The sequence below is a fragment of the Blennius ocellaris genome, assembly GCF_963422515.1.
Source record: "Blennius ocellaris genome assembly, chromosome: 5".
In the NCBI taxonomy this organism is placed as follows: domain Eukaryota; kingdom Metazoa; phylum Chordata; class Actinopteri; order Blenniiformes; family Blenniidae; genus Blennius; species Blennius ocellaris.
Genome location: NC_137654.1, coordinates 29,683,622 through 29,825,349, shown reverse-complemented (window position 1 = coordinate 29,825,349; position 141,728 = coordinate 29,683,622). Strand labels below are relative to the sequence as shown.

The following is a 141,728-nucleotide window of genomic DNA, read 5'->3' as shown; positions in this document are numbered from 1 at the left end:
CCGAAGCCTCATCGCCACTTTAAACCAGAAGTCTCACTCTCACGCCATCATTTCCTTCTGGAACATGCCCCCCCCCCCCCCCTCCTCCCCCATAAAAGCCATTGGTGGAGCACAAATACACTCAAAGACACGACATCTGTAAACCTCCTCAAGAGATCTGAGGAGGAACTCAAGTCTGTGATTACAGAATGAAGTTACAGTGTCGCACAATAAAAGGGCACAAACAACTGTTAAATATTAAACGACATGATCACGTGACTCTGAAATCTGGCCGAGCCTCAAACGGTGTCTGGACGAGTTGAATTACAGTCCCAACAGTCGTTTTCTCTTCCTGCTTTATATCCATGAGCCGATGGTCCCACTCAAGTGGATTAATCACATCGGAATCATTAAGCTGGAGGTCAATTCTCAGCGAGAGAGAGGGGGGGGGGGGGGGGGGGACAAAAAAAACCACAACAAACTGAAAGAGCCACAGGAAGCTGGGCGAGCTTGAGATTAGCTCCTCGCAATTAGTGACGCAACAACTGAGTCCATGTAAGAGTGGAGCGAGAAGCTGCTATTATACGGCAATTACAGCTTCTCTTTAGCTGGACTGAAACCTTTTCCAGGCTGCAGATGTCTTTGTTTTCCTTGTGGATTGAGCTCCTGACATCAAGAACATGCTGCCACACAATTTACAGTGTCTCTTTATTTCTTTCTTCTTTTTTTTTTTTAAGTAAACAGACACTCCTCCTGCAGAACCCAGAAACACCAGATAAGCTGCCTTTCAGACAAATAACTGTAGTGCCCTTTCAAATCCTAAGCTGCCACCTCCTAAACACACACACACACACACACACACACCAGAACCCCCCACCACACACACACACACACACACACACACACTCTTTTCAACAACAGGCACAGACCCCCTCTCTTCCCACAGTGAGAGCTGCATGTGCTCAGGCCAGAGTTCATCCTCTGGGGTCTGAAGGGGGGGGGGGGGGGGTCAAGTCAATTTGGTGGTCCTTCAACAGTTTACAAACCGGTTCCTCACTTTTACACACAGCAGCAAAGACAAATACTGTATTTATGACAAGATCCAGCAGCAGATGTGAGGCTGAAGGGGGGGTGGGGGTGGGGGGGGGGGGGGGGGGTGGAAGGGGGGCACCACCAGATAAAGTTAAATGTTTGCAACCACAGATCTCGTGAAACTTTTCCCAGCAGGGATCGTCCTGGTCGCAGAAGCTTTCCTTTTGTTTTGCCTCGTCCCAAAGCCACCCGAGGCTCCAGACCTGGTTCCAGGCCGGTCCCAGGCCGGTCCCAGGCCGGTCCCAGGCCAGTCCCGGGTCACAGAGCCGGGCGGCCAAGTTTGGAGCAACAATGCAGGCCAACTTTGAGAGAAAGCAGAGACCCAGAAAGCAGCATCCCCCCCCCCCCCCCCCTCCTCTCCCCCCTCTCTCCCCCCCAGGGTCACACACACGCTTCTCCTCCGGGAAAAATAATAATAATAATTATTACTATCATCATTACTCAACTACTCACCCGCCAGTCTGCTGATTCTTGGGAGTCCCGCAGACTGCTGCAAAACTAGTTGGGGAATAAAAAAAAAAATAGATATAAAAAAACTAAAACAAAAAAAAACAAACCGACCACAAAAAAAAAAAACCCCGGCGATCGTTGTCCCGGGCTGGACCGGATCCAGGACCCGGGTCACTCCGAGGCGGCCGGCGACGGTTCGAGGAGCCGGGGGGACGCGGCCGGCCACACGGGGCGGCTCGGGCGGACGCTGGCTTCAACAAAAGGCGGCTTCACTTCACCGATCCCCCGGAATAGAGCCATGAAACGGCGGAGAGGACCGGAGCTCGTCTCCCGGTGCGGCGGCTCTCCTTAACGGCGAGACACCGGGAGGAGGAAAAAAAAAAAAAAAAAAAAAAAAAAACCCACAATAAAAGTCCCGAGGAGCTCGTTTCTCGATCCGATCCGCAGGAAACCAGAGTTTCACCGTTAACAGGCTTCCTTTTTTTTTTTTTTTCTTTCCTCCACACACACACACACACACATACACTCTCTCACACACACGCGCGCGCGCGCGCACACACACACTCACACACTCTCTTTCCGATGGCTCTCACACACTTCCAGCTCTCCCTATCGCTCCCTCCGTCTCTGTGAAGCCCTCCACTCCTCCTCCTCCTCCTCCTCCTCCTCTTCCTCTTCCTCCTCCTCCTCCTCTTCAGCTGTTACACAGACGCATCCACATGGCTGACCCAGTCTTTCTTTATCCAGACACTAGTGGAGGAGAATTACACCGAGCAACACTCCAAAAGAGAAAGAGAGAGGAGGAAGAGGAGGAAAAAAAAAAAAAAAACACTGAGCGAAACAAAAACATGGACTGGATTCAAATAATCAGGGACAAAGAGGAGGAGGAGGAGGAGGAGAGAGGGGGGGGGGTGATTGATGGCAGCCCTGCAGGGGTGTGTGTGTGTGTGTGTGTGTGTGTGTGTGTGTGTGTGTGTGTGTGTGTGTGTGTGTGGTGTGTGTGTGTGTGTGTGTGTGTGTGTTTCCACCATGATGAACCGATCAGCGATAACGCTCCAGGAAATGTGACTGAAACACTGAAGCCGGCACAATGAAAGCCTCCAGTAATAGCTAATAAGTGGCAGTGATGGTTTCTCTATAAATAAACACAACCAACGTCTGACACCTCCTTCACACCTACAGATTGCTGATTTCTATTTTATATATATATTTTTTATTTTACGTACAAGGTGTTTGTGTGCCACGATGAGCCGACCAATGACGACGTGACTGAAAACACTGACGAACGCAATAAAGCAGTCGTTTCTTTCTTTATGTGAATAACGGAACCGTCTACATGTTGTAGGCTGATTTTTTATCTGAAACATATTTAGACGGCACTTCGTCGCTGCAAACACCGAAGACAAATGGAAGCATCCAGTAATAACTAATACTTCTGTAAATAATAATGGGGTTTTTTTTTGTCTCACACACAGGTTTGCTGGTTTCTATCTGGAAACATGAGAAACGTACCAGAGGAGGCTGCTCAGGCTCGTGGAGCTCATTTGCATTGGTGTATAATGAATTAATTAGTCACCCCACCCATTAAAAAGGCAGAAACGAGCAGGGATGATAATGCGACGAGTCCATTAGCCATATTTGGGAGGCAGTATTTTTTTTTTTTTTTTTTTATGCCTTCCCCTCACTCATCCTGTAAAATGTGATCCTTGGTTTTGTTCCAAGGTCTCGTTTTGTTGCGTTTTTTTTTTTTTTTTTTAAAGCGGAGGTAAAACCCACAGCGGTCCCTCTCTCCGCTACACGTGTAGGACTACAAAGACGGACGGCGTCATGTTGGAAATTAATAAGGCGATTTCCATTCTTCCCCGAGTGAGAAGCAAACGACACATCCTCATTGTCTTTAAACATGATATTGGATCACTGTCAGAATCCAATTAACTAAAGCAAATAGTGTGTGCATCGGGCTGCTCTCTGCAGCAGGAGGGAGCGACGGGGAGGATCAATAGAAACCCAGTTGAGGGTGGGGGGGGGGGGGGGGGGGGGTGGGCATTCATTGTGCTGGAAAAACCACGTTGGTCCTCTTCCTTTCAATGGCGGTGTGTGTGTGTGTGTGGGGAGAAGTGGGGTTGTCTTTGCTGGTGTGCAGTGCAACAAAGTGCTGGTAAAAAAAAAAAAAGAAAAAAGAAGAAGAAGCCCTCCTCCACACAGTAACCCGACACCACAGGCAGCTCCGCCCTTATCCCAGCATGTGTACGTTTCACAAGGTCAACGTTGATGATATTTACACACATTCTGCGGATTGATAAAAGCAGGGGGGTGGAGGTGGGGGGGGGGGGGGAGGATGGTGGGTAGGAAATGTATGTGTGTTTGAATGTTCAGCACACACGGGGCAGAAAAAAAAAGAAAAAAGAAAGCGTGCAAATTGCCCACATTCCTCGGTAAGAGCGAGTCAAACGCCACCATTTTAGTTCAGCGCGAGGCTCCAGTGGCCCGAGACGGCGGTGAAGGGGTGAGCAGTGAATCCACTCTGGAGGCAGTGCAGCCCCCCCCCCCCCCCCTCCTCCACCACCACCACCGGCAGATGAGATCCCATTATCAGGCGGACGAGAACTCCACCTCCAGGATTTCACAGCCTCCTCTGTTTATCACACGGCTCTGTCAAGTTGGGCACCATTAACCGATAATGAAAGGAGACAACCGGTGCAGTTACAAGCAAAGCACTCCACATTCTACAGGCCTAAGCATGTATCTGGGAAGCTGACTGTGTCTATTCAATTCTGCTCAGCATTCAAACGGCCCATCACAATACCTTTTCGCTGAACCCCCCCCTCCCCTCCTCCCCCTCCTCCCCCTCCTCCTCTCCAGCCATAGTGCCTTCGATCCCCGGGCAGAACAAAAGCTGGCTACTTGTTTCTCAATTCAGAGGAAATAAAAAAAAAAAAAAAAAAAATCACTCTCCTGCAACAACACTCACTGTTCCCCCGCGTGAGCCGACGTGTTTATTTAAAAATAAATAAATAAAAATGTTTCCTTAATCTCAACCCGTCAATTAGTACACGTGTTACCGAACAAAAACAAAAAACGACTGGAACACTACCAGTGAATCAAAGCCCTATATGCCCCCCCCCTCGCCCTTTTTTGCTCCGACTACTCCATTTACGGTTTATATGGTGTTGCAGCCACTTACGCTCATTAAAAATGAATACTTAACAAAAGCTGTGGCTGACACAAACTGTTTGAGGCCCGATTTCTACACAGTGGAGGAAAAACAAGCCAGGCAGAGGCAGCAAACAGAAACAGAGAGAGCGAGAGAGAGAGAGAGAGAGAGAGGGAGAGAAAGTGCTCAGCAATACAAATAAGTCAGCCAGTAGCTGAAACAACAGAAAAAGTGACATGGATGACTGAAGCCAAGCCTGCCAGAGACTTGGCAAGCCTCAGAGGCCTTGGCCTCTTAAGCACTCATATCTAGTAACTTCATTTAATACATTCACCAGGGATGAGCAGACAAGTTGAAGGAGGGAGGGGGGGGGAGAGAGGAGAAAGACAAAAAAAAAAAGGGAACGGGAGAAGAAAACAGACTTGTAAAGCAGAGGGGAGGGAGAGGCGGTGGGGGCGGACTTCAGAAGCTCGACTTTAACACATGACTAAATCTCGACAGTGTAACAAGCTAACTTCCCTGGTGCCAACACAGTAAAAAAAAAAAAAAAAAAAAAAAAAAAAAAGGGAAGAGGAAGGAAAGGAGTGCATGTGCTAGATTGAGCCGAGACTCTTCCAGCAGGTATTATCTGAGAGACTCTTTCTTTCCCGCGTTGCAAAATTCCAACGCTGCTTCTCCTCCCTCCAGATGGAGCTTGAAAGCCACGACCGTCTTCGCCACACTTACTACACCCATAAAGAACAAAGGCTCAGTGTGGCTGCTGCTTCAAGTTACTGTTCCTCATACTGAGGCCGAGTGCCCCCCCCCCCCCCCCCCCCATCACCACCACACACACACACACACACACACACCAAACCAAAAAAAAAAACCCCTGACTTCAATTCATTCATTGCCTCTTTTAGCCTTGGTGGATTCAGAGAACACTTTACAAGTTGTGTGTGTGTGTGTGTGTGTGTGTGTGTGTGTGCGTGCGCGTGTGTGTGTGCGTGTTCCAAAAGGGAAAACGGGGTCTTACGCGACTAATTAAAACACAGATTCAGCCCGGAGGGGGTTTGAAGCAGAAGCAATAAAACAATCCTCTTCAATCTTCCCAACAAAGTAACTGCGAGGAAATGACTCGACTCAACATGGAGAACTGCACCGGTGGGGATGGAGATTCTAGGGTTTTTTTTCTGGGAGGGGGGGGGGGGGGGGGGGCTCTTTAGTTCAACAACAAAAAAAAAAATAATAGCACTTGACAGAGAGCAAATTCAACTTAAAAGAAGGTGGAGCTTACACTTTTCTATTGAATGACGTTGTCGGGGGCGACGAGAGACTGAAAGTGTGGAAGGATTCAATATAAAGATGTGCTACCTAGCAGGCCTTTATTTGCCGTCGAAACCAAAGAGTTGGTGTTTGACTTTAGGCGCTGGGCGCGAGGTCTGGCCTCACGCGGCCATCTTGTTTACGCAGCTATTCACAGTCACGTTTGGCAGCCGCGCAGACGCCGGGGAAAGCAAGACACTTGTAGGGTACATATGTCGAATCTCTCTGCCAAGCTACACAAGATACTCCGGAGAGGGAATCTTGCTCGCAGCAGCCATTTGGTGAAAGTATTGCATATTTTAAAAATTAAAAAAAAAAACAAAACAAAAAAAAAACGAATGTAAGTAAACCTGCCTCCAGCTGGAGGCGGCAGCCACCTGGCAGATAAATTGATCAAATGTTAGTAGTGAGAAAGCAGAGTTTCATTTTGCTTCGTGGAAAAAAAAAAAGAAAGGAAAAAAAAAAAAAAAAAGACTTAGAAAATGTCTCGTTCGTTTGCAGACTTTGAAAAGAGCGTGCGAGAATAAAACCTGCTTTTAATAGACGCTCGCCGTACGTGTGGATTCACACAGAGAGCTCTACAGTTTCCATTAGATCGCTGAAGAGGGGGAAGAAGAAGATAAAAAAAAGAGAAAGAGAGAGAAGCCAAAGCAAGAGTAAACCCGAGTGTGAAATGCTCATAAAACTGTAAAATAATCAACCGAATGGTGTACGCCTTGTAAACTCGCTGAGCAAACAAATGTGCACGTGTAATACCTCAGACACTATTTTACTGCCCCCCATCCACCTCCCGCCCCCCCCCCTGAGAGTTTCCATTCTCCGAGCTGTGTCTGATTCTCCAGGCAGTAACAGTAACAGAGCCTCATTCATGTGAACCAGACGAGCAGTTCAGTGCGGAACAGGCCACGATGTGGACGGTGGCCTGGAAGGGACAAACGCTCGCCAACACAGGAAACAAAGAGAGAAAACACTTCCAAAGTCGCCACGACGCGACGGAAACGTGTGGCACCTGCTGACGGCAGCGTTGCTGCTTTTTGAAAATAGCAAACTACCAAATAGTTTTCTTTATTTGTAAGTGGGTTTTTTTTTTTGTATTTGGTAGTTTTTTTTTTTGACTTGCAAATATTTTCTCTATTTGGGAGTGTTTTCTGTATTTGGTGGTGTTTTCTCAAGTTTTGCTGTGTTTTGCACTTCCAGGCCACCAGAAGTGAAGGTTTCACACTTGGTGCAGCGACGTCTCACCTCCACACACTGCCACCGTGTGGACAATGGGTGGAAGTGCATCAGTCAGCCTGAGAGAGAGAGGAAGAGAGAGAGAGAGAGAGAGAGAGAGAGGGAGAGGGAGCGGGAGCGGGAGCGGGAGAGGGAGAGGGAGAGGGAGAGAGAGAGAGAGAGAGAGAGCGGGAGCGGGAGAGAGAGAGAGAGAGAGATAGAGAGAGAGAGGGAGAGAGAGAGAGAGGGACAGATAGATAGAGATAGATAGAGAGATAGATTGATAGATAGATAGAGAGAGATAGATAGAGAGGGAGAGAAATAGAGAGAGGGAGAGGGAGAGAGAGAGAGAGAGAGAGAGAGAGAGAGAGAGAGAGAGAGAGAGAGGGAGAGAGAGAGAGGGACAGATAGATAGAGATAGATAGAGAGATAGATTGATAGATAGATAGAGAGAGATAGATAGAGAGGGAGAGAAATAGAGAGAGGGAGAGGGAGAGAGAGAGAGAGAGAGAGAGAGAGAGAGAGACAGGGAGAGTGAGAGAGAGAGCGAGAGAGAGAGGGAGATAAATAGAGAGAGGGAGATAGAGAGAGAGAGAGAGAGAGAGAGGGAGAGAGAGAGAGCAAGAGAGAGAGAGCGAGAAAGAGAGAAAGAAAGAAAGCGAGAGAGAGAGAGAGAAAGAGAGAGCGAGAGAGAGAGCGAGCGAGCTCCACTCACTGTAGATGATGGCGTCTGTTTGCTCAATCTGCTGCTGAGGGCCTCCATATATATATAAATACACACAAAATCAATTATTCTCCCGTGGTCACACTCGGCTGCTCTCAGTGTGTGAGCTCATGATTTAACCATTTATTTTACAGACGGATAACAATGGGTCCGTTTACGCGGCGAGGATTTCAAGCAAAAAAAAAAGGCGCAAGGCGCAAGGCGCTCCCCCTGCGTGTCGGGCGTCGGCCGACACGACCGGCCCTCGCTACGTCGTCGTGGAAACGGGCGGACGGACGACGACAACAGTGACGTTTCCTCTAACCAGCGTCACCGACAGACACGGCGGCGTTCTAGCCACGTTCGCATTCTTAACATCGGTTTCAAGTGAAAACGGAAAACTTTTGCTGCGTTTACACGACGGGAAAACGCAACTTTTTGAAAACGCTGTGAAGATGGCGTGAAACGCCGACACCGCGCAACACAGCGGGAGTAAACGGTTCCTCCTGCACGTGCTCAGTGGATGAAGAATAACGACGGCGGCGGCGGCGGCGGCCCGCGGAGCGTCGCGACTCACAGTTCTCCTGGGACTTGGTGCTTTTATTTTGACAGTCCCCGTATCAACAATCTCACTTTGTCTTCTCCCGCTGTCCCACTACAAAATCGACCAGCGGCGCCAACTCGTGGCCGGGCGTACTAACTACATCTAAAGATGATAAGAAGATTGTGGTCAGCGTGTCGGCGGAGGAGGAGGAGGAGGAGGAGGAGGAGGAGGAAGAAGAAGCCTTATTCAAAGAGACGGCGCACAGTCAGGGTGTCGAGGCTGCGTTATGAGATTAGACTGTGTTTCGTGAGTGAATGGTTAAAAGAAAATAAAAACAGAAAAGAAAAATCGGTGTGTGTGTGTGTGTGTGCGTGTGCGTGTGCGTGTGTGTGTGTGTGTGTGTGTGTGTGTGTGTGGCAGTGGGAGCAGACGGTTTGGAGATCAGTGCTGAGGTCAAGAGGAGCCACTTAGCTGTGCTTTGGCCTTCCAACCCCGACAGCGTTCAGAATCAACTGTTCCACTGTGGGAGTAGATAAAAAGCTTGGCAGCAGTCTTGCACACGGAGACGGCTACATTTACACTGCGTTTACTAAAAACACGCCGGCTTTATTTGTGCTTTTTGTGTTGGTTTTTTTTGGGTAATATTTTCTTCCTCCAGAAGCTACAAAAATTGAAATGAATGGGAAAGAAGAGGGTGAGAAGCCCACTCATTAGGCTAGAATATATATTAGGTCAGCCTCAGTGGAGCACATCCCCACAGCCATTAAACCTTCCTCCAAACAAACAAAGAAGAGGAAGAAGAAGAAGAAGAAGAAGAGAAAACACTTCTCTCAGTCACAACTCGACCGTGAAGGTCATGTAAAGAAATGTTGTTGTTTTACCAGCTATTATCGCGACGGAGTGACTTTATGAGATGTACAGTGATGCCATACGAGAGACGGAGAGAGAAAAATCCCCATTGAGGAAAAAACGTGCAGGAAAAAACAAAAAAAAAAAACAAGGAAAATGATCAGAAATGCGTGTCGTGTCCGTCCTCGTCTGTGTCGTGGGACATGTGAATCAAGTGGACACAGAATTTGCCGCCGAGACGCGGAGAACTGGAAATCCTGCAGAAATTGCTTGTTTGGATGAGCGTTTTCTGCACGATGCATAAAGAATACGACGCGTCAAATGTGTGTGTGTGTGTGTGTGCGTGCGTGCGTGTGTGTGCATGCAAGAGATAGCAATGAGACATAGCGCACCGTTGCTGATATGCCATACTTAGCAGAGTGGAAACCTAACATGCGGCATGCTAACGCTTTATAATGCCAACAGTGGGGGAATAGATGGAGGAGGCTTGTGGAAGGGGGGGGGGGGGGGGGGGCAGGCGCTCTCTGTTCCTGCACACATCAGCAGCAGGAGGGCAGGGATGCGCGCAGGCCACAGCGAGCCAATTACCAAACTCATTAAGTAACCTGCTAGCGCCGGCTTTGAACCGCAGCCCCTCGCTATCGGGGCCGATTCTCCGCCGCCGCCGCCGCCGTTCAGATAGCTGCTCGCTCTCCTCGCCGTCACTCTCGTACAGTGGATGTTTTTTTTTGTTTTTTTTAAATAGCTAGAAAGAGCACCCAAAAAATGGCGAGCAGAGTCATCACACTTTTTTTTTTTTTTTGAACATCCGTTAATTGGAAATAAATGAAGGACAGATGAAAGAGAGGAGACAGACTGGCAGCGTCAAGCTGCCAAAAGGGACGCCGCCGACAAAGGAGGGAGACGTAGGTGATGTTTACAAAGAAGCTTAAAATGAAGAATGGATGGGGGGAGGGGGGGGGTCAGCGCTGACAGGCCGGAGCAGGAAAGATGGGAGGGTGAGGATGATGACGATGGAGGTCCAGCGGGCGGGGTAGAAGAGAGAGAGAGAGAGAGAGAGGGGAAGTGCAGAGTGTGTGTGTGTGTGTGTGTGTGTGTGGGGGGGGGGGGGGTTAGTCAGCGCTCCGGTGTCACAAAGCGTTGTTGACTAACCTTGACTGCATTCACCTCCTAGCTCATTGCCACACAGCCTCTCAACAAGTATTGACACAACGACAGTCTGCAAGAGAAAACTGAAGGGATGGAGGGGGAGGGAGGGGGAGGGAGGGGGGAGGGAGGGAGGGGGGGCACAGGGGTGGGGAAAAAAAATGTGAATGATGAGTCAATGGAACAAACAAGGTGATAACAGATTGACAGCAAGAGGTGTTGAACATATGGCGAATGTCACAAAATCAGTCTGGTTCACATTTGTGAGCATTAATACAGGAAGTACTGTTCATAAACCTCCCTGCACACACACACACACACAGAGACCTGTGTGCTTTTACCTGCAACACACACACTGACAGAGACCCCCCCCACCCCCCATTATCCCATGAGCCCTCTCTTCTCTGCCTCGCTCTACAAGAGCTCGGAAATAAAAACATCACAGCTCTGCCTCGCAGCACCTGTTCAATAACATTGACATTTCACATTCAGCATCCGCAGCCACATTCCCTGCATTTACTCTTTAACACACACACACACACATTAACGTAAGCATTATAATGCTGTCAGAGCCGGGATTGTGTCGATGGTGAAACTGTTGGAATCGGGTCGAGCACACCGCCTCATGTGACAACATCTCGCTAAATAAATCCTTTCATTGAGATTGAGAGAGAGAGAGAGAGAGAGAGAGAGAGGGAGAGAGAGAGAGAGAGAAAACCTTTTCCTCTGGCTCAGTAGTTCTCTGATCCACACAATGAGTCCAAAAAGCACCAGTGATGAGAAGAAGATTGTCAAGCACGGCGAGGGAAAAAAAAAAAAGAAAAAAAAAAAAGGGCTGCCGCTGAATATTTCTCTCAGTTCCAGAGTAAACTACTACATTTTCTTCTGCCGTGCGGCGGCAAGCTGCGGCAATAACACAAATACCCGTGTAACTGAAAGGGGCTCTGATGTTGAAATGAATCAATGAAAAGTGAAGTTGATGGGATGAAGGCCTGTCCGTGCGGAGCCCCGCTTTCAAACCCCGCTCGGCTGGCGGCGCCTCCCCGACCTTGAGCCGGATAAAGACGCGCGGGAGATAAAATGGACGGGACGGATCAGTTGCTGGCAGAGCTTATAGGTGCAAAGATCTCTGGGCTCCCACAAACAGTCCCCGAATCAGTTACTTAAGAAAATATTTAGCCAGGCGGAATGAGTGACCGATGCAGTTGTGGATTAAAACCTAAACAAGATGACCAATTACAGGCGGAGCTGCAGTTCGTCTGCTTCTGACTCCCTCTTCAGCACAATGGGGGGGGGTCTAATCCGGCCGCCATGGGATTGTTTTTTTTTTGTGTTTTTTTAAGTATAAATATGAGAACTGCCAGAGGCTGATCTAAAAACACTGGATTGGCAAAAATGACATTGGTCAGAATTTGGGCCCCCCGACATTAATGCAATCTGTGGAGGTCATACGACGCGACACCTTTCACAATAAAGGAGTCCAATTTAATTGGACTCCTTTTAATCCTGAATAAAAATAGGATATCCAGATCCAGATATTGTGGGTTGTTTTCCAAATATAATAATATCTGATTTCCTTTAATATGTAAATTTCAGAATAGACTGGCAAATTCTTGCAGTTTCAAAAGGATCAGGAGGAGGAAAGACTTTGCATTTGTGTGGATCTGCAGTTTAATGTTATGTTTGACGTGTTTGGCCCTCCAGAGGTCAGATCAGGTTGATGTGGCCCCCCCAGCTAAACACCCCTGCATTCGAGCCACCAGAGTGCCGCCATAACCTCAGATTCAACGGCGGCAAAGGATCAGATCCACGTACGAGTGACTCGCGTTGATTTTGTGACCGCGGTGAGACGATGTGGCCATCGTGTGCAGGAAAAGGGACTCCGTTTCTTTAAAACCCGGTCAAACCGCTCGGCTCGCCACCGACGCGCCGTAATCTGGCTCACATCTCCGCCGTGACCAAACAGCAGCAGTCGGTCACATCACTCCTTTGACAAAGTGGCCGTCTCTTCAGCCTCGGCCGCGAGTCACAACACGGCAACTAAAACAAGCTCGAGAGGCCTAGAAACGTCCGCTCCGATCTGCTAGTGTGTGTCCGTGTGTGTGTGTGTGTGTGTGAGGGAGTGAGATTACGTCGGCGCTGCGCGAGTTGAGGGTGATTATTTGTGATGCGAGCGACGACAAAGACGACCCGGCCTCTCCCTCCTCCTGCCGTCTCGTCTCGTGCCCCCCCCCCCCAAAAAAAAAGAAAATCCTGCGCTCAAGTTCCACCTTGGGAGCCGTTTTCATAAAAGTTTGCGTTTTCAGGAGCTTCGAGTAAATAGAGGAAAATTAAAAGTTGTGAGTTTTCACTTGGAAAACGTTGTGTGAACGGGGGCCTCAGAGCCAGACTATCAGGGTGTGTTTGTTAAAAAAATTTAATAAAATAAAATCACATAATGGAACAGCTATAAAAGTTGCCTTTTTAAAAAGATTTCACCATGTAGCACCAGAAGGCTTCGTTAAAATTGGCTTTATGTCGACATTGCAGACATTTTTGGTCAGTAAATATCCTACAGAAGCTGTGTCTTAAAAAAAAAGTCTAAATGAGATTATCGAGACGTTACATCACAGTGTTCAAATCCTCCGTCTTAAGCGAAACTCCAGTCTGGAATAAAAAGGAAAGAATTCTCCAGAAGCCGTCGTCGCACTATATCAAATTACAATTAGCAGGTAAAGAAGTCATGCGACTTTCTTGCAGTTGGTTTTCAGTGTAAAGTAGTGAGGATTGTAAAAAAACAAACAAAACCGGCTGTGCGTGCAGCTCGTTACTGACGAAATGCCTCAGTGGACTTTATCATCACATGCTGTTCTCGTCCCATCAAGTTGAATAAATAAAGTGAAAGTGTTGTGTGAAGATTATTTCTCATGTGAGAAACGAGATGTTATCTTCCGTGGCCATCAGCTGATCACAGAGCTTGAGATGCAGCATGAAATATCCCCGACCACCAATCCACCACCAAGTAACAGTCAGTTCTTCATGGATGACCTGAGAAAACTGGGAAAGAGAGTCTGGAATCCAGTCATTTGCTGTAGAGAATAATCACTCCTGAAACTTGCAGTCGCTCTAGTGGGAAATCGAATTTAATAACAAGACCAGTAACGTGATGGTGGAGAGTGTTTCGTTGCACAAATCAACATCCGTCCGGTGTTTATACGGCAACGGTGCTCGGAAACTTTGGAAAAGGGCTCTCAAGGTGGAACTTTTCAAAAAACGTATAAATATATACATATATATAGATATAGATATATACACTCACATACACATACACTCCAATCGTAAATGTTAATCAGGTTCCAAGCACTGAGTGCAGAGGACCCTACTGAAACGTGGGGATTATTATTATTATTATTATCACTATTATTATTATTAGTCAGCCTAAACGGTCTTGGGAGTATCACATCAGTGCCATTTTTTGAAAAACCTTTCATGTTCCATAAGTGCCGCGTCATTCACACCTGAATTGAAGTAAGACCAGATTCCGGATCGGGGGCACCTGGGGAGTACCACACTGCAATTTTCAGATGGATCTGTTAGCTCGCAGCTTAGCATGCCCGTTAGCATGCTAGCAAACATTGTCCGATTGAGCTGAAATTTGGTAGGTGGCCTAATGGGGGCGCTGCGGTCACGAATCACTAGCTAATTAGCTGGTTTTGACGCCGTTTTTTTTTCAAAATAAAAGTCATTAAATGTTTTTGGTTTTTTTTACTTAAAAAATGATAATTAACCGGTCTAGAGGATCGTGCCCACCCCGACGGGCAGTCTTTCGCGAGGTCCCGGCCAATGCTGCTTTCAGCTTTAATTATTATTATTATTATTATCATTATTATTATTAGTCAGCCGGAACGGTCTTGAGGGCCTTAGCATACAACGTTTTGTGAAACTTTGCACCGTCATCAAGTTTGGCGAAAATGTGGATAATTTGTGGGACTCACACACGTGACTTTGTGAATTGGCTCAACGGCGCCACCTGCTAAACCGGTAAAAGGAAACCCCAGAATCCCATTTCACCGAGAGCTACGGAAATCAACACACACGCACACACACATACCAGGCCAAGACGAACAAAACAAAACCAAAACACCGAAAACTCAACAGGAAGTCGGATATTTTGAGGAATCTGATGCATTATGGTGAATTTTTACATAGAAAAAAAAAGACTTTCCCTTGACATGGCGTTGTGTAAACGGCGCCTCAGTGAAACGCCCGGCTTGCCGTGTTGGAAATCAGACGCGAGAGAAGTGGAGGAGCTCGGAGCCGCTCCAGTCAGGGAGGCACAGCGAGCCGCCAGGGCCTGAACAGCCGTCAACACTGAGCGCCTCTCCACCATGCTACCGCTACTGTGGTCCGGCCAGGCGGGGCGGGGCGGGGAGGGGGGGGGGCGGAGGGGAGGCGGGGGGATTTGGACCTTTTCTCCTCAGCATTTGGCAGTGCAAATGTTCTTGTGCATGGTTTGGGTGGTTTTTACGAGCACTTCCCCCGCCCTAATAGATTGACCACAGGCTGCTAATGATATCATTATCATACATGCGGCGCAATTACGGAGACCAGCGGCGTGCCAAAATCAATGGACGGCAAAAAATCTGGATCAATTGATTAGTCTGCCGCCGTTAAGCTACTAAAAACATATTTTGCACGCAGTCGATGCGTCGCTGGACGGGCCGTGGATGAATTGGGCCGCCGCCTGTTTAGAGAGACGAGCGTCCAGACGTGGCGGTCAGGCGATGGATCGGTGCCACGTCAAGAAGTGAAGTGACTTGGCAAGGGGCCGGCGAGCTTCCTGTGCTCATCACCACATCGAGCCCGGCCACTGCCGCCGCCACGAAGCGGAAAATTAGGGAGTCCGACGGCGGCGTTTAGCATTCCTGACAAAGTGAAAACAAATGAGCGCGAAAATCGTGGTCGGTGTTGTTGTTCCCGTCGCCATTCCTCGTTTCCACCTCCTCCCCCACGGCGTCAGGGCGGTTTTATTCTGGAAACCACATTTTCTACAAAGTGCATGAACTTCGTCATTGCTAAAAAAAAAATTTTTTTAAAGTGCATGAACTTCGTCATTGCTAAAAAAAAAATTGCATGAACTTCGTCATTGCTAAAAAAAATTTTTTTAGAGAAGTGCATGAACTTCGTCATTGCTAAAAAAAATTTGCATGAACTTCATCATTGCTAAAAAACATTTTTTTTTAAAGTGCATGAACTTCGTCATTGCTAAATAAAATTTTTTAAAAAAGTGCATGAACATCTTGGCTAAACAAAAAAAGTGCATGAACTTCGTCATTTAAAAAAAAAATTTTTTTTAAAGTGCATGAACTTCGTCATTGCTAAAAAAAAATTGCATGAACTTCGTCATTGCTAAAAAAAAATTTTTTAGAGAAGTGCATGAACTTCGTCATTGCTAAAAAAAAATTGCATGAACTTCATCATTGCTAAAAAAAAAATTTTTTTTAAAGTGCATGAACTTTCATTGCTAAAATTTTTTTTAAAAAGTGCATGAACTTTGTCATTGCTAAACAAAAAAAATTGCATGAACTTGTCATTGCTAAAACAAATTTGCATGAACTTCGTCATTGCTAAAAAACATTTTTTAGAAAAGTGCATGAACTTCGTCATTGCTTAAAAAAAATTGCATGAACTTCGTCATTGCTAAAAAAAAAAAAAAATTGCATGAACTTCGTCATTGCTAAAAAAAAAAAAAAAGTGCATGAACTTCGTCATTACTAAACAAAAAGAAAATGAAAAAAAAGTGCATGAACTTCGTCATTGCTAAAAAAAAAAAAAAAAAAAAAAAGACAAGAGTAGTTTTGTTTGAGATCCAGACTTGAATCATTTGAGGACACAACATGTGGAAGGAACTATAATCAAATGAAATGAGACTCTTCCAGCACGGCAGTGGGAACCACTTAATAACGTTTCCTCTTTACTTCACAGTGGGGGGGCGCCGCCGAGTAACGTGGTCCGAGTTATGCGATTAGTGGAAATGAAGGCTGACATTTTAAAGAGCAAGGTAATGCATGTCGGGAGAAATTATAAACTAAAGCCGGTGGGAAACAAGCTGTTGACATCACTTGAACACACGGGCCGCGATATGCTGCTTTTGTGAGGTTTAATATTGAACTTAATTAGATGTTTTCAAGAAAAAGACTGTCGGGAGAAAAACCAAAGAATGACATCTGGAATATCCATCAGATTTCCCTGTTGACAAATGTAGGAGTTGTGCTTGTTCTTCTCAGAGATTTTTGTCTGTAATTAGTACGATATAATTCAACCTGAACTGGAAACGTTGCAGGTCTTCACATGTAGCCTACGACTGTTGTCTACAGGTTTGTTTTTGCATCATTTTGAAATGGAAAACAATGTGGGTTTTTTTTTTACAAAATAACAGGTAAACACACAACTTAACGTTTCTTCTCACAAATTCAAATGAAAAATCCTCCACGGGGGGAAAAAAACTATACAAAACATCGCGTTTACACGATAAAGTCTCAAATGAAAACATCATTTGTCCAACTTTGTTCGAAACGCGGAAATCCTATGTAGTTAGCAAGTTAGCAAGCCAGGCCACGAGTTGGCGCCGTTTGTTTTTGTAATGAAACCACACACACACAGACACGTAGAACACGCTATAAACATAAACAACAGGAGAACGTGGACATTCATAGAGACAGAAGACAAAGTCAGATTGCTGGACTGGGACGAGTCGTGCCGCCATTGTTGTTGCAGAAGAGCCGTTTACTAGCAGTAGCAGTGTTTTTGTCCAAAAACTTGTGTTTTCAGTGGCTCTGAGCGCCGTTGTTGTGTGAACACTTAACATTTTCCATTTTCACTTGAAAAACTTCCATTCACCTGCTGCTGCCTGAAGCCCCGCCCCCCCCCCGCGCTCTGACAACCACTAAACTGAGGATATAATTCTGGGAGATTGACCAATAAGAAGAAGAAACAAAAACGAGCTCACGCCCGGTAATGAAACCACACATTGTCCGCGTCACAGAGGTGGCATTTATTCGATTGGACTGCTTCATAATTTAAAGGCCTTCGTTGACGAGGTCCGCCTCCTGAAGTCTTCCTCCGCCTCCTTCCTCCTGCCGGCCGGGTCTCAATCATGGCGGTAATTTGCCGAGCAGCCTGATTGTGTTAGTCGGTAGCTTGATTGCACTGATGAGCAGAGAGCTGCTGAGGAGAAGAAAGTGGGCCATCGACACCGAGCAAATAATGAGAATAATGCCACTCCGATAATAACCGGGGGGTGGGGGGGGTGGGGGTGTTTCCACGAGGAACTGCAGGTTTCCACAGGACCGCCCGGCTGCCTCCTCAACAAACACACAGAAACAATCCAGCAGGAGTTCACCTCCAGTCAACTTCGGGGCCCGGGGCCTTGCCGAGAGTAAATAGTTTCGCAACGCGGCAAGCGCCATGTAAATCGCATCTTGGTGAGCGCGGCGTATCCACGGGGTTAACGCCGTCCTCGGGTTCGCCTGTCGCCGCGCTTTAGGCGGCGCGACGCAACCCCCGTTTCAGGCACACACACACAGACACACACAACAAAAAAAAAAAAGGCTAATGCGGCTAAATCACGGCGAGTGGACTTGAATGCTTGACACCGAGCTTACCGGCTCGAGCAGGGGCGAGAAATGAACCTTGTTATGTGTCCTGACACTGGGCTCTGCTCCCCGGCAAATAAAAACATGCCTCTCACTTACCGGCCGCCTTGCCGCTCGCGGCCCCATACATCAGCATTATAAAGGAGCCCGGCAGCCTCAAGGTCAGCTCAATTTCCTCCTGCCGTTATGAAGTATCAGAATCACAGCAAGAGGGGGGCAGCCACACACATGTAAAGAAATGATTTAGGGAGCGAGGGAGGAGAGGGGAGAGAAAGAAAGAAAGGGGGGGGGGGGTTGGAGTGTGAAGGAGAGGAGGATGTGAAATACAATAGGGAACTGTGACAAATCACCAGGGGAGAAGCAGCCTCCTCTACAGTAAGGATGTGTGAGTGTGGACATTTGTGAGCAAATGGAGAGAATATTAAGCCTCGGCTGCACCGGGGATACAGTCGTCTGCGGCGTAAGTAATGGGACTGAACAGGTTGTGTGTTTAACAAGCCGATTTGACTCGTGGAAGAAGTGGAGTCTGTGAGAACTACAAAGCAATTAGGCCGACTGAATTATTGTCTCAGAAAAATGTGAATGCGATGTTTACCGTTGACTGTAATTAAATTCCGAGCTTGCTGCATGGGAATAACGGCAACCTAATGCAAGCCTAATGCCTCCTTTCCTTCTGAGATGTGGGCCCATTCATCACATGCCCAAGCAATTTGATAAATTACAGAGAAGCATGAAAGCTGATCATGTGCGTAGCAGAGTGCGCCGCCTGTGTGTTTATGTGTGTTTGCCTCTGCCTGAGTCGACAGTCATCCTTGGCTGCCTCGCCGGCTGAGGCTTGACATCTTCAGCTAAGAGCCTGGGGAAATAACAGCAAATTCACTTAATGGCACCACCTCATCTATTCCTCGTACAGAGAGAGGAGGGAGAGAGTTCCTTGAGGTGTTACAAAATGGCTGTGCTGCTGTCTCCCCTTTGTGGTGATGGTGGAGGTGGAGGGTGGGTGGTGGTGGTGGTGGTGGTGGTGGGGTGTTGCAGGCAGGTGTGTGGATAAACACACACTGCATTGAGATCCATCACAGGCCCTGCTCAGCCACCAGCTGTAATTTGCACTCAACTCTGACCCTTTGAGGAAAAAGGCAGCAGCCCCATGCTGCCATTGCAAAGCTTTTTGTGGTGACAGCACAATCTGGCATGATGTGTGTGTGCGTGTGTGTGCGTGTGCGTGTGTGTGTGTGTGTGCGTGCCATCATCTGTACGTGCAAAAGACAAACATATGCAGGCCGAGACCCGGCGGCACTGTGAATCGCTGCAGGTATGTGCATGCCTGTTGGTGCAGGTGCAAGTTAGCTGTGGTGTATGTGTGTGTGTATGTGTGTGTGTGTGTGTGTGTTTATGTGTCTGCAGGGAGCCGTACAGAGCCAGAGGTATAATGGCCCTACTCCATCTTTGTGTGAGGTATTGCAGAGCAATCCCGAGCAGAGCCCAGCAGCTGGGAGCGAGCCGGCGCTGGCTTTGCAGTTGGATAACATCTCAGGGTAACGGCGGGTTTTGCCATCAGCGCAGCTCGAACACCCCCCCCCCCCCCCCCCTCCCCTCCTCCCCCGGGCGCTATTTTCAGAGCCTCTGACCTCGGCTCGACTGGCTGGACGGACGGCGCCCCGGCAACACGGGAGGAGCGGGACCTGAAGCACCGCCGCCGCGCGACGCCTCATCCGGCTCGGCTGCCGTTCAGACATTTTACTGAAAAGAGCGGCCGGCTCAATGACTACATTTACAGGGACTGCAGTTTATCAATAATTCACCCCGTGGAGACTCTCAATAATACATCGCCATGTAAACATTCCCTTCCAATTACCTGGAACTGAACACAGTCATACTGGGGGGGGGTCGTAATCACATTAACACGTGTTCTTCGCGGCGTTTCGGACATGTCACACACCTTAATGGAACGACGGATCGCCATCGAACCCGTCGCTGTGGTGCGGCGGTCAAGCCTCTCGACGAAAGAGGCTCGACGCCGTGACTCGGCGTCCACGCGGTTGCGAGACGAATCGTACGTGCGACAGTGTTATTGCAGAGCGTGCGTTAAGCCGGCGGCGGCGGCGGCGGCACGGAGAGAGACGAGGCCAAACTCGGGGAACAAATGGACGCCGCAGCCCAACGTGGGGGAGGAGTCGCTCTCCAGATATTAATTGGGCTGCTGTGCCGTGCGGCATATCAATGTGGATTGGTAATCCATTCTGAACAGCTAATAAAGCCCTTTGGTGGAACAAGCTTGTTTGCGGGGCGGCGACGGTCCGACGGCGAGCTGCTGAAACACACAAATCACGTCTGCATCCACTTAAAACCAACGTCTGAAGCTCGGATTTAAACCACATTAAAGGTTTATCTTTTAAACACACATATCTTGCTACTATTGCTTTGTGTCTTCATTTCAGTTTTAATATATTGCCACACAACCTTTACATCACAGAAACACATAATCCTTCAGTTGTTGGCCAATCAACTTCACACTTGGGCAACATTTAATAAGGACTGAAGTTATTTTGCATTGAAGATTAAAGGTAAAAAAAAAATCAAATTCTGAGTTCAAATCAACAATAGAAATAAGCTGCATCATGTTTTTGTCTTCTATTTTACACCAACCTAAGATAAAGTGCATTTTGATTTTACTCTTACTCTCATTTTAACTTTGACATTTTCAAGTGAAAATAGGAAAACCTCCGTTGCATTTTTTGGGGTCATTTACAAGACGACGGTGCTCAGAGACCCGGGAAATGCAGCTTCTTCTCTTATGAAACGCCGCTCCTGCACACGCACTCCACGTCTGGAGTGACGCGCTCTGCACATGCTCAGTAGTTGAACAACAACAACAACGTTTAACTCCGGAGTGTCCTGACTGCCATTGTTAATATTTATAGTTTATTGTTTTCTTTCATTACAAAAACACACAGAAGCAGCACCTACTAGTGGCCCTCCACGCAAATTACATAATTTTTCAGCGTCTCTGCGGAAACGGACATCGCGTTCATAACTTTGCTGTGTAACTGAAATGTCACGTCAATTACCTCATCTCACTTTATTTCTCACTTTATGACTTTCTTGACGCGTAAAATAAAATGAACTGTGTTTTCTTTCTGCAGCAGTGACGTGTGATCTTCCTCTTCCAGCGAAACGGTCCTACTGCGCGAGGCTGGACTCCATAATCAAAGCTCCACGAGTTCTAAATTGAAACAAGGGGCCTGAAATCCCAGTTGCCAGGCATCCGGCCGAGCGGCGTTATTAATTCATCACGCTGACACCGCTCCGTCATTCACTCGCTCATCCACTCAGTCAGTCAGTCAGTCAGTCAGTCAGTGGCGGGCAGGTTTCTGGGGACGGCCTCATCAGGCCGGCGCACAATGAAAACCTTAAACCGCTCTGATCTTTACGTGCGCCGTGTGTTCGCCATCGAGAAGCGTCCTTCTAAAACCCAGCAGACACACACACACAAAAAAAAGAAGCTCCCGTCTGTCTGAATGTGAGGATTGTGCTGATGCGGCATTAAGGCCACGTCGGGCTCTTTTGTGTGACGAGGTGGGCTGATAACAGGTGGATGAGGCGTATCAGGAAGACGGATGCCTCCCGCCGGCTCTCCTCTTCTATAAACCTCTCTCCTCTCCCCCGTCGGAGTGGAGGGCTTCCTGCGACTTGGACTCCCTGCGGTGAGCTTGTCAGACCCCCCCCCCCCCCCCCCCCTTCTCCGTCTCTTCTTCTCTACACCTGCATCTGACATGGTGAGTGTTCTGTCACCCACCTTCTCCTCGTCCCCCCCCTTGAGAAAAAAAAAATATTCCACCCCGCCCAGCTCGCTCCCAGCAGCCCCTGGGGCCCCGGGACAATTAAAAACGAGGCAGGAGCTCAGTGGAGCTGTCACGCTGAGTCTCAGATGGGACCTTGCCTGTGCAGCTTGCAGACACCGGGGGGGGGGGGGGGGGATTCTGGTATGTGAGCCCAAGGAAAATAATATAGTTTGTCTGTTGTACTTGAGATCAACATTCAGTCTAGTCCAAGGTGATGGCAGCATATCAACACCCTGAAAGCAATGCAGTCTGGCTGGAGCGATATATTTGGCCTTACAGTATTCAGACACTGCCTGACTGCACACACACACACACACACACACACACACAAATCCACTGCTATATTCCAGTGTCAGCCAATTACAGGCCTGCCCCGACTGCCCTTGACTACACTCCCTAACCTCCCTCTACAATCCATGTCAAACCCCTCCGCACTGATTTCCCTGCCCCTCTCGCGCCCTTCCATTGCTGCTGCTTCTTCTTCTTCTTTTTACCGAGAGTCTCCGTCTTTACGGTCTGAAATATTTAGCAGCCCCATCTAAATACACCTCCAGGCACCGAGTCGGAGCTGTCTCCCTCGGCCAGGTAAGAAGTAACGAGAGAGAGAGAGAGAGAGAGGGAGGGAGAGAGGGAGCAGTAGACTGTGGAGGAAGGGCGGGAGTAATATCTCATCAACATTATTAAATCATTTCTTCCCGTGGCAGTCCCTGGGTGGTCTCGGCTTGTGTTATTTCGCAGTCAGGGTTCAGTGGCCCCGGCTCCTAGGGTTCGAGTCTGGCCACTCTCCTGAGCCCCGGTGCTGTGCTAAGCAGGCGTCGGGGGAGTTTCCCCTCAATTAAGCAGAGGTAAAGTAATGCCTCTCACCGTGGCGGCGCCATGAATACATTAGTCTTGCTGTCACCACAGGCTACGGCATCGGGATGCATGAAGAAGACAGACAGCTGCTGGAGCGGGTTAAACAAGCGAGTGCAAGGCTTGTGAGGCACTAAAAGCCCCGGCTCTGGAAATGCCCGCAGCGTCTCGTCGCCGAAATATTATCTTATGTGGATGATTCATCGGCGTATCTATTCTCATGAACGGTTATCGTTTTGCTGGAGAGTTACAGGGACTTAGCCGGATAAATTGTTTTCAGTTGGAGGCTCTGGAGGACATTGAATCCTTGTCGTGTTAATTGAAGCTCGTTGCAATGATGCAGCGAGGGAGGAAAAAAAAAAAGAATAGTATGACCCATAGCCTCGGTGAGAGATACTGCCAGGACGATCAATCTCTATGTTGACGTTTTCACGACGAGATTAAGTGAGAACATGCTTTCACAGACCGACGCCGACGTCAAAACATAATGATAACTCTCAGTCTGATGTACTTAGGAACACAAACAAGTGAGGAGTCGACAACACCCACACAGATGGCCAAGAATCTCTCATTAACAGTGATCAAATACATAGGATGGCTGCCTCAATTATGTGCTCGCTGTTCTGCTCTGTGCTCTTGTTAATTGCAGAATCGGAAAAAAAAAAAAACGACACAAAAAACCCCCCAAAGCTGCACTTAAAGCGACGATCACATCAATCCAGAAGTGAAACCCGCACACGGGGGGGGGGGGGGGGGGATCAAGCCACTATTTTACTCCCTCAGCAGAGCCCAGTGAAAAAAAGGGAGTGTATAAAATAAGCAATATGTCAACAGAAGCAATAATGCCTTCCTTTGTCCGTCGTTACGTGCCAGTATTACAGTGTGCCGGACAGGCGTATTGAAAGGGGCTGATTGATGGGATTCACTGTGGACCGCCCGTCCACCTCGCTCCCCGATGAGACATGTCAATGTAAAGACACATGAATGCGGCGGTCTGTCCTCCATTTTCTCCTCCTCCTCCCTTGTCAGGAGCGGGGAGAATGACGCAGTAAATACAGATGCTTGTGTGCGCCGTAATTCAGGGGCCCCCGCTCGCCTTTTATCTGCCGTGACAGCTTCTGCTGCTGTCGAAATCAAACACCCGGGCGCGAGGGAAGGGGAAGGGAGAAAAAAAAGCTAGTATTCCCTTTAATAAACTGCCAGACAGAGCGAGAGTGAGAGCAGAAAAAGGAGGCACTCAGCTTTTGCTCTGCAACTGGCCAGGCTTGGCTGAGCAGCGGCTGGGGGGGGGGGGGGGGGGAGAGCGCTCCTCCAGGCGTTGGTCGGTATTATGCGGCTCACGCAGGCTGAGGGCATCCAGCATCATCGCGCTCGCTGAGAGCCCGTCCGAGCCGATCGGTCGGCGGGGAGCGCCGGCCGCTCGGCGCCGACGTGCACGCCGAGATAAGGACTCAGTGGAGGAGGACGGGCGGCCCGCTAAGGCAAACCTGCTCCCGGCTCCACCGCCGACCCTCCGACTTGTGGGCAGGTCAATTAATGGCGTCTTTTTCCTTTAAAAGTTAAAAAAATTAAAAAAGAGGAATCTGAGCCGAACATCAACATGCAGCTCGCGGGAAACGTGTGACCCATTGCCACGACACAACAAATAACACGAGAGCCTTTTTTTTTTTTTTTCACTTATAGCTGCAGAAAACATGTGGATTTGTTTTTACTGGTGAACAAAACACGTCGATCTCTGATGTGCAACAGAAAGAAAAAAAGATAAATAATGCTATTCATGGACTTAATGGACAGATTATTTAATAAAGAGAGCAAACGTTCACCCCAAATTCACCCTTTTCTCTTTGTGTGTGTGTGTGTGTGTGTGTGTGTGTGTGTGTGTGTGTGTGTGTGTGTGTGTGTGTCTGTGTGTGTGTGACGGGAGGCTGAAGAGGGCTGCTGCTTTGGAAATAGACAGCTTTTTGTTCTGACCCCACAGCTGCCACCAGCATAAGAGGGCCAGTCAGTAGCGACACACACAAGAAATTCACTCTCCCACACACACACACTCACAGCAGAGGACGGAGGGCTGTGCTTTAAAGGTGCAAACACCCCAGAGGGTTCCTCAGTGATGCACAGGAGAGAGAGGGGGGGGGGGACCACTAAATACCTGGTCAGTGTTTGGAAGCATGCTCCGCCACCATTAACGCTCTTCCTTATAATCCAATTATGAGCCGTGTGTGTCCACATCAATCAGCCGCTCCCATTCGAGCCGCGGTCTTCTTTATCGCCATTACCCACTGCAGTAATTGAGGCGGCGCTATGGAGGGGCTGTGCAGTTTACCTCCATCTGGGAGGTCAAGAGGAATGCAATTGGTTGACAATGATTACGCCGGGGCTGATTAGTTCTACGGGGCCGCCGCTGAATATTTAGCACTGATTAGACTAAGCCCTGTCGAGAGCCATGTGGCTCGCTAACAAACGGGGCGAGCCACAGGGCAGGAAGAAAAGGCTCGTAATCAGCACAGGGTCACTCCACAGGGCTATTGTGCACTTTGTCCGTTTTTCACATCTAATCACTACAACGGTCTCCATTCTGCCAGGGGTTTTTTTGGGGGGGTTTTGCGAAAACAAATAGCAACTGTGAAAAAGGAAGAAAAAAAAAAAAAAAAGAATCGTTAATGTGTTAATATTCTTTGCTCCGGGGTTTTCAAAGTGAAATCTTGGGCCGCATTTACCAGAAAATTAGTGTAAACTGACATTTCAATGCGTTTGCACGTAAACGAAGCGACGAGTCGCCGCCATGACTGAAAACTCAAAGTTGGGATTTGGGGGGGAAAAATAACTGTCTATGCCATTTGCATGTGGTCACTCAGGAGGAGGCGGAGTTTAACCTGACCACATGTGACAGAAGCCTTCATGGCATCATATTTATGCGACCTGCGTTTGCGGTTGTAAAAAAAACAATGGCGACACGTCGTCACACCGGGACGTGATTCCCAGCCGGTATTCCGCTCTATGGCTGAACACGTACAGTTCGTGTGGCACACGGCGCTGGAAAAGAGGCGTTACAAAATCAGCTAACAAAATGGCTCCACGGGCGCCCGAGTGAAGACGCCAGCGCTTTGTTTCGCTGCGGTAATTGGGATATTTACAGAGAAATTGAAGTGCACTCCTGAGTGAGACGGGGGGGGGGCGAACGAGGGGGGCGGGCGAGGAGGTGAGGGAGGCAGACGAGTGCGGTTGATAAAGAGACAAGGGAAGAGAAAATGACCGGGAGAAAAGACAGCAGAGCAGAGAGAGAGAGAGAGAGAGAGAGCGAGAGAGAGAGAGACAGAGAGAGAGAGAGAGAGAGAAAACAGATGGAGGCAGGCAGGAGAGACGTGCACTTATTTGCTGTGACTCAAACCGTCCTGATCTTTAATAAAGAGGTGAGGCTGATTAGGTTTATATCAAACGGCTGCTTGCAACACGAGCACAAATCAGCCGCCGTCTCTCCTCGCCTGTCCCTCACTCCCGCCGCCATCCAACGCCGTGCAGCTCGTCAAGAGTGACGGATGCAGACACGGCCGCTGACCTAAATCACTCTTTTTCCAGCACATTAACCTCCGTGTCCCTCCACCTTCTTTTTTTTTACGCAAAAAAAAAACAACAACAACACACCGACGCCATCCTGCACAATGAGGAAGAGCCTCCAAACCCCACCCAGCGGTATCATCACTGCTCCTCCTCAACAGGAGGAAACACATCACACAGTCAGGTTAAATAAATCACCCCCTGCTGCTCCCGTGGGGACTTTGTTTTTTTTTTTTACACAAAAATGATCTTGTGTAAAGGAGAAAGGACAAACACATATTTTGTCCACCTTTGGGGGAAAGGATCAATAACGCTTTAATTACTGTGGCCCGTGATTACGAAACGCAGTAATCATCCAATAAAAATGCAGGCGGGCCTGGCCGGGGCGTCCGGCCTGTGTGCAGCGGCAGCCCGACGGAGGAGGGGACGTGGGGGACTGGCGTAAATGATTCATGGTTTGATATCTCTGCTGTATAATGGGCTCCTCCGGGGAGCTGCCGGGGCCTCCACTGCACCCGCCTGCCTGCCTGCCTGCCTGCCTGCCTGCCTGGCTCGCTGCGACTCTGCCCGGGCTGCTTCTGCTGCTGCTTCTGCTGCTGCTGCCCGGGATTTAAAAACAGAAAGAAAAAGAAAAAAAAAAAAGCCTTTGCCTGCCATGAAAAGTGGCTCCGTGAAAACACAAGAGCGAGGGATGTGCACACACACACACACACATAAAAGGAAGCGACTTGATTCAATATCGTCTGACAAAGTATCTGGGGGCAAACGGAGGAGGAGGAGGAGGAGGGGGAGACAAGAAGAAAATACCAAACTCCTTCTAGGGAGAAAACATTAGCGGCACAGATTCAGAGGATACTTGTAACATCTAATGGGAATATGGTCGCACTTCTTCAAAGACAGAATTATTCACATCTAACATGGAGAAAAAAAAGCGAGATTGTGTGTGTGAAGCTCGAAGCGTGTACACACACACACACACACACACACACACACACACACACACACACACACACACACACAATAGTACATTTATGAGAAGAATGCACAGCAAAAAAAAAAAGAAAACCTCTAAAATGAGTCTGGGGTTCGTTCACTGGCTCACAAACGGTAAATCAAGTCGGCGTCTTTCGAACTCGCAGTCTGTTCAGAGCAGATTTTACCTCTTTTTGTTCCTCGCCAGGCTCAGAGGATTGATACCTTCTATTGGCGGGAACCCACTTATTAATCACGACGACTCAGAACGGTGGATTTGGCATCCGAGGGAGGGGAGAAAAAAAAAGAAATACCTGCGTTCTACAAATATTACAACCTTCCTCAATTAGCATATCTATGCACTTGGGGGTTATGTAACAGCGAGCTGCTGCACGTCTTACCCTTCAGTCTCAATGCAACTTTAGCTGGGTTGATGGATGAATGACAACAGCCCCGTGCAGGGGCTTTTTTTGTTTTTTTTTCTACACTTGATCCTTGTCAGTTGTTGTTAGTTGAAAGTGGAGATGGCAGCGCTCGCCGTCCTCACGGCACCTCTTTCAACATTGCTAATCGGCTCCACGGAAGTGGAAGTCAAACATGGCAAGCACTGGATTTATGTCAGGTTTAAATGTATGAAGCCATTTTTGCTTGTTTCCTTAAAAAAAAAAAAAATCTGGAGTACAAGCCGGTAGAGAAAATCTCCCGTCTGTCCTCTAATGCAGCAGAATCACATGAAGACGTTCTGGGAGGACGAGTAAAGACAGCGAAAACAGGATTGATCTTCAAGAGGTGAAACATTTCAAAAGAAAACATTGATTTCTTAACAAAACCTCTTAAGAGCAGTGGACATAACACAACACTGAGACCTGAACTGAGATATCGGTGACGCAGCCATGACAGATCGTTAACTCGCATTAGCCCGGAAGAAATGCAGCTTGTAAAAACAATCGTGTGACAGAAGAGGTTTCGTGGACATTTCACTGTATTTTGCACCAGAAGGTTCTATTAAAAAAACGGCTTTATGTGGAGATAAGATGGCATTTTCAGTGGTAAGCGTTTGGTTTTGTGAAAATATAGACCTTTTCATCAAACAAAAACCTTTAAAGTCCAAACCTAAAGGTTATTATGGCACTATTGACCAGTATATGGGCCCTCCATTAAAACCCGTTTGACACACACATAAAAAAAAAAGAAGGAAATAATAACAGTTAAGAGGCCAACTCCAACAATACTCAAATCTGCAAACCACATATTCACTTCAGTTATATGGCGACTCTTGGCACGGCAAAACAAACAAGAATGAGCGAAACGACGTTCACACAACAAGCAGAACATTTCCTCCTCCGCGGGGAGCCAGCCACAAATAAAATAGATGGCAACTATAAAAAGATACGGACTAAACTTAGCGCTTTGTTTTAAGACAGGCTTTTAAAAAAAAAAAATGTAAATCCTAGATTTAAATCCTCCATATCCACTACCCCCATCATCCATCCCACCCCCGCTCTGCACCTTCTTCTCATCCACATAGAGACAGAGGGAGGGGAGAAAGAAAAAGAAAAAGAAAAAAAGAGAAGAGATTAGGGTTGTAACGTGTTGGGCTAATCATAACATAGACAGTTTAGTGCCATCTCGCATAATTAAATGCTTTGCACTAACCACCTAATGCATACTAATTTGGAACAATCCACTCCTGGAGTTGGCAGACCATGAAGCTCCCCTGCAAAGGAGGTGCTCCTCTGCCTCTCTCACTCCGTGTGTGTGTGTGTGTGTGTGTGTGTGCATTTATCAAACACACACACACACACAGTGATTTGCAGAGGAGTAAGGTGCTAAAGGTCAGGCCGTGGACTTGAAAGAAAAGGTCAAGCATTATTACAACATGACTAAATAAACAGGCAGGCGGGCGGCCGCCTGGCCGCCGGGGCTGCTGGGAGCCTCCGCCTCCACAGCTGCACTACCTGGTTCTAGGGATTCGGCTTCATCCCTCGTCTTTATCCACACGCCCCCCCCCCCCCCCCCCACCCCCCCGTCCAGCTCTGCAGACAGCTGACATGAGGACTGTCATATCCTGCCTGGATCCTTATCCCCCTGCTGGCTTTATTGCTCTCTTCCTCCCCGAGTCACAAACACACACATATGCACACAAAGACACAGGGAGAGAGAGGGAGAGAGAGAGAGGGAGAGAGGGAGGGGAGGGGAGGGAGAGAATGGAGCGGGGCTGCTGGAGCGTGCTTTAAAGCACATTAATATTAATTGCGGCACTAGCTGGAGTGATAACACAGACGCTGTGAGGGAGCGGGAGCAGTCAGCCCCTGATTTTTGTTCGCAGCGCTCCTCATCTGCTGGATGGCCGTGGTGAGACGGCAGAGTGAGGAGCATTTCATCTTTGAATTGCTTGTTTTATATTAGAAGGGGTCTACCCTTGCACAGCGAGGGGAATTTGTGTTTCGCGAGCGGTGATTGTGTGTGGGCGGGAGTGCACATGCGCGAGCGTGGCCGTGATGGAGGAGGCAGAAAAGAGAAAAAAGGGAAAAAGAACTAGGCTAGATGAATTATTAGAGTAGTGGCTACATCAACAGCAATAGAAATGTGCTTCAAATAACAGAGAGTGCTTAAGCGATCCGGCTTTTATCTCCCCTACTACTCCTGGCTGGGCTCCCCTTTTACGTCCTCCACGCTGAACTCGGTGTTCTGTGAGCAATGAGCTCTGCTAAAGATGTAAATAATCTACCGTTCTGCTGACAGAAACCACTTTTTTTTTTTCCAAGACAGAGAAAACACAAGATTGTGATGAAGCCCATCTCTCCCCTCCGTTAGGAATCACAGGCAGCCGAAGGCATCAACAGAGGACAGCTATATCATCAGCTTTTCTTTTTTTTAACACACACCCCCCCCCCCCCCTCCTCCTCCCACCACCTTCCACTTTTGTCAATTGCAATTGAGAAACCCGTCGCTGTCTTTACTGCCGCCTCACAGTGGTGGGTTTTTGTTGTGCGGGTTTTGTGCTTCTGTTCCGATTTCCCCCCAGACTCATCAATGCCCCATTACCAAGTCAAATCAGGTGGTGCTGCAGATATTCGCAGAGAAGCGAGGCTGCGAGCAGACACACATACATTAGAGGATTCGCCCGTGAAGCCTGGGAGGTTTTCTTTTTTTTTTTTAAACACCCCCCCCTCCTCCTCCTCCTTCTCCTTCTTCCCCTCCAGCGGCGGCTCCACGGGATCAGGAGCAGGGCGAGGAGGTGAACGGAGGAGAAATCACTGCTGGCTAAATGCTTGTGAGTGGTTTATGGCTCAGAGGGCAGAGCGGGAAACGGAGATGTGGCGCTGCATCTCCCCGACACTCCTCTTTTTAAGCCGCCCGACCAGATTGTAATCTCCGGGGTCCTCTCGCTAAGTCGCACGTTATTGTTTCTCATTTCACGTGTCGCAGACAATTAAAACGTCGCCCGTCGACTCCCCTGCCTCATGAGCTCCGTTTGCTTATAGACAAAAAAAACAACAAAACAAAACAGACAATGTTAAAATAAAGAAGGAAAAACAACTCGCATAACCTCTATTCTGACATGTGCACATGCACAAATACACCCACATTCCTGAGCGAAATTCCTGGAGAATGTCACACGTATTTCTCACTTTCATCGTCTTTATCTCACTGAGACAGCAAATACAAGGTGGACCAGCCCTGTGTAATGTAAGCAAGCTGCGTTTGCAAGGTAGCGTGATAAAAGAGGAAAAGCAGAAGAGAGAAAAGGGGGAGGAGGAGGGAGGGAGGGAGGGAGGGAGGGAGTGGGGAGGGGGGGGGGGTGTAAAGACAACGTGTCCTTTTAGTTTCCTCTGCCTTGTTGTCATCCTCTTCATAGAAGCAGCTACACAGGCATAAAAAAAAAAAAAAAAAGAACTCAAGAGTCAGACACAGGAGAGGAAGAAGAAATAAAGCGGCATTGTTTCATGTAGAGATTTTCACAACCCTGTTGCTGATTAGAGAAAAAGGCTGAGTGCTAAATGCAGAGGGAAACGAGGGGAAGGAAGGGGAGGGCTGCTGCAAAAAAAAGAAAAAAAAAAGAGGTTTGACAGAGGTGGAGGTGATTCTCCTCACTTTGACAAAGCTCTCACACCGAGGAGTGAAATTTAAACTCCTGCTGTTATGTGATTTTCGTGCCGGGGGGGGGGGGGGGGGGTTCATTCCACGGGGGCGTGCGTTTCTGTGTTACTGCGTCGGAGTGCATGTTCGCCAGCCGCACGCCGCCTGCTACCTCCGCCTGCTACCTCCGCCTGCTACCTCCGCCTGGCTTTGTGCCGAGCCGATCGCTCGCTTTGTGCCGGGAATAAAGAGGAGAGGGCTGAGACTGTGACGGCGCTCCCCTCGCACTCAATCACAATCACCAAATGTGTGCGCACAAACAAAACACCCCCCCCCCCCCCCCCCCCCACCGCCACCTTGATGGGAGAGTCGTGGAAACGGCGCTGTTGCCATCTCGCCCGCCAATCACGTGGCTTCAAAATTAACCGGAGCAAATCAAGATGGAGCGCGGCTGACGGGACCCATCCAGTCGGAATTATTTGTGACAAGCACTTAATCAAGTTGTCATCGGCAGCGTCCCGCTGATGTGGAAATCCAGAAGGGTGGGGTTTTTTTGGGGGGGGGGGGCTGGAATCGGCTCGTCCGTCAGGTGTTTGTCTCGCCAAACGAAGGCGGCAAAAATGGAGGTGCTACGTTACCCGCTCAGGCCCCGTTCACACGCCAATGGTTTCAAGTGAAAACGGCTAAATTGTCGTGCCGTTTTATGTCGTCTGTGTGCGACAACGGCGCTCAAAGCCACTGAACAATGGTACTTTTTGAAAAAAAAAAAAAACGGCTCCCAAAGATGGGAGCTTTTCCAAACCGCCCAGACCGAAACCGTTCATATACGTTTGTACGTGGTTTCATTACAAAAAAACTAAACAAAGAACAGCACCCACTAGTGGCTCGTCGTGCCAACTCGATCCTTTTTAGTGTTTCGGCCATTTTCCGTGGAAATTTTCACGACGTTGTCGCGTAAATGCAAAACTCTTCTGAAAAAGAAGTTTCCACACGAAGCGTTGTGCAGACGGAGGGGGGGGGGGGGGTCTGAGTGACGGCGAGTCCATTTGCTGCTTTTGAGTGGCGGGATGTCGGCGGGCAGAGAGTTCACAGGGGAGGAGGACGGATGGCAGATCGGAGGGGAAGAGCCTCACCTGTCCCCGTCTTCTATTTGTCTCTTCTTCCCTGGAGGCCTTCGGACTGCTTGGTACAACAAAGAGGTTTTGTTGGGGGGGTTGTGGGGGGGGGGGGACAAGCTCCGTGGCCATACGCAGACAAAGCAGAGTGAAGAGAGGACGGCGACTTTACAGGTAAATGGTGAGCAGCAGCTGGCTGAGTGCCGACGCGAGCTCGGGTTTCAAACAATCAATGATCACTCGCTCGACAACAAAGACGCGAGGAACACGGCAGTCACTTCGCGGAGCACATCTTATTCGGTATTACAGCTGATCTGCGGGCCTTTAAAGTTGAGCCGTTCGGGTTCAGCCTAATGCGGCGGTACGGAACCAGACGCCGCCGAATGTCAAGTTCAAAGACGCAAACAAATATCAGACGCACAAAGCAAGATTTAACCCGACTTTCAACTCCACAAAAAAAGAGGGGGGACGCCACGACGCCGCTTGGATGCGGGGCGGCTGATGACAGCGGTAATTTGCCACGTCGCCGATTTGCAAAGGAACACTTGAAGATGACACACAAAGACAACTGTATCGTCATCTTAAAAGGGATCTATGAAATCAATGGGACGAGATCAATGCCGCCTCTCTCTCGCTCGCTCGCACTTCACTTTGCATGAGCAGCAATAACGGTCACAGAAGCTCTGGAGCTCCGGTGCAGGACTTCCAGACACCTCCAGGCCACGACGCCCCTCTCACTCCATCAGTACCACATCCACAACTTCACAAACCAGAGAGGCAGGAGGAGGAGGAGAGGAGCTGAGGGGAATAATACCTGAGGCAAGCCAGAGACAGATAGAGAGGGCTGGAAGGCAGAGGGAGAGAGAGAGAGAGAGAGAGCCTAGCAGAGCGTCTTCATTAAGAGTATAGCAGCGAGGCTCTGGCACCAACCAGCCAAGTGCCGTAGTAAGAGCTGCTCATCCTCTCAGTTAATTAGGATTTCTGCTGCTTCATTTTGGTGCTGGGGACAGGATGTTGGAGGCTTGATTGCCTTTTATTTCCCAGCCTAACGCCCGGGCTGCCTCTGCTGCTTTATTAACAGGACATCTCGCAGATTTACAGCTCCGCAGCAAACATCAATTTCAATAATTACGAGAAAACTGTTAGAGGGGACACAATGAAACACCCACCACCGGCGGCACCACTCCAGAGCCCCTCCCCTCCCCTTCACGGGATCTAATTTCCATAGATGTGCCCTTTTCATGATTGCATATTATAAACACGTTAAAACACACACCGATTTGCCTCAGTCACACTTAGCACTTCAAACACTTTACAACCAATCCCTGGCCTGAAGGGCAAAGCAAACACTGTGAATGTCACATTTACATTCAAATTCAACGCTCGGTCCTCGGCGATTGTGCCGTCGCAAAAAAAAAAAAAAAACAAAACAGACGGAATGCGATTCTCTCCGCGGACCCGTCACAGCCGACCACGACCGGTCAGGAGGGTGACGCAAAGAGGACAATCGCAGAAACGACTCCTCTTTTTCAGCTGAAGCTTCACATCCTGCCGTCGGACCACGGAGCAGATTTCGCGAGATCAAACCCAAAGCTGCCCTCGCACAACAGCGGGCAACCCGGTCGAGGAAAATGATCGGAAGGGGGACGTTAAACGGGAGCAGCCATCACGTTCGGAACAGAGAGGCAGAGATTTCATTTGAATAAAATCAATAATTGTGTTGACTCGCAGTGTATTGCCTTCCTGTCTTCTCGTCTTGCTCGCTAATGTTTCTTTCATGAGCCAGCCCACTGCTGGTGACATTATAGCTACAGCACTTCCACAAGTCCCCGATGGGTCTGTGGAAAATGGTCGGCGCAAAACACAATTAGCACGGTCCATATGGCTGCTAGTGGAGGAGGAGCGGTGGCGGTCCCATGTGGCTCTGCTCTTTTGTTACCTTAAAGATCAAACTGTTGTCATAATAATGGGGCCATTTTAATTCTGCCACTTGGTTTCCGTGAGATGCGGCGGCGGCGTCTTTCCAGCAGATCCTCGCTTTGTGCGACGACTCTCGGGCAAATACATTGACCAACCTCGGCCTGATGGCCTAATCAATAGCTGCTTCATCATGATTAATGGTTCATATTGGATAATGGGGGAATTTAATGTGAGGGGAGAGCTACTTCCTGATGTCAGCGTTCAGCCTTATTGATTGGTCATAAGCCCCCCCCCTCCCCCCCCTCTCTGGCCAATGGAATGCATGCATGGGAGAGCCGAGTGTCCGACCTATGTAAACTGAGCGCAGAGAAAATGATTTACTGTGCTTCAAGCGCGTTTCATTCACTGATAGCTCTGAATGCCCGGCCTGACAAGCATTTTCTTGCCCGAGAAACGCAGACACCTTTTACTGAGTAGAAGCGAACAACAACAGCTTGAGGCAACAGATTTATTACAAATTGATCTATTAGATAGCACTGCTGTGCTTCGCTGTTTTCTCCCTCCCTCCCTCTCCCTCTCCTTCTCCCTCTCTCTCTCTCTCTCCCTCTCGCTCTCTGACAACCATCCCCTGACGGTAGCTAGAGTGTATCAGAGTGGAAGTGCTACAGTGGCAAATCTAAACCCAATCCTCAGAACTCATTTTCTCCGTGCCGGCTCCTACTACCGGGGCGCCGAGGCGACATGTCCACCGTTAAACCCAGTCGATCCGGCTCAAAAGTCCCAGCGTCCGGGAGCCCGAAAGCTCCGGCCCGGCTCAATAGGCGCGCCTCCGCCCCGCAAGGGCGAGCAAGGACACGGTTTTGCCGGGAGGCGGCAGGTGAACGGCGGCGCGGAGAGCCACAATGTCGCCGGGGTCATTTCCTCGCGGCCGCGTTGAACCCGGAGCTCCGGGGCGCCGTCTCCATTAAAGCGTCAGTCACGGGTCCCCGCAGACCCCGCCTGCGCAAATATCTGTATTAGTCACAGGGGGGGCCGCGAAGCGCTCGCGCACGCGTCGGGGGGGGGGGGGGGAAAGGAACGCGTACGCGTGGCCCGCCTCAGCCGCAGTGTTGGAAATCGATGCGCCGGCAGCCAAACATGGCGGAGAAAAACACAACATAACAAGCCATTACGGCCACTTCAATTAACGAGGAGAGGCAACGGCTGTCCGGGAAGCAGACGGCCGTTATTGGCACGTCTCTCTGTGAAGGGATCAATTCAGTCAACTGCACGCTTTAAGACTTGCTAATCAAGGTGGCGGCAACGGAGCCGCCGTTTCCCGTGACCGCCGTCACCGAGAAAACGCGGAAGCTTTTTAACACTTTCGTGTGGTTTTGATCCGAGATGCAGCAAGATGGAGATCAGCCTACGGCGCGGCTATTATTAGACGAGCCAATGAGTCAAAAAAAAAATAAGGTATTAGGTTGAATAGGGTGGACACAGGGAGGGAACGTCTAACCACGACACGCAGGGACGTGACCGAAACCATCATCGTTTGTGTTTTTCGGAAATTGACTTGGGAAAACGCAACTTTCAGAAAACGGTCCGTCTCCATGGAAACGCTGGGACTATTGCATGCACACTGCGGCCATAGTGAACAATTCCTCTGCACGTGCTCAGTAGACGGACAATAATAACAGCGTTTCCTCCGTAGTGTCACTGACTCCGGCTAAAATCCAACTAAATTCAGTAAACCGATGTTCTCATTACTACAAAATGTTTCATCAAAAGGCTGCAAAGAGACAAAATTAACCTGCAGTTCTTTTCATCTGATATTTTAGATTGCACAACAAATCCAGCCTTCAATAAAAAGCGGCCTAAATCAGACTCTTTGTGGGTAAATGAAACAAATATCTAATTTAGTTTTTGCTTTTTTTGTTTTTTATGACAATCAGTGCAGCACAAATCAATTTCTTTTTCAAACTGGATCCAGGTCACTTTCACATGTGGCCAATTGGAAAACATATCCAATGCTTTTCAATGCAACTTTGGCCTGAATGCTGATGTTGCAAAGTCGCATTTAAGCGACAGATGAAAGTCCACATTAACACACACCTCCTGTACAGACGCAGGAACCACGGTTCCACTCAATCATTAAACGTGAGCTCTCGGGGTTTTTTTGGTCATTTTTTCTTTGACTCGTCACTTCAGGGCTTTAAACCCGTCATACTGGGTCCAATTGATGGTCACATTTACATTATTATGCCAAAATAATACAAACACGCGACACGAGTTGAGCGCTTTATATACGTATATAACAAGGCTTGACATCAATGGGAACAATGATAGCAGCCTGCAGAAGAGCCACTGTGCTCTCTTTCCTTTAATCACCTCCATCTTTCATGTGTTAGAGAGAAGAGCTCTCACACAGAGCGAGGCGACCGGCTTCTAAACGCGCGTGTCACTGAAAGAAGGGAAGCATCTGAGGATGTTGAAATATTGGAGGGCGAGCATATATACGTCTACATAAACATCTCCAGGCGGTTTGGCTGCGGGGGGGGGTGCACTAAAACACTGGTATGCATTGTTTGTGTTTCTGCACCACTAGCGCCATGCCGTGTCATTACATGAGGCAATCTCTTACCTAATCAGCACTGACACACACACACACACACACACACACAGCAGCAAAGCAGTCCTCCTCCTCCTCCTCCTCCTCACCCCCTCCCCCCTTTCTCTCCTCCTCAAGGGGCCAGCCAGCTGATCCTACACCATTTCATTTTCCTCTTTCACTGAGATGGCAAATGGCTGACTGTTATTTTTTTTTCCTGCCTTGAACTCTCAATTCACGCGTTTTGGCACCGTAATTGACCGAGTGCTATTATTAGCATAGCATGCCCAAATGCAGAAGAATGACCTGCATTCTGATGATTAGCACAAAGAATTAAAAAAAAAAACAACCAAACAAACAACAACATACAGTTCTCCTTCTGTAATTCAATAGAAAACAAAAAATAAACAGTTCTGCTTTCATCCTCATCACAAAGGCTTTGTGCATTCACTGCAAGCCAAGCCTTCGTGTCCCAATTTATACAAATTCCTCTGTACAATCCCACATGTTTATATACAGCAGGATGAGCATGTGAGTTGTAACGCACACAAAATAAAAACACACACACACACACACTGAGTATTGCAAGTTGAGATGCGAGTCCACGCCAAAAGCAGCCCCAATAAGACGCGGGCGGCGTTTTTTTTTTGCGAGATGAAGTCGAGGCCGACTCCACCGCGGGGCGCGTTTGCTCGCAACCGAAAGCCGATCTGATCACATCAAATACCAGCGTGGAGCAAGACAGCTCGCGATTGTTAACACGGGCGGCGTTCCGCCGATACCCATCTCCACGGCACAATTGTGGAGCGGCGAAGCCAGGCCCGAATCAAACAAAAGATGAGATATGACGCCGCGCGCTTGGATCTCCTCTTACGAGAGGTGAAGGGAAGCTGTCAGAGAACACAGAACACATCCAGCATCTTTCCTCCTCTGACTCGCTGGGAGAAGCCAAGAGGAGGAGGAGGAGGTGGAGGTGGAGGACGGAGGAGGAGGAGGAGGAGGGTGTGTGCCCTGTGCGTGTCAGTCCAATATCTTAAAACAACACATGCAAGGCTTTGCTACAGCCAATTACCCGGCTCTTGGCACGGCAACTGAGAAACATCTTCGGAGAACAATAAAGGGAGCTGGGCTTGTTGTGCGTGCCGTCAGTAAGTGCTGACAGATTGTTATTTTTAATGAATATACGGCACTTGAATGGCCCATCAAGAGGTCTTTGAGTGAACATTGCTCCTTTGTTCAGAGCATTAATTTTCTATGTAACAGCCAGACATCTCGCGCCGAGCCGAGCCGATACGATACGGAGGGGAGGAGGTTGGTGGAGAAACTCGTCCGGCCAAACACACTTTTCCCGGGCTGTAAATATGAGGCTCGACGACTGTGAGTGGGGGGGGGGGGGGGGGGAGAGAAGCAGACATTGGAGTGCATTGGCAGACTGGAAACGAAATCCTGGAGTGAGGCAGAGCCTGAACAAAACAATAAGTCAGCCTAATCACCTCTCTCTCTAAAAACACAATAGGCTCGCTGAAAGTGAATTGCCTCTTTTAAAACACAGGCTGGCCACACTGATGACAGCTTACAGCGCCCCCCCCCCCCCCCCTCCTCGCCCCCCCGCCTGCAGCAGCAGCAGCAGCTTCCATGAAAGGAGAATCATCTTTCATTACAATTCATGGTGGAGGAAAGACGCGGTGACAAACGTGGAGGTGAAGAACAGCGAGATGCCGTTTCAGCGCAGCATGTAAACACTGAATTCCAGAGCGCACGCACGCGCGCGTGTGTGTGTGTGTGTGTGTTGTCGAAATCATCCAACAAAGAGGTGTCAGAGCACAGCGAAGAGGGATTTTCCTCAACACTGCCTGACCTTTGCCACTTATTACTCACTGGGAGCTGCCATTACTCAAACGCGTATTAGTCATTAAAAGAAAATAGCAGGATTATTACACTTCTCTTATCATTACTCTGCTGCTACTGGAGACACCCCGGCCTAGATTAACATTCGATGGATGGGGTGTGTCATTGGATATGTGACTCAAAAGTAATTTTACCCACTGCTGCTCTTGAGATCCCGCACAAATTGAAAGCCCATAAAAGCTCTCCCGACACGCCGCGGCCCGGCGGAAGACACAAAACACAAACACGGCAAACGCTCCGCGTGAGACATTTCCAATTCATCCTCTTGGCTAATTGTAAAGAAGTCTCCTGGAGAAATAAATAAATAACATCACACAAACCAAACATTAAGGTGCTTTTTTAGCGGGAGCAGTCGCTGAAGTAGTAATCAACATCTCGCCTCTAATGGCAGACCTCTGTGCCCGAGCTGAGCAAGCTCACTGTCTGAGTGGTAGTTAAAGGGAAATCTAAATCACACACACACATGCGCACACACACACACACACAGTACGAAGGCTGATCAAGGTCTACTCCCCCCCCCCCCCCCAGTCACACAATGTTCCCATTCGAATCTCATATAAAGTAGTAAATCATGTCTGCGTGACAGATTCCCCGATATCGCTCACATTAGAAGATACGATCGTCATCAGCCGCTTTCCAAAAGCGGAGAAGACGCGTCTTGTTCCGGCTGGACCCGGGGAGTCGCACCCGGGACCCGTTCACACGCCGGGGTTTCAGAAAAGTTTCACATTTTACACTGCAACGTTGTGAAAACGATGTTTGTCCGCACGGGAACGGCAAAAAATGTTGTTCCACTAGTGGGTGCTGTTGTTTGTTTTTGAAATGAAGCTACACACGGTGTCAAAAAGTTGTGTTTTCAAGAACCGTTGTCATGTAACAAGACACTCAAAACACAATAACAACATTATAAGTATAATTAACTTGAACTCTCAATCGCTGTCTTTATTTTGGTGCAAAAAAAAAATATGAATGTCATTAAGAAATTCACATTAAGTGAACCATCTTTTTAAAAATACACACAAAACACAACATGGACAGAGCAACGAATGTTATTATGGAAACAAATAAAGCAAGAAACCAATGTTACGAGCAATAGAGATCTAAACACACTCTTTTTCTTTCTTTTAGCCTTTCTTTTTTTATTTGAATGTATTTTGTTGCAAAAACCAGTTTTTGGTTTTGTAAGTAAAGTCATCTGTACCATGGGACCAGGTGAGAGGAATCAGAATCCAAGTGAGCGGCTATGGTATCAGCTTAAATTATAAACCGATTCCGACTTTGGATTTATGTTTAACTTTACCGTTACGTAGTGTGGTACGTATGTGAACGTATAAGATTTTAATTAAGTTGATTAAAAAATGGAACATGTGATTTTATGTTAAATCTTCATATGTTTTGTTTATTTTGAGTCAATAAAAAGGTAAAAAAAATATCTGACATTTGAGTAAAAGAACTGGAACTCTAACAATGTCATGGCTCAGTTCACTGTGTGCTTTAGAACTCACAGATCACATCGGATTTTCAATCATTATTAACTTCTTTTAAAGACATAAAACATTTGGCCGTGTGTGGCTGGGACTGGAAGATATAGAAAGTGAGTTCACATGATCAGAATAACGTGATATATATATATCACGTTATATATATATATATATATATATATATATATTTGCAGTAAACGTCAGGTCCTAAAAGCAGGGAAATTTCCTCAGGCAGGCTGGAGTGGATTGAGGGATTTGACACCCCTGAGTTAGAGTCTTGTTCGTCTTTATCTATAGTCTGCAACGGTCATGTTAAGCCTACAGCAAATCCAGGGATTAAAAAAAAATGTGTATTTTAACAAGAAGTGTTTTGTCAACCACTCATTCCTTGATGGTAAAAGACATCCCGCAGCCCCGAGCACACATGAACGCCACAGAATAAAGAGTTGTTCTGCACGTGCTCAGTCGAGGGACAATAAGAACAATGTTTTCCTGGAGAGTGTCAGGACTCCCAGTCAATGTCCTCCTGGGACTTGGTACTTTTATTTTGACAGTCACCAGTGACAGCAATCAAAACTCGGTCCATACGAATGTCCGTGCTCTCCCGTTGTGAATGTTGATAGTTTTTAACTCTCCGCGTTTGTATACGTGTGGTTTTATTATTAAAAAAAACAAACAACAGCACCGACTAGTGTCCCTACATGCCAACTGCATCGTGTTCGGCAAAACCGTCATGTAAACAGACCACATTTTTCAAAAGGTTGCCGTGTAAATGGGAAACTTTTCAGAAATGAAAACGCAAAAAAAACAATCAATGCATCTTCACTTGATGTGTTGTCACGTGAACGCCTGAATGACACGTTCATTATTGTGTCACGACAGATGTTTTTAAAAAAAAAAAGAATCCACACACACTGCAAAGACAGTTGAGATCACACACACGTCAGGTTCATGCCCTCTCTCTTGTAATGTCGAGGAAACGTGTGGGTGTTAGAACAGGTGGCAGATCGGACAGACGTTAAAGCGCCAAAAGCTGCAACGTCAAAACACAAACGTGCAACAACAACAACAATAAAAAAGAATAAAGAACAGAGCTGCCAGGTAATTTACTGGAGAACATCCTCATCCAACGGCACGTCGACGAGCCGGGAAGACGTCTGGCTTTGTTGTGCACATTAAATTACAATTCTTTTGAGTGGACTGAAAATAGCCTGACATTTATGAAGGCGAAAGGAACGTTTGATCCAGTCTGCATTGTGTGTATGTTCATTAGTTACTGCACCAAACAAGAGTGAACAAGGAGTGACTCATGAGCACTCAATGAAAACGAGACGCAGCTTTTGCCTTTTTTTTCTTTTTCTTTTTTCTTTTTTAAAGTTACACTTATTACAATGGACACAGACCACCTTGGGAATCCTATTTTTTTTAAAAGGGGCAGATTATGCAACAATCCCTGCTGCCAGATACTGCCACTGAGAGCTCTTTGTTTACTATTCTCAAAACTTGCAATTCATGAAAACTTCAGGCTCGTCTCGTCTTACGTGTTTTCTCTTAATAGCAGCATAAATAAACCCAGCAAACATCCATCATGCAGCCACTTTTGTTTTATCCCCCCACCACCACATGATCAGATGTGAAGAAGAGTATTTGTTGACACATTTCTCCAATGAACAATCTTACCACATTTCCCTCGTTGTTCCCCACAAAAGAAAACCCCGAATGGTGTTAAGTTTCTGTTCCAAATCAGTGCAGAAAATGTGCTCCTGATCAGCCACAAACAACAACAATCACAGCACAAAGACTGAGAGTTAGCATTGCCGGCTAACGTTTCCTGGAGCTAATGACAATAGCTGAGTGGGCTCCGGCTACTTCCTGGAGGGTAAAAGGCATCATTAAGAAATGAGAGGGGGGGGTTGAGGGGATGGGGGGAGTGAACCGTTTTATACAGCGCTACCTGCAAGGTGACGACCCAAAGCGTTGCGACACACCAAAACACAGCTTCAAACACACAAAACCCGGGTGCCAACCGGTGTCAACGGCTGCACGAACCCAGCCATTAGACGGCTCCCAATCAGTGCTAGTCACTGGCGCTAGCAGGGGGCTAGCGCTCAAACGGAGCCGTTTAATCCCCGTCATCGCTGCCCCCTCGCCGGGATGCGCCAAAGAAAAAAAAAAAAAGAAAAAGGAAGGAAGGAAGGAAGGAAGGCGAGCGGAGGCGGCTTACCTTAAGGAGCGTGATCTACAACATCTGTGGTGCGTTTAACGGGAGACTGCAGCACCGAACAATAGCGGCAGCAGCGGCGGCGGCGGCGGCGGCGGCAGCGGCAGCGGGGGCAATTAGCCAGCGTTAGTTAGCCGCCGAGCAGCGGAGCGCAGCGGCCGCAGAGCCACCTGTAAGTCTCCCCGGTCCCGCTCCTCCGCAGCGACACGCGCTCACAACGAGCCTGACATGAGTGATGGACTGGCGGATAAAGAGGGAGTCATTCGGTGGCGGGATGCTCAAGACCAGTCAGTGTGTGTGTTGCGTGTTTGTGTGTGCGTGCACGCGCGTGTGTGTGTGTGCGTGTACGTGTGTGTGTGAAGCACTCAGCATGACAGCATCCTTCTTCATCTTGGGTGAGAAACAGTTGGGGGGGTTCTCAAAGTTCAACCGGTAAAATATCGTCACCCACTGGCCAGAGCTGGGAACAGAACACCACACACACACACACACACACACACACACACACACACACACACACAACTTGTGTGTGTGTATTCCACTAAAAAAGTGTTTCAATTGTAGAAACCCTGTCTTGACACTGAGGAAGATATAAAGTGTGAGTCACAGAAGGATCCCCTTAGACTTGCTAAAAAAAAAAAAAAGGACTTTGAGGAAAAGCTTCCATGAAGGCTCCACCTCGGGAAAAAAGTTTTAAATATAAAAAGGTTTTTAATTTTCACTTGAAAAATGTTTTTTTGTTCAAATGGAGCCTCGTATTACTACTTATTAATATGATAATTCACATTCAGTGGTTGTGCTGCTTTAATTCCCAAAAATCTAAATCCAACATCAACCCGAACCAAAGTACAACCTTCGAACGTGACTTCAGTTAAAAATGCGTTGATTTAAGTATATGTATTTTTCCACATCTGGGTGACATGACTATGTAGTAGAGATAAACAAGTACACCACAGAGTTTCTGTTACTGCGTATTATTCACATTTATGTAATTCCCCTTCATAATAATAATAACAATAATGTTTTAAATACCAATAATGATGAAATAAAGAACAGAATCAGTCAATTCTACTGTGTTTGGTTCTTTATTTGTTCAAACACGGTTGGCCGTGACACTTTCATCATCTCTTTTATAGTTTTAATACTTTTAAACCTTTCGAGTCTCTTGAACGCTTCACGCTGCAGTGAGTGTCTATTGTTTATGTGTGTATGTGTTCTTCTGGGGTCGTGTGTGTCTTGTGACCTATGACCCCACATTGCATAAAGACTTGAACTATACTGACATATTTTTAATTGCTAGAATAGAATAGAATAGAATAGAATAGAAAATACGGATCCAAAGGAAGTAAAAATGTCTTTTCTAACCACACTTTAAAGAAATCCCAGAAGGTATCAACTCAGAAAAAATGACATTAAATGATTTAATTCTCGAGTATTTTGCTCGTTTTTTGTCCGCTGTTCTAAACAGGAAATTAAAATAAAAATGTTCACATCTAAATCAAGGTAAAGACATTGAACACACAAAGGGACTTGTTCATTTGTATTGTGCAGCATCTTTACTAGAAAGTGACATTTAAAATACCAACTTGAGCTTTTTCATTATAATTAAAGGAGACATTTTATTTTAAAATGATGTAATTAGCAGACATTATTTAGCAAGTGTTTGTATTACGAAAGGATTGAAAAAGATTGTTTCATGGGAAAAAAAACCCAAAACACCTCGAAGTTGCACTGTACACACCTGACCACTAGATGGCGGAAATCCCCTATAAACCAAAGGAGCGTGTTGGACCCATGCTGGATTGTGACGCCGCCTGCAGTGTGACTGAATCCCAGGATTATTCCAGTGTAAAACAACCTGTATGGGTACAGTTTAGAGAGTGAGCCGGACTGAACTCAGTGTCAGGAAGCTGCAGCGGCCCGTCAAGACCCCCCCCCCCCCCCCCCCACCACCACCACCACCACCACCACGCGTGACAACTCACGTCTTTGTACCAGTCATTTGTAATACATCTCCTTGGTGACGGCTAAACAATAGAGGCAGGTTCAGGCAGGGCTCACACAAACTAAATTGGCGTGGCACGAACCCAGCTGGCAACCCCCCCTGCCCCCCCCCCCCCCCCCCGAGGAACCAAACTGTCGCTGAATGGCTCCTCATTTATCTTGGCAGGCCTCGCCGCAGAGAGGGCCCACCGATTGCTTCACCCAGGGAGGGGCGGAGGTGGCGGTGGTGCCCCACAGCTCGGAGTTCATGTTCCTGCTTCTCTCAGATTACATCACACACACACACACACACACACTCTGAATTGTTAATGGAGTAGGATGGCGGCCTGCTACAAGTGGACGGTCACGGAAGAAACAAACAGTTCGACGACCTTACCGCCTGCTGTCATTCTGTGTTTCACATCTATTTTATGGCCAAATTTGAGAAGCAGGAGGGGAAATCACAGTAACACTAACAGGTTTCCCTCCACGGTTCAGTGAAAACATGTGAGTTTTGAGTTTCGTGACTCTAAATTGCACGGAGGTGTGAATGTGAGTCTGTCCTGTAAAAGGCCCGTTAACCTGGGATCGGCTGGAACGCCACGCCGCCCTGCGCAGGATGAAGTGGGAGAGAAAGATGTAAAGAAAAATAACGGGAAACTTCAATTATTAAAGTGGAGAAAATTAATGCAGGTAAAGGAAGAATATGGAAACTTACCAGGGATCACCTGGTGCCGACAATCTCTACACTGCTGGAAGCACTTTAAAATAAATAAATGTGTGAACTAATTGGGGTTATGCTTTTTTTTTTTTATTATTTCCTGTGGATTCCAATGGTGGTTAACAAAATATGTGAAAATCATTCAAGAAGTCTTGCTTTAATGAAAAAAAAAAAAGAAAACCTGCTCTGCATTGAGACTGTCGGCTGTTCAGACGCTGCCTCGTTGTAATTCACACATTTTGATTATAGACGGTATCGTGTAGAAAAACGATCAGTGACTCTCAACCAGAGGGACGACAGACGTTCATATCCTCCTGATTTCATGGACTTAACTTCTTTTTAACAGGCAAGTCTGTATTTACCTCATTTCTATCACAAAACTAAGCTTTTACTTGAAAAGCGTATCATTTATTTACCAATATATATAAATATAGGTAAACTGGCCATATAAGCAGCAAGAGGAAGATGAATTGGTTTAAAGAAAATAAATAAAAAGTTACAGAAGAACTAAAAACTATAGAATGAAGGTTGAAGACGAAGCGTAAACTCAGTTTATCCTCAAAGGAACTCATGGTTACAGATGATAAACTGTATTTCACACATTGTGTTGTGAGGTTCCTTCAATGGTTTTCTGTAATTGTACAGGATGTGATGGTTTCAAGTAAAAGGTTGGATTTAAACGTTTCAATTCACTCTTTTCAGGCTGCATCATGTGAAATACTTGACTGTTTGATCAAGAATCCAAGTAAAAAAATTCAAGTCTCATCCTCTCGACATTTTAATAACTAAACATTTAACTAGCAAGAAAGAGCCACACAGCATCTCAAACTATATTATTTATTTATTTATTTCTGCCAACGCTTACAGCAACACGAGACCTTTTCGGATGCGACACATTGCACGTGTAGCGCCGCGCCGCTGCCGGAGCAGGGCCGCGCTAAAGTTACAGTAGCTCGAATACTCAGTAGGACCAGAATCACAAGAAAACTCACATGAAGCCGAACGGAACCAAAAAAAACAAACAAAAAAAAAACAAAAACACTCGCTCACGGACACGACGACACGGGAGAACCGGTACGACTGAGGGAAGCCGAAGCACAGAGTGAGAAATGAGCTGAAACCGGCGGCTGCGTCCGGAGGCGCCGTCGCAGAGTTGGACCTTGAAAACCAGCGGCGAATCTCTTCAACCTCTGTCCGGACGGGGCAGGCGACCGAGCGTGGCGTTTACAGGTGTGTGTGTGTGTGTCTGTGTGTGTGTGTGTGTGAGGTTATTTATGAGCAATGAACACACAGAGGCCCGGGGCAGGAGAGCGGCTCAGATGGGATGTCTGAAGTCCTTACCGGCGAAGCGGGCTTTGGCCCCGAGTTCCTCCTCGATCCTGAAAGCACGGAGAGGACGGGGTGTTAGCATAGCGGCGGCGGCGTCACGGTGTGTGTGTGTGTGTGTGTGTGTGGAGGACGCACCTAAGCAGCTGGTTGTACTTGGCCAGACGCTCAGATCGGCAGGGGGCGCCCGTCTTGATCTGCAGACAAAGAACACACAAAAAAAACCGGTGAAACTCTGAAGTCCGGAAGCTCGATGGCCGATGGTCTCAACGTCTCCTCGCCGTCTTCACCTGTCCGGTGCAGAGACCGACCACCAGGTCGGCGATGAAGGTGTCCTCCGTCTCCCCGGAGCGGTGGCTGACCATCACGCCCCAGCCGTTGCTCTGGGCCAACTTGCAGCTGAGGAAGAGGAGGAGTTTTTGGTTTAAAGCCTCTGGAGCCGGACAGACGGATAGCCGGACATGTTGAGGACGGGCGGTCCGGGGAGACTCACGCCTGCAGGGACTCGGTGACGGAGCCGATCTGGTTGACCTTCAGCAGCAGGCAGTTGCAGGACTTCTCGTCCACGGCCTTGGCGATGCGCTTGGGGTTGGTGACCGTCAGGTCGTCTCCCACCACCTGGATGCTGGTGGTGCCGGTGAATTTGGTCCAGGCGGCCCAGTCGTCCTGGTCGAAGGGGTCCTCGATGGACACCACTGTGGGGGAGACACGTTTGGTTAAAGTAAGAGTATTGATGCAGTATCAAGACCTGCATGCTGGCATCAACATCTGTGTAAAAGTCAAACACATCAGGGCTGATTCACAGGGAGATTTTCTACCGTTTGGCCACCAGGGGGCAGCGTGAACGAGCTGCTAAGCGCTCACACGCTCATTATTGGCCAGTTTAACCCGAATTTATTTATTTTTTATTATTTTAAAGTGAAGAGAAAAGACTGAACTTCAGATACAGATCATCTTCACGACCGCTGCAGCTCCTCCACTGAACCGAGAGAAAACTCCCCTCGCTTCCATTGCAGTGTTTTTCTCCCCTCCAACTCACCGGGGTAATCCTTCACGAAGCTCTTGTACAGATCCCCGAGCTTGTCAGCGGAGATGTAGCGGCTGGGGTCGTCGGGCGACTTGAAGTCCAGGTCGTACTTTCCGTCCTTGTAGAACTCGGAGGCGGCCACGTCCATGCCGATGACGATCTGGTCGGTGTAGCCCGCCTTGCCGATGGCGTTCTTCAGCAGCTCCAGAGCTGACGGACACAACGGCCAGAACGTTAAGTCGACACGTTGCCGCGGGGCTTCTGTCACGTCAGCACAATGAGCCGACACCGGAGTCGCGGCTTGGAACTCACTTCCATGTGGCGGACTAAATTTAGAAGCCGTGCCTGAAGGGCGACACGATAAGTAGAAGTGCCTTCCTGCTTCCTGCTTCAAACTAGCAACTCTGAACTCTTTCTTAAAGAGTCGGGTTCCTCCCATCCACACTCCGACTGCTCTCGTCGGCGTGTCGCCTCCAAACAACACTTTTCCACAACGGTGCTCTCAATGCAATAACCTTTGCTTTGCGTTTAAGGTGGAAACAGGAAACTGTCTCCACTCATGATCAAGAGAACTGATGTAAAGGGATTTTTTTTGCATATAAAAATAAGATGTTCACCGACGCACTCAATTACAACGTTTGATCAAACATGGAAGCCAATTTCTGAAATGATGTGTCGGATTCCAACACAACAGGTTCATTGTCAGAGTATCCGTGACTTTTATTTTCTTTGTGGTCTGTCGCTCTCAAATGTATATCGATTGGTATTTTCGGCTGCTTTTGTTGTCTTATTTTTATTTGTATCTTGCTGTGATTGTCGCGGTTTTTGCTTTTGAAAAGAAAAAACTGCAGCCAATAATATATGTTCAATATCATCTGTAACTTGGGGTGTGAAACATGAAGCCCCAAGACCAAAAAAAACTATCGGTGTTTTCAGATCCCGGCTGCATTTAGTTTTCGTTTCCACACCTTCTTTGTTCTCCAGGATGTTGGGGGCGAAACCTCCCTCGTCCCCCACGTTGGTGGCGTCCTTGCCGTACTTCTCCTTGATGACGTTCTTCAGGTTGTGGTAGACCTCGGCGCCGATGCGCATGGCCTCCTTGAAGCTGCTGGCGCCGATGGGCAGGATCATGAACTCCTGCATGGCCAGCTTGTTGCCGGCGTGGGAGCCGCCGTTGATGACGTTGAAGGCCTGAGGGACGGGAACGTTAGAGCGCCGTCCGTACGGGAACCCCCCCCCCCCTGGGCGAAATGCGCCGAGTCATGCTCACCGGGACGGGCAGGATGACCTCGGGGTTTCCGGCCAGGTCGGCGATGTGGCGGTAGAGGGGGACGCCCTTCTCTGCAGCGCCGGCCTTGCACACGGCCAGAGACACGCCCAGGATGGCGTTGGCACCGAACTTGGCTGCAAAGGCGGAGGAATCGATAAGTCGTCTGTGTCCACGCTTAGCAAATATGTACATTCTCATGTTTTTTGACGATTCCAATGGTTAAAAATCAAACTTACTTCCCCTCTATAGAAAACACATTTGATTAATTTTCCCATCATGAAAGAGCTCCAATACAACCTGGTGAGATTCTCTAATATTAATAAAATGATAATAGTAAGACAGAATTTAAATTATGTTCTACCGAAATCTCATTTTTAAAAACACCAGCAACATTGAAGCAGCAGAATTAACCCGCCGCCGCTACAGAGAAGCAGGAGCTCACATTCCAGCGACGCCACATGCTGAACGTGATTAAAGTACGACTGAGAAGCGAGTGGCGGCACGCAGCGAGCCGAGTTCCTCCGTCTGCAGACGCAGTCTGCACACGTCGGCCTTTCCGAGGCCGTAAAGAGCAAAACTTACACTTGTTCTCCGTGCCGTCCATGTCCAGCATCAGCTTGTCGATCTTCTCCTGCTCCTTCACGTTCACATCCTGAACCACAAACAATCGGCAGGTTTACAAAACATCGCCATTAAAAAAAAAAGAATATTTAAATTGTTAATTTAGGTTAAAAACACTGATAATGTTAATCATAGCTTGTTAGAATCAAACCACAAAGCTCAGCGGAACGCCGAGTAAGGAGTATTTCGGTTAACCAATCATTACAAGGCATACAGAAGACGAGAACCAACGAGGAAGACGAGCGTCAACACCAGTCTGTTTAAGAATCAATTTCCGGGACCGATTAAGAAAAGAGACTGATCATGTGAATTCTATACGTGACATCATGTAATGTTAGCCAAACAATAAATGGTCCTACCTTGTTAACCAGTGCAGGTGCAATTGTTTTATTGATATGATCAACTGCTTTTGAGACACCTGCAAGGGACAAGCAGACCATGACTGACCCGGCCGGAGGAGGACAAGCGAGCAGAGGGGGAGGGGGGGGGGGGGGGTCAAGCGGTTTAGTTTTTAGTTTTAGTTTTCAAAACTCCACGCTCATTCTCCATGCTGCAGCGGGAGGCTGCGCTTTACCTGGTTACACAAAGCAGGGGCCAAGAACTCATTGATATATTTAACGGCTCTTTTCACTCCTGGCAGTGGGAGAGAAGGAAGAGGGGGGGGGAGAGGTGAGGAGGATGGGAGGGTGGAGAGGAGGGGTGGAATGACATGGAGGAGGGGGGGGGGGGGGGTCTTTACCTTTGCCCATGTAGCGCGTCTTGTCGTTGTCGCGGAGCTCCAGAGCCTCGTAGATGCCGGTGGAGGCGCCGCTGGGGACGGCGGCTCTGAACAGGCCTGAGGGACATTTTGGATTTAAGACCTTCTCTTTTCTTGATATTTTTTATTGACAGCAGGGTGCACACAAACAGAAATACAAGCTCATACAATAACAGGGGTTTGCTGGCATTATCATTGAGATTAGGTTTAATTTCTTACAGCAGTACAGTGAACAATAACAGTATATTATACCATCAGTAGATGTTTACGTGCATGTATACACATTCTGATTCAGTTTATCGGAGCAATCAGACTCTTTATATCCAGCACTCTGTTGAGAAGTCAGGACATCAAAGACAGTTTTCCATCTGTTCCAGTATTTAATGAACTTATTCACACACATTTTGCTTTTCCGTCGTTTCTGTGCTCGTTTGTCGGCGGCGCCTCAGTTAGCCCCTTCCTTGTTATACTGTTTTTACCGGATTCCAACATAATTTTAATCAGATATTTATCAGCAGCTTTAATCGTGGATAAAATAATATATTTCAAAGCCTGAGTAGCCGCTGCTGCTGTGATCTCCGTCCAGAGGGTTGGACGATACGAGAGAGGAGTGACTGGAGTTTGATAAATGTTTCAAATCAACATTACTACGTTCATCTTGCAGAGTCATTTTTTTGTATGTGAGGATTATCCAGCACACACCGTGTGTGTGTGTGTGAGTGTGTGTGTGTGTGTGAGAGAGAGAGTGAGGACATTGTGTCCAGGAGGGGCTGCTGGGTGTGTAAAATGCATGAGTGGGACACTGTCCAATCAGCCTCAGAGTGCAGGGATGGAGACAAAGCATGCAGGGAGCCGGTCGTGCTGCAGGAGGCTGTGATGTAACCGGGGGGTGGGGGGGGGGTCCGGCTGCGGACTGAGCATGTGCAGAGCATCCGTGGCAGGATGTCAAGCCACGCCCATACACCACAGAGGAGAGCCATTTTGGATTCACCCGAGTGGAGAGAAGTTGGTGCGGGCCCAAATGAAAAAAAAAAAAAACAACCTCATTCAGTTTGCTCAGTGGGGCGGCAGGGTGGTGTGAGTCTGAGGGGATTGAGGGCTTAGGGCAAGAGGACACACACACACACACACACACACACACCGGATTAACTCATCATCTGCACCCAGACATCACCTGGCTCAAACACCGTCCGGAGAATTTCCAGCCAAAATCAGACTTGGGGAGCGAAGACGCTCCTGCTTAACACACACTCTGCTCGTGTGACACACGACGCAACAGGAGGAGTGTGTGAAGAGGTTACCACGGCTACTGCAATGACATCATTTCACCGAGGTTCTCCAGCGTGCCCTTGAAGCCGGTTACATAACAGGACAGTAGTAACCGGGGGGAGGCGAGCTGCGTGCTGCAGCCTCCGTCTCGCCGCAGAGGCTCGGCCGCGGTTCTTAAAAGGAAACCGCGTCAAAAAAAAAGAGAACACAAGGCGGCTGTTTACAGTCAACAGGAGCTCCCGTCCGGAACCGGTCGGCCCATTCTGGAGCCGCCGCGGCGGATTTTCCACGCCAGCGCTCATTCAGGCTGCTTCATTAACATTCCTGCCGCGTTTCACTGGGAGCAGAGAAGTTCTCCGGGGAACGCTCCGGGGCTTTTAGTTCATTGAATAAATTGATCTTAGCCGTAAACACGCATGTCAAACGGTGACGAGTTGTGCTCGACCAAACTCTCCGGCTCTGCACGAGACGCTCAGGCTTCACGGGACGGAGCGACTGTACGACGATCTGCAGTGCAGGAATCCCTACAGTAGCCGGCAGTGTGAGGTTACAGGCTATTTTCACACCGTCGCCATCTGATACAGGGAAACCAAGAGAGTCCAGTTTTTTAAAACCTAATATCCATTACGTAATAAACAGTTCAACTGAAATACCAAGTCCTTCCTGGACAATGAGCATGTGAACAGGTTTGGAAAGGACCTGTTGCATTCACACCACAACAGCGTTAAAACTAAACGGGGGGGGGGGGGGGGGTGAAAAACGAGGCTTAATCTCAGGAGGTTTCACAGGATGTGCCTCCTCGTCTCCTCAAATCATCTCCAACGGGGAGGAAAGTTCTCGTCCTGCAGCAAAAATCCACTTTGCAGGATGGATCGATGCGCAACAGGCGAGTGCCGAGAGGAGGCGGCGGGTCATACGGTACCTTTCTTGGTGTAGAGGTCGACCTCCACCGTGGGGTTGCCACGGGAGTCGAAAATCTCCCGGGCGTGAATCTTCAGGATGGACATGGTTCTGGTTCTGGATCTGCGGAGGGAAAGACGAGGGGAGAGACGGGCGTCACCACGGAGGACGGACACTTCCTGCAACTTGACGGCGTCTCGGAGGCAGAGCAGACGTGAACCGGCGGGGACGTTAAGACACAGGACGGGGGGTGGGGTGGGGTGGGGGTGGGGGGGGGCGTGGCCTCTGCAGCACAATAGGAAAAAAAAAAAAAACCTCTGCAGGTCCACTTCGGTTATCTATCAGATTGCACAAAACAAAAATGGTTGCGAAACGGTTCAACGGGCAAACGATGAAGCAACACCCCTCCGCCCCCCTGATAGCGAGAAGAAAAACTTTTGCGACAATGTTTGTTTTCTTTTTCTGTCCAAACTGCACGGTGACGGTGTAATCTCCCGTTATCTCGGTGAACTCCAGCCGCTGGAGGTCAGAGGGAGTTTAAAAGCACGACGCCCGCAGCCTCATCGACCCGCCAGAGGACAAACTGTCCCACATAAAGCCGCTGTTCCGTCGGGACACTCTCAAACAGGGCGGATGGACTCTGGGACCGGGGCCGGGCGTCCAGACTGGAGTCTCTGACGAGAGGCAACACGACTCCCAAGACTCAAAGAGACCCTACATGGAGAATTTAGCTTCAGAACTTTGTTGTTTTTTTCTTCTTAATCTTAATATTGTCGTCAGATTTCTTTCGACAAGTAACCTTTGATTCCTTTTTTTGGTTTTAACTGTAAATGACAATGTCTTGTACACCGATTCACGGAGAAGAGGAGCCACAGGTTATAAAGATGCACACTCATCCCTCCCCGGTTGCAGGCCTGTGGATTTCTGAGCTCCTTCTGCCTTTCAGTGTCAGATTACTGCAAACACTGGAGTGCATGCCGGCAAAATGGAGGCACAAAATGGCAGCCGGCAGATAAATAAATAAATAAATAAATAAATAAATAAATAGTGGAGGACTGACACTTGATCTGTGTCCAGAGTCCGGACTGCAGAGTGAGAGCAGGTCTGGGAGTCGATTGCCGTTGAATTAATCTTCATAGAAACGTTTAAAATGGGCCGAGGGTGTTTACAGGGGATAGATTAGTCCTACAGAGGGGTGATGGTGGAGGAAATGACTCAACATCTCTCACAGTGGAGCTGCACAGTGATTTTCCTTCAAGGGGTGGACACACCTCCCTGTCTGCTGCAAGCAACTGGTAGCACACACACATTTTGTCTCTGTATGCGTGTGTGTGTGTGTGTGTGTGTGTGTGTGTGTGAGAAAATATGGCGTCAAGTTGCAGACAGTCATTTTTTTTTTTACTGTACTTTATGTCCTTAGAATGATTGCTGCAGCTGCAGTCGACACACACACACACACACACACACCCCTCTAAATGGACAGACATTTAGACAGCTGACGGTTAAAAATAGACAGAGAGAGGCTCCAAAACGCTCCATCCTACAAGCCACAAAACCGTGTCGTGCAGCTTTATGTGATTTTAATTTAATTATTAACTCAATGACAAGACGCCGGGTCGTGACGAAGGGTGAAAAAAAAAAAACAGCATTTAAAGGAGGAAATAGAAGTGGAATTTTCCGCACAGCTTCCGAATAAAGCCGTAAAATGTGTAAGTTTCATGCCTGGCGCGGTATTTGAGTGAAGAAAAAGCGAGGAATAAAGAGTAAACGTTACCTTTCCGGTGTGTGCGCGGGCTCGGGGCGGCTCTCTGTCTCGTGCAGGCAGCAGAGTGGGCGCTCGTGACGCTCCGGTCGGGAGGAAAAGGGGACTGAACCCGGAAGCAGCGCAGCGGAGGGGCGAGCTGATTGGCTGAGGGGGGGCGGGGGGCAGCGCGAGAGCGGACGCACGTTCACCATGAGCGAGCCAGACATCCCATAATGATCAGCGGAAAGAGGCATCGATCGCCGTCAAAGATTCGTCTTACTAATGAATTAATTCCATTAGAATTTTACAATTATTATTATTATTATTTTTTTTTAAAGGAAGTTAAAAAGTTAAGATTCTTACTTTTCAAGTTCACTTTTTAAAATTGTGTTGTTGTTTTTTATTCATTTCATACGTACCTTCAACATATCTTCAATCCCAGATACTCCATCTACCCACATACATATAAATATACATACGATATATATAAACCCTTTAGTGATGATATAAAGAATTAACGTTACATTCTATGGAAATATAGCTAGAAAAATATAGATAATCTATATTCACGTATACGCAGAGATATATATATATATAACTACATCACGTGTCCAGCTGCCGTGCCTGAAAAGAGGTTAGTGTTAAATTATTATCTTCACTTCATAAGAGTACAGTTCTTCTTTAAAGACATTGAAACAACTGAGCATTTTTTTTTTTTTTTTACTGTAAATTTTACAACAATGTCAAGTGAATCACTTGTGGACCAACGGGAAAACTGCATATTTTTCTGCATTTCTGCCTTTATAAGGAACTTTGTCACCATTTTTCACATTTGAAATATAGAGAGAAAAAGAAAAGATTTCATTTTTTTATTTTCTATTTATTATCTTGTACTTTCTTTGAGTTTATTGCAATATAAAATGTTAACCAATGCTACTGTGCCATATTTATTTAATAAATCGCAATTTTGTTCAATAAGCGGAAGAGAAAAAGACCCTTTAAACACAAGAGGACGGTTCAGCGCAGGAGGATTGTGGGAATTGTAGTTTTAATGTTGTGATGGTGGAGGACGTGTGACGCAGTGATGATGATGATGATGATGAAGAGGCGGAGGAGGAGGAGGAGGACGTGCAGACAGGCATGCACCGAGAGGGATGCTGCTGCAGGATCACGTGACGGTCACATGTTTACGTCACGTTTTTTATTTATTTATTTTATTTTTTTCCCCAATGACGCTTCACTTCCCATCGTGAAGCGTAAAGGAAACAGAGCGGCGTGATTTTCATTGAAGAAGTGAAGCAGTGATTCCTGAAGAGAGAGAAACTCTCCGTTTCTGTGTTTTACCTGGAAATAATCCGGTTTGTCAAACACGAGCCTCGTGGGCATTTTTTAAATTTATTTTTTTAAAGGTTTTCGCTATTTAGACTTGCAATTAATTAATTAATTTCTTGTCAGTGTTTTATGTTGTGGGATTTTTTTCCCACTGTTTGAATGCCCTTTTTTTTGGGGGGGGGGGGGGGGGGGGGTGCATTATACACGTTATATATGTGATATATGTTACTTGTTTTGTTAATATTCCTTTGGGGAAAAATGTTATAAACGAAAAGTTAAAAGCAACAAACAAACAAGGTTTTTGTCTCGGAGTCGCAGACCTAACAGAATATTGAGGCTCTTTTTATAAAACAGTGTGTTCAAGTGAAAACAATTTTTTTTTTTGCATTTTTCGCGTCTGTTCACATCCATCCTTCATCCATCCATCCTTCATCCATCCTCTCATTCATGGCAGACCTGAGCTGCTGCTGCAGTGACCTTGACACAGTCTGGTGTTTCACTCACATCCAAGAGCGCCATCTGCTGTCCAGATAATGACGTTGCAAGTGTGATGAGAGTTTAAAACCCCTTTTGAGGGCAAAACACTTTTTTATGGTCATTTCTGCTTTCTTTTTTCAGGAATTTTTTTTTTGTACATATGTAATTTCATGAAATATTCATTCATTCATTCATTCATTTATTTGCACCTCATGTAGTTTACTACACAATTACTGCAATGGAATGTGTCAATAATGTAAATATTGACTTTTAATATAGTTAGTGTTTGTATAGATATTGAAATTAGAAGTGATTTGTTAGTATTAATGTGGTTTTGGCTACTTACCGGCCTGTTTTGTCTTCAAATCTCATTTGAAATGTTCTAACTTACAGTCACATAATACTTCCCTTTGCAGAAAAAAAATCACTTTTTTGTGACACTGGCACAGTTCTTCTTTACACAATGTATTTTTTTAAAGTATAAGTTGTGAAATAGCACCTAATTTTTCTCAGCTCTGCACAATATTAAAGAGTTAATAATATATTGATATCATTTATCTGTGTTTATTAAAGAAAAAAACCCACAGAATTAAAGAGCAAGAACCAACACACAGGGGTAAGATTATAACCGCTCGCGCCCTATAAAGGGTTAAATGAACATGAAAACTGGTTTCTGCCTTTATACCCTGAAGCAACATTCGGTAAAATTGGTTTTTATTTCCACTCCTCCAAACACAAAAACAAACCACAGCTGACAGGAAAGTCACGCTGACATTTAAATCAAACGCCGTGGCCGTGGACAGCGGGTCCAGTTATAGAGGGGGGTTTATTTCTTTGTTATTTTTTTTTTTTCCCTCCCGATACAACGTGTTATTATAATAAAAAAAACCCGCCTCCCTGTCCTGCAGAGTAGCGGCTGCTGACTGAGGCAGACGGTGGTTGGACTGGCCAGCTCTGAGGTGAGACCGCCCGCCGCTGTGTGAGCAGGGCGTTGCTGGGAAAGAGCTTTAATGCTCAGTGCAAAAAAAAAAAAAAAAATTAAAAAAGTAAATAGAGACACGTCTTCCCTCTATACAGGCGGGATGAAGGGATTTCGTCAGTCTGCATATTGCGATATATTAGAAAACACCGGCGTCACCGTGAACCGTCAGGTGACGGTTCCCCCTTTCAGTGTGCAGGAGGAAGGACGCTTCTCACTGTCAATGTTGAAATAATAAGAATAGTAATAATAACAAGAATTCTTCATGTTTAAACCTTGTCCGGACAAAAGTCCTCCTCCTCCCCCAGTCACCACTGACCTGATGCCTCCGAAGCCAGACGTCCTCCTGGACACTGTCAAACTTGTTTTTCTATATTCAAACCAGAACTGCGGCTTTGAGGCGGTTTATCTCCACAAACCTACAAACCTCAAATTCCAAAATAGGAAGCCTTTATTGGCCAAAAAGACAAAAAAAACAAAAACAAACAAAAAAAACCACATGTTTAACATCCACACATTAAAAAAAAGCTAGAAATGTGATGCAGCCAAACCAAGCAAATTAAAAAAGCATTGATTTTTAAACACATTTTTTTTTTTTTACAAATTTACTAGCATTGGCCTAAAAAGCCATTCTGTCAGGGTGAGTTTGTTAAAGAATACAACAGGAGACATTTTTGTGTTTGTTTCAGTGTGTTTTGCGCCAGAAAGTTGAATTAAAATTGGATTTGCGTTGAAATTATACTCATTTTCCTCCACAATCGTTTTGTTTTTGCAGGAAAATTTACATTTTTCGTCACGTACGCCCGGCGCCACAGCAAAGAAAAACCTTTAAGCTTTAAATTCAAACGTTATCACATCATTAATGCTGGTCAGAGAGTCTTACCGAAACATTTCATGGACAGAAATACACATCGAAGACAAATAATATTAAAATGTGGGCTGAAGGTCAGTGGTTGTCGTCAGTCAGAAGTGAAAGGTTAATATGAGGTCAGTCAATTACAGAACCAACTGGTTTTTCTCTCCACATATTCATGAAAAACCCCCTCATTGTGCATCTAAGTAAGTGGAGCTGAAGTTTATTACATGTCAGGTGTTCAAATCCCTGACAAGATTTAATAGAATTGCTTTTATTTTAATTTCATCCTCTGCTGTGGCTCAACGGTCGTGGTTTGTTGGATCACATCACAGCTTCATGACACAGAGAACAGGCCCCAACATGTGTCATATTTAGAGGCAAGTGAGACTTTTTGTTACCATAATCCATCAGAACCACTTTCTTTTCTTTTGTTTGTTTGTTTTTACAGGCAGCAGGTTAAACTAAGCCCGACTCGTCGACGCAGAATCCAAAGCGTGTGCTGCTGTGCCCTGCAGGGCGACGTGTGGACGACACCTTCAAACACTCGGGCTCTCCTGGATTCACGACGGAGGAGCAGTGCTGTTGCGTTCGCCTCGTGACCTCCTGCTGAGCAGCAGTGTCCAGTAACGAGTCACCAGTCTCCGAACCGCCACTCCCTCTCCTCTCTCTCCCCCCCCCTGAGCTCTTGAATCCCACGTTTTGGCGTCCAGCACACCTCCAAATTCTCAGTTTTCAGTCAGAGAGGATGGTTTCCCGTGCGTTTGCCTTCATTACCGAATGATACGGTACATCGGCCCCCGGGGCCGGCGCAGTCGCCATTAAACTCCATAAGACCTTAAAAGCTATTATTGTCCTCGGGGCCCCGAGAGAAACCGGGTGATTTACTGAGGAAGGAGACAGCTTTGCTTAATTTATACGTTGCTGTTGTTTGCAAGGTAGACGCCGACGGGCGTCATATCTGTGGCTTCTTAATGACCTCGGTCTGGGAGCGTCGTCCGTCTGGGCCTGTTTAGCCGCTTCTTTTAAAGCCATTGAATAGTTCTTACGGAGGAGGATTAGGGCCACTGTGAAAAAAAAACAACAAACCCCTGAGTTCTGACTTTTTTTCTCAGAATTCCGACTTTTAAACTCAGAATTCTGATTTTAAACTCAGTATTCTGAGTTTTGAACTCAGAATTCCGACTTTTAAACTCAGAATTCTGATTTTAAACTCAGAATTCTGAGTTTAAAAGTCGGAATTCTGAGTTTAAAAGTCAGAATTCTGAGTTTAAAGTCAGAATTCTGGGCAAAAAAGTCAGAACTCAGGGTTTTTTTTTCCACAGTGGCCCTAATCCTCTTCCATTAGTTCTTGATAAAAAAATAAAATAAATAAAAAACCTAACTGGTGTTAATCAAGTCGAGAGAAAGGAAACAATGTAAATCTTTAAATGAGACGAGTCTTTGATCAGTTTGTAATTGAATCAGGTCTTTGCACACACAGATACACACACGCAGACTTTGGTTTGCCCCTTTAACGTTTTCTTTCCTCCTGATTTTAAATGTACCTCTGTTCAAGTGTTTGACTGAAGACACACATTCATTCCTATTCAACTTACAGACAAAGGTTAGAGGAGCGATGCTATCGTCTAAAGGAATGAAAGTAAAGACAAACACCTGAAATATTTCACGTCTGACCCTAACCCTAACCCTAACCGGATTAAAGGAAGGTGCATCATCTCTGGGAGAGAAAGGTTCAGCACATACCGACTCAATAAACCAGCAAATTGTCATAATACAATGAGACATAACTTTAGTTTTCACAATTCCTGGTCAGAGTTGAGAGTGTGTGTTGAAGTGTCTTCGTGGGTTTTGAAGATAAGAGCTGATAAAAAGCACAAAGAATTCCCAGATATATGTAATTTTCAAGCCACATTTTCACCTAATCACTTATTTCCAGTGAATGTTTGCTGCATCATTTGAAATCACCAATTGTAACACGAGCGTCATCGGTTTCAGTTCGACACTCATCCTTCAGACAAAACACACACATTCAACGACGTGCTGCAACTTGTGAGGGTTTAGGAGGCAACGTGTGATGTCATATTTGATCACTGCTGCTCGCATGCTCCATTTAGGAATATTCATTGTGTTGTATTTTGATCAGCAGCCATTTCTTGTCGCGTGTCGGCGTCTCGACGGTGACACAGCATGACGCAGCCCGTGTGATGGTTTCAGGTGGAAACAGATAAGATTCTGTCGAACTTCCCAAAATAACACCTTAGTCAGGTTCCCTTATTGGGCCTTGTAGCAAGTTCCAAATATTAGAAGGTGCTTTAAACACAGGGAATGGCTGATGTGCCCCAGTGGAGCAGCAGATCTGTAGAAATCTGTGTCTCCATGCTTGGATATTTGATGCGTATTTTTCAGCGCCTTTAAGACAGCGGGTCTGTTGGTTGGTATAGCAGCTGCTTTCCTGTCACTGTGGGGCTGCTGCTGCGTCGCCCGGGGCGTTTTCAGCAGAGGTTTCAACACCTCCCTTCACACGCAGTTTAAATCCAGAGCGAAAACCTCTGCGAGGTGTCAGTGTCCTGCGAGTCTGAGCGGAGATGGAGTTTCTCTCTGCGGTCGTCTGCGCTGTGGTGGTCTGTGTGGTCGGTGCGGGGGTCCCTCATAATGACATACACTGGACATATACAGGTGGGCTTTTTTTTAAGTCTTAAAAATACATTGTTAATTCATTTCTGTTTTTTAAAACGTGTTTTCCGACTTTTAAGTTCCGTGCGTAAAACGTGCGTAAAGGCACGGGTCCGTTTGTGGAAGACTTTAAGCAAATAAGTTTAACCTTTTCTAATCAAGCAAAAGCTTAAATTGTCATATTGAGTGCACCTCTGTATTTTAAGCGGCCGAGTTTTGTGGGTGACGCGTTCTCCATTTGGGTGAATATTTCTTGGATGATTATTATACCGAAGTCCAGTGGAGACGCTCACCGGGATATTTGGGTGCATACTACACTTCTGTCACAAATATTTGCGGTGTGATTTACCTCAGTGCGTCAATCCAGTCGAGCGGGTCTCGCGCTTGGCACTTTGACCAACATCCACTTTAACCCACTGCGCTCAGATGTTAACTTTCACCCAAAATGCGTGCGTATTGCTCCCGCTCCTTTTATTTCTTTGTCCCAACAACAGAGGGAGCTTTGGACCAAATGCACTGGCCCACCAAGTATCCTGCCTGTGGAGGCAAGAAGCAGTCTCCCATCGACATCCAGAGGCGCAGCGTGAGGCACAACCCGGACATGTTACAGTTGGAGCTCAGCGGTTACGATGCGCAGAGAGGCAATTTCCTCATGTCCAACAACGGACACTCTGGTAAGAAACGTCGTTTTCAGCAGGTGGCAAAACCGCACTGTGATTGTTGGACATGGAGATGAAATCCACCCAAGATTAAAGTCAGTTTCCTTATCAAATGCAGTTTATTCCATTTCCAAGTAAAACACACTCACATTTCTGAATAAACTGGAAGTTGAACAGCGCGAATGTGAATGTGGACAAATATGAGGCCAATATAACTTCCTAACTTTGTAAAAAAAAAAAAAAAAAAAAAAAAGTACAAATAAAACAGACAAACTAAGAGATAAGGGAAACTTGTAACAGTTAAACAGTGAAATAGTGAAACGCGACGGAGGCAGAAATAGAAACGCACACAAAGACGAATCAATAAATAATGTCTCATATTTCAGCTCCAGCAAAATATCTCTGCCGCTTCACATTTCAGCTCCTGACCGGCTTGAAACAACTTTGGACGCATGACATGTGCTTTTTGTTTTTCCATTTTATTTTATTTCCATTCGGTTGGGTCGATTATGTCGCCTGCAATAAAGACAAAACCAGTAAGTCAGGGATTTAGAGTTTCGAGCCACACTCTGAGATGACCGCCAGCATATCTCCGTCCAGTTCTCCTTTGCAACCCGACTTTAGTTTCACTGATCTCCTGGAGCGCAGGGCGGCCAAACATGAGGCCCGCGGGCTAAAACTGTCCCGCAAGAGGCTCCAATCTGGACAAACTCGCAACAAATTGTTAAAATGTCAAAGAAAATATAGATTCCCCCCCCAACAAATTCACGAGCCTGTTAAAACATGTGTTTTGGATATTTCACTGTATTCTGCACCAGAAGGTTTCATTAAAATGTACTTTATGTTCACATCGAAACAATCTCAGGTTGTATTTGGTGGGTTTCTCTAAAGATCTAAATATTTTCATCACGTATACTCTGCACCACAACAAAGAAAAACCTCAACGTTTAAATTTAAAGGTTGTATACGGCACTTATCTCAACGATCCAGCTCACTCAACATGAAGTGTTTGAACTAAAGTGTGTTTGACGCCTCTCCTGGAGTATCTCTATCTATTTCAAACACTCTGCCTTATGTTGAACAAACACACAAATCGTTTGTATTTGATGCAGAACTGGAAACAAATCTAACCAACAGATTCTGATCTGACGCCTTATGTTGCTGTGAGTTGTTCCCAAATTTAACAATTCCCCCTTTTAAAGGACATCATTGAGTTTTCATACTCTCTGGGCAGGTTTACAAGAATTTTTATTGTTATTATGATTATTTTGATTATGATGATAATGATGATGATGATGATGATTATTATAGTTGACAGTCAGCATGATAACAATCCAACTGGATTTTCTGTCCACTACAATGTCAGCGTACTTCGTCTATGTCAATGTTTAGAGCTCATTGTTCTCTGTGTATATGTGTGTAGTTTCATGATAAAGATTACCAACAGCGCCCACTAGTGGCCCAGCATGAGTACGACATTGTTTTCAGAGTTTCACTCCAAACGTTGTCGTGTAAATCGGGACCTCTGCCTGTTTGTTAGTTACAGTTAAAGTGAGTTAGAGTCAGCGTGGAACATTTGGGGGTGTGTGACTGGTTTTTTTTTTTTATTATTCCCACCAGTTCAAATCGATCTTCTCCCGACCATGACGATCACCAAGGGCCTCCCCGGGAAGTACACGGCCGTGCAGATGCACCTGCACTGGGGCGGCTGGGACCTGGAGGCCAGCGGGGCGGAGCACACCATCGACGGCATCCGCTACATGGCAGAGGTCGGCTTTAAAACAAACAAACAAACAACTGTGGAAAATGACTTTCAGGAGGGAAAACAGAGAGCAATAAATTATCTTAACAGACCGTCAGAGCGCGGATCGGATTTTTTTTTTTGTTAACGATGAAAGCAGAGCCTCTCGACGACCTCGGATGTGAAAATTGATCTTTGCACGCTCTCTTTCCGCCGCCGACGCATTCCTTCCTTTCCTTCCCTCTGCTGCTCCAAACATGCCCGACCCTGGAAAGTCCTTCCAGACGTCGCCGTTGAACCGGCGCCTAAACCCCCCCCCCCCACACTAACCCTGTGGCTCGTCTCTCCTCCAGCTCCACGTCGTCCACTACAACTCCGACAAGTACGCCAGCTTCACCGAAGCCAAAGACAAGCCGGACGGCCTGGCCGTGTTGGCCTTTTTCTATGATGTACGTAAGTCCCGCGCACGCTTTGTTTTCCGGCACAATGTGCGTCTCATCCACGCCGGACGTCGAGTCCCGAGTCCGACTCAGAGGCTCTTTGTAGTGAAGTCTTATAAATTTTACTAAACGATTCAGTGGCCTTTGAAGTGTGGGGAAGCTTTGTTGTGGTCATCCTGCCGCGCTGAAAGCTCTATTGAGTCCCCCCCCCCCCCCCCCCCCGTTGAAGGAGCGCTTGTTTCCTGGATCTCGGAGCAGGCGCTGCCTTTTTTTTAATCTTTTTTTCGGCTGCGAGACGCTTCCGTTCCTCGGAGAGGTCGAAGCCGGGGCGACCGCTCGTCGCCCTGATAGCAGCTCAGCCTGCAGAGGAACTCCGGGTGAACTTTCAGGCTTTCATCTGGTTAATAAAGTGGGTTTCTTCTGTTTTTTTTAAAAATCCTAATATCTGGTAGTGTCATGAAGGCAGCTGGATTTGAAGACGTTTGACCTTTGAGCTGGCAGTTCTCCTTCGGGTTTGACTTTTGGGAGGATTTGTTGTAATTCTGTTATTTTTACTTCATTTTCAGTTTGTTTTCATGCCGATCTATCATTTATAATTCCGGTTTAAGAGAATTAACTTAGATTTCCTGCAATGGAATTTGATTTTTATTGTGCCTTGACTCATCTTAAATCTCCATTTCAAGCCTTTTTGTGTTTGTGGTTAAATCATTCTGTTGCAATAATGTTTTATATCATAAAAATCAAATCATAATGACTGAAAACACTTGGAGACACAGTTTTGTTTTGTTTATTTTTCCATCCAGGATGGCCACTTTGAGAACACCTACTACAGTGACTTCATCTCAAACCTGGATAAAATCAAATACGCTGGTGAGTAAAGTCGACATGCGGCCCCGTCAGACAGGAAGTGACTTCACTGGAGGTCACCTCCACATTGTAACCCCCCCCCCCCCCCCCCCGCCCCCGCCCCTCCCCCGACAGGACAGTCCATGCACATATCGGACATCAACGTGCGCTCCATGCTCCCCGAGAACCTCAACCACTTCTTCAGATACCAGGGCTCGCTCACCACCCCGCCCTGCTACGAGAGCATCCTGTGGACGGTGTTCGACACCCCCATTACGCTCTCGCACAACCAGGCACGGTCCCGACGCCGCTCCCGTCCGTGACGCCGCCGCCGCCACCGCCGCCCGCTCAGGTGACTGACACGTCTCTCCGCTCTCGTGCAGATCCGGAAGCTGGAGAGCACGCTGATGGACATGGACAACAAGACGCTGTGGAACGACTACCGCATGGCCCAGCCCCTCAACGACCGGGTGGTGGAGTCGTCTTTTCTCCCGCGCCTCGGGAAAGGAAGTGCGTAAGACAGGCCCCGAGAGCGGTCGGTGTCCGCCGTTTCACCCGGCGTCATCTCGCGTCGCTTTTTTCTTTGTCTCCCTCAGCTTTTTGCCGACAAGATGAAATCGAGTCCAAGCTCCTGAAGATCGAGGGTCTCATCACGTCTCTGGGGAAGAACATCCATTCAGGTGACGTCTTGGTCCTGCAGACGGTGAAATGTGGGGTCGAGGGAAAGTCTTATTAACTTTGTCGTGTGCTACTCTCTGAAGGAGGTCTTCGCAACACGAAGCCCACCAGATACGGTGAGTGGTTTTCCCAGACGAGGGGTTTTACGGTGACGGGAGGCGGACGCATCTCGCTCTGATTCCGGGTTTTTTTTTTCTCCTCCCTCCTCAGAAACTCGCGCCCTGTACCCTCTGGTGCTCAACTTCCAGGAGAGGAACTCCGGCAGTTACGCCCTGGCCCAACTCACCCGCCCCATGGAGCTGGACGCCTTCACCGTCTGCATGCACGTCCTGCCGAAGGTGGAGGGCGTCCACACCGTCATCTCCTACTCCAGCCACGGCAACGACAACGAGCTGATGATCTCCATCGGCGAGGAGCGAGACAACAAGGAGGTGGGCGTCTGGATCGGCAACGAGTTCGTCAACCTGCCGCACAACTTCAAGAGGCACGACTGGGTCAACTACTGCGTCACCTGGTCGTCCCACACCGGCGGCGCCGAGCTGTGGATCAACGGCCTGGTGGGCGAGCAGCGCTACCTGAAGAGGGGCTACACGGTCGGCGCCGGCGGCGTCTTCCTCCTGGGCAGGGACCAGGACGGGCTGCTGGGGATCTCCAGCATCGACGCCTTCGTGGGGAAGATGACGGACGTGAACGTGTGGGACTACGTGCTGACCACGGGGGACATCCGCGACCAGATGGCGTGCGGCAGCAACAGCACCACGGTGGGCAACGTGTTCAGCTGGGGCTCCACCAAGCTCAGCCTGTACGGCGGCGTGCAGCTGGACAGTCAGTACCGCTGCGTCTGAGGACGTGAGGCTCGCGCCTTCCCCCGGTGTTTGTTTGTCGCAATAAACCGAAATATCACTGCTACCGCGGCCGCTGGTGAAACTCTTGTGAAATGTAAGATGACGGGTTAAGTTTCTCGCACAGCTTGTGAGGCGATATTTAAATGCGTGTGTGAGGCTGCTTCAATCATGTATGTATTCATATATTTGCCTCTCCAATAAAGCCTTCAAAGAGTTAAACTTGTTTGTTTAATGACAAAGGAAACACACACACACACAAAAAAAACACCCCAATAATTACATAATTTCCGGCACACGCGGTCTATTCCCCCTGTTTTGTCATATCTGTGCCTACATTCTCACATCACTTGTAATCAGCCACTTCAAAATTGATTTTCAGCTGCAAGATCATTTTCGCAAGAACACAAATATTTACACTCGGGTTCGTAATGTTTTACTGTTACTCGTAATCTTCGGGGTCTGGAAAAAGGTCGGGCAAGGATGGAAAGTCATCATCCTCGCTAATTTCAGAGTCATGATCAGCATTCCCCAACAACGGATAAGCCTGCGCCAGGTCCTGTCTTATGGGAGAGTTAGCAGTGTTGATTAGGCGGGTGAGAAGGGCGCGGATACATGGAATACAGCAGCAGCCACACGGGGTGAGGGTGGCGATGAATATAGCCGAGGAGACCAAAACAGACATTACTAGAGCCTTGTATCTCCCAAACATATCAACCCAACCATCCCACATAGATGTGTCGGTGCCAGAGTGATCTTTCATCTTTTTATTCAAAGTACGAAGACCCTCCACGGCGCGTGTGAGCGTTCCATCTGCTGCTGTGTTGTTCGGAATAAAAGGTACAACATTTGTCACCAAACATCGAACACACACCCCCCTTCTCTGCCAACAACATATCAACCGCTATACGTGTCTGGAAAGCCGTCGTCGATGTTGCTGAAAGCATCAGTCTGCAACAATTTCTCAGAGATTTGAGTTACATGCAGGGGAAGGACGTTTTACTGGAATGATTAAAATTATGAGTGCACACAATCCTTGAGCTGGCTTAGGAAGGCCATCATAGATTTTGTTTGGGCCACACCACCACCACACGTCTGCTCGTGCTCATGGTGTGAATTTGGCTGGAGCTTGAACTGTTTCAAGGCACCAGGAGTTGTTTAGGCTTCCAAGGAAATGTTTAGGGTTTGTGCTCGTGATGTTTATGCCGGTGAAGTTCTGAGGTGCTACGGTGTATCTTTTATGTCATTAGTTAAGTAGTCAGTAAGTCTGTTTGGAATAACAGTACAGCACATTTTCATATGTTGACAATGAGACAATGTCTAAAAAAAAGAAAAGAAAAGAAAAAAAAATCAAAAGTACCTCCTATCTAAGGCATCTGTTCCTGTCTCGAAAATTATTTTCCCCAAAAATTTTAACGCAAACTAAGTATTTGTTTTTCCTTAAACAGTTATTTAAACTGAATTTATTAATATTAAACAATTGAAGTTGATCTTGTTGGCGGTGCAGCAACATCAGTTCAGGATCCACCTGCAACATCTCACATCAGATTAGACAGTTCGATAATTTTATTAATGATCAACCACCAAAGAAATACTGACTTTAAATTATTGTCATTAGAATTTATTCTATGTGCTCCTTATTACCAAATGTGTCTTTTGAAGATTATCTTTTAACTCTCATCATGTTTTTTTATTGCTTTTATATATATTTATTGCCATTCCCCCTTTTATAACAGAAATAGAAAACATTAAATAATCTTTTACTTTTAATTTAACATTACTTTTAATTTAAAGTATTCCCCATTTATCCTTTATTCCACATCAACACAAAAACATCTCTAGTTGGATCACTGTGCTCCTCCTGTTCTCCTCTGTCAGCGTCTCCCATGAGAACTGTCCTGGACAAAACATCGTCTCGTGAGGAAGTCATGTTTCCACCTCATGCTCCTCGTCTGTGGTGTTTCTGATGTGTCACAACAATCTCTGCAGAGAACCCACGGTCTGTCCTGAACTTCTTATCAGGCAGGTGGTGTTCCCTTCATACCACAAACAACGTCTGAGTCTGTTGAGGGACTGGACAGCGATGGTCAAGAGGACAAGAGGCTGAGAAGACAGTCCGAGGATGCATCAGTAGATTTAATTATCATCATTTGAATTCAAAGGGAATGGCTTTGCCCGTCGCATTAGTTTGACTTTAAACAGGTAAAAAACCGTAAAACTAGTTATTTTCATATCTCTTGGTTGGTTCATTTATTGGTTTATTAACTTTATTCATACACTTTTTCCTGTAGAAAGTTGAATCACAAAATTTGGAGTTTGAAAGTATTGCCCTGGTGGTGGTCTGTTTAAATTGCATCTGATGGTTTGTTATTTGGACTTTTAGTTCAGTTCTTTTGATATTAATTGTTATGAGACCCACAAGATCTCTTTCTGAAACTTTTACTCCTGGTAAGTAAGTAAGTAAGCAAAATTTATTTATAAAGCGCTTTTCACAGATAAAAATCACAAAGTGCTGTACAGGAGAAAAGGTAAAAAACAACAATATAAAATGTATATACATGTGTAAAATTTAAGTGACACTAGTGAAAAAATACCCATCAACCAAAAGCTCTTCTAAGTAAACATGTTTTCAAATCCTTTTTAAACGAGACGACATAGTCTGCCAGGTAGACGGTTTTAACTAGAACCTGTTCTGTTAGTTATTTTAACTAAAACTGCTGGTTGGAAGTGATAACTTTAATTTAATTTAGTTTAATTTAATTTAATCAATTTATATTAACCATGTTTCTTTTCATTTATTTTACTTGTTAGATTAAATCTACATCAGTTAAAAACATTATTTTAGAATAATGGCTGGTAGTGTGTTTGATCTAGTTTGGTTTCTTTCGCTGTGTTGAGGCGGTTCCCACAGGAACCACACTAAGGCAAAAAGCATTATTACGATTGCTACGACGGTTAGGGTCCGTTTGACTTTGTCATTACTGCTCAGTTCGGCTTCCGCTAAGTCACTTCACGGCTTGGAATGGTTCTTCTGCTGACTTTCAGGTCTACCCAGGCTCTAAACGTCTGAATCCACCCTATTATCAGTCTTTTGCTCGTTAGGTGGGGTCGGAGACTCAGCAGTGATGATTTTACAATGTGATAAATGTATCCAAGTTTGCCTTTCTGCTATTTTGAATATGTTTCCACTAAACCAGCTCTTTCTGGACAAAAGCACAACGATTTTTAATTTAATTTAATTTTGTTCCTAAATGTTCTGATACCTTCTATGTGAATTTGTTTACCGAATGGCTTCCATTATCGCAGTAAATTGTTTTGCTATTCCGTATGTTGGGATTATAATTTTTTGCAAAGTGCTTTTGCTAATGTTCCAGTATCTGGATGTTATGTTGGAAATAGTTCTATCCATTTAGAAAATGCATCTATTATCACTATTCTGGTTTTGGAAATGTACCTCCTTTTTTGTTTTCTGTTTTATACAGATTATATATACTGCTCAAAAAAAAAAAAAATTTTTTTATTTAGTAAGAATTGATGATATTATTAGTGTACCATCCCTCCTGTTGAGGCATGGCGAAGCCCATGGCTCATTATTGCTCCTATTTATATCGTGATTTTGGTAGAGTAGGTTTTCCTTTTGGTCAGAAATAGAAAATCTCTTTCTGCTATGCTACATTTTTTATTTATTTATTTATTTTTCATTCTATTTTCTCATCCAATATTGTTAAATCTGATTTTGTTAGACGCACCTTTTAAATCTGGTCAAGGATGTACGTTTTTGGTAGACAGTCAAACTCTCATGTCTCGCATGATAAGATAGATTGTTTTGATGTAATATCACAGACAAATACTAGCCAGATTATTTTGTTTCTGCAAAGGTAACAATCTATTATCTTAAAAAATTGAGAATAATTTGATCAGTTTCTTATTTTTTAATTTCTTGTTTGAGGTTTTGGTTTTTTTGTAAACTGACTCTTTCCAAACTTCATCTAAATGTTTAGTCTAGTTTTAGTCACCATGTTAGTTTAGTTTAGTTTCACTAATCTATTGTTGATTTTATAAACCATTTAATTCCTGGACCTCTGTAAAAGGTCTTAAATTTCATTGCACACATCAAATTCTAATTTTGATCCTCAAACTCCCAAGTTTAAACTTGTATCTACTTGAAATGTTCAACACTGTGTATTTGAATCCCTTCATTCTCCCACTATGTGTGTGTGTGTTCTCATGGTACGACCTTGGCACGCTGAAGTGTATTTTACGTCGCGACACGGCATGTCGTCATTACGTTGAGAGTTTCCATGTTTGTAGTCCAACCTAGCGCCTCCACAGCCTCTCATTCCTCCACCAGCAACGTCTGGTAGAAGCAGAATGGGATCGGAGCTGTGGATCTGTGTTTTCATTCAATGTCCTCGGTCTCCATAACAGCTGTTTGATAAGGAGGAGCTCTGATTCATGCATGTACACCCAAAGTATTTGTTCAAGGATTCCTTTATTGATTCATTTATTTCATCCATTTATTCTATTCAGTTAATTTAGCAATTTTATTTATAGATTTTTTTAAGTTTAAATTCCAAATAACTTAAGTTTACTTTAGATACGTTTATTTCTTCACTAAACACATTAAAAATAGTCCCGACACATTACTTAGAGCAGTTTTGTTTTGTTTTTGTGTTATCTCGTCTAAAGCCGTTCAGTGTGGAGACGTGTCTCCTGCACACACACACTGAACACACACACAAACACGCAAACACCCAAAAACACAAACACACACACACAAAAACACACACACTTGTACTTTAAGTTGTATAACTAATTTTACACACTCTTCTGATTGCAGTTTTCGTTTAAATCCATATTTCTTTTGCTTTACTGTTTTAGATATTGAGTCAAGCGAGGGTGACTTTTACTCATAAATTTTGCGTCACCAACTTCATCACTAATTAGTTTTTGTACAACAGCTTCCCATTTTTAATTTATGTTGCCAGTGCGATCTCATGGACCCACTAATTCCTCCTTGAAAGACGAGCTTCTAGGGCAGACCTGTTGTTCGCTCCGGTCTTTCAATAGGTGTTCGATCACAGGAGTGAGAGTCATTTTAGATTTTCCCACAATTTCACCTGATGAGTCAGCAATAAGAGATTATTTTTACTCCCCAGATAGAGCTCAGTTGACACCGTGAGGTTTTACTGATCGTCTGGGTTTCGAAAATAATTTCTCTTCATACACACAGTCTTTTGGTCAGTCACAGTCACTCGAGTTACTTTTTGTTTTTATTTATATAACGCATACCATTTCTATGTGCTGTCATAACCGTTTTGCATCTTTTTAGGATCCTTTTTAGTTTTTTTTTCTTTAATCGCATTTTGTAAAGCTGTTATTTATTTATTATTATTTATTTATTTTGGTGTATTGAGACTCCCGTCGAAGTCGTATTTTGCGATCCAATTATCCAAATGTTTTACATTTTCTTCGCTGCAGCGTTCTACATATTTCCAATCTTTACAAGTTAATTTATCGCGCGTTTTAGGTTTTTTTCGTGTTCCCTTGTCCCATTTTGTTTTTAAATTTGGACGGACCGTACTACGTGGGGTAGTCTATGGTTCCGTTGGTCAACCTGTCAACAGGGTAGTGGTTCATTTTTACTGATCGTGGTAATTCTCACTTCAACCCTTTCAGGTGGAGAATTCTTGCCTGTGCCTCCACGTCAGCCCACTACTTACTTTCCTGTTGTTTTTAAATGGTGGCTGTAACCTAGTGGTTCACAGTCCACCCACTCATTCAACATGCACACTTTTAGTTTCTTTCTTACGGAATTTTCGGTGACGCTGTAACCGTGGACTCCGCCGTCCGTTTTTAGTGTGAACTATTCTCAGGCGTCCACTACCTCAGCGCCTTTTTATTTACGGAATTTTCGGGAACGCCGCAACCGTGGACTCCGCCGTCCGTTTTTAATGTGAACTATTCTCAGGCGTCCACTACCTCAGCGTTTTTAGTTTTACCTGTTAGAGTCTAGAATTCACAGGGTTTTACTATCCTGCAACCCTCAGTCGCACATTTTCTTTTTAACCCAAAACAATGCTCACCCGTCGGAGTCTTTTTCCTCTCGCCGTTGGATGCCTTCAACCTGCGGGTCCCAGCACACGAAGCAGTGTCAGTTCCTGGAAAAGGTGCTGGGTCTCACCTAGTGAGGCCCGCCACGGCCGTGGGCTTGCTGGCGACGACCGCGTGTGCCGGAACCACCAGGCGTTGTTGGCATCCGGCTCGAAGGACCAAGTTAAATGTCAGGTTTAGGCTACAGACATTTATTAAATCTGCAAGAAAGAAGAAGACAACACGAATGAGCTTTGGTTACTCGCGAGGAGAATGGCCTAGGAGCGTGTTCAGATTACACCTCCTACCCACTCTGAGCTTCAGACCATTTCTCCTGCGGTTTTATTTCATTAAACAAAGGGGAGGGTTTACAGGATACACATGATAGTAATGAACATTCTGTGAGTTTTAACAGTTTATCAACAATGAATACAATCAAAGAACATCCCGCGCAGGGAGGCTGAGAAGGCAGCTGTGTGGAGGACGCGGCTCATCCTGCTTATCAGCCTCGGTCGGGTTGACCTGCTCAGAACATATGATTAAATGCACAGCGCCTCAGAGGCACTGCTAGGAGAGAGTACACAGGAATAAGATAGAATTTGAACATGAATACTATTAGGCACGAATATGGCCACTATATATAAAATGACTCCAAGAAGTATAAAAAAAACCAGGATTTAAATGAAAACGTCATTCAGTCGAGTCCAGCTTCCTCTCGTTTCCCCCTTCAGAAGGCCGTGACCTGCAGCGCCCCCTCCAGGCTTCCCCGGCTCGCCTTCAGTGGAAGGTCGCCGTCGCCGTCGCCCAGTTTGATCTCCACTTTGTTCCTCTTCGCAAACATCTGGCAGATCTCCAGGAAGGTCCTGTTCTTGGTCTCCGGCACCGCCAGCCAGATGTAGATCAGAGTGATCAGGCAGATGACGGAGAAGAGGATGAAGCAGTAGGGGCCCAGGCCTCTCTGCAGGGGGGGGGGGGGGGGGCGGAGGGGAAGAAGAAAGGAAACGTGATCCGTGTGTCCCAGGGATGAAACGCTGTAAAAATGCCAGCCGGGAGGATGAAAACAGCAGAATGTGATTTATATGCAGCTTGGATTCTCCTCTCTCTCCCGCTACTCACGTTCCTCCTTCGTTCGGTTAAAAAAATGAAGACGTGAGAGGTGGAAGTAAACGACAAGACAATAATAATATTGAAACAAGATTATCTTGTTTAAAAAGACCTGGTTTAACAAACACAGTGGATTCAAGACGTTTCCACACGTCATTCAAATCTCCACTATCAGTGTTTTGCTTTCGTGTTTCCCACGTCGTGCGCTAGGCCGCCAGCTGAACCACACGCCTTCTAAAATAACGGCGTCCCGCTATTGAATGACACTTTAAACACGCTTTACCGATCACGCAAAGCCACAATGACGACATGTGTGACTGTATAAATACCTCTGAATAACCACATGGAAACACATGACCGACATCCTGCAGAAGCAGGTCACCTGGTGAACTCGCTCCACAAAACAATGGTCGCTTTGGCGTTTTTGTGCTTTAAACGACAGTAAAGAGAAAGAAAAAACATCTTAAAATTGAATATACTGTATAGTTTCTTAATATTTTTAAGTGTTTAAAGTGACACGTTTTGTAATATATAAAGGTTTATAATATTATCGTCACGTGAAAAAAGAACGGAAAAAGTTTAAATTGGATGCAAACTTAATGAGAATGCACTTCTTGATTGTTGGACACGCACAAAAACATCTCTGATCTCAATATTGGGGCGTTTCTTCATCGGGAAGAATGACGTAAAATGACTGATGAGGAAATTCAGGCTGATTTCACTGAATTTTAACAGAAATTGGCTTTATGTTGAGATTGTCGTCATTTTCAGCTGTAATCGTTTGTTGTTTTTTTTGGTGAAAATATATAATTTTCATGACATATTCTCGACACGACAAAACTTTAGATATAAAAGTTATTTTAGCATCATTTTGTGGGAGCAATTTCCAAAAAGTTACGCTCTCAGAGCCTCAAAGTCGTGGAAACAGACTTCCAACTTAAGTTTTGCGCTTTCATTTAAAATGGTCGCCGTGGTGACGCAGCCAGGAAACGCCTGGCAAAAACATGTCGCTTTGGACATCAGTATTTCTCAAACAGATTAATTATACAGTATTTTTGTTTATGCGGTTAAATATTTATGTTAATATTCCTTTCGTGGTGTTGATTTGAGATTTAAAGCGAACGAATGAGGCGCAGAATGAAAGGTACGAGGAATCCCGTGGCGAAAACGGACGTGGAGACACTTCCAGACCATCTGTGACAAATGAACGTTTTGAAATAGTGAACCTCCCGGCGCAAGAGTTCCCGGGAAATTGTGCAAGCGAACCTCCAGGAAGGGGAAGACGAAGCCGACGGTGACGTTGGACAGCCAGTGGACGGAGCCCGCCACCATGAAGGCCGCGGGCCTGGCCGACTGCCTGAACATCTCCGTGGTTACCACGTAAGGGATGGGACCTGCAGGGGCACGCACACACACCACATACACCACACACCACACACACACACACACACACACACACAAACGGAGGCGGTCAGCCACAAGCAAAACACTCATCAGTCCTCTGGGTCATGGCGAGGATACTCATGTCTCAAACAAGTCACGGCCGATTTACTAAATATATGATTACACGTCTGCTACTATCCAAACAACACCTCAGCTAATGGAACCCCCCCCCACCCCCCGACGGTGTAATGAGTGTGTGTGGCGATGAGCTCAGACTCACTGGGTCCTATGGCGTGTCCCATGACATAGACGATGACGCAGCCGATGCTGACGTAGGGCATCCACGTCACGCTGTTCTGTCGACACAAACATTCATTTACATTAAGTTACTGGTCGTACTGATTGGGGGAAGGGGGGGGGGGGGGTGTAGATGTGGTTTTCGGTGGCTCTTTCTGTGTTTTTCTGTCTCGAATATTTTCACGACCTTCAGCAAACAGAGACGCCGAGTCATCACTTCACCCTCCACATGTTGGTCTAGAACTGCAATTCTTTCAGCTTAGCAGCTCCCCCCCCCCCCCCCCCCCTCGCAGAAACGTTCTGACACTCGCTTACTGACCAAAAACAAAAACAACTCAGACAGAAGAACATAGATTAGATAAATGAGATCATAAAATGATCATAGAAAGCTCAATTCTTCCTGGCTTTTTTTTTTTGTATTTCTCGATTGTATTCAGCTTCCCGTTGTATTATGCTGCTAAAAATACGTTTCGTTTTATTGACGGGTGGATTCCACATTATATCCTTCACAACTGCTTTATTTCTACTCGTCCATGTAGGTTTCTATGATATGAAATACACATGCAGGATATCTTCGGTGTTCCAGCTATTTTAGAGCTTAAAAGTGTGAAGTTACCCGTGAAAAAAAAAAAAACCCTCAGCATGAATAATTCAAGTCTGAAGTTTTGTGTATGATTCAGTCATTTCACACGAAGTCGACATGTGACCCTGCATGACCCGTTATTGACGACAAACCCTTTTTTCCGCTAAACGGTGGGAGATGATTGAGTCTGAGTGGCTTCGCTTGTTGGGAGAGTTTGTGGTGAATTAAGAAAACATCCTTAATGACACACTGAAGAAATAAACAGCTTTCTTTCAGGGGAGGCCGAAAAATCAACACAGCGACGGCACATTTATCATTCAGAGGAGAGGAAATAAACAAGTTCGCTCAGTCACTTTTTAACTATAAAGGCATTTGAAAAGTCAGTTTATATTTAGAATATGTGGAAATGTCACTCGAAAAGTGTATTTACAACATTAAAGTAGCTGGAAAAGGTTTAAGCACATTAAGAAGTAAGTTACTGCAGTTAATTTGATAAACAATCAGGAGTGCAGCAATAAATAACAAAATGTTGCGTATATTTCTTCACCGCCCTTATTTTAGTTTGTTTTGTTGATTTATAGAGCCGAACCAGTTCCAACTATTTCAAAAGAAATGAATGAAGTGCAGATTTGTGAGCTTTGTGTTTTCAGCCCCTGACAGTGATGAAATGAATCCAAAAGGGTGGAAATAGATGGAATAAGGTCAACTTCGTGTCTAAATGTGGGAAAATTCAAAGATTTAAATCATCCGACACATATTTTGATTTAATAAAAAATTGCACTGTTCTAAGTGATCATGAGTCAAAGGGACAATACAGTAATATGTCACTTTTTCAAGGTTTGTCGGTAATTTTTCAGCGTCTGGAGAGCGGGAATATTCAGTATGACAGGATCACTGTAATAGAAACATCAGTGTGCTCAATCACAGCGTGAAGATTTGTCTGCACTTATTCATGATGATGAATGTTTCTGAAAACTTTTTTTTTTTAACATTACCGTCAAGTTTAATAAAATGATTAATTGGTAGAATGTGATGGACTTCACAGTTATCTACTCCGTCTGCTAATCAATCATGATAAATCTATCTCTAAAGATTCAGTTCTGATAGTTCATGGCTTCATTCCTGCACTGATAAAACTCTGGATCTTCTGATTATGGTCCCGGACCAGCAGGGGCCAGCAGAGTCACCCGTCATGTACCTGCAGGTTCAGAGCCACGGTGAGCATCACGCAGCCTCCGCAGCAGATCGCAAACCCACAGAGGAGCAGCAGCCGTCGGCCCGAGGCCTCCACGATGAAGACCTGCCGGAACAAACCCCCCCCCGTGGTCAGCGCCACCGTTTCCTCGTCACAGAGGTCAAGCTGCAGACCTTCCGCTCCACACAGGATACCCACAGCGGCGACGGTCATGACGACGTTGACCGCTCCGGTTCCCACCGTGACGAACTGGACGTCGTCCGGCTTCACTCCCGCCGTGGCGTAGATGCTGTGTGCGTAGTAGTAGATCTGAGAAGGCAGAGAGAAACACGTTGTGGTTCGGCGGGGAATACATCTGATGGGTTTTACCGTACCGGTTGATGAGACCGATCTGCCCCTCCTCAGTGGATAAAGCCACTTTTCCAGCAGACCAGAATAAATCCATCAAATATAAAGTAAAACAGAGTGAAATACATGCAAATAATATTTAACTCACATCATTCAAGTGACGGCAGAAAATACTATTAGGTTGAATTCTGGATTTGTCGCCGATCCAGAGCTCATAAATTACATTTGTTAAACAGTGCTTGTCAGAGGTTTTTACTTTAAAATGCAAAAGTTATAATTTCATCACGCGCTAGTGGAACATCAGCGATCTGTGAAGCTTTTTTGGCTCAGGGGACTCTGGACTCAGTAGACAGGTATCAGCGGGCTAAAAGTGCTGCAGCCTTAAGGGGTGCAGGGAAACAATCTACAGAATAGGAGGCGTCCTGAGAGTCCATAGAGATGGTCTTTGGTTGGCCTCAAAGAAGTTCAAGGGTACGACCTGGAGGTTCAGGAAGACATCAACCAGAGGTGGAAGAAGCACGATGAGGATCTCCTGAACACAGACGACATGCTTCCCTAACAGGACGCGGGACCTGAGGCTTCTGGGGTGTCCTCGTCCATTTCCTTGGTGGAAGTCCCTGGGGTTGTCAAAAAACTCCATGGTGGCAGGAGTGGACGAGAAACGCCCTGAGCTGCTGAAGACTCTGGGTTTTGTCTGGCTGTCCTGGTTGACACACTTCTTGAGCATCGCACGGACCTCGAGTACCGTACCTTCGGACTGGCGGACTGGGGTGGTGGTCCCTATTTTCAAAATGGCGGAGCAGAGAGTGTGTGCCAATTATCGGTGTACCACAGTTCTCAGCCTCCCTGAGAAAGTTGATGAGAGGATACCAGGAAGGAGAGTCCATTTGGAAAAGCATATAGAGTGTAGAGTAGTGGAACCCCTGTTGTGTCTATCCAGTACTTAACCCTGACCCTGACCGGTGTGAGAGCAGCATCCGTATACTCTGCATTAAGTCGAGACCTGTTGACTAAATGACAAAGACGTCTCACCGCGTTGACCCCGGACAGCTGCTGTCCCATGTTCATGATGATGATGGAGATGAGCTGCCAGCGTACAGAGCGCTGGGACAGCAGCGTGAGGACACTCAGGTGGCCTTCAGCTTTCTCCGACTGCTCCTCAAGACGCATCTCAGAAATCTCCGCGTCCACGTCGTCCCAGCCGCGAAGACGCCGCAGTGCTGAAAACACAAACTCGGCAAGCTCACCGGCCGCTTCCTCCTGCCGTCGGCGAGAAGCAGTGCGGGGTTCTCCTGACCTTTCTTTGCCGTCTTCTCGTCTCCTTTCTGGATGAGCATGTACCTCGGACTCTCCGGGAAGAAGGGCAGCAGCAGGAGCTGAATCACAGCGGGGATTCCAGTCAGGCCCAGCATGATGGGCCAGCCTGGGTACAGAGGAGACACGGAGGGGGGGGGGTGTGTGTGTCAACATGCTAGCATACATCTATCCTCCACATCAAACTGAGAATTCTTTGTGAGAATTGCTCGGTGGATAGAGAAAAGCTGGGGCGACTCCTTCATCGCCCACCAGGTACAGGCAGATACTTTACAGTAAACACGTCATAGTATACCTGCGCTGTTGCCCAGTATGTTTCTGATGCCCAGAACTTGGGCACTGAGGATTCCGATGGTGATGAAGAGCTGCGGTACGATGCCAAGAGCACCCCTCAGGTTTGTGGGAGCGATTTCACCCAGATACATTGGCACCACATTGGACGACAGACCTGCAGACCAGTGGACGGGTGCATGTGTGAGGTGAGTTTCTACACACACCCACTTCCCCTCCAGTGCTGGAGCTGACCTGCACAGATGCCCACGATGAATCTGGCCACGATGATGATCTCGTAAGACTCGGCAATCTCACTGACTCCCATCATCACAGCAGGGACGATGGAGAAGATGTTGTTGAAGAGGAGAGTGCCCTTCCTATCACGGGGTGGAACAAAGTCAGTCCAGAGCATAGAAACATGCTGATGGATGAAAAACAGACGGGCTCGGTGTTCGGTGAAGTATTTCAACGCAGCTGCACTTCTCTTATCTATTTTGAATGATTAACCTTAATGGATGAGACAATAACAGACAGACAACAGTCACACATGCTTTCGCTTCTCATCAGTGCAGGAGTCTAATTTAGACATTTCATAAGGATAAAGGACAGATTAGGATGGAAAATAAATGGATTTTGAATAGCTGAATAGCTGAATAGCTGATAGGATATCAAATGTAAAGAACAACTGTGTTTTATGAGTAACATTTACAGTTTGTTAAGGGTAAAGGAAGCAGCCCTCAGGTTGGTTTCCAGCTGCTGGTTCGCTTCAATTAGTGGGGAGTTCAGGACCAAGACAAATATTTTTAAAGAGAGTGGAAATCCATCCATCTTTCTTGTACTGTTGACCAATTCAGGCTGACAAAGTCCACTTGGAAAATCCCCCCCAAGTCAACTTGAGCCGGCAATACTGTTGCGTTAAGGAGAGAGCGCTAACCAAGCCAGCTGCTTCAGAGAGTGTGTAAACTCTGCCTGTATACCACAGAGGACGTTTACCTCCCCAGCCTGTTGACCAGAGGCGCCACCATCAGGGAGCCAAAGAAGCCCCCCACAGGGTACATGGACACGGACAGGGACCACAGCAGCGTGAGGAAGTTCTCCTCCATCGGCGTGCCATGGCGCTCCAGGTAGGTGGCGCTATAAAACTGCTGCATGAACTGAAAAGAGCAAGGGATAAAGCTGATGGAAACGCCTCGGGACCTTCGGTTCGCAGGTTCCCTGCCCGCCGTGTTTCAGGTTACCGACGACGGAGAGTTGATGACCGCCATGTTGTAGCCGTACTGGAAGGACGACCCGAACGCAGAGATGAGCGTCGCCAGCGCCAGGACCGCAGTTAACCTCTGGGTAGGAAGAGCACACGTTCACAGCGTCATCCATCACTGCTACGCTGTTTGGACCACAACCACCCCCCACCACCCCCCGCGGGGCTGTAACTCACCCCTCTCTCCTCTGTCTCGCCCCATGCTTCTTCCTCCCCCATGGCCGTGTTTAGACTGACTTGCCTTCGGCAACAGACTTTGTTATTATTGGGCTCCGTCTGCCCTTTGGACACCAGCTCAGAGAGCAGACGCCGGTTTACAGCCAGGTGTTACGTTTAGTTCTGCGCGGCTGCAGGATACAGCACCTCCCTACGCCTCAACGTGTGCCCCGTTATGAACCTTGGACTTGCAGTTTTTGTGCATCGATCCGGTGGGGAGCAGCGCAAATTTGGACACGTGGGAGTTAAATTTGAAACGAGTTCAGCTGGGTTGCAGATGAAAATTCTGGCTTCTGTTGATGTTTCTCTTTAATATTCACACCACACTGACTTTTAAATGATTGATTTAGTGTATTTATCCCTCATAGATCGTCAAGTGGGCTCATGGGAAGCCCACTGTTCAACTGTTTACTTTTCAGTTGGGCATTAACGTCCTTTTCACAATATATTTGTTAACTGAGCAGCAATGGCTGTGTGGGGGCTATAATCTGATGTTGGGGGGGGGGGGGGGGACCAGGGAAGCAGTGTTGTATTCAGGTGGATTGTGCACACTAAGTGCCTAAAATCCAGCCGGAAACTGTGAAAACAGACTAAAAATATGCGCGTTTGAGTTACATTAAATACAAGGATATATTTCAGTGGGAGTAAATCATCTGTTTTCTCTCTGAATACCCAGTTAATGAACCTATTTAAACTCCAGACACCTGTTAATCTGTTTCATTTCGGGCCTTCAGCGACTTGAGAGTCACGATGTTTTCGCTGAGCTTTGCATAACAGCCGTCATGTTGCTCTCAGGACGTACAGGTGATGATAAACGCCTCCTCGGACTAAGTGTTGTTATCTGCTCTGGTTTATTGCGCCGTATTGATGACAGTCAAGGCTGCGACTAAATAACAAATCAGGATAATGGTGAGCTATTTCACAACCTGCCAATAACATCACAGAGCGAGTTTAGTGCAGAAATGACACTGAAATGGAACGCGAGGGAGGATTTCAGTATCTTCTCTTTGTAGAAGGATTTTGCTGCTCAGCTCGTCCTGTTGAAGCCGGACTTCATTTTCAGCAGGCTGTGAAAGTCTGTAAACTGTTTTTAATGTTTGTCTTGCCTCCAGTTCATCATTTGCTGTGCTTGGCCAACCTCCACAAAGGCATTTCGCCAATGTAATGTCCCTGAGGCAGTTTGCAAACACATTTTAAAAAAAAAGCGTAGTTCAGCTGGCAATGTCTGTTTTGTGTAATGAAAGATCATCACTAACATATTAAGTGTCAGTGTTTTGTTTCCGTCCTTTTACTGACGGGGTTGAACTGATGAAGGCAAGTTCGTAAATGCCTGTTCAATTTATAACGATTTTATAATAAAAGGCTTGTTATATTTTAATTATTCTTTAGGTTTTATAAGCACCTGTAAGTTCAAAGAAAGCTTGAGGGTCTCGTCAGGTCTCTGGGCAAAAACACACAAAAAACACTCAAGTGGGTGATTTCTTGGTCTTATAAAGATAAATGTAGTCAAATCAAAGTGGTAACAATTCTGTCCTTCCAGCGGTAATCTAGTCAGCCCTGATGAAGTTTCTCAAGCACCCATGAGTCAATATTGAACGTAGTATTTGTGTGTGACTCCTTTAAACATGTATGTATTCAAATATACACATATCCAATAAAACCTTTAAAGCAGTGGTTCTCAATTATTTTCTGTCACGCCCCCCCTAGAGGACAGAATTTTTTTCAGCGCCCCCCCCCCCCATATTGTACTACCATTGAGAACTTGATAATATTTATTTATCTGTATAAACCACTGTATGAGTTGCTGGCACCAGCATTCTGCATACAATCGCCTGATTATCAAAATAAATCTGCTATGGTGTGAGGTTTTTTGCAACTTTGTAAGAGGCTAACAGGCTTTTTTGTTTACTGATGCCGCGCTGACGAAATGACCGGCTTGTTGGCGATACTCATGGAGTTTACGATGAAAAAACTTCAGTGGCTTACTGACATAACGGGTGTATGGTCTCCAGGTGCCGTCTTAATTTATTTGGCTTCATGCTCCGCTGCCAGAGTTTTTAGGCTTAAAACACGGTAAACCCAAGGGCTATGTAGGCATCGTCATATCTCCTGCTCTTACTAGGTTTATGTTTACTCTCACCTGTTTTCTTTTCCTCTGATGACTCATCCTTTTTTCTTTTCACTCCTGTCAGAAACTTCTCCACTTCTGCTCCTCCTCCTCCGCTAGTTCTGTACACGGTGTTCATGTGTAGTACTTCTTCTACTCTACTGGCTGAACAGGCAGCCTGTTGATTAGTTTGAGCACTGCTTCCACCTAGTGGCTGGAGGCCCTTTTTTTATTGTTCAAGCATGAATAAAGACACTAATACTGAAAGTCGCGCCCGCCTCGCGCCCCTCCTGACACCCCACCACGCCCCCCCAGGGGGGCGCGCCCCACCATTTGAGAAGCACTGCTTTAAAGAGACTTTCTGACTCATCAGAAAAAGGCAATGAAATACACAAAAACCCACAAATAAAGTGCACACACTTTGCTCCTCTTAGCAAACATCTGGCAGTTCTCCAGGAAGGTCCTGCTCTTGGTCTCCGGCACCGCCAGCCAGATGTAGATCAGAGTGGAGAGGATAGCGGGGGGGGGGGGGGGGGGGGAACGTGATCCGTGTGTCTCCGGGATGAAACGCTGTAAAAATGCCAGCCGGGAGGATGAAAACAGCAGAATGTGATTTATAAACAGCTTGGACAAGCATATTTTGTTTTTGTCTCCTGCAACTAAAACACATTAAAAAAAATGGATAAAAGAAGATATGAAGGAAAGTACATCCAAGACAAGCGCAACATTTATCCAATATCATCTCATTTGAAAAGACCCGCTTTTACTGAAAATAAAATCTATCGTGTCCTTTATCATGCAAAAAGCCGGAATGAGGGTTTGCTCTCACATTTATTCAGCATCATGACTCTGAGCGTTCAGCCGGTGTCATAAATATCAGTAACAACTGCTTTGAGCGCAGATGATCTGTTTGACAACCACACTCTCAGCACAACGAGATTCAATGTTGATTTAAGGACATTTAAGGAGGATTGAATGACTGACGCATTGCCTTTCAATTGGCTTGGTCTTGAAATCTAAGCTTTTTTTATCCACAGAAGGAAAAGTATGAGCAGCGAGAGGAATCACATCACTAATCACTGTACTGATAACCTCTGGAGCTTCTGGTCATCGTCCCGGACCAGCAGAGGGCAGCAGAGTCACACGTCATGTACCTGCAGGGGATCCCTTCAAGCCTTTGATCAGGACGTTTGTTCAAAGGTTCAACTCTGTCGACGTGGTTCAACCTGTGGTGTCACACCTGCTGCAGTGACTGCGCTCGTGTGGACTGGCTCTCTCCGGACGTTCAGGTCATCGGAAATAATTCCTCCAACTAAGCGCTGATATCTGCTGCGATTGAATAACGAATAAAGATAAAAGGGCAAGTGCTTTCATGTCCTGCAAGCAGCATGACAAAGCAGGTTTTGTGCAGAAATGACGCTGCAAAACTGGAAAGCGAGAGACAACTTCACTGTTCTTTGAAGGTTTGGTCTCATGTCATACCGTTGAACTGAACTTCATTTCCAGCAGAGACATGCTGGTTACAAAGCTCCGCAAACTGTTTTTTTTTTTTTTTTTTTTATGTTTGTCTTCCCTCCAGGTCGTCATGTGCTGCTCGGCCTGATGCCAACCCAAAGTCCCAGAGGCAGTTTGCTCAGTGGGCTGGATGACATTTGACCTTACTTCAGGAAAATAAAATAAAACAAGTAAGTGAATTATTTGTGTTCAGAGCAACAACAACAACAACAAGAAAAAAAAAACCCAAATCTAATCAAAAAGTATAGTTTTAATAAAATAACATAACATTTTACTGGAACAAAAGATGCTTTCAACGGGTTTTTCTTTAATAAACAAAGAAACCCTTCCGGCTGCATCACAAGAATATCACAATGAACAATCAAGATTGTGGAGGCAAAATTTTAAAAAAGCCATGATGACATAAAGTTGGATAATCCAAACATAAAAAAGTCACGAATATTAACCATGTTCTCGTAATGACACCAAACGTGCAGTCGCAGCGTTTCCGACGTCTTCGTGCCGCTGATTTCAAAAAGTTGCATCTTCCCCATGTACATGGGGGAGCGTTCTCTAAAAGTTCCACCCTGGGAGCCGTTTTCAAAAAGTTGGGAATGTGGGAATCTTCCAACAGCTTGATATAACTCAACACAACAGCACGTGTGCATTTCATGGCCAATAACGTAATATCTTCCACTGATGTCATAAAGCCAATAACTTCCCAATAATATAACAAAATATGTTTACAACCGCAATTCTAAGAGTGTTAAATGTCCTTTATAGCGACAAACAAACTGTCCAAACCCTGCAAATGTACAATTCTTTCCAAGATATGTAGCTGTATTTATGTAATATATCATTATCATACCATTATTACATTTTAAAAGGATTTGTTTTTACCGCTTAATTCAATAACTCATGGATTAATTATCCTCTTACATTTTTGGTAATTTATTACACGATTTAGTTTAATGCGTTTAAAATGACTTCACAGCAGTGGAGGAGTCTCACACTTTCCCTGATGTGAGCACAAACATTATCCTCGACCTCAGCCGCAGAGAGAAAAAGTGGAAATGAAAGATCAGTTCTATAAGCGGTCAGTGAAACGCGGGTTTGTCCGGTTCACTGGAAGCTCCGCAGCTTCTCACAAAGTGAACAGAAGTCACTTGACATTTAGCGGAGGAGTGATGGAAGGAGCCACAACTCAAAAGAGGAGGACAACGTCTCACACAGGAGGGCCACGGCCGCTTTCACTGGGCAGTTTCTTAACACCCAGCGTCACCACAGCCTGGCCTCGTATGACGGAGACGGCGTGTTTGAAAATGAGGGAACAGCCGGTGTAGCGAGGGGAAAAAAAATAAATAAATAAAAGAAGGATTACTCCCATTAAGTGTAGCGCTGAACTGGTAGTACAGTGTCGCCCTGAGGTGCTCTTTAACTTTAATGAATTAAACCGGCAGAGCGCCAGTGGATGGTTAAAAAGAAAAAGAAAAAAAAAAAAAAAGAAGCTAAATCCTGTTTCTTAAGTGGCTGGACAATTTCAATGTCAGCCAAAAGTTATTCAGTGGATTAATTCCTGGAGGAAATACAGTGAGAGTGGGTCGTGTGTGTGTGTGTGTGTGTGTGTGTGTGTGTGTCCTCTGCCGTCCACAAGGACAGAAAACTGCTGGGTGGACATTTTACGTGGAACCAGCACAAACAAGCCTCACTTCCATCCCGGTTCCCAGGCCTGCTGGTGACTGACGCTCTGACTTTGCACTTTGAACTGAATCAGATGGGAGGCGAGTCGACCGGCTGGAGTTATGGCTTTTTTTTTTTTATACTTTCTGTTTTAACTGTGGAAATGGAAAACGGAGACATGGGAAGTCGTGACATGAGCCAGAAGAGGCCCAGTGAGTTTTCCTTCCGTCAGGACGGAGAGACCGACCAGAAGAGATGAAGGCCTGAGAAACAGACGATGATGAACCGATCGGTTAATCCTTCATAGGGGGATTTCTGAAACTTTAAAAGATTTGTGAAGATTTAGTGGCACGAGTTGTTTTTTACTTAAACTCACATTTGTAACTTTTTTTCTTCTCTCAAATATAAATCTTTATATTGTAAAACAGAAACTATCAGGAGTGCATCAAACATAACAGATGTTTAGGAATCCTTTCTTGGTTTTAAAGATATAATTTACATGTAAAAGTTTCAAACCACAAATAGTCCAATTTCATGTTTAACGGCCTAGAACTGTGAATTTTATTTCCTGTAATGTAAAGTGTGTTATAAATTAAACTATTTATTGAAATAGTGCCACGATAACTTATTAATTTAAACTAAGGTTTTTCTTTGATTAAAATGTCTATATCATCCCCAAAAACAAATAATTCGTACATAAAATGACTTCAATCTCAACATAGACAATTTTAATGAAACCTTCTGGTGGGAAAACACAATAAAATGGATAAAGAGCTTCTCCAATAGCTTATTTTACAAACTCTCCACATAGACAAAAGTTAGGAGTGTTTTTGAAAAGCTGCATTTTCAGTGACTCCGAGCACCGTTTTCATGCAGAGACCCAAAACTTTAGCCTTAACGTGTCCACTCATCTTAAGAAATGAAGTTTTCTTTGAGACTTTCACAATTTTCTTGTTTCTTTCTCCTCGAAAAAGGATATTTAAAGTCAAATTCATTCCCACCGATGAGCGTCTCGATGAAAAGGTGAAGGAGCTGCAGACAGTCAAGGGTTAAACGCGGGTCGTTTGGTGCTTTTAGTCTGACGGGATCGTCAAAGGAGAAGTGAAGCTCTGAGGGAAGGAAGGACGACATGTGATCAACTGACAGCGGCTCCTCAGAGTCAAATGTGTCACAACCGCTCGACGAGGCAAATAAACAAATAAATAAATAAATAAAAGACAAGAGTCATCGGGAGAAACGGCACCAGATCATCACGAGTTCAAGTTGTTTTTTTTAATGAAACGTCAGACAAGAGTTTTTAATTCGAATAATTTAGTGACACAAGCAACAACAATCTGTGATACCCAAGAATGTACAAACAAGGACAAGATCATTCTTTCACTTTGGAAACGTTCTTCTATGCAGTCGTTTTTTTTGGTTTGTTTTTGTTTTTAATGCCACAAACTGTCAAAGGAAGTAAGTGATTAGCACCGCAGCATCATCATCATCTTCATCCTCCCGCCACCCGGAGTGCAGACACGTGACGACACATCCTCGCTGAAGAGACGACCGGGACGCGTCTCCCGTCCCGCTGACCTCTGTCCGTCCGCCTCCGGATCATCTGTCCTCCCCCGTCAGGGTGGAGGCGTCCCGACCCGCCGGCGCTGGCGGCGGCGGCAGCCCGCCGTCCGGCCGCGCCGCCTCCTCCCCTCCACACGAGCCGCAGCAGCAGCAGAACGTGGCGCAGAGGCGTGAGCGGATCGGCCGGGTAAACAACACGAACATGATGCAGTTGGCTGCTCCCTGAGAGGTGTTGCCGATACCCTGGGGGGGGGGGGGGGGGGTAAAAAACAAAACAACACAAAACAAATGTAGAGTTTAGAAAAGCTGTTAAATTGATATTTTATGTGGTAAAGAGGAAAAGATCACAGTGCAAGTTTATATAATGAAAGATAAATCAGTTTAGTTCAGGGTTTTTCAAAAACACTGAACCAACATTTGCTCTCACAGCGACAGTGTGTTGCAGAGTAATCATGTATAAATACTCTTCACCACTAGAGGGCAGCACAGAACTTTGCCGGTGAAATGGAAAGTGACAGACGTCAGTGTGGTTCATCTCCACCTCCTGCTACCATCTTGTATCAAAGTACTGTGTCAGTGACAGTGATGGAGAAGTTTTTGAAAAGGAAGAATGTGAACCAGGATCTCAGCTCTTCATCCATCAGGTCCAGGTTTCACACTGAGGGAGTCACTATTAAAAAAAGTCCTTGCTTTCTGGATTTACTGGATTCCTGTTGATAAAACTTTGATGAGAAAGACTTTATATTGTTAATAGAGGCTACAGAGTTTAACATTTTAACATTTTCAGGTGGTGGTGTGACTCCAGGTTTTTCCAAAGACAAAAGTGTGCCTTGGCTCAAAAAAAGGTTGAAAAACACTGGTTTAGTTGACCAATAAAATGAGGTTTCATATCAACTCCGGCTTTAGAAAAGAAATAAACACATAATGTGGTAAAACACGACACTACAAGGTTTTTACTGCACTTCCTGAAAAAGCCGCGTTACTTTCCATCAGATAAGAGCTTCCCTTTACATCATGATGACTCTGAGTTAAAAAAAAAACTTTTTTTTTTTTAAACAGTGTGTTTGGAGTGAAGCGATGAAGACGACGGGGGGGGGGGGTAATTTTGTCGACGTCAAAACTCACGTGCAGGGTGACCAGTACCGGGTGCTGCCTGGCGGGGGAGCCGGCGAGCAGCAGCACGAAGCGCACCGTGCTCCACATGCGCAGGGCGATGAAGATGACGGGGATGAGCGTGAGCTTCACGTCGGCCATGGAGGAGAAGGGCTGCGACGCCGGCCGGCTGGCCAGCAGGGGGCGGTACTCCGACAGGGCGGCGTGCTGCGTCCCGCGGGGAGTCGCCGCAAGACGGGGGGGGGGGGGGGGGGGGGGGGGGGACAAAGAAATGTACGACATGAAGATCAACAGAAATGGCGGAAGAAAGTCCGCTAAGGTGCCGTGTGAAACTTTCTGGATGGAAAATGTTCAGGTTTACAGAAACACTCGCACACATCTGTGTGGATTATTGTCATTAACTCGCTGATTCAAAGAATATCTGTCTGGAGTGTAAAATAAAAGGGCTCATGTTGTTCTAAATTCACTTTCTAAAAGGTTTTCCAGCGGTAATAATCATCCTCACACCTGGATCGACGCCGCATAACTGGAAGAAAGTGTGTCCTCTCTCTCTTAAAAAGTGTGTTGCTCCAAGCAGCCAATCAGAAATCAAACCCTATATAGTGTCATCGGGGGTTCAGCCAATCACAATCAAGATAGGCTCCTCCCCCTTTGACTCCTCCCACTCTGCTCTGGCACACAGCACCACAAGAGGGAGTAGTTCCTCCATCTTCCCATAGATGGGCGTGTGTGTGGGCGGAGCCAGTCCAGCTCACACCAGACACAGCAGATTCTGAATGCGGCTCCTCTGATCTAACATTCTCACGGAGGAAGGTCGGTCCTCACCGCCCCGCTGATGTGCCTCTTGATCAGGACGTAGAGGACGGGGAGGGTGAGGTACGCCAGGAACTCCCAGATCTTCCCGGTCAGCAGCATCCACAGGACCCGGTCCGGGGCCTGGATCCGGATCCAGCACCAGCCCACCGACACCTCGGAGGCGTTGTAGCCGATCTTGTTGAGGCACACGGCGGCGACGGTGATGGCCAGAGGGACGCCCCAGCTGAGGACACGACACAGAGAGAGGGTGGCTGACGGTGCAACGCCACGGCGGCGGCTCGCGTGTCGGCACAAAACGGCAGCTTAAGTTCCTTTAAATTTCATAAAACCGCTAAATCGTCGGCTCGATTCAGGAAGCTTCGTCGGCCAAATTCTCTGGGAAGCGTTTTCACTTCTCCTAAAAAGATTTATGTTTTTTTTTTTTTTTTAATTACCAATTTAAGTGAGAAAAATAAAATGGCAGACGGTTATAAATACCACTGAGCTCAAGGCCGACTCCTGCATGTGTTCGCATACAGGCGGCGATGAATGGCCCCCGTTGTGTGATCCTCAATTCAGTGGCACTTTTGAGATTTCAGTGTGGCTGAAGGAGAGCGACAGACGAGCAGATCTCCATACGGAACAACGGATCAGTACGTGGAGATGAACCACAGACGGTTCAACCGCTTCGGTTTTCAATAGACACGAGTGACGACGACGACGACGCGGTTCCTCGAACTTGTCACAAATAATCAGTGTTGCATGTTTGAAGTTTAAAAATCGAATGATTCCAGAACAAAGTAGCAGCTCAGACTTGTCCTTATACCGCTGAATTAGCAAAAGTAGGTGCAAGAAGAGAACGACGGGAATAAAATGACGTCGTCCTGGACGATAAAATTGTATGAAAAAACTGGTTTCTTAACTTTTCTCTACTTTTTTCTCTTAATCTTTTCAAGTGCTCCCAGTTGAATTCCTGTGTGTTTTGTCTCCAGCGGGTTTAATGAATGGATATATTTGTCATTTCCTTGAAAAGCTTTAAAAAAAAAAAAAAAAAAAATTGTAAAGGCCAAATAGATTTATTTTATTTCTTTGTAAAACTTTAAAATATATATGTTTTTTTGTAAAGGCTAAATAGATTTTTCATTTTTTTGTAAAACGTATTTCTTCGTAAAGCTTTAATACATTTCTTTTGATTCTTTGTGAATCTTCAATATCTTTACTTTACTTCTTTGAAAAGCTGAAATATATGCATTTTATTCTTTGAAAAGCTTTGATTTCTGTCTTTTATTTCTTTGTGAAGCTTTCATATATTTGTTTGAAAAGCTTTTAATTTGATTTCTTTACAAAGCACAGTGCCTGAGTGTTACTCTATCAATAAATTAGCCTTGCCTAATGATGAATTGGGTGAGCAGGTGACCTGCAGGACTTGACCTTTGACCCCCGGGGGGGGGGGGGGGGGGGGGGGGTTTGCACACAGACCTGATGAGGTGGAAGAAGAGCACCAGGCTGTCGGCCGCCCTCTGGCTGCAGCGGACGATGAAGACGTAGAGGTAGATGGCGATGGCCACGGTCCAGAAGAAGGAGCTGGTGTTGGAGAAGGTGGACACGGCGCCCTGCGCCACGCAGTCCGGGGAGTCGGAGCCGAACGCCCGCCACACCCCGAAGGCGTAGGACGCCGCCGAGAGCCAGTCCGACACGGACAGGAAGACCAGCAGCTTTCGGGGGGTCGTCCGCAGGTCCGACCACAGGACGTAGGTGAGGATGATGAGCGAGGAGCCGAGGAAGGACAGCGCGCACGAGACGAGCACGACCACCTGCTCGGACAGGTAAACCTCGGTGCGGTTCGACATGCTGCGGCTGCTGCTGCTGCTGCTGCTGCGGTCACTCCCCGGCCGCCAGCATCGTCCTGTCTGGGTCAGGAGCCCCACAGCTCCTGGAGGGACTTCTGGAACTTCTCCACAACAAGTGTGTGAGTGTTAGTGTGTGTGCGCCCTCCTCTTCCTCTTCCTCCTCCTCCTCCTCAGCAGAAGTGGGTCAGCTGGTCGGTGGGCGGACGGAGTCTATTTATGGAGTGTGTTTTTGCAGTGTGACCCTGGTTCATACGTGGTGTGTGTGTGTGTGTGTGTGTGTGTGTGTGTGTGTGTGTGTGTGTGTGTGTGTGTGTGTGCGCGTGTGAGAAAGAGAGCGAGAGGCACAGGACCGTCTCAATTTACAACTATATTGTGGCACCATGTCAGTTAAACTGTGAAGTTTAAATATTTTTTACAATACCATTATTATATTATTCTTTTCTTTTTTTTTTTTTTTTAAATTGAACAAAAATGCAATTTATAAAATAACATTGGTTTTACTTTACTTTTTTTTTGTAAGGTAATAAAGAAGCGTCACGAAATACAAGATAATACAATTATATGAAGGGAAAGTTTGACAGTTTGACATTAAAGCAGCGTTGAACCGCTGGTTGGAACATGGTGTCTGTCCAGGATTCAGAAATATCACAGTCCTCCAATAAATTCGCCATTAGATAATTAATTCAATGTAGGATTAATCAATTACCCCTATGTGCTCGGGGTAATACCGCTGCTGACCTGTGGGGGCAGTGTTGTACAGTGTACATCTGGTGGAAAAAATAATGATCCCTCGGAGAAAGTTTTTTTTTAATGTCACTAAAAATATAATAATAATAATTTTTTTCAAAACAACTTCGAGGACTGTGATTATTTGTGTTCTGATACAAGAATATCTCGGACTTTGCCTCACCTGGACAACAGGAAACGTTACGCACAGTGACGTAATATTACGCACGTGCCAATTTACGTGCACCCAGGAAGCACGTGGGGGTATATTGTATTTATTTCTTCATCATGCTTTTGTAGGGTGAGTTATATGTTTTTCTTTCCAGAGCCGAGGCCAGATACTTGTGGGTTGTTTTTATTTTATTTCACAGTCTGAAGTTTGTCATGGAAGTAAATGGAAATTAATTTTTAAACACACTACCTCATGTGAAAATCATAGACACCACATGTGCAGCAGTAGTGATTTTGAGGGGAAATATATTTAATCCCCGTTTCATTCACTTTTATAAGTTATAAAGATTTTTTTTTTTTTATCACTCTGGAAGAGTTTTCAGAGCAAAAATGTCCTTTTGACCACGTTTCTCCTAGAATTTTAAATTAATATATATTTGGATATGAAGAAGTAACTTAAAGAAATCATGAAAGTGATTTTTGGGGCAGTGATTTGCTCTCTCGCCTCACAGCAGGGGGTTCTGGGTTCGAATACCTGTGTGTGTGTGTGTGTGTGTGTGTGTGTGTGTGTGTGTGTGTGTGTGTGTGTGTGTGTGTGTGCGTGCTCGTGCGTGCTCCAGTTTCCTCCCACAGTCCCAAAACGTGCATGTGAAGTTATTTTGCGACCATAAATTGCCCCTGGGTGTGAATTCTGATTGTGTGTGATTGTTTGTCCCTCTGTGTTTGTCCCATGATGCACCTGTCCAGGTGTGTCCCGCCCTCGTCCACAGGAAGCTGTGATGGACTCCAGCGACTCTGCACAGGACGAAGACACGTCACAGAGGATGGAAGCGAGTTCCACTCCAGTCGGACCGCAAACGTGAGTCCAACCGCAAATGTTTCATCCTCCCCGAAAAAAGAGCCGCTTCGTAACTGACATGTTATGTTCTTTTGATTTTTCGTAATTTTTTTTGGGTTTTAAAAAGCTGAAATTGAAGTTTTATTCACACGTCCCCATGCATAAGAATTTATTTGACAGCTTTCTGGTCTCAGAAGGGAGAGATTAGAGATAATTTAATATTTTAAGGCTAAACTAGAGCTGTTAAGACTCCATTCTGTTTCGCTGAAGAATCTCATGCTGTTGCTGAGACATAATCGTGCAGAATTAATCATTTAAATGAATGGAAACATTCTGGGCGTCCATTTTTCTTTTTTTAATGTAACTCCACAATGTACGACTCACATTTTGCCCATACTTATTTAACGGTGTCAAAGTTTCTCACGATTTGTGGTTCACAGGTTAAAAATCACAATTGTGATTTTGAAGCTTATAATATTTTAAAATCTGGGCTCAATCACTCCTGCATCGGTTTCGTCATGGTTTCATTTGATATTCATGTGTTCTGTAAAATGTGCTCAAAGAGGTCGAAATAAAATTCTTGACTTCGTGTCAAAATCTGAATCACTGTTGTATTGAAACTCAAGACGGAAATATGATTTTTTTTATTCTTTTATAATTCATCATTGAAGAAATTGCCAATGAATTTCCGGAGCGTCACAAACTACTTTAATCTCCATAAAATGACCCAGATTGAATACGGATTAGCCCAAAAAAAATGTTTATGTTTAAACTTAAAACCACTGATATTACGTCATTAGGGACTTTAACTCGTAATAGTTCAGTTAGGTTCATTATTCCTGTTGTTCATCTGTAAATAATTCTCATCCTACCATCAAAGAATCCAGTCAAAACATGTGAAAATGGTTGAATCTATTACTACTACTACTACTACTACTACTACTACTACTAATAATAATAATAATAAAATAATACATTTGATTTCTGAGAGCCTTTCAAACACCAGGGTCACTTTACATTACAATATTTTTTTAAATAAATAAATAAAATTTAAAAAATAGATAAATAAAATTGCAGTTAAAAACAAGCAGAGACATATAAGTAGCAATAAAACCTAAACCAACGCAAAAACTGACAGTTTTAAGAAGGACAGGCTTGTTTAAAAGAAGTTTTTAGGTGAGAAAGAAAAATACTAATTATTGTCAAATGTGAATCATAAATAGCGTCGTTACATTAAAAACAAACTGATTGAATTAATTTGAAAATATGAATTCTGCAAGATTACAAAATTCTACATCCAAAATCAACAAACATAAATATTCCACATTTACTGGGCGTTGTGGAACAATATATTAAAAATCCGCATTTTAAAATACACCCTCCCCCTCAAAATCACAGTTTTCGGTCCCTTGAGCCTTATAATAATAATAATTGTTTTTTTGTTTTTTTTAAAAAGCATTATGATGATTAATGAGAGGCTTCTGCTGCACCTCGTGTCCAGTTAATGACGTGTCAGTGCAGTTTTATCAAACAGCAGGAGAGGACAAAAGGTGTGAAGCCGGCGAGGCTGTGACCTTGTATGAGATCACAAGTTGACTGCTTGTGCACTGCTGCAGCCCAGAAACCTGCAACCACCTCTTTTTTTTTTTTTTGATTTATTTTTAGTGTGTGTGTGTGTTTGCAGCAGTGCAGTGGAAGATGTTTACTGCAGTCTGCAGCGGAAAAGAAACACCTGCACAATCATCAGAATCACACGAGCGCTTTTCAGGTCAGTCGACCGAGGAAATCGAGGGAGCGACCGACACCTGAAAAGAAAAGTGCTCCCCGGTGGTTCACCGTCAGTACAAGAGGCGTGAGGCAAAAACAAACCAGGCAAACGAGATGAATCCGTCTTTATGCAACTTTTATTAACATGAAAAGAAGAAACAAACCCCCATTTAATTAGAAGGAGAAATAAAACAGGTTTCGGAGAAAAATGCGGGCCAGATTTATGTTGGTGGATTTAACTTGAGTGGAAACCAGATTGGTGCAGTGCCGGATGAACAAATGCATGCTGGGAAGTCGCTTTGGGCCACCAGGTGGCAGCAGAGGGTCACCATGCGGCGTGGAAGTTGACGCTTTTGCTCCGTTAAAAACAATAAATAAAAAAAAGCCACGTTCTCTGTCGTCTTCAGGCGTCTCTGCATTAGATTCTTAACATTTAAAAAAACAAAACAAAATAACTTACAGTCGTCGCAGGATCTGCAGGGATGACGAACGCTACCTCACTCCCCCCCCCCCCCCCCCCTGCGTTGGCTGTGATCCCGGGGCTTCTCATTGCGAAGAATTTCTGCGGCAGTATACTTGCTGATTGCTTCGTTCTCACTCCTCACAACAACCAGCTAAGACACTGCCAGAGAAACACCCACAGCAGCCGCCTGCGTCCATCCGTCCGTCCCTCTGTCCCCCCCCCCCTCCTCCTCCTCCTCCTCCTCCCCCCCCCCCCCCCCGGAGCCGCTCCGCAGTGGCAGTTTGCTGGAAGGCCTCGCGGTAAAACAGACCCCGAGGGCGGTGCAGTGATCCGCCAGCAGCTCTGGAACAGAAGAAAAGAAAAGAAAGAAGAAGAAAAAAAAAAAAATCATTAGGTAACAATTGTTTTATGCAATAAACACAATCGGCTTTGGGAAACGGTTTCGTCCACATGTGCGGAGGCCCGGACTGATAAATCTGCCGCTCCTGAACACTGTGGATGTTCTGGCAGCTTCTTCTTTTTCTTCTTTGCACAGCATCACTTTTAAGTGCATATATCTTGGGCAAACAACAACAAAAACAAAACAACCCCAAAAAAAAACCCACCCCCAAACTAAGAATAGATTTACCATGACTCATGATTTTGCAACAAAAAAAAAGAAAAAGCTCAAGTTTGATTTAGCTCCCGTCTATTTTTGCGTGTGTGTGTGTTCACTTGAGTGCTATGCAATGTTTCGTTTGTGTGTGTGTGTGTGTGTGTGTGTGTGTGTGTGTGTGTGTGTGTGTGTGTGTGTGTGTGTGTGTGTGTGTGTGTGTGTGTGTGTGTGTGTGTGTGTGTGTGTGTGTGTGTGTGTGTGTACCTCGGGGACGGCGGCTGAAATCCCCGGGCTATCAGTGGCGTTTGCTACCGCAGTGCTATTTTAGGCCGGCTGACCGTTCCATACTGTCCTCTACCCGCGGCCCGGCTCTGCTGACAGGACAACACGGATACCAGAAACCGGTGTGGAAGGTGTGTGTGTGTGTGTGTGTGGGGGGGGGGGGGTTGAGGATGAGAAGTGTGGCTGTCGGTAGGTTTGCTGCTGGACGTTCCTCAGTTTGGTTCAGGGTTGAAGCAGTGTGTGTGTGTGTGTGTGTGTGTGTGGTGTGTGTGTGTGTGTGTGTGTGTGTGTGTGCGTGCGCGCGCGCGTGCCCTCACTCAGCACGTGACGACAGGACTTCTTGATGTAAATCCATAATGCAGGACTGAGGAATGTGGAATCAGCAAATCCTGCTAATGAATGAATGAATGAATGAATGACTGGTTCCAACGCAACACAGGCAGAGTTCTCAAGCTAGAAATTGTGTTTGGTGTGTGTGTGTGTGTGTGTGTGTGTGTGTGTGACTTCCTGTCAACATATTTTACAGTGTGTGATTGACGGCGTCAGATATTTTACTTTCACTTTAAAGTATTAAAATTAGCCTCAGATCCTTTTTGGGCTCGGAGTTTCATTAGTGATGAAGGTCATGATGAAGGTGCTTAATGAGGAGAACACTCACACTCACACACACACACACACACACACACACACACACACACACACACACACACACACACACACACACACACACACACACACACACACACACACAATTTGGGGGTCAAATTTAAATTTCTTGCTCCAGTGATATTTACCTGAGATAACAACAGCAAATAGCTTTAGAAATAATCTCAAATCATCCGCTTTGGATTTACTTTTTTTTCTTTTTACCAACTATAATTGATTTAGTGTGAATTTAAGTGAAGTTTGACAACGAACGACGAAAAACAGTCGTAGCAGTGAAGCGCTGGAATGAAACCAATAATTTAAAAACTGATCGTCAATCGTTCCCAATTCTGCCGTCATGCTCAACGTGTTGTGAAATATTGTCTGCTCGAACCCCGTGTATAATCCCATCAGATTATTGATCAGCTTTAGGTTTTGATGGGATTATGTTCGACACACCTGAGTATTGTAAAGTCTTGATTCCTCGCTGGTGTTTCTGTGTTTTTCGTTCACATGCAGAAAAGTTCTTTTGTTTGTAAAAATGTATTGAAATAGTGAAATTTTACACAAGGAGTGAATTTCAACTTTTTAGCCACAGTTTCCCAAAAATTGTTTAAAGGAAAATAAAAAGGGTCCCATGATGTTGCTGCAGCTCAGTATATTGAAGCAACGGCGTGTGTATTGTGATACTCGTCGTATCCCCACTACACTACTTGCATACTTGCAGCCTTGTTAAGGAGCTTATCCTCATTCGGGGACATTTACGTGTCTCACACTGCAAAGCAAGTGTGTTGTGAGGATTTTCCACTAATCCACATTATAGACGCAGATATTAAAGAAGAATTTTACACAAAAAAAAAAACTTGAAGAGAGGAAACAGGATTTTGTTAAGGGGACTGTCCTGTAAATGAGTGAATGAGTGAACGTCCAGATTTGTATCCGTATGAACCGCCGGCCGTTTAACAACGTCTAAGCGAATGCATCTACAGATTTACCCACAATGCACTGTGTTGACTCAGATTAACATTAACTGCAGCGCTCGCCGACAACATGCAGATTCCCCCTTAAACGTCTATAAAACTCAAACCGCGAGGCCCTCCTGAATCCTGGATGGCCTCCTCCCCCTCCCCCTCCCCCTCCTCCTCCTCCTCCTCCTCCGCTCCCCTCCTCCTCGCTGTTCCTTCGCTTGTTCCAGTGTCGGCGAACACTCCAGCAGTCATGCTTCCCCGCTCCAGCCCCATTCCACAAACCTAATCATCTTACGGCCAACAAGGACATTAGTATTTCCCGTGGCGCCGTGTTCCTGAACGGCGTTACACATGACGCGCCCGAGGTTCGCCTCTACGGGGGGGTCGAGTAGCACGAGAGCGAGACCCCCCCCCCCCCCATATTAAAGTCCTGTATTATCAATATAAATCTCACATTATAGACGTTTCATTGGGTGCAACAGTGTTAAATGTCTGAATTCATCCAGTTTGCACTCACTCACTCACTCGCTCGCTCGCCCGCCCGCCCGCCCGCCCACCCGGAGCACCGAGTGTCAAACTGCAGCCTGTAAATAATTAAAGGCTTTTTGAATCTTACGCACCAGATTACCCGAAAACACAGTTGCCCCAGTAACTGTCTGCCTCGCCACACCAAAGTAAAACACACCGGTCATAGTGCAGGAGGCGCGGAGCGATTTTTACCCCCTGAGTCACCAAGTGAGTGGAGTATTTAAGTTTTCAAAGTTTAAAAAACATTTTTTTTTTCCTTCTGCAGAGCTTATCGGTAGCATGTGATTATATGTGACAACGTGGACAGTCTCTGTGTGTGTGTGTATGAGCTTATTTCTATTCTTGACTGTGACGCTGATGACGCCTCATTTGTAACTTCCTCATCATGTGCCAGAGCGCCTCCTGAGTGGAGAGAGCACAACTTTCCTCCTCTGCAAAAACAACCCCGGGATCCGGCCTTCAAACGGCGGACGTCCGAAACAGGTCGGCGAGCCGCGGTCCGGCGCTCTCGTCCGCGCCGACGTCACGGCGCAAAAGAGCGTGGTTGCCATGGCGTCGCCGGGACGACACCCAAGCTGCCAGTCGGCGCTCGGTTTGCGGCCCACGGGCCTCGTCAGAGACCCCGAGGTGAGCAGCAGCAGCAGCAGCAGCCACCAACCGACCCGGACCTCCACGGCAGCGTTCAGATCGCAGGTTGAGTCGCATGCGGGGGGGGGGGGGGGGGGATTTGACACTCACCAGGCTGTGGCGGCGTGGCTCCTCCATCCATCCATCCATCCAGTGTGCAGTGGACGTCAGCTGGAGAGTGAGTGTTGAGCCTCTTCCTCTCTCTCTCTCTCTCTCTCTCTCTCTCTCTCTCTCTTCGCTCCACTCAGTCAGCACAACAAGTCAAGGCATGTTCCAACACGCCACCAACAGCCGGACCGGGTGCAGGAGCCTGCAGACCAGAAAAGGGGGGGAGGAGCAGAAAGATCAGGGCAAAGAGAGAGAGAGAGAGAGAAGGGGGGGGGGGTAGGAAACCCAGAAAAGCCCCAGCATGACTCAGCCTGCTCCAGTCAGTTAGCGCGGCGGCACATTGGAGGAGTTTAGTGTCTTTTAGACGCCACATCAGGTCGGTGGACGGATTTATTCACGGCGAGGGCCGACTGAGAAGATGCGACGCCAACGTAGAAGTTCACCTTTAGACATCCGGGGCTGAAGTGGTTGAAGTGATTGGAGATTGTTGGCGCTGGGCTCCAGCGGTGTTGCAGCTCACACATGATCGTATTAGCATGTATTCACCCCCCCCCCACCCCACCCCACCCCCTCAGCTAATCTTTACCACGGCAGAACGAATAGTGTACAGACGCCGTAACCGAGCACCGGCACAGCTCACAAATGAAAGGCGCTGATTCATCAAATCACATTACACAGTAACTCTCAGTAGGTCACATCAATTCCAGATGAAGCCCGTCAGTATGAATTATAAAAGTGAAAATCACAGGGAATGCATCAGCAAAGACAAGAAACGCCTCTGAAATATTCATTCTTTCTTCGAGCGGCAGCGTGGCGAAGCGATCTATTGGCTGCAGCTGGGAGTGGATCCTCCGTCTGATGGATCAGACACATCTACGTACAAATGTACGCAGTGTGCTCGTTCACATTAAACCGAATCAAAATGTTCTAATGATTCAGAGCCGCTCTGATGTTCGGTTGGTTTTTTTCTTTTTCTGCCCGTAATCGGCGGCGGGGTGACGCCGGTTCATCCCTGCTGTAGTGGAAGTTGATCACTAGGCAGATCCTGGGACAGCAGCAGGCGCCAGCTCAGCAAAAACTAAAAAAAAAAAACTCACCTGCTTACAATATGGTCCGAGTTTGACTTGCCCGAGCGCCTCCACAGCGCCGTGGCTGTACGTCGTGGGACGACGACCTTTTCAGCGCAGGAGCAAAGTCACTGCGAAGTTCCAGTCCGCGATGAACTGGCAGGTTCGTCGTCGCTCGCTCTGACAGAGGAGCAACTTTTAGTGGAAGAGCCGACGGAGGCGCAGCCGCCTGCAAGACACTCGCTGTAATTTATTGGAAGTGGTGATGCGGCACTGCACCGCGCGCTGACAAAGTGCCAGCTGCAGTTCCAACCAAGTGGCTTTGGCTGCTAATTTATCTGTTTTCTTTCCCTCCGGGAGGAGAGAGAGATGGCCGGAGCTCCACCGGCATCCACTTCAACTTGCAGGAAATGATTCTTCTGCACTTCTGTAAGCCACGTCGCCACACGAAACTGGGACTCGTTCATCCCTCTGACCCGAGACGCCGACGGAGGCCTCGCGTTGCAGGAGGAGTCGCAGGGAGGAAAGGAAGGAACCCAGAGACCAGCAAGTTCAAAGCTTGTGCTGCATTGATTACATCATCGGGACGGGAGAGCGAGAACGGGACAATGCACCATCCGACTGGGGGGTGGGGGTGGAGGGGTGGGTGGGTGGGGGGGGTGCAATCGTCTAATATCCGTGAGTTCTGCGAGCAGAGTGAGTGTGTGTGTGTGTGTGTTTGTGTATTTTTTCTATTCCTGTCTCTCCAAACTCATCTTTGTCCAGCAGAGAGAGACGGCCTGCTTCTGCCTCGCCACGGCGTCACATGACCGAAAGACTGTCTGAGAGCGTGTGTGTGTGTGTGTGTGTGTGTGTGTGTGTGTGTGTGCGCTATTAGAGGGCCAGCACTGCAGGAACTCAGCTGCTGCAGGACACTGCAGGATTGCTGTGCTGCTGCCGGCTCGCTGGCTCTTTTCTCTCTCTCCCTCTCTCTCTCTCTCTCTCTCTCTCTCTATTCACTCAGGCAAATTGCTCAAGGAGGATGGTGAGAGCATGTGCTGCATACTTTTTCAGCAGGGGAGAGGGGGGTGAGGAGGAGAAAGGATGAGGAGGAGGAGGAGGAGGGGGTAGAAACAGAGGTGCAAAGCATGCTGGTGAGTGCTGGGCAACTGTACCTCGGAGAGGAGAGACTACAGTAGAGAAACTGGAGACAAGGAGGAGGAGGGAGGGAGGGAGGGAGGGAGGGAGGTGGAGGGGGGGTGGGGGGCAGGCAGAAGTGAGGTGCAAGGAACATCAGGTGAGTGCGGCAGTTTCCTCTGCCGGCAGTGCAGCACCCTCCCTCAGTGAGAAAAAGTGCGAGCAGGAGAACTGCAGATGTTGGGAGATGATGTCAGTTCTCAGATGTAGCAGCTGGAGTGCAGCTCTGCTCTCATTGTTCTGCTTGCAGATGGAGGAGAAAAGCAAAGCAAAAAAAAAAAAAAGGCCCAGAGAGATGTTCTGGACCGGCGCCTCTCAGAGAAGCAGCTGACGACGCAGGGCCGGCGTCTTTTTTTTTTTTTTTTTTTTCTCTCAAGGTCTTAGCACAGTTACCTGAGGTGAACTCTGATCTGACTGGGCCCTGCAGCACACAGGCCGACTGACCCGGCTGGATTCAACAGCCACACCGCAAATCTCACACATCCACTCACTTTTTAAACCAAACTAACACTGATGAAGGTTTTCCCCGACCGCCGCAGGAAGAGAAAAGTAGATACCTGGACTTTGTGAGCGTAGAGAGGCAGAGCCGGGCCGCCCGCTCTGCTGCAGCAGCGCTCCCACATTGTTTAACCTTTCAATTCCTGTTTACATCCAAGAAACAAAAGAACATGCACGAATGTCTAAATGCAAAAGAAGATGGGTCAGCACACCTTGCCTCACACGGTTTTTTTTTCTTCTGCAAAAGTCTCCAAACTGAGTGTCGGGGAGCTGCACTGTGCCCCGTTATCCACTCAGAGGACGGCAGGAAAAGTCCCGGTGGCTACAGAACAACTTCATCACTGCAGCACAGCTGGCCTGTCCCATGCAGGCCACTGTAGCCTCGCTCAGCGCTCAGACATCCTACCAGCAGTGCCATACGTAAACTGTGACCGGTTCCCTGCAGCACATTCACAATATACACATTTTTGTTTGATATACATACCGACGCAAGGAGAGAGAGAGCCGGGAAAATCTTTGCTCGTCTTAAAGCCGCGGAGACGAGAGTCCCCCCCCACCCTCCCCCCCCCGGGCCGGGGAGAACCCGGGGTCCTGTGGACCAGCCGCTATCTGACACGCCGGCTGCTATTTCCAGCCCGTACCACGCGTTAAACATGGATGAGGGAGCAGCGGAGCCTGACTGCAGACCGGCTGGCTGTCTGGCCGCCCGCTCATCGCCGGCGCAGACGAGGCTGGAACCGATGGGGGGGGGCAGCAGCCGCCGGGAGCTCCGGCGCTGCGGGGCGCCCGAGGAGACGCCGCTTTAAAGGTCTAAACAAGTGCACCGGTCCCTCGCGGAGGCGGATGCGTGGAGGAAAGATCGACGCACAGTGTGAAGAAGACGAGAGAGGAAAGAGGTGTATACCTGCAGCTGGGAGCCGGACGGCGTCGCAGGGAGGGAGGAGGGCAGGAAAACTTCTCTGCACTCACTCTGAGCCTCTGGCTTGCTGGTGATGTGCTTTCATGGCGCGGCAAAGTTGACTGCAGCATTGCCTCCTGAACAGAATGACATTGTTTGCACTCTCTCTCTCCCCACCTCCCGCTCTCTCTCTATCTCACTCCTCCTCCTCCTCCCGTACGCACTCGCTCCCCCTCCTCTTCTTTGCACGCTCGCTGGCAGCATAAACTGCACAGCTCAGCAGTGTTCCCCGACTGCCGCAGCAGATCCTGCATGAGCTCTGCGTATCTGAGTGGGATGGGACTTTTAAAGGGGAACGCAACCTCCCGGGTCAGTGTGTGTGTGTGTGTGTGTGTGTGTGTGTGAGCATCCTCGGTGCGCCCTCCTCTTCTCCCTGTCCTCAGCAACCCCTCCTCTTCCTCCTTAACACTCCGGAGAATCATCAGTGTAAAGGGCTCCTCACAGGAGGGGGAGAGAGAGAGAGAGAGACCCCTTCCACACACTCGTAACCCTCCATCCTCCTTTATTCATTTTCGCACCACAGCAAAAGCTGCTTTGAGATATGAGGGTGCTCTCGAAACCTCAGCGAGGCCCAGCTCGCTCCACAGAGAGCCTCCAAACTCCCGCTCTGAAATCTTCAGGAATTCATTCGTTAAAAAAAAATTAAATAAAATCGAATAAAAAAATTTAAAGATATCCGATTAATGTGGGAGACGATTATTTCAACAGACGACTCCTCGTCAGCCGGTTCAAAAAGTAAACTTGATCGGCTGTAACCTAAGCGATGACTAAGGATTTCAACACGAAGCACGCCACAGGACTGTTGCGCGCAGTGTCACCAGACACCGTGACAAATGAGCAACGATCATGCAAGTCAGTGAGTGAATGTCACCGTCTGAAACGCGCTAAAGTTTCACAACTCTCCCGAGGTGCAAAAAAAATCCCCTTCATTACCCACGATGCAGCGCTTTTCCCGGTGCTATTCTGCAGTGCGCTAAAAAGAAGCCGAATTTGTCTTTTTGTGCGTTGCACAACTCCGTGAGAGTGAGATCATCCATCATTTAGTCAAACGTTAAAGGTTAAACTTCTTCTTTTTGCAGGTTTTTTTTTTTTTTTTTTTGCCATGCACTCCCCAACTTTCAGTGACATTCGCAGCACGCTGCATGAGCTCAGGTAATGACGCCTCCATTAGAGATTCTCTGCATTTGAGGCATCGGCGGCTTGACAATTCTCTGCAGCAGTGCAGCTTTCTCTGCTTCCCACTGCAGGAGCGAGAGCCTCTGCTTTTCTTTTTTTCCCCATTTTATTTCATGACTTTGTTCTGCCTGCGCCCCCACTTGAACCCTGCGATGGAGGAGCTGCATGCATCTCGCATTAACCCCGACTGCATCCCGCCAAGGTTGTGCTTCCCCCGGCTTTAAGCACATTAGAGTTTGTGTGTCACACACCAAGCTTTTCTCTCCAATTAGCTTGTCCCACCTGCCGGGGACAAATCCGCCGAATCAGCAAATGTGGCATAATGGACTATTGGGAGTGGGCTCGGCGAGGCCGTCCAGATCAGTCAGTGTCGGCGTGAAGCTGTGTCACATGAAGACCGTTATCTGTCGGCTGGGAGTCGAGCGTCCTCCGCCTGCACGTGTGATCTGCATTCAGCTGCTGCAGCTGCTGCTGCTGCTGCTGCTGCAGCATCGGTCCAGCCTCGCGGCATCTGTCCTCTCCTCTGCACTCGGTGACACCGGGGGGGGGGAAATGCCCCCGCCAGCATATCCCTCACATAGCCAGCAACCATTCTCAGTAATGGCATCCCCTGTAATGAATAAGCCATGAGGAGAGGCCCCTTTTTACGTGTCCTATTAGATTACCTCGCTGTGCTTTACCTGGCTGCTGCCACCTCGCCGCCTCTGGTCACCGCCTCATCGACTCCATATTCCCTCCGGTTAGCCGAGTCAAGGGCGCGGTGTGGTAACGTGCTGAAAGGCCCGCACTTCGTTTGAGTGTATGGAAAATAGACTGACACATTTCTTTAGATGTTTGGGGAGTCAAGTCAGTTTGATGTCTTCGGGCTTTAACTAAACGGATAATCAGAGCGGGTAGAGGTTGTCTCTCAAGACACTGAAGTCGCACCATCAGCTGTTGAGTTTACATGAGGCTTTTTTTTTTTTTTTGCCATTCACAGCTCATTCCTCAGCTCCATTGATCTGTCCGGAAAAGATAATAGACACATTGATTCACCAGCTCAGCAGCTTTGCTCGGTTTACACATCAGTTCAGACTTAATTCTCCATCGTCTTCAGTCAGAGAGCAGAATTGTTCCTGACTGACGGCTCCAGCGTCTCCGAAGCGGCAGCTCTTCTTCTTTTCACTGTGGATTCTCTCTTTGGTACGCAGCGGAATATATTTCTCGAAACTCCAATGAGATGTAACTAAAAAGGATTTCAAGGAGCATAAGTGATTAGGTGGTTATAAGGCTCGGTCTCAGGAGAAACTTGACATTGAAAATGAAAAATAGAGTCAGAAAGGAGGTAATTGAGGCTACGTAGCAATAAATTAACTTCACAAAAAAAATCTTTCTGTGCTCAGTTCGGTGAGTCGGCTGCTGTGATGGACTGAATTATGTGAACATGGAGAAGGTGTGTGTGTGTGTGTGTGTGTGTGTGTGTGTGTGCGTGTGTGTGTGTGTGTGTGTGTGTGTTTCACTGCACCAGTGCTTTTTCGCTGACCTCATTTCTTAAAGCATATTCCTCTAAAGGCCAAGCGGAGTGAAAAAGATAGTGTGGCAATGAAACGAGTCAAACAGAGTTGTACAAAAAAAAAAAAAAAACCAACAACAACAAGAAAACAACCTGAGCTTGAGAATTGTGAATCGACATCAGGTGATGGAGTTCACGAAACGGTCTTTTTATTCCCTTTGAAGCTCAGCGTTGCTCAGCGTGGCGGCGAAGAGCTGCGTGCGCGAATCGAGTGAAGCCATCAGCCACTCGGCGGTTGTAAAAACTCTGCGACGGGTTGACGTTTCAGCGAGCGGCTGACGGCTCCGCGGTGGAGAAGGAGCAGCGCCTCCGTCAGCTGTCGGTGTCGGCAGCAGCAGCAGCAGCCGGTCGGCTCTCTGCAGAGCAGAACGCACACATCAGCCTGCAGCTGGGAAGCCTTGATGAGGCCCTCGCAGAGCTACGCTATCAATTTCAAGCTCGCTTTGTAATAGTGAGGAAAGGCCGTGGAAAAAAAAAGAAAAGAAAAAGTCACATGAGTCGTATTCTTGTCTCAGTCGCTCTTCAGAAACTTTTGCAGGTTTTATCTCTCTTAACAAGAAACCAATATTTTGAGATTTTGTTTTATATTATTAGGGTTAGAAAGGGAAGCACATAAAACACATCAAGCAAAATTAGACGTGACGTCTGAAATCAATCTTTAAAGGGGTTATGTTGTACAAAATTCACTTCCTAAAGGTTCTCCAGCAGTAATAATCATCTCCAAACCAGGAACGACGTCCCAGAAGTGAAGAAAGTGTGTCCTCTCTCCCCCTGGTTTGTTCCAGGTTTTAAAAAGTGTGTTTCTCCAAGCAGCCAATCAGAAATCAAACCCCATATAGTGTCATTGGGGGTTCAGCCAATCACAATCAAGGAAGGCTCCTCCCCCCTTTGACTCCTCCCACAAGCAGGCGACTCTGCTCTGGCACATGGCGCCACGAGAGAAAGTACTTCCTCCTCTTCCCATACATATGTGGGCGGAGCCAGTCCAGCTCACACAGACACAGCAGATTCTGAATGCAGCTCCTAGGATCCAGTATTCCAATGGAGGGAAAAGCAATAAACTTTGAATCAAAGATTTTTGAACCAACGAGATCATGTGAAAATGTTGAAAAGCTGCATAATATGACCCCTTTAAACATTTTAATTTGTGGCCAGGAAATCTCAATCTGAGGCCACGAAACAGTCATTTGAAGGCATGAAATAGTCATTTCTGGTCATGAAATGGTATTTTGAAGCTCTGACCACCGATGTTGTGTAAACGAACACCCAAAACTCAAAGAGGATTTCGTGCTTTCACTTCAAGACGTCGCGTAAAAACCAGCCCTTCACCTCACAAGCATGTTTTGAGACTGTTTTTCTCCCGGAGCTGGAAGAAACCCCACAAACCTTCCAGCATTATTCATTAGTTCATCTGCAGGGACACTGCTATTTATTTATTGGCAACTCTGTGACCCAAAAGAATAAAAGTAAAAAAAAGTGTCATCTTATCAGATTTTCAATGTAAATATGGAGGAATATAGTTCTAACCATAAAAAGTGAATCCGTTTGCAAACACACAGCTCGTACCTGATGGGTGTGAATGTCTCCAACAGAGACTTCCTGATGTCTTAACTCGCCGTGACACTGATTCATTTTAACTTTGACACCGATATAATATTTTACTTGATCACATTTACCGTTTGATGTCATTTCATTGTTACTCTGGATACTGACGGCTCATTAAAATCGTCAGGGCTCTACATTTACTTAGCCATAGTTTTTATATCGAAAATGTGATATCATCATTATCAGCCTTATTAGAGCTCTTTTTTTTTTTTTTTTTTTGGAGTCACATCAGGCCGCAGCAATCCCCGGCCTCATGTTAGCTGCTAGAGAATGATGAGATCCTGGCAGTGAGATATAAAGAAACACCTCCGGATCAGTATTCCGTACCAGCGCGATACTTTGAGCCGTGGATTCTGACTCGCTCGGAATGGAAGATGTGGATCGTCTCATCCGTAGTGATGACGGTAAATGAAAACACAAACCGACAACGAACCCACATTTTGATCTCATGAACTCGATTCATCTGTGGCCTTAAATATACGAAACGAGTCCGACCAGAGACTTCGCCTGCCGTCGATTTGCGTTTGTCTTCTATTTTCTCCGCGTACCTGGAAGGTGAAGCAGCAGCTGCCGTTTTTTTTTTTTTCTTCCTCTGGTTCGTGGAAACACGCCGCCCGGCCCAAACCTGAAACCACGTGACCGTGTGCGTCGGCCATCTGCCAAACCGCCGCGTGACGGGCCAGACGAAGAGAAGCAGGACGGTTTCCCGCCGACGTGCCGTGAAGCGCCGTGCCGCCCGGACGCCGCCGGAGCCGCGACCTTACACGACTCCTCTGCGCGTCCGTGCCGCTCGTGTGCAAACGCAGAGTCGCAGCCAGAGAAACTCGCGTCGCGGTCTGTCGTTTCCGTCGGCGTGACGGTGTCACTTTGAAAAAGACGGGAAACGACATTATGTTCGCTTTTGAAGGACAAAACTTGAGAGTCGATTCCTGAAACTAAAGGTCGTAAAGAGCTAAAGAGCTTTTCTAGATTTCATTTCTTCTTTGGGAATATTCAGTTTAACCCTCTAAATGTGTTTCATTGAGGGAGGTGGGGGAAAAAAGGGTCTATTGATCTGCAGATCCCTCCCCCCCACCCCCCCCAAAAAACACCGGACTGGCGTCCACCTGAGGCCCCTCCCTGCACGGAGGTGTTGCTCCTCCACTGCTGATTGCCTCGCTCTGTGTTTTAGCAGCAATGCACCATTCAAGTCTGCAGGCAACTTGACAAATGAGCAGCGATGTGAGTGGAGGGGATGCTTATACTGCACCACACATCCTGTCCCATCCACACATCCCCCCCACCACCACCCCCCACCCCCCGTCCTGCAGTGACTCACCTCTCTCATCCGGCGCCCTCTCCGCTCTCAAAGTCGCACCAGGACGACGCACGCTAAACACACGCCTGCCGATACGCGTACGCGCCACAAAAACTTGTGTGTTTTAATTGTTCGCCGAGGCGACGTGTCGTCGTTTTAGCAGGCAAATTGTCCGACGACATCAGAACTCAAACCTTTTGAATTGACTCATTCGGCCAAATACTGTGTTTTAAACATCCAGATGGAAATGATTGCCGCTTTTTTTTTTTTTTTTTCGATATTTCTCTCTCTATTGATGAACCATTGTTACTTTAAGATCATTTGTTACGCAGCAAAGCGATCAGACTCGTATTTTAATTAAAGTTGTGAACATGTCACTTGGGTTTTGTTGGATTTTTATCGCGTCGGCGTTTGAAAGCAGGAGAATTGTTGACAGTGAATAGTGGCTTGTAATTTTGATCATTGTGAGGAAAAAAAGCAGGAGAAAACAATTAAATAGAGCAAAGGGTGACAAACACATCTGTGTGAGCTGTTTTCTCCCCGGGCCTCTCACAGATTTCACCGTATAATAACCTACAGTAATTTCCTGAATCTCTCCGTTCATGCACGCTACTCTAACTCACAGAGATTTATTAGTTGGTTTTTTTTCTTCATTTTTATTGCTGTGTAAGGGTTTCTGCTTCATACGCCTGGACTGAGCAGGTCTTGAATTGCAAGCGATCTGCTGAAACGTGAGACGTCTTCTCACCTACAAGTGACTCAAAGAGGTCTGGGACGCGTGTGTGTGTGTGTGTGTGTGTGTGTGTGTGTGGAGGGGTGGGGGGGTGGGTGCATTGAGTTTCATGCAAGATGCACCGGCTGCAGCTCTTCATTCATCTCCATGCGTGGCGTGATGTGAGTTGGCGTGCAGACAGAAGTGAGCGCCGGGAACATAAAGTACCTGACGGCAGAACTAGTTGTTCATCAGCGTGTCGTCTGCAGCAGCATCCGCCCACTGGTCCACCTCACAAACTGCATCCCGGAGCAAGTGAGGAGCAGAGTGTCTGACGCAGCATGCGATCATTCACCTTGACTGCCTGCGTTGCTCGGACTTGCCGTGGTGCAGCTGTCCACTAACCCCCCCCCCCCCCACACACACACACACACTCCCACTTTCACGTCTCCCACCCCCTATAGAGGCAGTGCACTCTGCCAGCCGTGGAGTGGGACGTACTATCGATCCTGCTGAAATGATGGTTTCTAAAAGGGAGGCAGTAAGCATGTCTGCGTGCTCCTCCTCTGCTGTGTGTGTGTGTGTGTGGGGGGGGGGGGGGCATGAGATATCACCGAGCTCAGCACATTGCACCATCACCGCATGGGAAAATGGGATTTTCGCTGGGAGATGAGCTGAGGGGAAGGTAATTGAAGTCGCCGAGCTATGTTCCCCGCCGAGGATGTAAAACGAGCCGTATTACCTTCAGACGCCTCACACAGTGGACAAATAAGGTCATTTTGAAAAGTCCTGTTGGTTCCGGCCCGTGACGGTCTGAGAAATCAGATGCCAGATTTGAAAATATGCAGGAGGAGGAAGGAGGAGGAGGAGGAGGAGGAGGAGGAGGAAGAGGGCGCTCAATCAGCCCTCGGCCTATTGATACGGGCTAGTAGTTTTGCGATACCGCAAGATTTGGTATCGATCCGATACCCCGTAAATACACGGCCAGTATCATCAATACCGAGCCGATACCGATGCTTTTTAATATTCAAGGTTAACGCATCATTACATTGGTAAATCTGGATTAATTTTCATGACCTTTAAGTGTTTTTCTATGACTTTTCCTTTGGATTATTAATTTGTTAAACCTAGAACACAATTTGGGAAAGTTTATTAGTATATTACTATCATCATAAAACATTTTGTTCAAACAACGGTGACAAACGTAGGTATTGATGTCTGGATCGATCCGTCCGCTACCAACTCGCGCAAGATATTAGCTCATAATTCAGGACGAAGGCGCGCACGCACCCGCGAGCTTCCCGCCATTAAGAGTTTCCTCCCGAGGTTTATTGTTCTTCAGAAGTTTTGAGATGGACGGAGCACACCGGAGCGCGAGGCTGTGGATCTCGAGCAGGTGCTGTGAGTTCGTGAGGATCCACTAGATGGCAACGGTGCCTCAGAATTCCCGATTCTCAGTATTTAATCACTGGCTGGTGTCTGCACTGTGGAAGACGTGAGCAGTTTGTGCTCCTTTTGAGACGGGATTTGTTTTTAAATGATCATAAATGAACGACTGATTGTGGCTGCATGGTGCATCACCTTTGTTCACTCCAAATCAGCCATCAGTCAGAACCCCCCCCCCCCCCCCCCCCTCCCACACACACACACACACACACACCGGGTGTCAGCAGGGGGGAAGGCCTGTGATGGTGACTGTTGTCGACGACCTCCACTCATGTCGGCGTCACTCGCTGCTGCTTAAAGTGCGTGAGCGCGGCTCTGAATGCCTCGCTGTGTGAGTGCGCAGGCAGACGCCGGTCATATGGTGTCTCACGCGTGGAAATGATCAATTATGGCTCCTTTGAAATATCATATGCATGGCCTCAGGAGCGATCCATTAAAAAAAAAAAAACCTATTCAGAAAAACTGAAATATAAGATTGTTTTCTGGCATAGCATATGTAAAGCTATAAGAGAGCCCTTCATAGCCGATATCCTAAAGACAAATAAACACAACAATAAAGAACATAAAAGTGGGACACAAGGCAGTGAATGAACAGTGTTCAGCATGTCGGCCTCATTTAACCTGCAGTTTAGACGACATATGTTTAAAAGAGGATGCAGTCAAGTCAAGTGAGCTGGAAGAATAGAAAACGTCCCGACCCACGAAATGGGTGAAAATACTCTCATTGAACAAATGAATTTTTAAGAATTCACATTTTTGAAAGTGTGGAGCAAATAATGTTTGACATGTATATTTCTGACTCCCAAGTTCAGTCTCTGGCCTCCTCCACCACATGGTGGGATTTGCATATGTGCAAATACAGTTTAAAAAAATCTCTTCACCCCTCGTGTCAATAATACTTTTTTGTTTTTCACTCTTGTTTGATTTCCATCGGAATGTGATATCATTGGAAAGTAATCACAGTTTCCCCCAAACTGATTGATATCGACTCCAAAGAAGAATTTAACAGAAGGAAAACCTGTTTTGCGATGGAATTTCTTTTTTCTTGGTCTTGGTTTTTTTTTCTCATTCCACAAATGCTGCTCCAGACCATTTAGAACATAAAATAAACATCTTTGCAATGGTACAAGATAAGAGGGATTACCATTGTTACAACAAAAAACTATCTAAACACACATTTTCTTACTTTTCTTTACAGGATTTGTTTGTGACAACATTATCTGGTTTGATAAAACTGTCAACATTGCACTTTTGAAATGGTTATACCCTGTGGTGTAAAACAACACAGTTCCTTTTAAACTTTAACTGTTTTTTTCTCTCCCTGACCTACCTTTTCTTTTTAATAGTTTCTATTTTTTTCTGTAGCACTTTGTTTAAGTATTATTATTATCATTATTATTATTATTATTGTTGTTCTTCTTCTTATTATTATTATTGTCAACTAAGGATAGGGGTAGTTTCACCAGAGGAGGCCAGAATCAAAACAAAGGCAAAACAAACAGCAACAAAAAACAAACAGATTTAGGCTTTTAGTCTAGGATGGTGTTCAAATACAGTGAAATGGTTTCAGCCTATTCTTTTTTTTTTAGCTTGCATATCATGACAATTCAAAATACTATATAGGCCATAATATTGATTGTTTCCTGAACCTTCCTGTTCATGATGCACAATAACTTCCTGTTCAGAGTTGAAGTGTCTTTATGATCTCCAGTTTAAAGTTTTTACAGTCATTTTTAAGGCTGCACAGTAGTCGTGGTGAGCTCTGTCACCTCGCAAGTGAGAATGTCATATGGATGAATGGATGGATGGATGGATGAAAGTAATTCTTGACTTTTATTTTTCCATCTCCAGACCAGCTCTTGATAATTGTAGTTCACCTCTGGTAGAATAGCATTCACCTTTAGTTGAACGAATTATACAGTTTTTTAAACCGCAGAATAACGTCAAGAATTAAAGTCAACCTAAATCTAAAAAAAAAAACATCATTTAAAAACATTGGATATTGTTTCTCTCGTTCTGTCTTTTTTAAATGACATATCGAACACCGATAGTGTTAATCGACAAATCTGGAAACGTTTGTGAGAAATACGTGTAAGCGTGTGCACTGGTGCACAGATCTGGAAGGGGAAAAAAGAGCTTTAATCGAGCAGGAGGAAGCAGAAGCAAGCATGCGGTGCAGATGCATGGGCGCTGCTGGTGCCTGGCAGAGGCTGCAGCCGGCGGTGGGCGGGGCTAATCTGGAGCAGCAGCTGTGAGCGCGAGAGGCACGTGACCGGGGAGCGACGTTAGAGCGCAGCAGCCATCACTGTTTCACCTGATTCATGTCCACACTCGCACGGCGGCGGCGGCGGCGGAGGCTCCGGGCAAACACGCGTCCACGATGGAGTGAAGGCAGGTGAAGCCCGCGGAAGGTGTCCCCCGCTCCGGCCTGCCCGTGTCTCTCCTCTCCGGGAGGTGAGTTTTCCTCCGGGGCTTTTTTTCCCCCTCCTCTCTCCTCCTCCTCCTCCTGCTCCTCCACCCTCGTTCCGGGCTAGCAGCGCGGCTCCGGACTGCCGCTTGTTGTGTAACCGCCATCTCTCTGTCGGGTGTCAGTTAAGAAACGAAAAAAAGTGAAGTTTGGTTTCGTGGAAGCTGTTGAAACATCCCGTTGAGAGCGGAGGTGGAGGCCGGGGAGAGGACCGCTGGTCCCCCCCCCCTCTCCCCCTCCCCCCTCGGGGCCCCGGCTGCTAACGCGAGCATGAAGCTAACTGGCGGCTGGACGTGCCTCACGGGCCCGAACGCTCGTCGACGAGCAAACAACCGACACCTCCGGCTCACACTGGGCTTATTCACACTCTCTTTTTGGTGTGTGTTTCCTCCGTTAAAGCGGCTCCACGGTGGCGCTGGTCCAGCTTTGTGTGCAGCCTGGGCCCGGGTGGCTCCGCTCACAACAACAGGTCTGGTCGCATGTGAGCTGTCAGCCTCGACACACCACTTCATTTATCTGTTTGTGTTTACACGACCCCAAATAACACTGCTGTACGGAGACCACACATGTAGAGAGGTGGACTTACCTGGTCAGACTCGTCGATATGTCGTGTCTAAAACAAAGCTTCTCACATAATCGGCTTAGAGTAGACCTAAGCAGTGAATTTGATCAATGTCACTTCAATGCAAAAAACATTTTTTTTGTAATCATGTGCAGGAAGTATGAAAACGTACGTTTCCTTATGATAAACATGTCTCGCATATCTGCATGTTGCTTACTTTAAACCTGAAGGAAGTGTGCAAACACACACCCAGCACTGATTAGTTTCTGCTCACTTTTGTTTATTGGGCTGAGATTAAACTTTTTTTAATTAATGACTCTATGGCCAACCCAGCTGATCCCATCAGTTCTCAATCATGTCACCGGTGTGATATCTGCTTAAAGCCCCAAGTTTATTTCAGTCATATCATCCCATTTAGCTCTTAGATTTACTGATACTCTTGCACGCAAGGTTTTCACGTACAATTTGCAAAAACATTAGGTTTTAACGTCTTGTTAAAAGACACTTTGGCGTACAGCTTTTCTAGTATGACCCCCCCCATGTCATCCTCTGGCTGCTTTTATTCTGCTCAAAGCAAAACCTTGATTTCATTCGTGTCCTGTACTTGTTTTATTCACCTTTTGGGTTGCAGGAAGTTGAGGCCAATGTCAACTAACTGTGGAAAGATTCTCACAAGTCTAAAGACTTAAGACGCTGGTCCACAACCTTTTTTTCCCCTTAGTTTGCACAAAGTGCTTCAACAAAAGGCTCAAACACTTTGTCCAAAACACCGGTGATCAAGATCTGCTCTTGATTTCAACCACAGAATATGTCCGAACATGCGTGGGATGAATAATCTTTTGTATTTTGAAATACGGGGCTTGTTTGAACCACCGGTTCTGTGCACATTAAACTCCTTTAACAGACACCGTGTCCTTTTTCAAACTTGCACCTGAGCCCAAGCTGAATATTCATATTTAAGGCACTATGCTTTTATTAGATATTTCACTAGAGTGCTGAGGTGGACTTCAATCCTTCTCACATTATTTCCTCTTGAGGCCACACGTGTAAACTCGCCATTCGTGTTTCCTGCTGGGCGATAGACATTGTGTTGTGACCGGTGAGTCGGGTAAAACTGAATAAGTGAGCGTTATAATGGATGTCTACATGGTTCTGTTGTTACTTGGAGTCAGGTGTGTCCACAAAGACCAAGTATAACCTGTTAAACGTATTCAAAGAAAAACGGGGAATATACTACTGAAAGGTCAATTAAAATGGACTTCAGGGCGAGTCGGGCAGTTGTTAAATTCAGCAGCACGTTTGACGTTTGTGCTTCGGCAATGGAAGACTGTTTGGTAAACCTTGAACTTTCTGTTCTCAGCAGGTCAACAAACATGCTCGAGCTTCAGTTCAGGTGGGGTTGGTCTAAATTCAGCTTTACAATTGCAACAAGCCTCTTCTTGGCTCAGCAAGTCCAGTGAATCCTTCCTCTTGCATTTTAATCACCTCCCAAGGAACCCCCCCCAAGCGGCTCCGGTCCAGTTTCCAGCCTGACAACCCCCCCCCCCTCTCTCAGCGCCTCTGCCACAGGGAGGAGGAATGGTACGATCCTGGCTTGGAGTGTGCAAATTAACATGTTTCACTCTCCCTGAATGCCGGACAGCCATTGAAAAGGAGATTGTTTACATTCAGATGCTGGCCACCCGCTGCCTGCTTTTTCTTCCCTCCTGTTTTCCGATCACTGAAGAGACATGACCCATTTAAATGGTTGTTTACTTGCATTAGATAAAGAGCCAAAGCACTGCTCAATGAACTCTTGTCTACAATTCAATTAGAGTGGCCTTCCCAGCAGCAGTTTTCCACGTTGCACAATGTCCCTCCACAGCCGGGCTGCAACGCAGGCAGAACGGGGAGGACCTGTTGGCAACGGCACCTGCACTTTCACAAAGTCCAGACGGGGATCCTTGCTTCATTTTCAGAGTATCTCACCGCTCTTGGGGAAAGTTGGGCCCCACTTACAGGACGTTTCAAGTGAAAACGTATCGTTGTTGCATTTCCGTTTTAGAAAAGGTTCGTATTTACACAGCAACTTCTTGAACACGGCGTCCCTTTAAGTGGAACTACCGAAAATTGAGTAGGTTTCCTGTGGGGCCACAAGTGTGTGCTTTTTAAAAAAAAATTAAACCACAAGTACAAAGAGCAATGTGCTCTAAACCTTAACAATGGCGAGTTTGCCGTCATTCGTATAGACGGACGACAAAGTTGGATTCTTATCACGGTGACTGTCGACTATAAAACCTTTTTGTAAAAGTTCCACCTTGGGAGCAGTTTAAAAAAAGTTTTCAGCATCGTTTATTTCATTTATTGATGAAATAGCAACTTTTTGAATGAAACGTACACATATTGGTTGCTGCTCTGGTGTTTTTCACTTTTTTTAACGTACTAGTCAAGTGTGGAGAGTTTGTGTTGTTCTGATTGGGATCTGTCCTGTTTTGAACTGGAATGTTATCAGCAGTAGCTTAAAAAAAAAGGGTTATGCACATAATTCCAGACCCAATCACTTGGCTCCAGGAACACATCATACTGTGTGTTTACTCTAATATGCGTAGAGCTCTGAGCGCCGTATGGATCCAGCAGTCAATGGACGGATCTATGTAGTGTGTCTCTATCGACGAGGCCTCATCCAGAGTCTCTGACGTCGTTTGTAGGTCGACTGTCGTCACGTCAAGATGGACGGTCGTAGACGGCGCATGTTGACCGTCACTTAGTTCACATCTGGAAAATTCTCATCATGCAAATTGAATTAGTGAAGCACAGTCCGATCACGCGGTTGTTTGTTCCTGCTCTACCTTTAGCCCAGTTAGGTTACTCAACAACAAAGTCGGAGGGTATTCTGCAAAGATTTGGGAGAGTTATGTCACGTTTAATTTAATTTTAAGTCATGGATTATTACAGCTGGTATGAAATTTGCGGAGAATGTAGGGTATTGTTTTCAGTAGTCGGCCCGTACACAATGATTCAGTGCAAACATAAATGGGGCTTGCGGTGTTTTCATGGTGAACTCTCACATGATGGCCTCGTCTCTTCCTAAAGGCTGCACACACCACCTAATACTTGTAGATTATTAAATATTGAGTGGTTGGCGTTCAGTCTGGCTTCAGAAGTAGGTCAGTTTACTCTGTTCATTGTCCGTCCGTCTGTTTGACTTTTGAGTGACAGAAACTTGTTTGGCCCGTATTTCTTGGTTTTCTCAACTTCTCAGGGGAACGAGTCGGAAGTAAAACGAGACCAGACCGTGTTGAGACCGCGTTCAGCTTGAGATCAAGTTGAGATTAAACGGATCATGACGACCTTTACAATCGTCACTATCAAGGCTTCCTACTGGTTTTGATGGTTATCACTTTGAGTCTGTTCCGGTTGATGTTTCAGTGTCACAGGATACTGGCGTCTTTGTTTAGGACGCTGGGGGGAAAAAGGCACGTTTTGAAGCAGCTGAATTCCCCTGCAGCTCATAAGTGACGGGTGAAGTGACTGAAATCAACTTTCCTAATGTACCGTCGTATATTTAGAAAATGATGTGAGATGATAACGGCTGATGTAAGAGGTCATGGGGATGATGAGCTAGCGTTGATCTACACAGTCAAACCTTATGCCGTATTTGTTTTCTCTCTTCCAGTGTCTCCAGTAAGACTCCGAACTCTCGCTCCTCCCTTGTTGGCTGACGTAGGAGGACGAACGCGCTTTTTCTGAGATCGCTGCAAGCGCCGTGGAGGAGAGGGCCCGCGGCTGATTTACTCCCCCCATTTATCTGAAAGGAGGTGGGGGGGAGGAAGAGGGGGAAGAGGAAGCGGCTATACCCACCTGGAGCATGGGGCAGAAAGTCCCAGGTGGCATCAAAACCATTGATATGCGGGATCCGGCTTTCAGCCCCCTGAAGTTGGAGCTCCAGGCCCTGAGTCACACCAAGCCGTCGCGACTGGACCTGCTCCTGGACATGCCGCCCGCCGGCGCCGACGTCCAGGTCCAGCACTCCTGGAACAACGACGACCGCTCCCTCAACATCTTCGTCAAGGACGACAACAAGCTGGTGTTCCACCGGCACCCGGTGGCGCAGAGCACGGACGCCATCCGCGGCCGCGTCGGCTACACGCGGGGACTGCACGTGTGGGAGATCAGCTGGGCCATGCGCCAGAGGGGCACGCACGCCGTGGTGGGCGTGGCGACCAGCGACGCGCCGCTGCATTCGGTGGGCTACACGGCCCTGGTGGGGAGCAACGCAGAGTCGTGGGGCTGGGACCTGTGCAGGAGTAAACTCTACCACGACGGCAAGAACCACCCGGGGAAGACCTACCCCGCCTTCCTCGACCCGGACGACACTTTTATTATCCCAGACTCCCTCCTGGTGGTCCTGGACATGGACGAGGGGACGCTGGGTTACATTGTGGACGGACATTATTTAGGAGTGGCTTTCAGAGGCCTTAAGGGCAGGAAGCTGTACCCGATTGTGAGTGCCGTGTGGGGACACTGTGAAATTCGTATCCGGTACATAAATGGGCTCGATCGTAAGTATGAACTTTTAATGTTTCTAATGCTGCTAGAGTTCTTCCCCCTCTGCAGCTTGTGTGCCGTCACCGTGTCCCACAATCCAGTAGAGAGCTATTGAAGCAATAAGTGATTCCGCGGTTCCATGGCAACGATTTCAGGTGAAAGTGGAAAACCCTTGGTGCCTTTTGGGCGTCCGACTGGAGCCACTGGCAACTCAACTTTATGAAAACTTCTCCCAAGGTGGAATTTTTCCAAAAAGCTCCGTCTCTCGTAGAATTCGGAAGCGCTGTGCCTGTGCAGCCCCCCCCCCGCGGGCTTGGTAGATATTTCTTCTGCACATGCGTGTGTAGATGGACAATAAGAATATTGTTTCCTCCATCGTGTCACGACTCCCAGTCTATAGTCTCCTGGGACTTGGTACTTTTATTTTGACAGTCGCCATACTAACAATCCACTAGAATGTCCGTGGTTATAGCCTGTTGTTCTTTGTGCGTCTGTATGACACACGCTCATCTTTTCACCACATTATGCAAGTAGGAGCCACAGTGAAAAGTTTGGACACCATAACGCCACACTATTCGTATTCAGACCTCACAGTACGGATTACTTAGAAACTACTATTTAAGTGTTTGATTTTTTTTTTTGGTTTTATCTTAAAGAAAAAGATTGGAGAAATGTTCCAGTCTTCAGACGACTTCAGACTGTCTGGAAGCTGATTTAATAGCTTTAAATGAAAAGGCTGTTTGTGTTCTCCACTCACTACTTTCTTTTTTTTTTTCTTTCCTCGTATCAGATCGGTGTCACCGTCCCGGTTTTAGCAAGCGGTGCAAATAGTCTCCCTGTAAACTGCTCTGGCTCATCATTAACTGTACTCTGGCTTAGTTTTCAAGCTCTGGTGCCGTTTCATGAATGTTAATCCAAAAACACAAGCTTCTTGTCTGCCCCCCCCCCAAAAAAAAAGCAAGATAACTCCAATTGGATTAAGCCTGGTTCTTCCTTGTTGAAAGGCTCATGAGCTCTGAATGAGGAAACATGGGTGCTTATCAAAACATGTTCTATCCACATGTCCCAAGTGCTCTGTGCTCATTACATTTTTATGTTCTGCTCAGATCCTCGACCTAGTTTAGACTTGTGCGAAAAGCCCCGCTTCTGGTTCTGTGACGTGTGTGTGAAGCCTGCGAGTTTCTTTACTCGCCACTACAGCAACTTGGTCCAAAACACCAGATTAGAGTAAATGTAAACTGGCCCAGGAGAGTTTCAGGACCAGGACCTGTTTGAAATAAGCTCCTATGCTACATTTTAAGTGTAAGCTGATGAAATGTTTTTCGATTACACGAAATAAGAGTAAAACGTGTCGTGATTGTGCAGCTTTGACGCTCCAACCACGTTGGAAAGATGTGCACCAGGAGGTGAGGAGAATTCTGCTGAATCGTCAAATTATAGTTCCAGCTCCGCAGAAACGCCGCCCATATAATTGAAACATGTGACACTTATTGACTCGATGGTTTTTAAGCTTTGCTCACACGTGTAAAACTGCTTGATATTTGATCCTCCGATAGCTTCAGTATTGGTAAATGATAAAAAAAATAAAACTGCAATATTTTACTACTTTTCTCCAAAGGTTAAAAAAAAAAGGAGCTGATTGAAGAAGTGAAGCCCAGACATGGCGTCAGACAGTATTTACTAGCCTTCCTCAGGAGGCCAGACGTGAACAAGGACGTGTTTTCTGTCTGGAAACTGCATGTCTGATGCACCGAAGCACTTCTTTCCCCACGAGCGCAGCACAAAAAAACCATAAAGGCCTTGAGACGTTCTCAAAACCACACTGATGTTAAACACATAAAATGCACCAAAACCACTTTTTTTTTCTTTTCTTTTTTAAAGGCGAGGACAAACCTTTTAGTTACTTGCCGCTACCCGTACTTGATGAACTGCCGTGCCTTTAGCATGTAGCATCTCTTTAGCATGTAGCATCTCTTTAGCATGTAGCACCGCTTGGAGCCGCTATATTAATGCGCGACATCGCACCAACTCCGCTGGTCCAGATGTCTCTGGTGAGGAAGTTGCTGGTGTCTTACGAACAAGATTTCACCTCTTGAATTTTTGCTTTTCTCTCAGAACATAATTCTTACTTTTGCAATTCTCTAATATCAAAGAAACAGCGTTCCTGACTCCTCTCTCTCTCTCTCTCCCTCTCCCTCCCTCCCTGCAGCTGAACCTCTCTCTCTGATGGACCTGTGTCGGCGTTCGGTGAGGGTGGCGTTGGGACGGGACCGCCTGAGTGAAATCCATAGACTGCCCCTGCCGGCTTCCCTCAAGAACTACCTGCTGTACCAATGACGACGCCGACCGTCGGCACACGCTCCTCCCCCCCCCCACTCCCCCACACTCCCTCCTTCCTCTCACGCTTCTAACTTTATGAATTCAGGAAACACTGAGCACTATGCACACGCTGGTCCTGTCGGCGCTGCGATGGCGGCGGCGCCCGGCCTCCAGTTTTTAGTCAGACACGTGATCAGCATCTCTCCTGAGACCTCCAATCATTTCCAAATGAAATTGTACTGAAACTGCAGCTTGAGGAAATTTTTTTTTTTTTAAATGTTTTGCAGTGCCAGTGTCTTACCACAAGGTGGCAGCACGCACACGTCAGCTAGTCCATCAGTGAGCAGTGGGTTGTTTTTTTTTTTTTTTTAAATATCAGGATTTTTAATGGGTAAGTCAGAGGAGGTGCTGATCAGAGAGCCTGCGGCGCAGCGTGAACGGACGCTCTGCACTCTCAGGTTTCTCCGTCCCGCCACCCGGCAGGAGGTTTTAACGGAAAGGTAATGTCACTGTGATTTATTTGTAGCATGCATCTGCAGGAAGTTTTTAATTCTCCCAATACAGTCACGTCGCCTATGATTTGGTCCCTCACGCTTTTCTGCAGTGCCGTAGTTTCCAAACGCGCCGTCGAGGCCCGAGGGCGCGTTTCTTAACCAATCGAACTGGTTTCCCTGACCGGGCTGAAGTGCTGCTGCTGCAGCGGCTTAGCAGACCACCATCCGGGGGGAGGAGGGGGGGAGGGGGGCATGTTGGTGCCTAAATCAGCAACATTTGGGATTTTTAAAGCAAAACATAATTCTTTTTTTAAAATTTCACAAAGACAATCCACAAAGTGCTGCACATGTATAATTAACGGTCAGATTGCCAACATATTGTCCAATGCCATATCCTAGACCTGTTGACTTTAATATTTTTGTTCGTTTGTTTTTTTAAACGTGCAGACGTGGTCGGCGTCCGGCACTCAGCCGGACGCGAGCGCACTGCGACTCCTTACTTCTCCTTGCTTGCAGCTTCCACTTTATTTGTATTCCTTGTTGTAGATTTGTTTGTATCAATTAAAGATTATTTCAAATGATCTGTGGTCCACGTGGTTTTAATGCCGCCGCCTTTGACGGTCCAGTGCAGCGTCAGACCTTTGTTTTTGACCTCGGTGACAATCGTGACCTTTTTAGTGTCCTGCTCCACTCGTCCAGACCTTTTACTGATCCTGCTACTTGTTTTTATACTTGGCTAGCATGTTGACTATTGGAAGGATCTGTCCAGGTAAACGTCGTGTCAAAGCTCAACATTTCAGTTCGGGGCGCCACATGCAGCCCAATTTCATCCCGAGTTGGTCCGGCTGGTTAAAATATTGCCATAACCTTTTTAAATTTAAACTTTCACGGTTTATCTTGTGGTCACCAAACTATTAGTAACCAAAATGATGACGATCTCAACGTGAAGCCAAGTTTAATGAACTAAAATACAGTTAAATGTCAAACTTCTACAATTTCTGCATTTTTTTAAAAATGTTTTTACAAACTCATGGCTTTGAAACTACTGCTAGTTTGCTCACAATGATCTCGTGTTGTGTCTGCTTAAGAGATTCATTTGAGAAAAAAAAAGAAAAATCAATGTTTTTAACACTTTGCTTGATGGTCTCGGGGCCAGACTGGCGCCCCCTGCTGGTCGGTTTGGGCCCACGGGCCTCAGGTTCGACACTCCGGCTGGAAGAGAAGGAAGACATGAAGGCGACCGACTCCTGAAAGTTTCTCTGGTCATGAATTAATTCAAACATCAAGTTTTCCTGCCCCCCCCCCCCCCCCTCCTCCTGTTTTAGTTCTACCTGACGTGACTCGGTGTGCAAACAAACACTAACTTTGACTCTTAATTGGACTTTTTCATGTGTTTTCACCCTGAAGATCGATGGAGGAGGAGGAGGGGGGGGGGGGGGGGTTGTGTGTTCTGGGTCATCGTCACTTTGTCAGGGTCCACGGGGACGAACCGCTTCACCGCGTTGCCAACAGCTCTACTTTCTCACGTCCGATTGTTGGTCGTTACTTTTATGACCAGATAAGCTGCACTTTAGTCGTCAGTGTGGAGAGGTCGGTGACCTTGTGCGGCTGGATAAGGGCCCTTATCAGGCGGGGGTGGGGGGGGCGGGGGGGGGTAACCTCAATACTCCCGTGTTGCGTTTCACACAAACCAGCTTATTTTTGCTGCAAGACTTTGACATAACAAGGGAGTTATGATGCTTTACGTAACGGGCAGAAGCCAAACTAGAACATCAGACTGAACCAGAAGTTAATAAGCAACAAGTTTGTTTATTTGTTTTTTGTTCTTTTAACTGTTTATTAAATCAGAGAATGAGCTCACGGGTAACCAGAGTATAAGAAATATAAACTCCATGTACCAGTTGTTCCAGTAGCTAAATGGCTTCAGACGGTGAATATTGACACACACACACAGGAATCGAACTCAAAATATGTCAATCGGCTCCTCAACTGGATCCTTGACGCTGTAAACACGAACAAACTCGTCTGGATCTCGGTTAGAAGGTTTACAAGTGTTTGCATGAGTCCCCGGAGAGCCGCACTTCCTCCTGATAAAGCAACGTTTCCTGGTATTCCTTGTTTGTGATTAAGGCTGCAGGGAGGGGGGGGGGGGGGGGGGGTAAACACTCCTTGCCTCACGGTTAGAGTGTATCTGGGACGAGTCGAGACATTTAGGGCGTGAAGTTTGCATGTTTTTCCTTGTGTTTACGTTCCTGTTTCCTCCCGCAGGCCAATAACAGGAAAATCAGGTTGACTGCTATAAGTGTGTGTGTGTGTGTGTGTGTGTATGTGTGTGGGTGTGTGTGTGTACACATAATGTATAATGTCTTTAAATGTCTAGAGGTCATTATAAACTGTCCAGGTTACAATACAAAATGTAAATTTACAGGATAAGATAACGCAACTTTCTTCATTTGCCAGAATTTAACGCACTGAAGTATTCAAAATGATCATTATATTGTTAAAATGTGTATAATAAAACATTCTTTGGGGGGGTTAATTTCCCAATTTTCCATTAAAATGTATTCCATGCTGAGATTTATTTGTCATTTTCTCTCATAGTTGTTTGATTTTTCTTGATAATTTTGAGAGACTATGAACATTTTCATCAACCGACTTCATTTTAAAAAGATATCACACTTTACCACCCCGGCTCACTGCAGGTGAAACGTGGCCTCCTGAACTACAAGGAGTTTTGACACTGTTGCTTTAAACCAGTCGCCTGGACACGAGGGTTTTGTTTCGTTTTTGATCACTGAAAGTAGTTCTGAGGAGCAAAACAAGGGGAGGGAAATATTCCTCGAGCCGTGAGGAACAAACTTGTCGCTGCAGGTTTCATCTTTGGTCACTTGGTGTCAGCATCTTCTAAAACCCTCTCTGGGCTGACACCGTGAGACCCAGAGGAAGTTAAATATACTCTAATTACACCTGGACGGCTCACCGGGAAGGCAAACTGATTAGTGCCCGATGCTTATTTTTAGACTTTCTGGGGAAATCGTAGTGAGAGAAACTGATGCATCATTGTATTGAGTGTCGACAGAGATTATTACATGGATCAAACACATTTCAGTCCAGGGGCCAATTTCCTCTTGAGACGGCGTTACCGGCAAAATAGTGCCATAATAACCTTTAAAATCAAACTTTAAACGTTTGTCTTTATCGTAGCGCGGAGTATACGTAATGAAAATGTCTATATTTGAACAAAAACCAAACAATTCCTATGAAAAATGACAGTTTAATGATGTAAAATACAGAGAAATGTAAAACAAAACTGCTGCATTATGTATGATTTTTACAAAATGCATGTATTGGAAGCTAGAAAAAAAAATCTTATTTTTTAAACGTCTACAATTGACTTGGTGCAGGGGGTTCGCAGCCTCTTGCAGGTTGGTTTGGGCCCTCAGGCTTTATGTTGGACAGCCCAGGACCAGACGAAGTCGAGTACATTTGGTGCCTAAACACTGTTTTGACAGATCAACACATTTCTGCCTCGGGCTGACGGGAGGAGGCTGAAGCTCCTGTCTCCTCTCAAGCTCATAATAACAATTTTAACGGGCACGGTGCCAGATTTTCCCCGTCAAGAGAACCTGAGGCATTTGTGCTACACATGTTGTTGTCGGGTTTTTTTCCTATGTCTGCATGACTGACTGAATGTGGAAAAACAAACCTTCTGCTGCGACAGGAAGTCATAAATGTTAGATAATAGATAAAAAAAAAGTTTACAGCACAACATGTACCGCAGCACCACATGATGACCTCTGAGTTTATTTCCATTTATCACAAATACACTATATGTAATTTTATAGCGTAAAAGCCTAAAGAGTGGATTTGCTCCAGACTTACAATGCGGACGACGTAAGCCATTAAAGTCGAGACGTTTCATAGTGACCAGACTTCGTCAGTCGACCACGTCAAGTCCCATTCATTTGATATTTTACTCTTTATTCAACTGATACAGTTTTGTTTCTATTTCAATGTGACTATTTAGACAAAGTCCCATTGAGAGAAAAAAAAAATCTTATTTCTCTTTCCTCCTCATCTGGCTGCGTTAAGAGCACCTCTGCAGTTATTGTGTTTTTTTTGTGTTCGCTGTGCTTTTCAAAGGTTATTTTTCTATATACAGTATACATATACCTTTTCGCTGTCCTCGTTGTTGTTTTTTTTGCCTTTTTGGGTTAGTGATGTGTCTTATGGGTACTTTGTGCATCTATCTCTGTGGGATTATATGGTTTGTGCCTCTCAGTGTTGTCTGTGTGTCAGTTGTTGTGTCTCTTATGCACATCTCGTGATGTTTTTGTGTTGTTTTGTGAGCATTGTGCTCTGCTTTGGCCGTGTTGTGTCTCTTTACAGCCCTCGCCCCCTTTGGTTTCCTTCTTCAACACTCATGGCCATGAGAGTACGGCAAAGTGAGATTTATTGTGAATTCTGATGCACATATAAGATTCTAAACTCATGAGTCGCGCAAAATATAAGACAACATACCTCTGAAATGTACAATATATGAAAATGTACCTCTAAAATGTAACCCCAGCTATGTGCGACATAATAAAATATACCTCTCCACAGTAATATATAAGAAAAAAAGCGAAATCTGCCATATACTGTAGATGTTCCTGAAATGTGCAATATATAATCAAATATACCCCAGGCATGTGCTATACATAATACAATATACCTCCGCACAGTGCAATATATAAGACAATAAACCCCTCAAATGTGCAATATGGATAAAATGAAATGTGCATTGCAGAATACAATTAATCTCTGAAATGTGCATTATGGAATACAATTAAATAATCCCTGAAATGTGCATTATATAATAAACTAGAATGTGTCAGAGGAAATGTTGCGTGCCCGCTACTTGTCACAAAGTTACAAATCAACTTTTCATCTCCTTTCATTATTGTCAGGCAGGCAAAAGACATTTGGTCTTAAAAATGTGACATTTAAAATACATTTTACCTTAGAAATTATAATTTATCTACAGTATATATGAATGACACAGTGTCCAGTGCAGCACAGAATATTCCTGCCTTGTATGTAAGTGGAATTATTGAAGGTCAGAAAAGACGCAGCTATTTCTTTTTTTTTTTCTTCTCCCCCCTCCTGTTGTTTTTAGCGTCGCCTGCCACTTGTGCAACAGCTCGCGAGGGGCCAATGAGACGAGGCGGAGCACGTGGCACACGCGTCACAGACAACACCCCCGTCCGGCCCTGTGACGTGGATATGAGCCGCCGCTCCAGTCACCCTGCCGGTCAAAGCTGAAAACTGAGAGACGCGCGCACACAGAGCGATAGAGAGAGAGAGAGAGAGAGAAAGAGAGAAGCGGGGAGGGAGAGAAGCACCGGCAGCTCGGCGGAATCGCACTTCGGTCTCAGACGCGTTTTTCTCCCGGTGTCGTCAGAATATGATGTCCGCTTGAAGATGGCACAGAAAGACACGCTGATGCATCTCTTCGCCGGAGGGTGGGTCACGTTTATTTCCGTCTTTACTGTCACGTCCTCATAACGTCTTTATAATGTCGCGTTGTATTGAAGAGTCGTGTCACCGCAAACCGGTCCGTGTTATTCATTTTCCAGGGTTCCGCGCTGCTAGCTGCCGTTAGCACAGCGGCGATGTTACGACGTGCGTACGGTTTTTCTTCAGTAGCCGGACTCAAGTGTGTTTAATCACTCTCCGAATGCGTGGAGGGGAACGTATATTAACTGGTTATAACTTAACCCATAGATTAATGACGTTTATTGATCAAATTCGCTGAAGCCGCACAGCTGACGTTAGCCGGAAACCTTGAAGTTCGTCTCAGATGTATAGTTCCGTTAAATGACAACATTCTCATTTCTTTAATGCATTGTGCATCTTTTTCGCGCCTCGAGGCTATTCATATAAGCAGGAGTTGTGTTTATGGCAGTCAGTGTGCTGATTTGTCTCAGAATATAGGAAATAACAAGGGTAATTCATGTCCATATGCACTGGCAATAATAAACAACACTGACAGAAATAAGACTTTAAAGCATCACAAATCCACAATGAAAAAAACAGTCGCATTTGCATTGGATGTATAAGTTGCAGGTTTTGGTTTATTAAAGATTATGTTGAAAAAGCTTCTGGATGGCTTATTATCGCACTAATGCAGCATTTACCGCTGTGACGAGTCGGAGACTGACTTCAGTCATGTGTCACGGTCACGTGTAATATTCGTGATATTGCCGTTTGTTTAACTATTCATATTATATCTGAACAGCGAGAGAATGCAAAGGTTTAAAATGTCAGCGCGAACCCAGCGAGATAACTAGATATTGAAACGGCAGTCTAATACGACGCGGTGTTGGCAGCGGTGAGCGTTTAGCTGCTGCGCGGCGTTAGCAGCGGTGAGCGTTTAGCTGCTGCGCGGCGTGAGCAGCGGTGAGCGTTGAGCTGCGCCGCACTATCGTATCGTTTAGCTGCGCGGCGTTAGCAGCGGCGTTAGCCTTTCGCTGCGGCTTGCTCTTATGTAATAGTCTGCAGATCTTTCACAGGGCAGCTGTACATCTCAGCCCCTCTGCCGTGGTTATGTAAGCTTGTGATATAATTAGGTACCAGGATTTCTTATTCGTGCCACTAAAGAAGCTAAAGGCGCATTTTAACAACACTGCTTTGGTTTCAGTGCCAACATGTGATCTGTTGATTCTTTCTATGAGACTTGACGAGGAAGTTGTTTCACTTCATACTTTAAACAAAAACAAGTGATTTTTTTCTTCTTTTTTTAACCTGCCAAAAGAAGCACAATCAATTGGCACATACTTCATAGGATGATTGAATATTTCATGATGTAATGCAATAGAAATACCATATTTGTCCCACAGAAATATTCTTGCATCATAACTCCACACAGGAAGGAACACATAGGGAATAGATTAAATTTAAATATGATAGGATACAGTTAAATAAGTAGTGGCTGGTATTGGAAAAGAAGAATTCATATACCAGAACAATATTCTTCAAAGCCACAACATGTCAAACATATGTAGATACTCCGTCATAGGAGGAGACATTAACTCACAAGTTGCAGATCTTCTAGTAGTAACTGTTTAGCCCTGCATATAACAATATTTATTATTACTTGTCTCATTTTTATTCTGGATCATTGTTATTTTAACTTCTATTTATTCAGTGTGGACCAACAATACAAAATAAAGTATTTATGTTCTATTCTGCACCTCTTTATCTGATTCGGCGTCAACAAGGTGATTTGACTGAAGGCAGATCAGGTGACATTACAGCCTGAGAGACTGCCCCCCCCCCCCCCCCCTCCGGAGTTTCTCACCCAGGGGCAATTTATAATCACTGTAGAAGAAACCCAAACATGCAAACGCTAATAACCCCCCCCCGAATGTCCCATGTCGGTGTTTACTGAGGAATTGTTTAACCATAAATATTGAAATCGTCATGACTGTTCATTGATTATACAACAATGTGTACTAAAAGTATGTACTCGCACTCACACACTTGTTTTGACTCGACACTGGAAAGGAAAACCAGTGAAACTTGTACGACGGCACGGCACCATTATCAACGCACCACGTAAACAACCGTATATGTTGATGTTCTGTGGGTATCGTCATTCTCAGACAGCTCTCCGTCTCTGCCCCACACACACACACTCATCCCGCCAGTTCTTATCTTTCGTGGTCATCGTTCACGGCCACCACAACTCCGCGCACACATCTGCTTTCAACATGTGTTTGTTTGTCGGATCAATACGTAACTTGCAGAACTTAATGAAAGTTGTGCTCGGCCTCTGCCCTCTGGAGACGTAACTGGTCGGGGGACAACTGGGTCAGGTGTTCTATTTGAAATGTTTGATGCCGTCCTCCAGGCACGGCGTGAAGGCTTAATCTAATCTGTTCCAGACCTCTTAAGCCCATCAGTGCCAAGGTTAAATGGTTAATGAAGGCTGTGCCGGTGGGAGAAAGTGTTGATTTAAATTCGTGTTTCGGGTCGACTCGGACTGCTTTTTGACCATACATAATTGTTCGTTGCGTTTGGTCGAAGCTTCCTCGGCCGCGTGACGATGGAAACGCTCTCCTTGTGAGGCGCCCTGCTAATAATAGAATGAAGCAGGTTAACTTCAGTACCAGGGGTCGTGCTGGACTTTCTTCAGTTTTGCCTGAAAACGATCTGCCCCGTGTGATATAATCTGTGGGGCTGGTGGACGGCCGGCCTCCTGAACTCCCTCACACCGGTGCACCTCCTGCCTTGTCCCGCCGCTCGCCGGCCGCTAACCCCGGCGTTTCGTCTCGTTCTGCAGATGTAGTGGTACGATTGGGGCCATCGTGACCTGCCCGCTGGAGGTGCTGAAGACGCGCCTGCAGTCCTCCGGCATCGGCCTGCGGCCCGTCTTCCAGGTCCAGTTGGGCACCCTGAGCGGCGCCGGGGTGATCCGACCGGGGACCGTGACCCCCGGGCTGCTGCAGGTCCTGCGGTGAGTCTGTCTGTCTGTCTGTCTGTGCTTTGTGTTGTGAGCCTCCCCTGAGACGTCTTTGTTTTCCTGTCTGCTGCAGAACAAAGTGTTCTTCCTTACAGCTGCTGCACATCGAGGTCATACCTGATGTAAACACCTGTGCTTTTAACCCTTTGTGGAACGACATGCTGGGAAACTATGTTTCCGTCACACGGTGTTTTAATTTTGGACTTCCGATGCCGTGTAGAATTTCACAAGCTCACATGTCACACACATACACACACACACTCTTGTATTGTGTCGGTTGATGTTTGAGAGGAACGTGGAAGTCAAATGTCGAGGGTTTTTTAAAGAAAGAAGTGTTGCAATATCAACTTTTTTGTGGTTCTTGCTATTTTAATAGAATAGAAATACTTTATTAATTCATCCCTGGATGAAATTCTTTTGATGTGTGGAAAAAGCCTGTTATTCCCCCTCTCTCTCGTCTCGCCACGAAGGCGTGTAATCCCGTCCCACATAAATCCAGGATTAAGAACACAGTGTCCTGTTCATATTTCCTGTTTTGAAGCAGCCGTGACGAGCGGCACAGGCGCCACTTTTTCCTCCAGACGTTAAGTTGCGCTTCAAACCATTTTATTATGGCCGACGTTAAAATAAGCCTTTTAATGTGCGTTCCTCCGATAGGAGAAACTAGAAGCTGCCCGGTGGGCCTCCAGGCACGAGGGATGCTTTTCCGCATGGTGCCCGCGTCGGTGTTGTGTTACACTGAGCGTGACCAGGCTGTAGACTGAACCGGTCTGGACTGGCGGCTGCTGCAGCTGCAGGCTGTAAATGTGACAAAATGTCTAACAGACTGTTTCTGCCGTCAAAGGACAATAAATTCTTTGTCAATTTGTGGAAAGATATTTATTTTTAGGTTGATTAAAGATGAAACTGACTGATTTGGAAGAAAGTACTTGCTGCGACTGCTGTTATGTAAAGTAAATAAATTGTCCTCCTCGCGTTACTGAAACCTCAGGAGGGAAGGATAGTCTGACCTGAACAAGGTCAATGACGCGTTTGTGAGGTCAGCATGGAGGTGTTTGGTGTCACTTTAGAGAAAAACTTGAGTGTTGGAGCCCCACATGAGGGGCGAATTACAGATAATGACCCAAAGTGCAGCGCTCGGGCGCAGGCAGGACGGTCTGTCCCCGGACCTTTAAGGTCACCTCTTGGAAACGGGTGAAAGCCTCCGCGGCTGACGTCAGGATTCAAAGACCACATGGGGCACAAACTGTGGTGCCAACAAAGCTGGCTGGTGTAACTCTGAGAATGATTACACCAGCGAGGCGCAGAGCCTGGATCGTCCTGCACTATTAATGTCGCAACGCTTCAACAACACTGAAAGGTCCCCGCCAGGACAGATGTCATGTTTTCACTGTGTTTTAATGAGGGAAAAAATCTTTTTGTTTCAGGTCCATTCTGGAAAAGGAGGGACCAAGATCTCTTTTCCGTGGACTTGGGCCAAACCTCGTTGGCGTCGCCCCTTCAAGGTACAATCCGTTCAGCGCTGCGCGGTTCAGTTTCACACACTGAGCCGTCGCTTCATTCAAATAAAGCCAAGAAATGGGGATATTAATGTCATTACCTATTTCTGTGAAGTGCTCAGACGCTTCAGCGAGGATCTCCAAACACAAAGCGCTGATACTCTAAGCTCAGTTTGAACGCCTCAGTTTGCTTTGAAACAGGAAGTTGCGGTCCTCCAGAGTTTGAGGCGTTCGGCTCGTCGACACGAGGAAGCTTCGTCAGTGTTCACGTGCAGCCGTTCACAAACTCATAAAAAAGCTCCCGTGACTCACGATAAATGAGGCGTCGGCTACCAATTATGACTGAGAGTGGAACTGAAATTCACTTTGTGACTTTCACTATTATGTCCATTTCAAATAAGTCATCTGTACTTTGCCCCGTTTCCTCATTGTGCGACTTGTATTACTGTCCAACGTTAAGTCTGGATTCATGATTCATATGTTGATTATACTTTGAGATGCATGAGGGGAAAAAAAAAGCCCTTGTTTTCTCTCCACCAGTTAATTAGTAGTCGCAATATTCTCCTTTGCCCGGTCATTCCACTGTGCCTGTGATTTACTTGCCAACTTGGCTGGGGGTTCGGTGTGTGTGTGTGTGTGTGTGTGTGTGTGTGTGTGTGTGTGTGTGTGTGTGTGTGTGTGTGTGTGTGTGTGTGTGTGTGTGTGTGTGTGTGTGTGTGTGTGTGTGTGTGTGTGTGTGTGTGTGTGTGTGTGTGTGTGTGTGTGTGTGTGTGTGTGTGTGTGTGTGTGTGTGTGTACGCGCACGCGCTTGCTCAGCCCGCCGGGTTCCAGAAACCAGGCAGAGCGAGTTGGCGCCGGTAAACAGAAGACTCTGGGTGCTCATTGTGGAAACGGCTCAATGCGAATCATTAAACTATTATGATGCGGCCACATTGTGCCAATACATCACCGTCCAGGCACAGCTTGTTCATGTTCACAGCTGCGCCCCAATGACACTTTCTTTTCTGTTTTTTTTTTTTTTGTTTCAGAGCCATTTACTTCGCAGCGTACTCCAAATCTAAAGAGGTTTTCAATGGACTGCTGGTCCCCAACAGTGGGTTTGTGCACATGTCGTCCGCTGGAACTGCAGGTGAGCCCCGTCTGGGTTTCTAATCCTACGCAGTGAAGCTCAACCACAAGAGGTTCAGCTTGAGACTTATGTGCTCGTTCTGCTCCACAGCGTTTGTTACCAACTCTCTGATGAACCCCATCTGGATGGTGAAGACCAGGATGCAGCTGGAGAAGAAGTACGTGCAGCGTTTACATAGTGAAATGGTTGAGAGCTGAGGTATCGGCCAGAGTCACCCGGCCTCGTGGCGGGTGTAGAATGACTCTGTATGAAGTGAAGTGAACCCTCTGCCGCTGCACTGTCCTTGGGTTGTGTGGTCTAGGGGCCCAAGCGAGTGACCGGCCGCCATAAATAAACAGTGCTGACGCACTGTCCTGCGCGCAGGACCAAGAGTCTATATTTACATTGCCAAGTACCGGGCAGTGGTATCAGGTGAAGTCACCTGTCCTGAAGCCACTTGGCTTTATGAATGAGGAAGGAGTGCAGGAATTACTTGAGATTAAACCAAGTTACTCATTCAAACCAATGAGGTACATTCAGGTGCACTTCCTTGTACCAGTGACCTTGGGCTAAGCCCCGCCCCCAAATGCAAACAATGCAACTGCTAACCTCGTGACTCGAGGGTGACTGAAGCACATGCTATTGCGATGTGAGGGATGAACAGCAGGGTTTACTTCATCCCATTTCCAAAACAGAAAACTAACACTAACCGGTCGCGTGTTTTCCCTGAAAAGACAAACGACCTCATGGTTTCAACCGGCTTCGTTTCTGAATGCCTGAAATTGACCCAAGATGTCACATTGACCTCGGAACTGTACTTATTTCAGAGCCAGAGGGGAAAAGAAGATGAACGCGCTGCAGTGCGCTCGCTACGTTTACCAGACGGAGGGCGTGCGGGGATTCTACCGCGGCCTGACGGCGTCCTACGCCGGCATCTCCGAGACCATGATCTGCTTCCTGATCTACGAGACGCTGAAGAAGCAAATCGCCAAGGACCAGTTCGGCCAAACCGAGAAGGGAGCCTCGGACTTCCTGAGCCTGATGTTGGCAGCTGCATTTTCAAAGGGCTGTGCGTCGTGCATAGCTTACCCACACGGTAACGCTTCCTCACTTTCTTCAGGGAGCCAAACAGGAACTACTTCTTCTGTTTTGTTTTTTTTTTAATGAGATGACTGACTTATGTAATTCTGTCTCTGCAGAGGTCATCCGGACGAGGCTGCGAGAGGAAGGCAGCAAGTACAAATATTTGTTCCAGACGGGGAGGTTAATAGCCATGGAGGAAGGCTACGCAGCTTTTTATAGAGGACTCATTCCACAGCTAATTCGGCAAATCCCCAACACGGCGATCGTCCTCTCCTCCTACGAACTGATAGTCCATCTGCTGGGAGACTCCAAGTGAGGACTAAACTTGAAAGTTGGGATTTCCCTGGAAGACGGGAAGGAAAGAAAAAAAAAGAAATCACTGAAGAGACTTTGAAAAGAGAAAATGTAGCACACACACACGTTTTTGTTGTTGTTCTTCTTCTTTGATGTGGTGCTACAAAGACACTTGGAGCAGAAGCAGGCTGTGCTGTCGTCCAAAGAGCTAAACGCAGTAGTTGTCATGGCGGTACGCGCTGGAACCCCGAGCCTGTGAAAAGGTCATCCTGTGAAAGAGGACTATGGTTTTAAGTTAACTAAAGTAAATTATTTTTGTTATTTCACGACAGTGTTTTTTTCTGTTTCCTTTTTATCAGAGGCGCACGCACCCTCGCACAGACTCGGTTGGTTAATGAAGGGTTACCAGTGCTGATCACAGTGCTGCTCTTTGATTGTGACAAACACACACTTTTGAGATTTCTGCTGTATTTGAAGTTAACGTTACAGAGAAATGTATCATATTTTTCATTAATATATATATATACATGGATGCAGACTTATTTGTTATGTTTGTTTTTGTTGGTTTTTTTGTGTGTGAAAATGGTCACCTTTTACAATATAAAGAGAAATTGGCTGTTTATTTTACCAGTTGCTCAATAAAATGCATCGAAATGCTGGCGTTTAACCCAGAAATGATATTGAGCCGTCCTCACGGAGCACGAGGAGGAAGCCCTTTGATCTCACAAAGGGCTTTAGGAGTTTGGTGTATGGGAGGACCGGATCTGGTCAATGATTCGTAGTCTGATTCACCCGTCACCTCATTTCCAGTAGATCCTAGATCATACCGATCCTGCATTTTACTCTCCCGTGACTGAAGTGACCAAGCTGAGTTAGATTTTTTTTTTAACCAGAAAGTTGCTCTGTACTCCACTTTCTAACAAAATGTTCCGAAGCCTTCGGGAAATGAGTAACATTACCTTGTGGTTTTTAATTGGTTAGTCACCCCGAGGCCTTTCCTCAGAGACATGACTCAGCAGAACGCGTCCCCTTCCTGGTAAGCTTGAGTCGTTTTGTCCACGTTGTCTTTTCCAGCCAGAGGAGTGGGAGGACGGCGGCAGGAGTGGCAACACACACACACACACACAGAGCTCCATCTTCCATCAGGATGTTCCTCATAAATGGAGCTTGCACTGTCTTCTGGTTAGAAAATCCCACACCATCATTTTGAAACTTGAGGTTGACATAAGTCATTTTTTTTTCTTTATAAGTAAAATTTAGAGTGAGTTCTTCATAGAGAAGTAGTTGAACATGAGTTTGAACCATCATGTTTGGCCTTTTTGGGTTTTTTTTTCTTTTTTTGTTTGATATAATCTAAAGTCAACATAATTTCAAACTGTTCAGCTGTCTCATGTGAAACCCACTTGATCAAGATGAACAATATTTAACATTTTAGAGCCCATTTTTCATCTTTTGTAGGCCAGACTGATAAAATAGTCACATAACCTTTCAATTTAAACAGAAAATGAATGTAAATTCAACTTAAAAGCCAATTTAATTGGTACCTCCTGCTGCAAAACTGTTGAAAAATCACGTTAATTATTAATGCACATTGTCGCCTGGCTTATTGGTATCAGTTTGGGTCTTGGTATTGAGTTATGTCCATTATTCTTTTGAAAAATTAAGTTGCATGTTTTTTTCTTTTCTACAGTTTGGTGGCCGGATTGGCGCCTCCTGCAGGCCGGTTTTATTCCCCTGTACTGGAGTCCTCAGTGAAAATGGCCTATTATATTTAATACATCCACTTTGAGTCAGTGCAGAGCTAAACTGCTGTCGAGTCTATTTAAATAGACAATCCCTCCGGTGAATGACACTAGAAAGTGTGAGTTGGAGGCTGGCAGAGGACGGACATGTCCGGCCTGCATGGTCCTCGGTGTCTGAGGACAGTCGCAGCCGCACAAGGTCGTCTGCTTTGGGGCTGCTGCACACCTCAAACCTAAAAAAGTTTCTGCAGTTGAACTTGCAAGAGATGAATGCAATACAAAGAAAAACTGAGATCGACAAACCATTTGCCGCAGTTTCAGTTTTATCAGTCGTCCCAATGAATCCTGACAGACGATCACTGACCTCAACAGAGGACAATCATGGGTGAGTTTGTTTCCTCCTGTGACAAAGCAACAACAACAACAAGTTAAATCATTTTAAGGTTCCCACAGTGACTACAAGCAGCATTTCATGTTTCCTGATTGACGTACAAACTGCTACTGCTTCCATGCACAGGAGTGTATTTAGTACATAAATACAGACTTAATGTTAAAGTCTCTTCTGACTGAAGGATTAAAGGAGGAATGCAAAATAAAAGGGCAAGGCACTGCAAGACATTCAGTCACCTTGGGACATACACTGCCCGGCCAAAACAAAGGTCTCAAAGGGAACTTTAGTGATTGGGACTGGACCGGTGTGTCGACGTGAGAAAACCTCTCGATAAGTAAAGATGGTCCGATGAAATAAGAGTTTGTGACCCTTTTTTTTGGTGTGGTTTTTTGGTTTTTTTTTTGGACCAGGCAGAGTATAATGAATGTGTTGAGTGGATAAAAGGAGATCAAGCCAACAATAATCACAATGATATCATTGCGTCAGAGCTGAACAATACAGGCAGTGACATGACGAACCCGTCACAGGGAAGTTCCAGCCTTTCTGCTGAGAAAAGAAAATCTTCAGTTACTGAAAGATTTCTCAAGAACGTTTTCTAAAGATTACAACAAACGTTCCACTATTTGGTTGCCGGGATGGAAATGAATCATCGACTTCTTCTTTGTCACAGACATGCTTATCCCGAACAAATAAACTGCAACCGTGGCAAAGCCGAGGCAATGGCCTGTAATCTAGTTACACATGAAAACGTCATTTCTATTGTGGCGGAAGGAAAAAAACCAACTCATTTTCCATCAGTCTCTTTAACTAAAAGGCTGAAGCTAAACAGCCCGAAGAACTGGAGTTACTGGATTGAGTCAAACGTTGAGGATAACTATTTGTATTTTAGTCAAAGGAGAAAAAAAATTCAGCAGTTTCCACAGTCGCAAATAAATCTGCTTGCTCATGTGGATGCTTTGGGTGTTTCTCCTCGAAATATAGCATTTGGTGCTATACAAATAAAGTTGAATTGAATTGAAATTGACTTGAACTATCGCAAGACAGTTTTTTTCCCCATAATGGAGGTGAATTTTTGTTGAAAGTAAGATTGTAAGATGTTTATAATTGAATTTCAAATCTTGTGTCTTCTTATGCTTCTGTGTATAATATTATTATTATTATTATTAATAATAATAATAATAATAATAATAATAATAATAATAATAATAATAATAATAATAATAATAATAATAATAATAATAATAATAATGTGTGTAGGTGAACATGGTGGAGATATAATGTTGTGCAGACGTCCCGCGGACCCTGCCCGCTGCGGCTGCGGCCCTGGCCGGGAGGAGGTGACCTCCATCGGGGGGGATAATCGCCGCGGGACGCAGCAGCGCTGCGGCTGTGCTGACCTCTGTCTGCCGCAGGGAGAAGGGCTCAGCGCCGGGATCGACGTCCCTGACCGTTGACGTGAGCAGGGCGGCCCGGAGGCATGCTGCCACCCGGACACGGGCCGCATGGTGCTGTGACGGTTCCCCCCGGCGGCTCTGGACGCGGGCATCGACCGCTGCTGGCTGCGCGCGAGCCTCGAGCCTCGAGCCGCGACTGCTGCTGCTGCTGCTGCTAGCCGCTAGCTGATTAGCCGTTAGCTCCTCCCGGCTCGGACTAAAAACGCTCTCCTCACTGCCGGCCGTCTGATGGAAGGGTGACGGGGAACGATGCAGAGTTTCCTCCATTTCCTCCTGGCAGGTAAGCTCATCCCGGGGTGGATAAACCCGCCCGGTAGCCCCCCCCATCCGGCTAAAGTAGCTGCTGTTAGTGGGATGAAGCGATGAGCTCGGCTTTACTTCACTTTGTTTTTATAGCTCAGCTCTTCAAGTCTGGGAAAGGATTTGTAGAACGTGTGTGATTTCTGGAATAGTTGTTTACATGTAAACATTCCTCTCCTGCCATGGAGGGACGATGATCCTACAGTGGACCTGAGAATTAATGTCAATTAATGTCAATTATTAATGTCGTCAAATACGGACGAGAAACAATCCTAAAAGGACGGAACATATTTTATACTGAAAGAAACAAAAAAAGTTTCTCACAGTGGCCATGAAGAGGATTAGAACAATCAGACTGTCAAAGAACAACCACTATTTGGCACAAAACTACCACAGACATGAAACAAACATAACATAATGGCCAACAGGCACAAAACGAGCTAAAATGAACAGAAAACTACCACAAACAATAGCAAAACTACCACAAAAGTGAATGAAACTATATCACCAACTAACCACCGTCATGCAAAACTAATTACAAACAGACATAAAACACTGCCAGCAGGCACACAACAAACATAAATTGATATAAAACTACCATGAACAATGAAAACTACCACAAAGAGGCGAGGATTACTGCTAATTGGTATGACACAACCACCAACATGCACAAAACAAGCCCAGGACCAACATTAACAGGAGAAACAAGCATGAAGCAACAAGCATGAAAAAACAATGACTAATGGACACAAAACAAACACAATCAGACCTCGTGATTTCTATCTACATTTTTTTCCCATAACCTCTTTCCAGTACATGTTCAAGATTACTTGTAAGAGACAAAATATAGAAGTGAAGTGCAACAGTTAAAAAAAAAAAGAATGAAAGAAATAGAGAAGAACAACCTAATAATGATGGAGACGTCACAGATGGTCACTAAGAGACTTTAAAATACTGCGAAACAAGAGCAGAGTTGCGGTATTTTCCAGCGTAGCGTATAAATCTACTCCCAGCAGCATCGAGACCCGAGTGAGACGAACATTTAACACAAAAAACATGAAGCACTCGTCACTTTGTGCAGGAAGGAGGCTCGGGAGGCTTTTTACCTGCTGTGAGATTCCACTAAAGTTATTGTTATTTATTGTTATTACCCTCCTGCAGGTTCATTCTGACGTGGGCCTTTGGCAGGTTGTAGTTACTGGAGCTTCAAATGCCGCCAGTGATGTCATGTTTGGCGACGCCAGTGTGTCCACAGCTCACTGACTGATGTTTGGTCTTGTCCCTCCAGGCGTCTTCGCTGCTCGTTGGGACGGAGCCTCTGCTCTCGGTAAGCCCCACTTCCACACCAGCCGACCCTACGCGCCGCCCTCCCGCCCCCTAAAGCCCCCCCCCCCCCCCCCCCCCTCTCCTCTGCTCCGCAGGCGGGGTCCGACTGGCGGACGGGGACAACAAGTGCTCCGGCAGGGTGGAGGTGCGCCGCCACGACCAGTGGGGGACGGTGTGCGACCACGGCTGGGACCTGCGCGAGGCCTACGTGGTGTGCCTGCAGCTGGGCTGCGGTCTGGCCGAGGCCGCCCTGCCCGGCGCGGCGTACGGCGCCGGCCGGGGGGAGATCTGGCTGCGTCACGTCCAGTGCTCGGGACACGAGTCCAGCTTGACGTCCTGCGCCGTCGTCCTCCACAGCAACTTCCACTGCACGCACGAGAACGACGCCGGCGTCAGATGCTCAGGTGAGGCGGCGCTCCGCCGGGATGCCCACGTTGACGTGACGCCGTCGCCCGGAGAACGTGAAAGGCAACTTTTATTTTGAAAAATGCTTCGGTTCTACGGAACTGCTATGGTCCCGGTTCTTCTGCACATGCTCAGTAGAGACAAAAAGAAAGTTTCCCTCCACAGTGTCACGACTGCCCGTCCATATTCTCCTGGCACTTGGTAGCTTTATTTTGACAGTCGCTGTAATTGCAATAGGTCGCCAGGTCAACGTGAAACTTTCCTGAATCGGAAATGCAAAAATGCTGCTTTTTCACTTGAGTCTCTCGTAACTGAAACATCTTCAAAACCTAAATTAATTTCTTTTTCAAATTTTTTTTTTTGACCCCCCCCCAGGTAGCCTGCCATCGCCCACCCTCACCCTGCTCTCCCCCCACGCCGTGTTCACGGCCGGCGAGTCCGTCCGCTTCGGCTGCAGCGTCCTGCTGGGCCACCACCTCAGCGACTTCCACCTGTACAGGCAGGGCGTGGCCACGCCGCTGGTCACGCAGCGCGCCGACCAGACGCAGACCAGGGTGGAGCTGACGCTGTCCGACGTGGAGACGCTGCACCAGGGCAGCTACAGCTGCCGCTACAGGATCCGAGGCGGCTTCCCCTCTCAGCTGCTCGGCTCGCCGCCCAGCAACGCCGTCAACATCACCGTGGGTGAGTCATCGCCGGACCATAGTCCCGCTTTTTACTCTTATTTTGCTGGAGACGTGTTGTCCTGACGCCAGTCCGCCTCGCCCCCCCGCCCCTCCCCCCCAGTGGAGCTCCTGACCCCGCAGCACTGGTACAACACGTCGGCCGAGGCGCCGGCCGGCGCCGTCATCAAGGGCCACGGCTTCAACATCACCTGCTCCACGCCGCAGCAGTACCCCGGGGGCTCCTTCCAGCTGCGCCTCATCCGCTCCAACGGCACGGTGCGCCAGTCGCTGCCCGCCCTCACGCCGGCCGTCACCTTCACCTTCCCCAGCGCCCAGAGCGCCGACGAGGGCTACTACTACTGCCTGTACCGGGTCCAGCTGGGCGGACGCACCTTCCTGTCCAGGGAGAGCCAGCCCCTGCCCATCGCCGTCAGAGGTGAGGCTGCCAGGCGCGCTTCCGCTCCCAGTCCGCTTCCTCCCGGGGCTCGGTGCTTTTATTTTGAAAGTCGCCGTAATAACGATCCAACTTGGTCGTCTGTCCACGACAGTGTATAAACATTGTGGATGTTTAGAGCGGATTGTTGCCCGTCGGCAGGTCCGTGTGGATTCATTGCGAAAACAGCGCCACCTTGTGGCCCAACATCAAAACTACTTTTGCTTTCAGTGTCTTTGGCGGCTTAAGTGGCAAACTTTTTTTTTTTTTTTATTTCAGTTTATTTCATTCATTGTAAACAAAAACAATTCAATACGCTACAGAACTCAAGTTTTCAAATTGCTGAATGAAAGGGGAAAGAGAAAGAAAATTAAACTTATATACTTTTAATGTTTAATGGAAAATTATTATTTGTAATAAAGAGGCGAACGGTCAATAACAAACAATGACTATAAAGTATGAGAGGCCAAACATAGCCGCTCTTGCTTGTATCAGAGTTTTATTTCAGAAAAAATCTTATGCAATTTCTTTGTATTTCAATAATAATCTTTTTAAATTTAAAGTTTTACAATCCTTTAAGTCCTTGCCGCGACTTATCGTTCCCTTTCTGGAAAAAAAAAAGGCAGAAATGAGGCGTTTTTCACTTGAAGCGTCGTCGTCGTCGTCGTGGAAACGTATGCAGAGTTGGTAGAAAACCAGGGTGTGAAAAGTTGCGTGTCGCTCGTTTCCCCCCCTCAGACCCGGACCCCATCCTGAGCCCCATGGTGATCAGCTGGCTGGTGTCCGGCCTGACGCTCGCCGTCGCCGTCGTCGTCATCGTCATCGTGGCCAAGGTGCTGTGCATCAAGGAGAAGAAGCCGTCTGAGCTGGAGCGAGAGACCAGAACCTGTGAGTCCTCCGATACTCCTGCTTTCAACTGAGAGTGTGTGTGTGTGTGTGTGCTTACAGTAACCGGCGTGTGTGTGTGTGTCTGTTCGCAGGTGTGGACAACACTTATGTTGCCTTATCAATCAACAAGCTATGATTGGACGCGTCCGGCTACATGAGCAGAACAAGGTACGGAGGGTTTCTGGTTCTCGCTCCGGGGGAAAAATAGACTTTCTGGGCGTTTTGGTTCGTCTCCAAAAGAAAGAGTCCGAAACGAGTTTCCGTCTGCTGGCGGGAGGATTCATCACAATGAAAATATGTGGATCGTTTCAAAACGTACTCCATCCACCAGCTTCCATAGAAAAGTGGCGAACAGAGAGAACAAGCGTCTGCATGAGCCGCTTCATTATTGCTGCTGCAATCTGATGTTCTGCTGACTCATCATGGTGGATTTAAAAACCGGTTTGCTGTAAGTCAGGGCTGTCGAAGGCATTTTAGCTCAGGTCAAATAGTAACCTGGAAATTCCAACCCTTAATATTTCACTGTGGCGCAAAACGCACGTGATGAAAACGTCAAGATTTTTTGCAAAAACCAAACCAGCACTTGCAAAAATAAGTACAATCTCGACAGAAAGCCAATTTTAATGTTAGATTTTGGTCATAAATACTGAAATCTTCCCGTGTAGCTGTTGTGTTCTGCATGTTTTTACAAATAGGCTTTGAGTTTAACTTTTCATGGCGAGATCACTGATATTTCAGTGTTCAGTTGTCAACACGCTTAAAAGAAATTGTTAAACCCCTTTAAAAAAAAAAAAAGTAAGAATAAAAGACTTAATTAAAAAAAAATCAATACAATATTTGCCCGTGGATCTTTTGTTTAACACTTTGCTGTCAGTGAAACATGAAGGAAATGTGTTTTTCAACTTGTGGCCATTTGTGATATTATCATTTTGCTCATCAGTTTAAATACTGGTGGTTTGATACAAAACATTTTCATTGTGGTCTTTTTGTGTGTGTGTCTGTATCTGCAGAGTTCTCCTGCCGTGTCCCACACACACACACACACACACACACACACACACACGGAAACGTCTGTCCAGGAGCAACGGCAGCCGGACCGAGGTCGGTGTCCGAGGACCAAACGTCAGGCCAGTGACGCCGCGAGAAAAACTGCATGACGGTGAGAATAAAGCACCGCAGGAGACTGACCCACGACATGACGTGTTTTAAGGTGTGAGTCGGTAACGGATCAAACCCCCCGGGGGGGGGGCAGTGAAGGCTTCTCCTCCGGGGGGAAGATAAACTGTAAAGACCAGACTCACACACACAAGACCAACGATCCTCCCACCATCAAGAGGAACGTTCTATTTGGTCACCACTGCTATGCATCGTACGTCAACAGCTGTATGTACATTCATGCACTAACGGGTGTAAATAGTAGCTGTAGTTGATTAAAAAGCTGTTAAAACTTCTGGTGGTTGTCTGCCTGGATTCACACGACAGATATTCTAATATGAAGATGACCTTTTTCTCCTGGAGGCTCTCTGTCCCTCGTTAACACAGGAAGGTTAATCCAAAGCCGTGAAATCGAGGAATTATACTTATCATGATCAATTTCTATACTTTAATTCTGTTTTATTCACATTTGCAAAGAATAGGACGTTCCTCCC

The 141,728-nt window shown here is 46.4% G+C and overlaps 7 protein-coding genes across 8 annotated transcripts; 4 read left to right on the top strand and 3 right to left on the bottom strand.

Moving 5' to 3' along the window:
- Positions 1-46,134: 46,134 nt before the first annotated feature.
- eno1a (enolase 1a, (alpha)) lies at positions 46,135-54,322 on the bottom strand. 2 transcript variants are annotated; one of them, XM_080496603.1, is made up of 12 exons: positions 54,256-54,322; positions 52,504-52,604; positions 50,295-50,390; positions 50,130-50,188; positions 49,517-49,586; positions 48,935-49,068; positions 48,633-48,855; positions 47,677-47,874; positions 47,131-47,332; positions 46,928-47,036; positions 46,776-46,834; positions 46,135-46,690 (listed from the first exon to the last, which is right to left on the bottom strand). In XM_080496603.1, the coding sequence occupies exons 2-12, from the start codon at positions 52,586-52,588 to the stop codon at positions 46,627-46,629; spliced, it is 1,299 nt and encodes a 432-aa protein (XP_080352729.1). In that variant the 5' UTR covers positions 52,589-52,604; positions 54,256-54,322; the 3' UTR covers positions 46,135-46,626. The 2 variants fall into 2 exon arrangements, with proteins under 2 accessions (XP_080352729.1, XP_080352730.1); XM_080496604.1 differs by lacking the exon at positions 50,130-50,188 and adding an exon at positions 49,915-49,973.
- Positions 54,323-60,409: 6,087 nt separating this feature from the next.
- ca6 (carbonic anhydrase VI) lies at positions 60,410-65,962 on the top strand. The gene is made up of 10 exons (XM_080497173.1): positions 60,410-60,545; positions 61,037-61,216; positions 62,822-62,970; positions 63,296-63,391; positions 64,186-64,252; positions 64,364-64,521; positions 64,612-64,738; positions 64,825-64,908; positions 64,990-65,022; positions 65,117-65,962. The coding sequence occupies exons 1-10, from the start codon at positions 60,455-60,457 to the stop codon at positions 65,749-65,751; spliced, it is 1,620 nt and encodes a 539-aa protein (XP_080353299.1). The 5' UTR covers positions 60,410-60,454; the 3' UTR covers positions 65,752-65,962.
- Positions 65,963-72,100: 6,138 nt separating this feature from the next.
- slc2a5 (solute carrier family 2 member 5) lies at positions 72,101-82,050 on the bottom strand. Its single transcript, XM_080497511.1, has 12 exons — positions 81,953-82,050; positions 79,577-79,675; positions 79,332-79,492; positions 78,591-78,715; positions 78,361-78,513; positions 78,049-78,174; positions 77,784-77,971; positions 76,602-76,712; positions 76,407-76,508; positions 74,609-74,684; positions 74,212-74,339; positions 72,101-72,799 (listed from the first exon to the last, which is right to left on the bottom strand). The coding sequence occupies exons 1-12, from the start codon at positions 81,977-81,979 to the stop codon at positions 72,569-72,571; spliced, it is 1,527 nt and encodes a 508-aa protein (XP_080353637.1). The 5' UTR covers positions 81,980-82,050; the 3' UTR covers positions 72,101-72,568.
- A 4,384-nt stretch (positions 82,051-86,434) lies between these two features.
- gpr157 (G protein-coupled receptor 157) lies at positions 86,435-90,525 on the bottom strand. Its single transcript, XM_080496751.1, has 4 exons — positions 90,041-90,525; positions 88,592-88,805; positions 87,779-87,973; positions 86,435-86,896 (listed from the first exon to the last, which is right to left on the bottom strand). Exons 1-4 carry the CDS (start codon positions 90,409-90,411, stop codon positions 86,690-86,692), a joined length of 987 nt encoding a protein of 328 aa, XP_080352877.1. The 5' UTR covers positions 90,412-90,525; the 3' UTR covers positions 86,435-86,689.
- Positions 90,526-111,902: 21,377 nt separating this feature from the next.
- spsb1 (splA/ryanodine receptor domain and SOCS box containing 1) lies at positions 111,903-120,198 on the top strand. The gene is made up of 3 exons (XM_080497092.1): positions 111,903-112,070; positions 116,301-117,186; positions 119,382-120,198. Exons 2-3 carry the CDS (start codon positions 116,493-116,495, stop codon positions 119,507-119,509), a joined length of 822 nt encoding a protein of 273 aa, XP_080353218.1. The 5' UTR covers positions 111,903-112,070; positions 116,301-116,492; the 3' UTR covers positions 119,510-120,198.
- A 5,088-nt stretch (positions 120,199-125,286) lies between these two features.
- On the top strand, positions 125,287-133,132 carry slc25a33 (solute carrier family 25 member 33). The gene is made up of 7 exons (XM_080495983.1): positions 125,287-125,489; positions 128,312-128,485; positions 129,919-129,996; positions 131,019-131,119; positions 131,210-131,276; positions 131,926-132,194; positions 132,298-133,132. Exons 1-7 carry the CDS (start codon positions 125,449-125,451, stop codon positions 132,495-132,497), a joined length of 930 nt encoding a protein of 309 aa, XP_080352109.1. The 5' UTR covers positions 125,287-125,448; the 3' UTR covers positions 132,498-133,132.
- A 2,839-nt stretch (positions 133,133-135,971) lies between these two features.
- Positions 135,972-141,520, top strand: LOC308130633 (uncharacterized protein). The gene is made up of 8 exons (XM_080497046.1): positions 135,972-136,342; positions 137,651-137,689; positions 137,784-138,092; positions 138,469-138,777; positions 138,880-139,194; positions 139,930-140,079; positions 140,172-140,247; positions 141,090-141,520. Exons 1-7 carry the CDS (start codon positions 136,312-136,314, stop codon positions 140,213-140,215), a joined length of 1,197 nt encoding a protein of 398 aa, XP_080353172.1. The 5' UTR covers positions 135,972-136,311; the 3' UTR covers positions 140,216-140,247; positions 141,090-141,520.
- The last annotated feature ends 208 nt before the right edge of the window (positions 141,521-141,728 follow it).

Coding starts and splice junctions, on each gene's coding strand:
- eno1a (XM_080496603.1), bottom strand. CDS start 52,588: ATGTCCATCCTGAAGATTCACGCCCGGGAGATTTTCGACTCCCGTGGC. Junction 49,587..50,129: donor CCCCTGCTTTGTGTAACCAG/GTAAAGCGCAGC, acceptor TTTGTGGTTCAG/GATGTGAACGTGAAGGAGCA. Junction 46,691..46,775: donor AAGTACAACCAGCTGCTTAG/GTGCGTCCTCCA, acceptor CCGTGCTTTCAG/GATCGAGGAGGAACTCGGGG.
- ca6 (XM_080497173.1), top strand. CDS start 60,455: ATGGAGTTTCTCTCTGCGGTCGTCTGCGCTGTGGTGGTCTGTGTGGTC. Junction 60,546..61,036: donor CATACACTGGACATATACAG/GTGGGCTTTTTT, acceptor TCCCAACAACAG/AGGGAGCTTTGGACCAAATG. Junction 64,522..64,611: donor TTACGCTCTCGCACAACCAG/GCACGGTCCCGA, acceptor GCTCTCGTGCAG/ATCCGGAAGCTGGAGAGCAC.
- slc2a5 (XM_080497511.1), bottom strand. CDS start 81,979: ATGAGTCATCAGAGGAAAAGAAAACAG. Junction 79,676..81,952: donor ATCAGAGGAAAAGAAAACAG/GTGAGAGTAAAC, acceptor CTTCCTACCCAG/AGGTTAACTGCGGTCCTGGC. Junction 76,713..77,783: donor AGCTGTCCGGGGTCAACGCG/GTGAGACGTCTT, acceptor CTGCCTTCTCAG/ATCTACTACTACGCACACAG.
- gpr157 (XM_080496751.1), bottom strand. CDS start 90,411: ATGTCGAACCGCACCGAGGTTTACCTGTCCGAGCAGGTGGTCGTGCTC. Junction 87,974..88,591: donor AGAGGCACATCAGCGGGGCG/GTGAGGACCGAC, acceptor CGCGGGACGCAG/CACGCCGCCCTGTCGGAGTA. Junction 86,897..87,778: donor CGGTACTGGTCACCCTGCAC/GTGAGTTTTGAC, acceptor CCCCCCCCCCAG/GGTATCGGCAACACCTCTCA.
- spsb1 (XM_080497092.1), top strand. CDS start 116,493: ATGGGGCAGAAAGTCCCAGGTGGCATCAAAACCATTGATATGCGGGAT. Junction 117,187..119,381: donor GTACATAAATGGGCTCGATC/GTAAGTATGAAC, acceptor CCCTCCCTGCAG/CTGAACCTCTCTCTCTGATG.
- slc25a33 (XM_080495983.1), top strand. CDS start 125,449: ATGGCACAGAAAGACACGCTGATGCATCTCTTCGCCGGAGG. Junction 128,486..129,918: donor GGGCTGCTGCAGGTCCTGCG/GTGAGTCTGTCT, acceptor TTTTTGTTTCAG/GTCCATTCTGGAAAAGGAGG. Junction 129,997..131,018: donor GTTGGCGTCGCCCCTTCAAG/GTACAATCCGTT, acceptor TTTTTGTTTCAG/AGCCATTTACTTCGCAGCGT.
- LOC308130633 (XM_080497046.1), top strand. CDS start 136,312: ATGCAGAGTTTCCTCCATTTCCTCCTGGCAG. Junction 136,343..137,650: donor CCTCCATTTCCTCCTGGCAG/GTAAGCTCATCC, acceptor TTGTCCCTCCAG/GCGTCTTCGCTGCTCGTTGG. Junction 137,690..137,783: donor GGACGGAGCCTCTGCTCTCG/GTAAGCCCCACT, acceptor TCTGCTCCGCAG/GCGGGGTCCGACTGGCGGAC.